At 37.3% G+C, this 121,896-nt stretch overlaps 1 protein-coding gene across 2 annotated transcripts; it reads left to right on the top strand.

The window, feature by feature from the left end:
• Positions 1 to 40,074: 40,074 nt before the first annotated feature.
• Positions 40,075 to 121,180, top strand: WDR44 (WD repeat domain 44). Of its 2 annotated transcripts, none has more exons than XM_082680651.1 (20): positions 40,075 to 40,535; positions 64,227 to 64,260; positions 69,609 to 69,683; positions 74,235 to 74,865; positions 75,356 to 75,486; positions 77,118 to 77,213; positions 78,561 to 78,697; positions 79,824 to 79,907; positions 84,812 to 84,918; positions 85,675 to 85,826; positions 88,587 to 88,725; positions 89,993 to 90,057; positions 100,998 to 101,111; positions 109,532 to 109,654; positions 112,259 to 112,450; positions 112,657 to 112,758; positions 112,975 to 113,090; positions 113,949 to 114,076; positions 116,661 to 116,795; positions 120,033 to 121,180. In XM_082680651.1, exons 1-20 carry the CDS (start codon positions 40,459 to 40,461, stop codon positions 120,125 to 120,127), a joined length of 2,733 nt encoding a protein of 910 aa, XP_082536777.1. In that variant the 5' UTR covers positions 40,075 to 40,458; the 3' UTR covers positions 120,128 to 121,180. The 2 variants fall into 2 exon arrangements, with proteins under 2 accessions (XP_082536777.1, XP_082536776.1); XM_082680650.1 differs by having other exon boundaries at positions 88,587 to 88,724; positions 89,986 to 90,057.
• Positions 121,181 to 121,896: the final 716 nt, after the last annotated feature.

Consider the following 121,896-nt stretch of genomic DNA (forward strand, 5'->3'; position numbering starts at 1 on the left):
TACTGCGTGCTGCAACTAAAAGATCCTGCATGCCGCAACTAAAGATCCTGCATGCCACAGTGAAGATCAAAGATCATGCATGCCATGACTAAGACCCAGCGCAGCCAAATAAATAATAAATATTTTTAAAAAATAAAGACAGGATTGTTGTAAATAGATATATATATGTTGAAATGAATGAAAATGAAAACACAACATATCAAAATCTGTGGGACACAGCTAAAGCAGTGCTGAGAGGGAAATTTTTAGCACTAATTGCATATAATAATGGAAAAGGAAAAGTCTGAAATCAGTAACCCAAGTTCCCACCTCAAGGACCTAGCAAAAGAAGGACAAAATAAATCCAAAGCAAGTAGAAGGAAAGAAATAATAAAGATAAGAGCAGAAAGCAATGAAATGAAAACAGAAAAACAATAGAAAAAAATAAATGAAACAAAGAGCTGGTTTTTTAGAAAGATCAAAAAAATTGGCAAACCTCTAGTAAGACTGACAAAAAAAGAGAAGACACGTATTATATTACATACCCTACAGACATCAAAAGGATAACAAGGAAATATTATGAACCATTCTACACACAAATTTGTTAATTTAGGTGAAATGAACCAATTCCTCCAAAAACAAAAATTAACACCATTCATCCAATATGAAGTAGATCATTTGAATAACCCTATTACTATAAGGAAACTTCATTGGCAATTAGAAGACTTCAATTTAAAAAAAAGGAAATCTGCAGGTCCAGATGGTTTCACTAGACCATTCTACCAAACACAAGGAAGAATTAACACCAATTCTACAGAATCTCTTCCAGAAAAAAGAGAAAGGGGCATTGCCCAAATCATATTTCCCTAATACAAAAACTATATATAGTACAAAAAGAGAAAATTATAGGCCAATATTCTTATTACTATAGATGCAAAAATTCTAAAAAATGTTAGCAAATAGAATTCAATAATATACAGAAAGAATTATAGAATTCAATAATATACAGAAAGAATTATACAGTGTGAACAAGCAGAATTTATTCCAGGAATGCAATGCTAACTCAGTATTTGAAAATCAAGCAATGTAATCCTCCGTACAAACAAGTTAAAGAAGAAAAATCACATGATCATATCAATAGATGCAGAAAAAGAATTTGACAGAATCCAACACCCATTCATGAAAAAAAATCTCAGAAAAAATAAGAATATAGGGGGACTTCCTCAACTTGATAAAGAAATCTACAAAAACCCTATGGCTGACATCATACTTAATGGTGAGAAACTAGATGTTTTCCTCCTAAGGTCAGGAACAAGGCAAGGATATCTGCTCTTAACCACTCTTATTCATCATGGTGCTGGAAATTCTAGCCAGTGAAATAAGGCAAAAACGGAAATAAAAGGCAGACAGATAGGAAAGGAGGAAATAAAACTGTCCCTATTTGTAGACACGATTGTCTACATAGAAAATCCCAAGGAATCTACCAAAGAACTCTTAGGACAAATAAATGAGCTCAGCAAAGTTTCAGTATACAAGATAAATACATAGAAATCTACTGAATTTCTATATAATAGTAATGAACACATGGACACCAAAATTCAAATACAATACCATTTACAATCGCTCAAAAAATAATTAAATGATTAGGTATAATTCTAACAAAACACGTACAGGACTTGCATGCTGAAAATTACAAAATGCTGATAAAATAAATCAAAGATCTAAACAAAACTTCATGGATTGGAAGACTCAACATAGTAAAGAAGTCAATTCTCTTCCAAATTGATATACAGATTTAATGCAATTCCTATCAAAATCTAAGCAGGATTTCTTATAGATATAAACAAGATTATTCCATAGGGCTTCCCTGATGGCGCAGTGGTTGAGAGTCCGCCTGCCGATGCAGGGGACACGGGTTCGTGCCCCAGTCCGGGAAGATCCCACATGCCGCGGAGCGGCTGGGCCCGTGAGCCATGGCCGCTGAGCCTGCACGTCCAGAGCCTGTGCTCCGCAACGGGAGAGGCCACAACAGTGAGAGGCCCGCGTACCGCAAAAAAAAAAAAAAAGATTATTCCATAAATTATATAGAAAAACAAAGTAACTAGAATAGCTAAAACAATTCTGAACAAGAATAAAGTGGGAAGAATCAGTCTACATGATTTCAAAGCTTATTATAAAGCTATAGTAATCAGGACTGTGTGATATTGGTGGAGGGACAGACACATAGATCAGTGAAATGAAATCGAGAACCCAGAATTAGACTCACTCAAATACGCCCAACTGATTTTTGACAAAGGTGCAAAAGCAATCCAATAAAAGAAAGATAGCCTTTTCAACAAATGACACTGGAGCAATTGGTCATCCGTCAGCAAAAATGAAACTCAATCTAAGTCTCATGATTTATACAAATATTAACTCAAAATGGATCAGGGATTTAAATGTAAAACTATAAAACTTTTAGAAAAAACACATAGGAGAAAATCTTTGGGATCTGGAGTAGGCAAAGAGATTTGACACTAAAAGCAGGATTCAAAAAAGGAAAAATTGATAAGTTGGGCTTCACCAAAACGAAAAACTTTTGCTCTGTGAAAGATACAATTAAGAACATGAAAAGACAAGCTACAGAATGGGAGAAAATATTTGCAAACCACAATATGCCAAAGGACTAATATTCAGAATGTATTTTTTTTTAAAAAAACAACTCTGAAAACACACACACACACACAAAAAAAATCCGTTAGAAAAATGGGCAAAAGACATTGAAGAGACATTTCACCAAAGAGGATATACCTATGACAAAGAAGTACATGAAAATATGTTTAAAATCATTAGCCACTAGGGAGATGGAAATCAAAATGGTGAGATATTACTGCTATCAGAAGGGTGAAAATAAAAAATAATGACAACACCCAAATACCAGCAAGGATGTAAAGAAACTATCATTTGGACATTGCTGGTGGGGAAAATGGCACAGCCACTCTGTAAAACACTTTGGTAATTTCTTAAAAAACTAAAAATGCAACCATTATATGACTCAGCAGTTGCACTCCTGGGCATCTATCCCAGAGAAATGAAAACTTATGTTCACACAAAAACCTATACAAGAATGTTTATAGCAGTTTTATTCATAATAGTAAAAAACTGGAAATAACCCAGATGTCCTTCAATAGGTGGATAGTTAAACTGTGTTACATTCATACTATGGAATGATACTCAGCAGCAAAATGGAACGAATGTCACCTCACATCCATTAGGATGGCTACTATAAAAAAAAAACAGAAGTGTTGGTGAGGATGTGGAGAAATTGGAACCATAGTACAATGTTTATGGTATTGTAAAATGGTGCAACCACTATGGAGAACAATATGGAAGTTCCTCAAAAATTTAAAACTAGAACTACCAAATGATCTAGCAATCTCACTTTGGATATATATCCAAAAGAATTGAAAGCAGGGTCTCAAAGAGATATTTTCACACCCACATTCATAGCAGCAGATGGAAGCAACCCAAATGTCCATCGATGGACAAATGAATAAACAAAATGTGATATATACATACAATGGCATATTATTCAGCCTTTAAAAAAAAAAGGAAGGAAATCGTGGCACATGCTACAACATGGAAGAACCTTAAGGACACTATGATAAATAAAATTAGCCAGTTACAAAAGACAAATACTCTATGACTCCACTTATATGAGGTATCTAAAGTAGTCAAATTCACTGAAACAGAAAGTAGGACGGTGGTTAACCGGGGCTTGTAGGGAGGAGGGAATGGGGAGTCGTCGTTTAATGGGTATAGAGTTTCAGTTTTGCAAGACAAAAAGAGTTCTGGAGATTGGTTGCACAATGTGAATGTACTTAACAAGGCTGAACTGTACACATAACACTGGTTAAGGTGGTAAATTTTTGTTATGTATATTTTACCACAATTAAATTTTTTTAAAAAGACTTTCATCATATAACTTTAAACTTGTGTCTCATTTCCAATACCTGCCTACCTAATATACTACAAATCCTTATTTTATATAAACCCAGCAATTATTCTGAACAAAAATACTGCACAATATTGTCCATGTTAAGAAAAAGCATTTTGTTAAATGTATACATTTTAAATATACCACAATTTTTAACCCTTGGTTGGCATTTATTTTCTAATATATCCTGAAGATTAAAACTGGCCTTGTTTCTCCTCTTCAAACACCTCTTTTTCAACCACCTTTCCTTTTCCCCAAACTATGTTCTAATAACTATGTTCTAATTCTTCACCTGTCTATTGCCCCCATCCCGCTTCTTTGTATAGAATCCTCACCCTAGGGATCCTCAACTCAGGACCCTGTCATTTCTGTCTCCCATCCCTACTCAGCCTGCATTCATCTGATTGAGCCAGAATTGAAGACCAGGGAAGCCACTAGCTGCTTGGACGTGGGGAATTTCCCATCCTGCTTGTCAGGAACTGGCATGGAATGCTCTAGAACTGGGGTAAGGAGTGCTGAGTTAGAAGGTAGCAAGACTCAGAACAGACTTTTGTATGAGGCTGAAGTCAAAGCTTAGGAACTACCTCCAAAGTGAGGAGGAAAAAGTTGATGATAGAGTTGGCTAAAGCTCTCAGTAAACATTGGTGGGACAGGTCCCTTTGTCTGAAACAGAATCACAGTTACTGTTAGGAAACCACATAGCCCACAAATAAAGGGACAATTGGTTGGGTCAATGCTGTACCCCTAATAAACATGAGTCCTTAGTAGAGGTCAGGATAGATAGAAATGGATTCCAAATATACACTTAGATAACTATTAGCTTTACAAAGCAGAGGCTGGACCAGAGAAGCCTGATCTGAATCCCATCGAAGCATGTCACTCCAAATTGTTCTGCAGCTGGTAGGAAAAGACACAGCCATAGTTTCATGGGTGTCCCTGGCCAATTACATCCAGAACCAGCTCCCCATCTCTTTGTGATCACAAGGCTAGCTTCAAGGGAGTACAACTTGTGCGGTCACACAGGGCCCCCACTCAGAAGGGGCTTGATTTAATGCTACACTACTGCCATCTTGAAATTCTTAATAATTTTATCTTTGAATTTATGTTTTGTAAGTGTAGTTCAATGGGACAATAGATCATGCTCATAAGCAGAGTAGGTATGTGGGATAAAGAAAAAAAGCTTTATATTTTAGTACCTTTAACAGCAATTTTTTCCTTGCTTTTGAAAAAAGCATTTTCATTCTGCAATGGGCCTAGCCAATCAGGCAGCCAGTCCTCCATGACCACATTTTCCCTGCAAGACACATCAACTGCCTCAAATCTGCCAACCAGATTCTCTAGCTCTCCTTCAAGGAACCTGGAACTTTATGGTACTTTGTGCTTTTTTTCCCCTTAAATTCACAAAATATATTTATTAGAGGAAAATTAAAAAATATGTTAATCAAAAAGAAAAATATATAAAAATCATTGCTAATCCCAAGATCCAGAGATAACCACTCTCAATATTTTGGTATATATCCTGTTTATATGCACATGTACTCATTTTTATAAAAACAAATGTTAAGTCACAAGATTTAGTAATCTGCTCTTTTACAATATTAATATATTAAAAACATTTTTATGTCACTAAATATATACATATTTATTTTCAAAAGGAAATAAATGTCAATTTTTCTAATTATAAAAATAATATTAGCTCATTGGGAGAAAACATCAGGCAACAGAGAAATGTATAAATAAGAGTGAAATTTCTACTTAATCTCACCATCCATAGATAATCACTGCTAACAATTTGCTGCAGATACTTTGAGACTTCCTTCTGTGTGTGTGTGTGTGTGTGTGTGTGTATGTGCGTGTGCACACACATGTGTGAGTAAATACACACATATAAGTTTTATATTAAATACACATATTTAAACAAATATGGGATCACACTGTGTACAGTCATATAGTCTCTTTTATTTTCCTATAGAATATGGATATATTTCTATGTGAATATAGATCACTATATACTTTTACATAAATGAGATTATCCTATATATAATACTCTTCATCCTGATTTTATCTCCTAACAATATGACTTAGATGTCTTTCCCATTCCAGTACATACAGACTTCTCTTATTCTTTGTAATGACTGAAGAGTTATTAAACTAAGAGTTGTTAACACTCATTGTGTAGATTTATTATAATGTAACCATTCCTCAGATGATTAAACATTCAGCTTGTTTCCAGTTTTTCAATTTTCAAAACAATACTATGATGAACATTCGGTTACATATATGTGTGTATATGAGTGTGTATGTTTGGACCCATCCAATTATTTCTTCAGAATAAACTACTAGATGTGTAATGGCTGGATTAAAGGATATGAACATAAAATTTACACTTTACAGTTCATATTGAGCAACTATGTGTAGCCTCTTTATTTTTTTCTTCTTTTTCTTCTTTATATTTTTCTTTCTAAAGTTTCTTTAAACCCCTATCCCTCTGGATGATACAGGAGGCATACAGACATAAACTTGCCAATTAAAGATATCCTTAATTCTTCAAGTTTAAAAAATAATATTTTTCTATTTCAAATAATCTCCTTTGGTTAAATACCCAGACTTTCAAGGTTTCTCTCCCTTCTCCTTCCCAAGATGTCTTCATGGCAATTGAGTGTGGGATCCTGGCCGCTGGCTGTCCTTTGAGTCTCAGCTGGTCCTTTGCTCCATGTTGTCTGTGGGTACCTTCCGAAGCTCATGGCGGTTGGTGCTGATATCTTTACCTAGTCTGGTTTTTGAGACTAATGATGTCTACCTTCTTGGTTCTACCATGTGGCATGAGGTTATTGGCATAGGACATTGGTATGACAGGCATGACTATTGTCCCTACGACTCATCTCTAGAGGTTGGTCACCCACAGCCTCTGCTTGGTGTCATCTCACCCTAGTTTCATTTGGGAAGCAAGTTGGCCCATATCCCAGTAACTTTTCAGAGCCTTCTCCAGGTCCCAGCTATGCCAATCTCAGTGCCATGGGAAACAAGGGAATGCCTTTTTCCTTCTTCCAACTTACTATGCCATCATGCCATTTTAAACTTCTTATCTGGGTAGCATCATAATGGACACAATACTTCTCTAGGGGAATTTACCATTTTCCAGTCTGAACCTGGGGATACAAAGAGCTGTCTCTACTGCTCTAATAATCTCTCAAACTTATTTGGGACCACCCCCTTCTCCTTCCTAGGCAGTCCCCTCTAGGAATCAGAAAGGGCTATATTTTACTTCTTCCTATCTGGACGAGACAAAATGTCCCTTCCTTCTCAAGGTGGCATTTACTCTCTCCATTCCCTAGGAACTTAATGATGGAAAGCTATCAGATTATCAAAAAGGAAACACACTGAGAGGTATTTCAAAAAATATCCATGTCACATACATTTTAAGGCCTTAATACATGTTACCAAATTACCCTACAAAATATAGTACCCATCTAAACTCCAAATAGCAGTATATGAGATGTCCTTTCCCATAATCCTTCAATAGTAGGCACTAAACTTGGCCAACTGTGCAAAATCTTGTTATCCTAATCCTTTAGTTTGCATTTTTTTGAGTACTAGTGAAATTGACAGTTTTTGATGTTTATTTGTTCTTTTGTGAATTTCTCATTCCTGATCTTTGCCCATTATTCTACACATCTTTTTATATTTTTCTTATTGATTCACGAGAGTTCGTTATATAATAAGAATATATATATATTTTTTATAATAAGAATATTAACCCAAGTTTGCCATTTGTCACTTAATTTATGGTACTTTTTACTCTTCAGAATTTTTAAAATTTTTATGAAGTCAAATCTACCTTTTTTTTCCTTTTTTGTTTTCTGTTTTTACCTTCATGCTTAGAAGGACCTTCTACACACTGATTATATGAATACATATCTACATTTTATTCTATACTTTATGTGTTATTGTTTTCATTTAAGTATGTAATATATTTGAAATTTATGTTGGTGCAAGATGTGAGGTAAGGCTCTTTATTTCCCAAATGATTAACAAGTTGTCATAATGTCCTGGTGATCTTTGTAAAGAAGAAAAATATCGTGCTCTTGATTTTCCACAACACTGTGGCTTCAATGTAGTAACTGTAAGTAACCACCATAAACTTTATTTTCTGACATTACAGCAACTCTGAGGAACCTAGGTCTAACCAAAGTTCTAACCTCCTAGGCAAATACTCATCTGAACTTGTGTTAGTGGTAAATAGAAAGGGACCTTCCATATGTATTTAGGAGAGGTAGATTATCTGATAATGCCCTCTGCCTCTGTCACACACCCTGACCATTTTCTAAGACCAATCACTGGGATCCCTCACAACTTTCCGCCCAGAGTTTCACTAGTGTTAGAGAACTCCCTGCATCTTAGCTGTCACCATAGCATTCCTGAGCCAACCCAGAGATGTTTATTTTAGAAAACTTAGAAGCGCAAAGGACAAGTTCTCTTTGGCTGAGACACTTTCAGGATGCTGGACAAAGTATCAGTTATCTTGGAGTGGAAAACCCCCTGAACTGTTATTAAGGACATCAAACAATTACTGGAGTTCCCCCAGTTTTCCACCCCCACCCTAGTAACCTACTAACAGGCCTTCTCAAGAAGAAGGCAGGCTTTTACCTAGTCCCTGGCTGTAGCTCCTCTGCCTTTATCCTTGCCTACCCTACACCAACATGCTCCTAAGTTATTAAAACCAACCGCAGCTCAAGCATCATCACCTCCAGGAAATCTTCCCTGGTACATTCTCCCCAAAGGCTGGATTAAGCGTCTTTCATACATCCTCCTATAATACAGAATATAAAGTTTACCACAGTTTTTCACTCATTGTATTTTAATTATACTTCTGTGTGCCAGTGAACCCATTTGATCGCAGCACTCTCTTAGGGAAGGACTCTGTCTTATCTCTCTGTGTATCCCCAAGGTCTAACAATATGTGGTACACAACAGGCCCTCAGTAAATTCTTGCTGGTTAAATTAACAAATAAATGAACCATGTCCTATCATTTGATTGTTAAACAATCTCCCTGCCCCAATCCAGAAATGAAGTAGTGCCCTGAAGAAGAAAAAATCCGGTACAACCCAGTCATACATACATTTTGAGAAATTTATCAAATTTGGCTAAGGCTGTTTAGCATTGTGTATATATTGCTTCTATATCCAAGTATTTGGCCAAAGGGAAATCTTCATTGAGTGAACTGACTATTCGAATAAAGAATAACCTATATTCTACATAATTTCTTATTGTGATTATCTGTTTAGGTATACATATCTCCCACAAGACTAAGAGCTTCTTAAAGCTCCACACACAGTACAACACTTGACACGTAGTCAACACTCAATAAATGCTAGTTGAATAATATATAAGACATATATTCATGCTATTTCCTCTACCAAAATTGCCTCTTCTCCCTCTCCTTTTGCACCTGAAAAAATTACACTTGTCCTTCAGGGTTCAGCTCAAATGTCAACCCTTTCTGATTCAGCATAAAGCAGAAATAATCACTTCCTCCTCTGGGCTACCGTAGTTATTATATATGTAGTTCTTGTAGCATCTACTATGTTGTACTGTAGTTAGTTAAATTTAAGAACGATCATCCACTCCTCACGAACTCAAGAGCAGGAACTTTGTGTTATTTACATTTGCATCTCTTTGTACTGTACTTACTGTACCTAAAAATCGAAGGCCCTAAATAACAGTCTGTAAATTAGATTGAAGGGGGTAACAATAAGAATAGAGAGGAGGAGATGTGTGTTATAACAAGGGGTAGAGACCAAATCAAGAGAATTTTCTGAACAAAATAGTGAGAGAAAGGAAAGATGTAGGGAGAAAAATCAAGGATGATTAAGGTTTTGAACCTGAGTGACTAGAATAACTGAGTCATTTAAACCTGAATAACAGAAATAAAGAAATGAATACTAGGCACAGGTTTGGGCAGGTGTGGGCAATTAGGACTTTATTTAATTTTAGACATGCTGAATTCAAGGTTCCAGGAAACATCCAGTCAACATTTAAAACCCAAATCTGAATTTAAGTTGCAAAAGATACAGGCTTAGCATTCATCTATCATTGGAGCTATCAGGATTAAGTAACAAGAAAAAGGTATCCATTTTCCCACATTGGTCTTAGTAAAAAAAGAAAAAGAAGTGAGTGCTAAATACTGGAATTATTTGCTTATGATATGACAGTCTAACTGGAAAAGTATAAAATAGAAGCCAATAAAGTTATAGAAGCCAGGATAAAAGATGAATACACAAAATTCAATTGCTTTCAATATAATGAAAATAACTAATTAGAAAATGGTATTTTAGGACTTCCCTGGTGGCACAATGGTTAAGAATCCACCTGCCAATGCAGGGGACACGGGTTCGATCACTGGTCCGGGAAGATCCCACATGCGTCAGAGCAGCTAAGCCCATGCGCCACAACTACTGAGCCTGCACTCTAGAGCCCACGAGCCACAACTACTGAGCCCACGCACCTAGAGCCCATGCTCCACAACAACAGAAGCCACCGCAATGAGAAGCCCGCACACCGTAACAAAGAGTAGTCCCCACTCGCCGCAACTAGAGAAAGCGTGCGCACAGCAACAAAGGCCCAATACAGCCCCCCCAAAAAATGCAATTTTAAAAACCTATTCATGATGATAGTAAAACTATAAAATGCTTAGAAAAAAATGTGTAAAACCTATATGAAGAAAATCATAAAACTTCACTGATGCACATAAAAGAAAATCTTTAAAAACAGAAAAGTATACCAAGTTCCTGGGTGGGATGATGCAGTATTCTAAATAAAACAATTCTTTTTAAATTAATATATAAATCTAATGCAATTTTAATCAAAAACCTAAAGAAATTTTTGGAAATGTTAAAAGTTAATTCTAAAATTCCTCTGTAAGAACATATCCTAGAAATTTTTGAAAAAGAATAATGAAAATGGACTTGTTCTACCAGAAACCAAAATTTACATAAAGGAACAACAATGAATGCAGTCTAGGAGCATATTTATATACATCTGGGGATTCAGTATGTGATAACAGTGGCATTTCAAATCAGTGGGGAAGAAAATGATTATTCCATAAATGAAGTTAGTACAGTTTTCTATTCATTTGGGAAAAAAATCAGAATCTCTACTTTATACCATATACAAAAATAAATTCCAGATGGATTGAAGATCTAAATGTAAAAAAGAAAATATAGAGGAATAGAAGAAAATACAGAAGACTCATGTGACAATATTGAAATAGGAAAAGCTTTCTAAGCAACTCACAAAACACAGAAGCTATAAAGTGAAAAAATGATAGATCTGACTGCATACAAATTTAAAATCGTACAACAAATGACAGCATAAATAAAAATCAACTGTTTTGGTCTTCCCTGGTGGCGCAGTGGTTGGGAGTCCGCCTGCCGATGCAGGGGACGCGGGTTCATGCCCCGGTCCGGGAAGATCCCACATGCCGCGGAGCGGCTGGACCCGTGAGCCATGGCCGCTGAGCCTGCGCGTCCGGAGCCTGTGCTCCGCAACGGGAGAGGCCACAACAGTGAGGCCCACGTACCGCAAAAAAAAAAAAAAATCAAGTGTTTTTATTTAAACATAATAAGTACAACTGGGATAAAATATACTAACAAATTAAAGGATTAATATACATAAAGAATAAAGAGTTCCCTCAAATCAATAGAAAAAGAGAATCCAAAGGAAAAAATAGGCAAATAGGTAATTCAAAGATAAGAAGTACAAATTTCCAATAAAACATTTTTAATGTTCAGCCTCACTAGTAATCAAAACATGCAAATAAAAACAATGAGATCTTTTCTTTTTACTCAGGTTGGCAAAAAGGAAAACAATCAAATACTTATTAATGCATATCCAATGCTGTGGATAAGGGTGTGGAGAAATGGACTCTCTTAAATCCTATTGGTGAGAGTGATTGTAAATTGCTTCAAGCTTTTCAGAAGGCAAATTGTTATTGTCTATTAAAGCTCTACATTAAAAACTATAAAATGCTAATTATATATTTAAGTATCTATTACAATTTTACAGGTATATACTTCATCATCCAGTAATTGCATAGTGTGCCTTACATACCTTATTTCCTTCTGTCACACCAATCCAAACCTCTCCTTTATGATAATCTATATGTTATTTCTCATACAGCTCTCTTCCTCTTCTAAGATAACCAAATCTCTCACTCTCTTTACCCTCCCTAATTCTTCTACTGTGTCCTCTGGAACTCCATTTGTATCAGTATTAAAGTCTGTCATATCCTCAACCTCTTCCCTAAATGTTCCCTTCACCTTCTTGTTCTCACCAAAACCTCACACTTCCCTGAGCACACTGCTTTCCCTGTAGCCCTCTCAAGTGGAGGTTGTATCTCTTCCACACAAGTCACACCACTAGACTTGGACATAAAGTGGCCTCCTGTTGCCCCTCTCCTCACAGCCATTTCTAATTCATTCCTCCTTAAAAATAATTGCTGTCATCTAGCCCCAAGACTGATGACTTTGCCTTCAGTCTTACATCTTGCTCTCTAAAACTACTGCTGTCATTCTTGGTGACTTTGATATTCATGTGGATGATCACCGAACCCCCTCTGGTCAATCAGTTCCTTGACCTCCATCACATCCAATGATATTTTTCTCCAGGTTGCCTCAGCTTCTCACTTCACTGCCATAACCTAAACCTGTAATCACTATCACTGAATCGCCTTTCAATGTAACAGTGGCAATTCAAAGACAATAGAGCAATGTCTTCAAAATTGTGATGGAAAATTATTTTCAAACTAAAATTCTATATCCAGCCAAAAATCAAGTGACAGGGTAGATTAAAGACATTTCAAACAGGTAAGATCTCAAATAATGCTCGAGATTCTCATCCCCCGTCCCCCAACCCCAACACACACACAAACACACACACGCAATGTTATGCTCTGACCTATTCTTTTTTTGAAATATAGTTGATTCACAATATTGTGTCGTTTCACGTGTACAGCAAAGTGATTCCGTTATACATATATATGCATATATATATTCTTTTTTATTCTTTTCCATTAGAGTTTATTACAAGATATTGAATATATTTCCCTGTGCTATACAGTAAATCCTTGTTGTTTATCTATTTTATATAGGGTAATGTACATATGTTAATCCCATACTCCCAATTTATCCCTACCCCCCCCTTGCCCTTTGGTAACCATAAGTTTGTTTTCTATGTCTGTGAGTCTGTTTCTCTTTTGTAAATAAGTTCATTTGTACTATTTTTTAGATTCCACATATAAGTGATATCATATAATATTTGTCTTTCTCTGTCTGACTTACTTCACTTCATGTGATAATCTCCAGGCCCATCCATGTTGCTGCAAATGGCATTATTTCATTCTTTTTATGGCTGAGTAATATTCCATTGTATATATACATACCACATCTTCTTTATCCATTCATCTGTTGATAGACACTTACGTTGCTTCCATGTCTTGGCTCTTGTCAATAGTGCTGCTATGAACATTGAGGTGCATGTATCTTTTCAAATTAGAGCTTTTGTCTTTTCCAGATATATGCTCAGGAGTGGGATAGCTGGATCATATGGCAACTCTATTTTTAGTTAAGGAACCTCCTTACTGTGTTCCATAGTGGCTGCACCAATTTACATCCCTACCAACAGTGTAGGAAGGTTCCCTTTTCTCCACATCCTCTCCAGCATTTATTATTTATAGACTTTTTAATGATGGCCATTCTGACCAGTGTGAGGTGATACTTCATTATACTTTTGTTTTGCACTTCTCTAAAAATTACAATGTTGAGCATCTTTTCATGTGCCTATTGGCCATCTGTATGTCTTCTTTGGAGAAATGTCTACTTAGGTCGTCTGCCCATTTTTTGATCAGGTTGTTTGTTTTTCTCTTATTGAGTTGTATGAGCCATTTGTATATTTTGGAAATTAATCCCTTGTTGGTCACATCATTTGCAAGTGTTTTCTCCCAGCCATAGGTTGTCTTTTCATTTTGTTCATGATTGCCTTTGCTGTGCAAAAGCTTATAAGTTTGATTAAGTCCCATTTGTTTATTTTTGCTTTTATTTCTATTGCCTTGGGCTAGTGACTGTCTAAGGAAACATAATCAAAACACTGTTATGATTTATGTCAGAGAATGTTTTGCGTGTGTTCTCTTCTAGGAGTTTTATGGTGTCATGTCTTATATTTAAGTCTTTAAGCCATTTTGAACTTATTTTTGTTTATGGTGCAAGGGAGTGTTCTAACTTCATTGGTTTACATATGGCTGCCCAGCTTTCCCAACACCACTTGCTGAAGAGACTGTCTTTTCTCCATTGTATATTCTTGCCCCCTTTGTTGAAGATTAATTGACCACAGGTGTGTGGGTTTACTTCTGGGCTCTCTATACTGTTCCATTCATCTTTGTCTGTTATTGTGCCAGTACCACACTGTTTTGATTACTGTAGCTTTGTATTATAGTCTGAATGCTTTGACCTATTCTTGAATACTGAAGTTTGGCCATGGTGAGTTTTAAAAATATGGTGCAGCCCATTCCCTCTGGTCATCTTTCTGCAGAATGTTCAAAACCTGGTCCACACAACAACAGCCTTGCCAAATACCCTGACTGTTCTGAGCCCTGTGTTTCTCAGGACAAGTGGTTTGCTGGTTTCCTGGCTTTCCAAAATATTTTTTAATCAAAAGAAAAAGCCCTGAGTTTAGATTTTTGTCAATTTTCATGACACAAATATTTCCCTTAGGGCCAATTTCAAGCTGCCAACATGAGATCAATTTCCTGAAAATGTAATCATCAGCCAGTAAAAGCTGACTCCAGCACACCACTATGTAACGCAGCAGCACTCACTTTAGGCTTTGCCCAAGAATTCCCACAGAAAGGATTCCTATAAACTCTCAGGAAAGCTGAACACAGGTTATGCCCCAGAGACTTCCTATGAAAGCCTTTATTTAATAATGGCAATATTACTCTTTCCTAATACAGTGAAATTAGTGCTTACTACTCAATTTTTCAAAATTAAACCAAATACATTACACAAAGGTGGTTAATATGTAAGAAAAAAACAAAGAAATGTTTAAAACAAAAGGCAAGATAGTGATTACACCTGGTGGTGAGGGAAGGGTACACAAGTGAGAAGGATCCACACAGGGGCCTTCTAAGGTATTGATGATTTTCCGCTTCTTAAGTCAGATGACATGTATCCAGGTGTTTATTTTATTACTATGCTTATGCTATTTTTAATGTAATATGTATTTAATAGTTTAAAATGTTTAAGTAATAATAAAATAGAATAAAGAAAGAAAAATTATGTGCTAAAATAAAATACAGTAGAATATTTTTACATAATCTTCAACTGGGAGAGCCTTCTTTAGCAAGACTCCAAACCCCAAATTGAAAAGATTGACAAGTTTGATTACATCAAAATATTAAATTTCTGTACAACAAAAGATAACATAAATGAAGTTAAAAGACAAGTAACAGAGTAGGAAGGAAAATTTTCTATTATGTGAGGAAAGGATTAATACTTAGTATATATGAAGGGTCCCTACAAATCAATGAGAAAAAGATAAATAACCCATCAGAAAATTGAGTAAAGAATATCAACAGACAATTCATAGAAAAAAGGCAAATATTAAACATATAAAAAATGTTTGATATCACTAATATTGGGGGAAAAACAAATTAAACAATAATGAAATGCCAATTCTCACCCATCTTGTTGGCAAAGATAAAAAAGATTGATGATACCCAGTGTTGGTGAGGGTGTAGGGAAAGAAAGCCTCTCAAATACTACTCGTGAGAGTGTAAATGAGTACATTCTTCTTAGAGGACAATTTGGTTGTATATCTAACAAAATATTAAATGCATTTTTCAACCCTGCAATTCCTCTTCTAGAGTACTAGTCTTCAGACATACTTTCACAGGTGTACAAAGTACAAATGTAAAAATAAAAAGAAATGCCCATCAATAGGGGACTGATTAAATATATCACAAGATATTGATATAATCGAATATACGCATCTGCTGAAAAAACAAGATTCACTGACACGGAAAGATGCCTCTGGTTTATTGTTACATTAAAAAAAAGCAATATTCAGATCAATATGATTGACTGATATGATTTTATTTATTAAAAAACTATTATGTGTATTTATATATAAATAAATAACATATATAAAATGTCATATATATGCTTTTTTCTTATATATTCTTATATATTTTATATGCTTATATATTTTTTCTATATGCTTTTTAATAATTTAACTATAATATATAAAAGTATATATAGAGATAGATATATATATGTAAAAGCATAGAAAATATTTTGAAAGAAACTTACTAATCTGTTCATTATGTTACCTCTTGTTGGGTCATGTACCTGGGGAGCAGCTGGAGGAAGACTAACAATTATAACATTTAACTTCTGTATTGTTTGAATCTTTATAAGCACATATCTGAAGGATTTTTACACAATTATAATATAAAAATGTTAATGTTTACATAGTTGGTACGGAAATTTTTACAAAAAATATATTTGATAATGTTTAATTTAGTATAGCTTTGATTGGGACTTCTTTTAAAATAATCCTGATTACTTCTGTCAAAGCAGCTTATGGATAATATGGGCTCACAAGCATAATAACAAAATGGTATATCTCTGACTTCACTCCCATCAGCTCTGCAGAAGTTAAAAATAACTCTTCTTAAAATTTTCCCTAATATTTCTGGCATTAAGTCCCCACAGGCTATCTCACATATGCTCTGTAAATGAGTCTGCTTTGCTGCCATGTGGTGCCTGCCATTTTTCTCCAGTAATGATGTCTCCGTTCCTTTCACCAAGAGTGGCTAGTATGCCAACAATGTCCATGAAGGCCACATGAGCTGATGTCTGAGCTGAAGGTGCCAATGCTGTTTAGCAGAGGCACTGAAGGTACCACTGCCAACAGAACTACTGCCTTCAACAATGCCACTGCTAATGTTGCTGCCACCATCACCATCATCTTGATACTACTCTTTCCCTCAACCCCACGTCCTATTTATCTATAAGTCCAATGGATTCAAGTTCTAAAACATATCGCCAATATGCCAACTTCCTTCCAAGTCCACTATTAACACCCTGGCCCAAGCTACCACCATATTTACTTGCACTATTGCAAATACCCTAACTGCTCTCCCTGTTTCCATTCTTACACCAATCTGACCCATTTTCCATGACAGTAGTAAGAATGAGCCTTTAAAATATAAATTAGGTCTTATCATTTCCCTGCTCAAAATCATTCAATGACTCTTCATCACACTTAGATTAAAATTCAGTCTTTACCACGACTCACTAGATTGTACAATACATGATCTGGCCCCTGACTAGCTCTAGAATCTCATCTTTTGTTTTTTTAATTTATTTTATTTATTTATTTATTTATTTTTGGCTGTGTCAGGTCTTCATTGCTGCGAACGGGCTTTCTCTAGTTGCAGAGAGCAGGGGCTACTCTTCGTTGCGGTGCGCGGACTTCTCATTACGGTGGCTTCTCTTGTTGCAAAGCTCGGGCTCTAGGCGCGTGGGCTTCAGTACTTGTGGCACACGAGCTCAGTAGTTGTGGCACGCAGGCTCTAGAGCACAGGCTCAGTAGTTGTGGTACACGGGCTTAGTGGCTCCGCGGCATGTGGGATCTTCCCAGACCAGGGCTTGAACCCGTGTCCCCTGCATTGGCAGGCAGATTCTTAACCACTGTGCCACCAGGGAAGTCCTAGAATCTCATCTTGTCCTACTCTCTCCTCAATCAAACCGGCCTCCTTTCTGTTCCTCAAACATGCCAAGCTTCTCCTGCCTTCGGGTCATTACATCTGCTGTTCTCCTTGCCTAGAATATTCATCTCCCAGCATTTCATATGGCTTGCCTCCTCCTTGTCATTCATACCTTACCTTAGATATCTCCTCTGCAGAGAGCAAACTTCCCAGACCTACCAATCCAAACAAAAGCCACTCATTCTCTACTATATGACTTTATTTAATATTCTGCACGGCACTTCTCACTACCTGACGTTGTTTTGTTAGCCCGTTTTCACCAACAAAAGTACTAGAATCCATGATCCAAGAGAGAAAGGACTTTGTCAATCCTGTTTGCACTGTTTCCTTAGTGCCTAGACTGGTGCCTGGCACATAATACAGGCTCTCAATAAAATTGTGCTGAATGAAGGAATCACCATCACCAATACTGCCAGTGTTGTTGCCAATACCAAAGCTGTTAACCCCTTGTGCTCTTACTATCCTACTGAGTTTTAGAGGACACCATTATTTTAGCTTTTACTCTTTTGCAGCTCCTTAGACCTAGTCTCAAGTCTGGCAATCCAGGTATGACCACAGGTATGACTCCCTGGGGGCTGAACCCAGGGGCATCTTGATTGATAGAAACATGCTGCACCCAGAACCACTCTTCCCCTGCTGCATTGGTCAGTATTCTTGACTCAACCCTGTGTATCTCTAGGCTCTCATCCTCTGGAGCTGCAGTTCTTGATTTTGGCTGCACAAAGAATTACCTGAGGAAGTTTGATGCCTGGCCAGGTCCCACCCTCAGAGGTTCTGATTAATTGGTCTGAGACGCATCAAGGGCGTTGGGATAGTTTTTTAAGCTCCCAAGGTGATTCTGATGTGATAACTGCTGCTTTGGAATAAATTCTTTCACAGGAGCCTCCTTGATTCCTCATATAAATTAGATTCCCGGTAGGTCAATTTCAAGTCCTCTTGAATCTCCCAGAATTACGACGAATGACAGCTTTAGGCTCAATCTGACACCCCTGAGGCCCTTGCTGCATGGATGTGCTGCCACATACTGATACTGAAATAGTAATACAATAATATTTTGACCAAATCAGGGTTCTGAAGATACATTTCATGATGACATTAACTGAGTTGAGGCACTTTTGAGAAATGTAGTATGTGCTTGTTGTCACTAGAGGGCTGTCAGGTAAGGTAAGCAAAAGAAGAAAAGAGGAAGAAAAATTGTCAAACTTCAGAGAATCCATTTACTCCCACAGTTCCTATCATTTTGATGAGTACAAAGCTAAGTTTTCTATCACTTGCCCTGATCACTTTTCAAATGTCCAGTCCTGTATATTCAAGTGGATCCTAGCGATTTCTTCCTGATTGTCCACCACCTCACATTTAACTAAACACTAAAATCAAACACATGCCTCCCCAAACTGACTTTTCTTTCTGACTTCTGTTTCTGTGCATGACGTTTTTATTTTCCCAGGCATCTAACAAGAAACTCCACAGTCCCATGCTTCCTTTTCCCATATGTCCCCTCCCTCCATGCTCTACACTGATTTGCCTCCTAAATATTTCTCACATCCATTTCTTCCCCTTTATCCCTATTGCCATGGCCTTAGTCCAGACCCATAGGACTTCTCACTTGGATTTTTGTAATAACCCCTGAAAGGGTATCTCTGACCCAGTTTGGGGTTGTCTACTCTTTCCTTAACACTGCCACCAGAATGAGCTTTCAAAACCAAAAAGCTGACCGTGATCATGGCAGTCCCCTGCTTAAAACCCTTCAGTGGCTCTACACATAATAAAGTACAAATATCTCTTTAGGGCTCTTTAAGATCTGGCTCCTGCCTACTTCTCCAAACATATGTTTCACAGCCCCTTCTCTTGCATGCTAAGATCTGATGTCTACAAACTTGCAGTTCCCCCATCTGTGCCTTTGCAAGTGTTATTTCCTCTGTCTACAACGCCCTTCCTCCTCTTTTTAACCTTTTTAAGATACTCATCTCTCAAAATTCAGCTATGGAGTTTCCTTCTTTTTCCAGGCAAAGGTAGCCATTCTGGTGCTGCCTGGGCATCAGGATTTTTCAAAGCTCTCCAGGTGATTCTGATGTGTACCAAGGTTGAGAACCACTGCTGCCATATATCTCTAAAACTACAATATATTTCAATTAGTTTTAGGCATATCTGTCCTCCTTTCTAAACTCTAAGGTCTTTGAGGGAATAAACTATGTCTTATTCAATTTTACAGTCCTAGTACCTGGGGAGAAGAAATGAATGAACGAGTGAATAAACCCTCCCAATGATATAAAAAATACAAGTTTCCACTAATATTTTTGTCATATCATAAACACATGTAAGTCTCTTCTGTAAAAATATGATGGAGCATTACCTTATAGGAACATAAGAATTGTCTTGCTGATTTAGACTAAATATTGTCACCAATAGTGTAAAAGAACATGATTGTCCTCATTGACAACTACCTTAACCTGCGCAAAGATATACCTATAATAATTTTAGCTTCCTGAAATAATTTATTATAAAACCATTTAAAAGTTGTTTATAATTTTAGCTCATCCTATTTTGTGGGGATAAATTTACTATTGGCATGCAGCAGCATTCCAGGGCCTGCTAGGAGACACAGAGTACAATGAAGCCACCTAAAATTTTCTTTTTTAGATAGAACTCGATCCTATGCCCAAGGACAATTTATCCCCACAGCAGCTTCCCTAGATGCCTCCATTACACCATCACATTCTTATCAACAGCTGCTTAGCTAAAAAGTGCTGAGGACAGCTCATCCAGCCCAGCCCAAAAGACTTGAAGATATTTCTGGGATTAGAAGAGAGATAGTTGAGAGACCACGGAAATAGGGGACAGCTGCTGTTGTCATTCCACAACAAAGAAGACACCAGACAACTTGGGCCTTCGTCCTAGGTAGGAGTGCCTAACCACAGTTTGGAGGTTTCTGGCCCATGAGGAAATACGAAGGCCTAACCTGAGTTGGGTCTGGGACATGCATTCTTCTAACCTGCACCCTGCTTTGGCAGGGGTGTCCTGTCAAAGACTCTCTCAACTCCTTTCACATCATTTATCTAGACACACACAGGGTATTTAAGGGCCAGAACCATTACTCTTATCCAAAAGAACAGGGACCTGAACAGGCCATGGACTGGCAGCAAGAAAGTACCTTCGTACATAGGTAGTCAGATCAAGAAAACCAGCGCTCGAAATTAGTTGGAGCACATATTAACAAACTCTCACGTAGGAGCATAGTCTAAAGCTACAGGCAGCCAGGAGGCTGGCTGTTGCCTCAGCTCTAGTCTAAGGAGGACTGTTCAACGATAAAAATGGCAAACATTCTTCCTATTTTCAGGACTTAAAGGGTGAGCATCTTGTCCTTTAACTGAAAGCTCGATTAGCATTGCAGATGGGATGAAATGCACCTGGACACCCCCTAGCTGGGCTCCTCGTTTTTTCACTACTGATCAGCTCCCTTGGTCTATTCCAGACACGAGTAAACTTAAGGCGCTGAGAGGAAAATTTGGAGAAAAGCTATTTACATTTGTGGTAATGGCAAAATATTGCTCAACTTTGCAAAGTTTGAACCACTAAGTAGGTCCTTGCAGTATTCACTGCTAACATTCCCTATAACACAGAGGAGTGACAACAGTCACTAAACCCTGACCTTGAAGTCTATTTTTTCTAATTAGTTTTCCCTACTTCCACCTTCCAGACCCAGATTACAAAATAAGCTTTAATTTCCTTTTTGGTCTTTAGAGGAATAAAGTCCTTTGTTATCTGGCTTTCAACAGACATGGGTTTTGGCTTCAGCTTGAAACGGCATTAACTTCCTGACCACCTCTCATCACCCACTTGGTTAGTTTCCCTCTGGCTGTTCCCAGGATGTCCTGTTTCTATCTCTTCCTCCCTGCTTGCGACAGAGGCCCTGCTCCCACGCTGTTCCTGGTCCCTGCCCCCAGGATTATAGCATCCTGAGTGGTCTGCCATTTGTCTCTATTGCCTCTCTCCAGACTCTCCCTGTACTTTCCGGTTTCCATCATATATTCCACACCCAGTGCCCTTGAGCTTCTTTCCGTCCCTGACTCTGGTCATCCCACGTTTTCTGTCTCTTCTCTTTTTTTCCAAAGAAACACTTCTGGATTTTGGATTTCTTTTTCACAAATTTACCCCTAGGTATCACCCACCCACTATGTAGGGCTCCATTTCCTTACCTCCCTGTAGTTCAATCTTTCCCCCATTCAGGCTTGAACAATACACATCTTCAAAAGTACCCCCCAACACACACACACACTAATTACCATTAAACATTTACATATACTTAAGATTCTTACATTTAGATTTTAAGAGTCCCACTTTTAGACCTCCTCTTCCCAATTCCACAGTCACTTTGAAGAAGGAAGGCATTTTTTTCTATAGATGTCTCTGAGTATTTACGGCTAGAATCCTCAATCTGATGGCCAAATGGCAGCATGAAAATATAATGTGAAACTCCCTCAAGTAAACCTTGCTTAAAGTGTTATCTAAAGACCACCTGCATCACAGTCACTTGGGGGAAGCTTCTCAAAATGCTAATTTTAGGGGCTCCCTAGAAATAAGAATTCAATAGGTCTAGGGTGAAGTTCTAGAATCTGTAATTTAACCGGCTCCCTAGAAGAGTGTATAGTTTGAAAATCACTGCAGTAAGACATGCTGCTTACATAGCTCTCCTAACTTTAGGTGTTAGCATCTTGACTGTGGTCATCAGATTATACATCCATAACAGTATGTGGAGAGTTCTTTAACTTGGGACTTTATGAAGACAGCAAAAATAACTGAACCTGAACTGAACTCTAATAACAAGAACTATATACCTACTCATAAACACGCACACACACACACACACACACACACACACACACACTGCTTATTTACCTACTGCATATATTTAGATAAAACCAACTATAAGGTCTATGGTGGGTTTTGTTATCAATCTCCATATCCTCCTTTCTAAGGAAGTGACCTGTGTACATTTTCCTTCCAGGATCTGAGGATCACCATCTGTCTGCCAAGTTGTTAGTATCCCGTGCTGACTGAGATGGGAGATCTAATTCCTGCTTCACAGTGCTTATTAGGAATCCCATGCACTTGCTCTAAGTATTGAGAATTAAATGATTTATATGTTAAGCTTTACATCCTTCCAATATGTTCTGCAAACAGGTGACTACCTATTGTACTAGTTAATTGGAATTGTTTCAAAAGAGAGCCAGCGGGGAGGGAAGGGAATATATGAAAATCAACTGAGGAGCTTTTTCAAGTGACATGTGCCCTCTGTCCAGGATGCCTGAGATTTTGGCAAGATTCATGCTTGTGGATGGGGTAGGAAATTCAGGTTGAGAATTACACTCTGACCAGCATTCTGCATCTATGTTCTCTGGAACAGGTGGAGTCTCTTATTTTTTTAAATCAGCATTTTTCAAGGTGAGAGGTGCATTTTAAATATATTTTGCTGGGAAAAGCCACTCGTGCTTTTGAATCTAAGCTGAAAAAAATTCTCCTGTTTCTCTCACGACACAAGTCCATAACACAACTCTTCCTCTATACACCATAAACATCCTCCACAACCATTCCAACCCTTACTCCGGGGCAGCATCAGCTCAGGGTATTACTACCTAATCACTTCTTGCCTTCTATCCATTGATCTAAAGAATGACTTTTACATTTACAATGGGCATCCTCAGGATTGACAGTATCTACAGTCTTTCCCAGGGCTGGTATGAGATACGGCTTAGATTTTGAGTTTCCCACATATGGTATATGACCAGAGGGAATGTGTTTCTGTCACTAGCTTCATTGACCTTCATCCCTCAACCAAAATGATGGACATCAAATAGCTGTCCACTAACCAATGTATACCCAAAGGAGGAAGACTTAGATTCCACTCAAAAAAATCATTGACCCCTTCGTAGACAAAAAAGTTATGGCTCCCCAGTAAGAAAGTAGCTCAGTTTCAAATAAATTGAATCTCCACATGTCCTAGGCAGACCAGATATCTTGATGCTATTATGGAAAGAAAGGATTCTCACCTTCTACCCAAACAGTGCTTGATCTACTTTCTGCAGTTCTCTAGGCCAGAAAGTGTCTGCTTCAGGACCTGCTGCTGGTATAAGTAGTTATATCACACTACCTGATCCAGGACCTCAAACATCCTTAGTTTTTCAAAGACACAATAAATCCAGTAAACATATCCACCACAACAACTATGTAATGGCCTAATCAATATAAACCTAAAGGCAGAGCTTCTGTGTAATCAGTTTTACTTTTTGCCAAAAAGACTGCCTCCATGATAATTGTACACATCTTAATCCACCTAGCCAAACATCCTTCTGTGGAATAGAACTGAATTGAGGGACATTCACAGAAAGATAGACAAGATAAAAAGGCAGAGAGCTATCTACCAGATGAAGGAACAAGATAAAACCCCAGAAAAACAACTAAATGAAGTGGAGATAGGCAACCTTCCAGAAAAAGGATTCAGAATAATGATAGTGAAGATGATCCAGGACCTCGGAAAAAGAATGGAGGCAAATAACGAGAAGATGCAAGAAATGTTTAACAATGACCTACAGGAATTAAAGAACAAACAAACAGATGAAAAATACAATAACTGAAATAAAAAATACACTAGAAGGAATCAATAGCAGAATAACTGAGGCAGAAGAACAGATAGGTGACCTGGAAGACAGAATGGTGGAATTCACTGCTGAAGAACAGAATAAAGAAAAAAGAATGAAAAGAAATGAAGACAGCCTAAGAGACCTCTGGGACAACATTAAACACAACAACATTCTCATTATAGGGGTCCCAGAAGGAGAAGAGAGGGAGAAAGGACCCGAGAAAATATTTGAAGGGATAATAGTTGAACACTTTCCTAACATGGGACAGGAAATAGCCACCCAAGTCCAGGAAGCACAGAGAGTCCCAGGCAGGATAAACCCAAGGAGAAACACACCGAGACACATAGTAATCAAATAGACAAAAACTAAAGACAAAGAAAAATTATCGAAAGCAGCAAGGGAAAAATGACAAACAACATACAAGGGAACTCCCATAAGGTTAACAGCTGATTTCTCAGCAGAAATTCTACAAGCCAGAAGGGAGTGGCATGATATATTTAAAGTGATGAAAGGGAAGAACCTATAACCAAGATTACTCAACCTGGCAAGGATCTCATTCAGATTCGATGGAGAAATCAAAAGCTTTACAGATAAGCAAAAGCTAAGAGAATTCAGCACCACCAAACCAGCTCTATAACAAATGCTAAAGGAACTTCTCTAAGTGGGGAACACAAGAGAAGAAAAGGACCTACAAAAACAAACCCATAACAATTAAGAAAATGGTCATAGGAACATACATATCAATAATCACCTTAAACGTGAATGGATTAAATGCTCCAACCAAAAGACACAGGCTCACTGAATGGATACAGAAACAAGACCCATATATATGCTGTCTACAAGAGACCTACTTCAGACCTAGGGACACATACAGACTGAAAGTGAGGGGATGGAAAAAGGTATTCCATGCAAATGGAAATCAAAAGAAAGCTGGAGCAGCAATTCTCATATCAGACGAAATAGACTTTAAAACAAATACTATTACAAGAGAAAAAGAAGGACATTACATAATGATCAAGGGATCAATCCAAGAAGAAGATATAACAATTATAAATATATATGCACTCAACATAGGAGCACCTCAATACATAAGCCAACTGCTAACAGTTATAAAAGAGGAAATCAACAGTAACACAATAATAGTGGGGGACTGTAACACCTCACTTACAACAATGGACAGATCATCCAAACACAAAATTAATAAGGAAACACAAACTTTAAATGACACAACAGACCAGATAGATTTAATTGATAGTTATAGGACATTCCATCCAAAAACAGCAGATTACACTTTCTTCTCAAGTGCACATAGAGCATTCGCCAGGAGAGATGACATCTGGGGTCACAAATCAAGCCTCAGTAAATTTAAGAAAATTGAAATTATATCAAGCATCTTTTCTGACCACAACAATATGAGATTAGAAATCAATTACAGGGAAAAAAACGTAAAAACACAAACACATTGAGGCTCAACAATACGTTACTAAATAACCAAGAGATAACTGAAGAAATCAAAGGGGAAATCAAAAAATACCTAGAGACAAATAACAAAAACGCAACAACCCAAAATCTATGGGATGCAGCAAAAGCAGTTCTAAGAGGGTGGTTTATAGTAATACAAGCCTACCTCAAGAAACAAGAAACATCTCAAATAAACAATCTAACCTTACACCTAAACAAACTAGAGAAAGAAGAACAAACAAAACCCAAAGTTAGTAGAAGGAAAGAAATCATAAAAATCAAAGCAGAAATAAATGAAATAGAAACAAAGAAAACAACAGCAAAGATCAATAAAACTAAAAGCCGGTTCTTTGAGAAGATAAACAAAATTGATAAACCATTAGCCAGACTCACCAAGAAAAAGAGGGAGAGGACTCAAAAATCAATAAAATTAGAAATGAAGAAGGAGAACTTACAATGGACACCGCAGAAATACACAGGATCATGAGAGATTACTACAAGCAACTCTATGCCAATAAAATGGACAACCTGGAAGAAATGGACAAATTCTTAGAAAGGTATAACCTTCCAAGACTGAACCAGGAAGAAGTAGAAAATATGAACAGACCAATCACAAGTAATGAAATTGAAACTGTGATTAAAAACCTTCCAACAAACAAAAGTCCAGGACCAGATGGTTTACAGGTGAATTCTATCAAACATTTAGAGAAGAGCTAACACCCATCCTTCTCAAACTCTTCCAAACAATTGCAAAGGAAGGAACACTACCAAACTCATTCTATGAGGCCACCATCACCCTGATACCAAAACCAGTCAAAGATACTACAAAAAAGAAAATTACAGATCAATATCACTGATGAATATAGATGCAAAAATCCTCAACAAAATACTAGCAAACAACACATTAAAAGCATCATACACCATGATCAAGTGGGATTTATCCCAGGGATGCAAGGATTCTTCAATATACGCAAATTAATCAATGTGATATACCATATTAACAAATTGAAGGATAAAAACCATATGATCATCTCAATAGATGCAGAAAAAGCTTTTGACAAAATTCAACAACCAATTATGATAAAAACTCTCCAGAAAGTGGGCATAGAGGGAACCTACCTCAACATAATAAAGCCCATATATGACAAACCCACAGCAAACATCATTTTCAATGGTGAAAACTGAAAGCATTTCCTCTAATATCAGGATCAAGACAAGCATGTCCACTGTTGCCACTATTATTGCACATAGTCTTGGAAGTCCTAGCTACAGCAATCAGAGAAGAAACAGAAATAAAAGGAATACAAATTGGAAAAGAAAAAGTAAAACTGTCACTGTTTGCAGATGACATGATACTATACACAGAGAATCCTAAACATGCCACCAGAAAACTACTAGAGCTAATCAATGAATCTGGTAAAGTTGCAGGATACAAAATTAATGTACAGAAAGAAATCTCTTGCATTCCTATAAACTAATGATGAAAAATCTGAAAGAGAAATTAAGGAAACACTCCCATTTACCACTGCAACAAAAAGAATAAAATACCTAGGAATAAACCTACCTAAGGAGTCAAAAGACCTGTATGCAGAAAACTATAAGACACTGATGAAAGAAATTAAAGATGATACAAACGGATGAAGAGATATACCATGTTCTTGGATTGGAAGAATCAATATTGTGAAAACGGCTATACTACCCAAAGCAATCTACAGATTCAATGCAATCCCTATCAAATTACCAGTGGCATTTTTTACAGAACTAGAACAAAAAAAATCTTAAAATCTGTATGGAGACACAAAAGATCCCAAAGAGCCAAAGCAGTCTTGAGGGAAAAAAACGGAGCTAGAGGAATCAGATTCCCTGACTTCAGACTATACTACAAAACTATAGTAATCAAGAAAATATGGTACTGGCACAAAACCAGAAATATAGATCAATGGAACAGGATAGAAAGCCCAGAGATAAACCCACGCACCTATGGTCAACTAATGTATGACAAAGGAGGCAAGGATATACAATGGAGAAAAGACAGTATCTGCGATAAGTGGTGCTGGGAAAACTGGACAGCTACATGTAAAAGAATGAAATCAGAACACTCCCTAACACCATACACAAAAATAAACTCAAAATGGATTAGAGACCTAAATGTAAGACAGGACACTATAAAACTCTTAGAGGAAAACATAGGAAGAACATTCTTTGACATAAATCACAGCAAGATCTTTCTTGACCCACCTCCTAGAGTAATGGAAATAAAAACAAAAATAAACAAATGGGACCTAATGAAACTTAAAAGCTTTTGCAAAGCAAAGGAAACTACAAACAAGACGATAAGACAACCCTCAGAATGGGAGAAAATATTTGCAAACGAAGCAACGGACAAAGGATTCATCTCCAAAATATATAAACAGCTCATGCAGCTCAATATTAAAAAAACAAACAACCCAATCCAAAAATGGGCAGAAGACCTAAATAGACACTTCTCCAAAGAAGACATACAGATGGCCAAGAAGCACTTGAAAAGCTGCTCAACATCACTAATTATTAGAGAAATGCAAATCAAAACTACAATGAGGTATCACCTCACACCAGTTAGAATGGACATCATCAGAAAATCTACAAACAACAAATGCTGGAGAGGGTGTGGAGAAAAGGGAACCCTCTTGCACTGTTGGTGCAAATGTAAATTGATACAGCCACTGTGGAGAACAGTATGCAGGTTCCTTAAAAAACTAAAAATAGAATTACCATACAACCGAGCAATCCCAGTACTGGGCATATACCCAGCAAAAACCATAATTCAAAAAGGCACATGCACCCCAATGTTCACTGCAGCACTATTTACAATAGCCAGGTCATGGAAGCAACCTAAATGCCCATCGACAGACGAATGGATAAAGAAGATGTGGTACATATATACAATGGAATATTACTTAGCCATAAAAAGGAACGAAATTGGGTCATTTGTTGAGACGTGGATGGATCTAGAGACTGTCATACAGAGTGAAGTAAGTCAGAAAGAGAAAAACAAATATAATATATTAACACATACATGTGGAACCTAGAAAAATTTTACAGATGAACTGGTTTGCAGGGCAGAAATAGAGACACAGATGTAGAGAACAAACGTATGGACACCAAGGGGGGAAAGTGGTGGGGGGTGGGGGTGGGGGTGGGATGAATTGGGAGACTGGGATTGATATGTATACACTAATATGTATAAAATGGATGACTAATAAGAACCTGCATATAAAAATAAATAAATAAAATAAAATTCAAAAATTCAAAAAAATTAAAAGAAATAAAAAGTAGATTAAAATTTTTTTAAAAAGAATTGAATTGAGGAAATATGGCAGAAGAGATAGCCAAAGAAATACCTCCAGTTTAGTACATCTTAAAATGATAGGTAGATAGATAGATATGATAGATAGGTATGATAGATAGAATATATCCTTTTAAATGCAGGGCTGATAGTTGAGATAGTGGGAAAATAAGAGCCAGTAAGGACATGTCAGCAGTAATCCAGAATAAAGAGGAAGCAACTACCTTTGGATAGCTACTGGTTCCTAATAACCCTAGAGTTCAAAAAATCCTAGTAGTTTTAATGGGCTAGTCGAGTGCAAGGGACCAAAAGACAAATCCTGGGGCCCAGGCAAGGTTAGAAGTTAGATCAGGCACACACCATCCCTTTCTTTCTCTGCTTAAAGTCAGACCCCCAAAGGGTGATGCTCTTCATGGATGAATGGGGGCAAAACTACCACCCAGAGGCAGATGGTAGAGATAGGTGCTTCTCCTGGTTTGGGCTCTGGGTAGGAGAGAGAGAGAGAGAGAGAAATTTCCTTTAGACATCATAACCCCAGGCAGGTCTGGGTCCAGAAATCACATTACCTCTATGGCCAAAACACCTCATACCAGAAATTTAGCTTAAAATAGTCCTGGACTGGCAGTATTGCCAGGTGAGTAGTAGGAGCAACTCTCCCTTAGAAGTGTTCACTTTAAACCCAGGTTTCAATCTCCAGAGAGAAAGTTCCAATGAAATGTGTGCTCACAAATAAATACCAAAATACACACGAGGGAAAATGTGAAAGACAGGTGAAGACATATGGAGGATATAATGAGATGGATCAACATGCATCTAGTGGAAGTTCTAGAAGGAAATATCAAAGAGAATAAGAGAAAATGGCTATGAATTTTCCACAGTTAGCGAAATACAAATCCTCAGATTCAGGCCACATTTAGCGAGCTGGCTGACTTTGTCTACTAAACTTATTAGGCAAATATCAACGTTTCATTTGCCCACATGAGAATCCTGGATTGACCACAATCAGGGTGTCCATTCATGTCATCTTCAAAAGGAGCAAAGGGCAATGAGCACAGTTGCTTGAATAAGCCTTATGGTTTTTTTCAGAATACTAGACATGCGATTCTGTTTAATCAACACAGACATTTCCTTCAGAGTCTGAAGTGGTATCTGGTAGGTGAGCTCTATTAATTCTAACTCCTAGCTTGACCATTCTGCAATCTCCAAAAGGAAAAACAGAGAGAAAAGTATGCATTTTGATGCAGTATACTGGGAAAAGTGTGCATTTAAGGGCCAGGTACACCTAAGTTCAAATTCTGACCCTGCTACTGTGCTTCAGGTCCCTACGTATAAAAATTTTTTAATAAACACAGTGGGGGAAGGTTTGAGAATTGAATGACTGAGATAACATGTAAAACCAGCCAGATCACTGGTACAGCACAAGTGATTATTCCCTTTTCATCTCCCCATCCCTCTTCTTAGGTCATGACTTTCAGACTTTGGTCCAAGACTGAGGTCAGATCCCTGATTAGTTTTTAAACAAATTGTCTACTTTTGACAAAATGGCCATTTTAGGTATAAAACTTTGTTAAAATTTTGAAAAACTAAGATTATGTCTACTATTTCTCAACTTCAAGATGTATATGGTCAAGCTAGGTCTAAGGATTGAAGAGATACTGACCAACGAGAATGGCCAGCCAGTGTGACCCAGATGGATAGGATGACTGAAGTAGGAGAAAATATTTGGCATGACAAGCTAGATTTCAAGTCCATAACTTAGCACTAGCCAGGGAACATTGGAAGACTGTGGTCAAGGCAAGCTGGAGAAGGCTGGTGACCAGAAGTTTAGGCTTCAAAGATGAGGAACATAGGCAAAAGCCATAAATGAAAAGCTAGGCATTTAGTTATTCAGGGTGACCTGGATTACATGTGTCAGATGCCAGGCACACAGTACTGAAGCTACAAGTCAGAGCTCAGATTAAGAGTTTAGGTGACAGGGATGAAAAGCCCAGCCCAGAAGGACTGTTATACCACTGTTAACCCACTACTAGTACAATGCCTAGCATACAGCAAGCCCTCTGTTGAATGAATGAAAGAATGAATGAATGATCAAGCAACCACCGTGAAGCCATATAAAAATACTGGAAGGTCAGTAGTAAGATTAACAGTGAAACTAAGTCTAAATTCTAAAGGCAGGCAGGTTCACTCAATGGTTAAAGACCACAGAAGCAAGGGAACCAGAGAGTCCCTAACATCACATGGGTAGCCGGATTGCTGCGGTTCTGGAGAATATTTTGCAAACGGGGTTGAATTTTGGGTGTACTGTGTGTGAGTGTATGTGAAGCAAGATACTTCTTTCATATCTTAAATGCATGTTAGGTAATTTTTTCTGATCTCACTGTTTTTTCTTCTGTTATATTACACCTTAATGTTCACTCCCAGTGTTACATTTATTCCCAAGTGCACTCAAGGACTTCAGAAAGCAAACAGCACCTGCTGATGTATCACACTTGTTTTGCCATGACCTACCTAGATTCATGGTTCTTAACTAGCAGAGGGAAGATAAGGATATGTACCCCTGGAGTCGTTTTCTATTGTTTCATAACAAATTACCAATTTGTTAGTGACCTAAAAAAGTGGCCTAAAAAAATACGAATTTGTTAGCTCACAGTTCTGTAAACCAGAAGGCTGGGTAGTGTGGCTGAGCTCTCTGCTCAGGGTCTAACAAGGCTGAAATCAAGATGTCAGCTAGGCTGCTTTCTCGTATGGAGCTTGGGATCCTCTTCCCACCCCATTCAGGTTGTCGGCAGAACACAGATCCCTGTAGCCAGAACACTGAGGTCCCCCTTTCCTTACTATCAGCAGGGAGCTACTCTTGGTTCCTAGAGGCCACATTCCACACCCCTTGGCCCCAAAGGCAGTATACAGCATAGATGTTTGCTCTCTTCCTTTTAGATGTTTGCTCTCTTTTTTTTTAGATGTTTGCTTTCTTCCAAGCCTGCCAGAGTGTATTTCTCTGACTTCCTTTTCCCACCAGTCAGAGAAAATTCTGCTTTTAAAGGGCTCATGTGATTAGGTCAGATCCACAGGTATAATCTCACTATCTTAAAGACAACTCATTTGGGACTTTAATTACATCTGCAAAATCCCTTCATAGCAGCACCTAGATTAGCATTGAATTGAATAACTGGGAGAAGATGTGTGTATAGAAGAAGCTAGGAAATCTTAAGGGTCTATCTTAAAATTCTGCCTACCATAAACGCCAATGTTGAGATGTTCCTATTTAGATAAATACCATAAAAAGTGGGAAAAAAAGAAATGTCAACCAATTGCTTTAATTTTTTGTTGTAATATTATTATTTCAGACACTTCACTCATTAATATGGCTCATTTGCTATAAGTTAGTCAAACTAGAGGAAACTCTGGGAAGATAACAAAAATAAAATAAAATAAAATAGAATAAAATAAGTGTGACCTTGGGCTTAAATCTTCACCACTAAATGCTAGCTGTAAAACTCTGGGTAAGTTACTTAACTCTTCTAAACTTCAGTTTCCCTACCTATAAAATGGGGATAATAGTAGTATATTCCTCATATAGTGCATGATGGATTAAGTGAAATAATATGTGCAAAGCACTTAATACAGTATCTAGCACTAATTTAATGATAGCAATTATTATTTTATCATTGAATGACATGAGACATGTAAAACTGTCTCAGAAAGCATAAAGAATGATTCTGATGTAACATATTATCACTAGGTACACATAGAGGGCACACCACTAGACAGGTATCCTGTACATAAGGTGAATATGTTTAGTATGTACACATATTATCACATACTTATTTAATGTACCACTTTAATTGTGCAGTTCAAATTCCCACTTATCTTTGTCTCTGAACACATTCAGCATAAACAAATCAGCATACAGTTGACCCTTGAACAACACGGATTTGAACTGTGCAGGTGCACTTGTATGTGGATCTTTTTCAATAAATACATACTACAGTACTACGTGAACCGAGGTTGGCTGAATCCGAAGATGCGTAACCACAGATACGGAGGGCCAACTGTAAAGTTGTAAGTGGATTTTTTGACCTCTAACCCCCACATTGTTCAAGGGTCAACTGTATGCTCCCAAGATGAAGAACATAAAGAGGACTGATAATCATCTTTAAATAGATTAAAGGTTTTGTATGGATTTAGTAGCCAGAATTATAACCAGTGGAAGGAAAATACAAAAATGCAGATTTGGGCTAAATACAATGAAGAGATTCATTAACATTTATCAAAAAAATGGACTGAGTAAATAGTAAGTTCCATGTCCCTGAGTGACCACTTATCGGGGAAGTTTGTAAAAAGAATTCATGCATTAGATATGAGGCTTACACTAGTGACCTTTAAAGTCCCTTCCAATTGTAACAGCACGCACACATGCATTAGCCTGATTGATATTTCTATATAAATGTTTCCCACTAGATTGTTTCACCAATTAAAAAATACATATGTATATGTGTATATATATGTATGTATGTATATATTCCTTTTCTTCCCTGAAAGAAAAATAAAAGATCTCTTCCTCAGAATTTGACCTGGAGTGAAATTTTGAAGCATAAATTTCATATGTCTTAGTTTTTCTCTCTTTAGATCAGACCACATATACTGCTTATTGTTTTGAAAAACAAAATTATGCTTAGTCCATATTATTTACAAGTGAACCTCTAATATTATACTTTGCTTCTAGAAGCTCGATATCAGTGCATCACTTCACAGTTGCTTTGGAAATTACCGTTACCATTCTCTTTGTGTGTCAGGCCTGCAGTGCAGAAAATATGACTATTTTTTCCAAGTTCATTTTCTCAGTGGCCCTTATTAAACTGTTCCAAAAGCTAAGTGTGACACCTGTAATAGGCCCAGGACTCACAGTCATGCACTATATTGGGAATGAATCTCAGATCTTCATTTTGTGTGTAAGTCTACCTTGTATATGATTGCTTATATATTTTCTTTCAACATTTTCCCCTTGTTTACAAAGTAATACATATTCACCGTAGAAAACTGAGTCATTATATAAAGGTACAAATAACCAAAACTTTCATTATTATTTTAATCAGCAACCAAAGACAATCACCATCAAGCATTTATGAATATTCTTCCAGAATTCCCTATGCTTATATACACATATAGATACACAGATAAATAATCTTACATAAATGGGATTATTCCTCATGCAGTTATTTCATGACACCTGTTTTCATTTAATGCATCATGAGCTCCTGTCATGTCAATGAATATAGAGACTTACCCCTTAACAGCTGGTGGTTAGCACATTGTTCCTGTCTGCTAGTAACCCTTTCTTGAAAAAAACATCCATTGCATACTCCATGTGGTCCGTGAGGAAGATGATCACAGTAGTCTCTCCCCACATGGTGTGTGGCAGGGAATCAGTTGACCCAGAGAGGTTTCCTAAGACCAATCAACATAGACCCTGAGATTTAATATATCAACACCAAGAGAAAGTTTTACTTCCTTTGGGATTGAGAATTATTAAGACATTATAAACTGAAGTTGCCTGCAGCCATCTTTGCTGAGTACAAAAAGGAAGCTGTCTGTGATAGGAAAATTGAAGCCAAAGCACAAAAAGAAGCAGAGATAAGCAAAGAAGAGAGGCAGACAGAAAGAGAAAGTTTTGATATATCTTAGACCCTGGATCTAGCCATGCCTAAAGCTACTTCATCTGGACTACAGTCTGTGCTGCTATAAGACAATATATGGGGACTTCCCTGGTGGCACAGTGGTTAAGAATCTGTCTGCCAATGTGGGGGACATGGGTTCGAGCTCTGGTCAGGAAGATCCCACACGCCGCAGAGCAACTAAGCCCGTGCGCCACAACTACTAAGCCCATGTGCCACAACTACTAAGCCTGCATGCCTAGAGCCCATGCTCCGCAACAAGAGAAGCCACCGCAATGAGAAGCCCGCGCACCGCAAGGAAGAGTAGCCCTGCCCGCCACAACTAGAGAAAGCCCTCGTGCAGCAACGAAGACCCAATGCAGCCAAAAATAAATAAATAAATTTAAAAAAAGACAACATATGCTTTCCCACAAAATTACTGCATTATGCAAAGTTGTTCAATAAAAACCACAGGGCTTATGGGGGAAATGGGGCTATGAGTGCAACATTTAAGAACTGTCAGTGACACATACACTAAAAGATACAAACCTAATGAAAATGGTAGCAGTTTTACACATTAAATGGTTAAGAAATACATAAATACTACAATATGGTGCTTTATTTTGAAAAAGAACTAAAGTTTGCTTGTGGAAATGGGTTATCAGAAGGGTTGCAACTTGTGAATTATTGTGAAGTGGTGGAAGGAGGGTTATCTGAAATCAGGTGGAAAGCTGTAACACTCCATGTGGATGGGTGTGACTCAAAACACACAATGAAGTGAGGTAACTGGTAGACGTCTGAGGTCTGTGTGCGTGTATTTTGTGTATTCCTACGCAACTTGATTCATCTGGGTGTAGTTTTCTGTTCACCTGTATCTGGATGACAAAATTGCACATAAACAAATGCAAAATTCACCTTCCGCTTAAATTGTCTCTAATATATTAGTCACAAAGGAATAGACAAGTGTTAGAGCAGTCTGTACTTGACTATGTTAGCGAATAAATTCCCTTTTTTTGTTTAAGATAATTCCAGTTAGCTTTCTTCCAGGGTCCTGAATAGTAATACATGGCTACAAAATATTCCATTGCACAATACTAACACATTTTAAGTGTCAGGCTGGCTTTTCTGTGTCTCTTGACACATTTCTAGACTACCACTCTCTACTTTCAGTTCTTGTGTGCTCAGAGATTGAAAATTCATTTTAATATGAACATAAACTATCATTAAGAAGGTGGAGTAGACCTGAAAAAGATATAAAAATTCCAAAGCCAAATAGATTTTTTGAATTTGTACTATTATAATCTGTAACACAACTGACTTTTCAAACAGATAATTGAAAGTTGATGATTACAGAATTTAGTCTTGGCCCTGACAAACTGTGGCCAGTTTCAGAATGATTTTTTCATGGATTCTTATATTTCAAAATCCACAAAAACTCTCACAGAGATTATAATATTAAATCTTTTCATGTCAATATTGTATCTCAAATCACCTAACCCTGTACATAAAAAGTTTTCCCCTGAGTTATCATGTTAGCTCTTGTTTATAACAAAAGCCTACATGCATTACAGTTTTGTTACTGATGTTTTGAGTGATTATCCTTGGGGTTGGAGCAAAATTGGCTCCAAGGATACTGCCATTTTGTATTATTCTTGACAAGAGGAGAGAGCAAGTATCCCACAGACAAGCTGTTCTATACACTGGCTGTGACCCTAGCCTTTGAAACTCCTAAGTAGAGTTTATGCTGTGCAGATAAGGAGGCATAAAAAGTTTCCTTAAACCCACCTTAGCCCTAGACCTGTGCAGTTTTTATAGTCATTGGAAATGAGCCAGGTGGGAAAATGTTTTATTCTCATTTTTATCTATACATATAATTTTGTGCCATTATACAATTCTGTTGTGAAACTAATTCAAACAACCATTTAATTTCAGTGTAATTTCAGTTCTCAGTTACCCTAGAAAATAGTATCCTCTGGATCAGGGGTTGGCAAAATTTTTCTGCAAAGAGCCTGAGAGTAAATATTTTAGGCTTTGAGGGCCATAGAGTCTCTGTCCCCACTACTCAACTCTGCTCTGAAAGCAAACATATACAATATATAAACAAATAGGGCTGGTTGTGTTCCAATAAAACTTTATTTACAAAAAGAGACAGCAGGACAGATTTGTCCAGTGTACCAGTACCATAATTTGCCAACCCCTGCTTTGGACCAATAGCTTTCTTTTTCTTTCTTTCTTTTTTTTTTTTTTTTTTTGATGGAGCCTTGCAGCAGTCTCTTGAGACTCAAGGAAGGCCAAGCAGGCAGGAACCTGAACTATCCCTGCTTCAACTAAAATCGTTTTTATTTTTATGATATGTGGACTTTTGCATGAAATTAGGCTTGATTAAAGGGTTCCATTTCTAATAAGGAGAAAGGCTTCAAAACCACTGCCTTGGACTAAGCCTAAAACCTGCTGCTTTAAAACTCAAGAACAGATGTTTCAGGCAAAACAAACACATCTTCTGACATCTTTAAAAATGATCATAGGTGGTACACATGTGTTTTGATGTTCCCAGAAATTCACTTTCTCATAAAATTGATAAAAGCATTTACATAGATAATTTTAACAGCTCTAAAAATGTTATCAGCTTAATCTTTCCTAGTTCATTTTAACTGTTTTCTAAGTATAATGTTTAAAGTACCTTAAAAGGTCCAAGAGAGGTGGTATGGTATAGTGAAAAAAAGCACCAAATTGGGACTCTGTGTTTTCATCCATTGTTAGATTGTGAGCTTCTGGAAGAGAGGAACTAAGTTGTCTTTTTCATCTTTGAATTATCCTCAGCACCTAGAATAATACATGACACCAAACTTTAATTTTTTTTTTTTTTTTTTGCGGTACGCGGGCCTCTCACTGTTGTGGCCTCTCCCGTTACGGAGCACAGGCTCCGGACGCACAGGCTCAGTGGCCATGGCTCACGGGCCCAGCCGCTCGGCGGCATGTGGGATCTTCCCGGACCGGGGCACGAACCCGTGTCCCCTGCATCGGCAGGCGGACTCTCAACCACTGCGCCACCAGGGAAGCTCCAAACTTTAATTTTTAAGGCAAATGTAAATTCACTATCAGAAAGCTAGGAAGAGAATAAATTCAGGTAGTTTATTTACTTGTATCTTTCCATAATCCATAAGGAAAATAGCATATCTCTCCTAGTGAGCAACAAAATAAAAAGTTAGTACTTTGAGATATATTTTTATACCTAGGAAATTAACATGTTTAAAACACATAAAAGCTAGGGACTTTCCTGGTGGTCCAGTGGCTAAGACTCTGTGCTCCCAATGTAGAGGGCCAGGGTTCGATCCCTGGTCAGGGAACTAGATCCCGCATGCCGCAACGAAGAGTTTACATGTCACAACTAAAAGATCCCACGTGCCGCAACTAAGACCCAATGCAGCTAAATAAATTTTTTAAAATAAATTTATTTATTTTTATGTTTGGCTGTGTTGTGCCTTCGTTGCTACGCCCGGGCTTCCTCTAGTTGCGGCGAGCGGGGGCTACTCTTGGTTGCGGTGTGCGGGCTTCTCATTGCGGTGGCTTCTCTTGTTGCAGAGCACAGGCTTCAGTAGTTGTGGCTTGCAAGCTCTAGAGCGCAGGCTCAGTAGTTGTGGCGAACGGGCTTAGTTGCTCCGCGGCATGTGGGATCTTCCCGGACCAGGGCTCAAACCCGTGTCCCCTGCGTTGGCAGGCAGGTTCTTAACCACTGCACCAGCAGGGAAGCCCTAAATAAATATTTTTAAACAACAAAAAAAGCTAATAATTATTGGACAGTGCCAAAAGTCATGTCCTCACAAGGATCCACAAATCCCTTATGTGCAATTCTTAAATCTCAAAAGCTCTGGAAACCAAACATTTTTGTTTTGTACTTTTAGTAACTTATTGACAGTTAAATTACTCTAATCTAAACTTACTTGACAGTAGTAGCTGATCTGAACTGAAGGAGGCTATTTACTGGTATTTATTTACCACGCATGAATAATCATATGGTTTACTGCAAAATATATTACCCTATTTCATTATGCAGCGTTTTCCCTGAACTTCTAGGGTGTTAAAGAATACACAATCTATGGCATTTGGTTTTACACAACTCCAGATCTTTTCCTGGTTGCTTTCCGTAGTAATCTAGAGCCCCATTCCAGCCTGAGGCCATGCCATTGGTCCCACTTGTCTTTTCTGCGACCATCTTGAGCAACAACTGAGGCTGCAAACGGATCAGACCGCCTTCCTTCCTGTCATGGCAGTGGGAAAAGTAAATGTGCCTCCCAATCCCATAGAAAGTCAGTATTATCACTTTGATGGTCCATGATGCGTTAAGAAAGACCATCTTGGTCTTTTAAAAAGCACCTTTCTATTTTCATCACTGGACATTGGGCAGTCGAGGATTAGAATTAAGTTACCAGCTCTTAGCCTTGCAACGGAATCTGCTCAATATATATTTACCATTTGGCTGACGCACATCTTGGGCAGTATGTAAGAATTTCTCTTGCATTAAGTGTGGGCAAAAATGCGTATTTGTAGGGAGAAAGTAACCGGAGGCCCAACAGTGGCTCAGCTCCAGTAACAAATCCATCATTACTCCATGCAACTATCACGCTCCCCACGTATCTCTCTTGGACCCCACCCTCTGGCCGGCAGGATCGTATCTAGGGATCTCAATTAGAGAGCTTGTAGTAAATAAGACGGGTTATACCCGTAACGCTAGAGGAGGTGGACCTCCCTACTCCCTAGGGTGGGATATTCCGCGCTTGGAAAAATTAAAACGAAGTAGATTCAAACCACAATGCTAACTTTTCCCGACAGCATTTCCTTGTAAGAAAAAAAGCAGACCCCAAATCTCCCCTCTAAAAATGCCTCTTTGGAACTGCAGGGTTAGTGGGTAGAACACTCTGCTGGACCCCACCTACGTCGGGCGCGCTCTCACAAGGCCGGGGAACCTCGCCGCTCCTGCGCGGGTTCTAGACTCCTCCCCTCAGGACGCTCATCACCACCCTTCCCCGCTACTTCCGGCCCTCACCGAACGCCCTCATCGCGCTTGCGCCGTTTTGATAGGCTCTTCGAGTACAAGAAATCTGAGCGCTGCTTCCCAGGAACCGCCCCCGCCTCCTCTTCGCCCCGCCCACGCCTTACTGGCCTCTCCTGAAATCTCGCGAGGGTTGGTGAGCGTCCGTATTTTGCGGGCAACTAGCTTTCCCAGCTGCTGTAATTGCAGCTGCGGGAGAAATTGGAGCTGCTGTCGTCGGCGTGCCCCCCCCGTCCCCCACTGAGGAGAGCCACCGCCTCTTCTCTCGCTCTCCTCGTACACCTATCGCCGGGAGCGGCGGCAGCAACAGTCCCTGAACCCACCGGCGCTTCTTCAGGCGGCCGCACTGCTGGTCATTCCCTCAGTCCGGCAGCTGCCGGCGGCCCCCTGCCACTGTCCGGCTCCTTACTGCAGATCGTCTGCTCCCTCCTCATCCTTCCCCGGGACCCACCTCCCCACGGCCTCGCCGGGGTGGAGGACGACGAGGAGGAGACGAGAGTCACCCTCCCTCCAGGCGGCGCCGGCTCCCTCACCCGCGGGTGTGTCTTATAAATGGCGTCGGAAAGCGACACAGAGGAATTCTTTGATGCCCCTGAAGATGTGCACCTAGGGGGCGGCTACCCTGTAGGGTAAGTAACCGGAGCCATGGCCCACAAGCCGGGCGTCCCCGTCCCCCGGCTTCCCCTGTGCCTTCCCCCGTGCCTTCCCCCCTACACCCCTCCCAGGGCCGGCTGTGTCCACCACCGCTGCTCCTCTCCGCCTCCCTCGGGCACTTAAGAGAGAGTCGGGGGAGGGCGATTGGCCACTTCGGGCAAACCCTCCTCTTTTCCCTGGTGAACGGCCCCAGGTGTTCCTTTCTTGTCTTGTCCAGCTTTCTAAGAGGTGGGACAGTTTACGAACCTGAGAGCCGGAGATTTGTATTTGTGGGCTTCAGAGCATACTTTGGAAACATCCGTTTTAGCCTTGGGGGCCATAGTTTAAAGGAGCAGCAACAGGAGAAATTACAGTGCCCAGTTTTTTTTTTCTTTTGCCGCTAACTTACCTATTCGTTTCAGAGGTGGCTGTACCTCTCCCTATTTTGCCTTCTCTTCGTTGCACAGAAAGAAAAGGAGCGGAGCGCGGAGTGGGGGGGAAGATTGGGTGTTTACTTAGGAAAGTCCTCTAGGTGATGTACTCTAGATCCACGGTGTTTTATTAAAATAGCACCTTGCCGTGAGGCAAAGGAAATCGAAGACAAGGTCCTTTGCCATTAGGGAGAATGCGGTCTTAAAAGAGTAGCCGGACATAAATGTGCACAACCGACTACAGAGATACAAACAAGTGCTGAGTAATCTGTGGTTAGAAGGAGAGCCACAGCTTTGTGCTCTTTATCTAATTCTGCAAGATGTTTTAGTGGTGATTAATATGGGAGATTCTGAGTAGGAAATAGAGTAGTTGGAATGCTTCGCTTGCCTGGGACTTCTACTTACCCACTCCTCCGCTTTTCAAAGTTGGAATATGTTTAAAGCGGTTTCACCGAACTCTTCTACTGGGCTTGTGTGGAACTAGAGGCAGTGAAATACATTTTCATGCTATAAGAACTTGAAAATCGGTAAAATTTGTCTGTTAATGTAAGTCACTAATATGGTTCCAGGAGTCAGCTGCCTTCAATTTGCAAGCTTACCCGTGGAAGAAATATCTTAATGCAGATAATGTTATCTGTACATTCTAGAAGTCGTTCTAAAACCTAATATGTATTATATATAATATATACCTCAAAAGTTACAGCAACAAAATCAGAGAGAACTTTCTACGTTGGTAGATCGCTGATGAGTGTGTTTCCACCAACCTTCAAATCACTGTTATGGGATTTGGGGGCTGCAATGGCCAATCTTGAGATGGCATTGAATCTCCTTCAAGTTCAATATATGAAACAAGTTCATAGCTAGATGTTAGAGGATAGAAAATTCACTTGGATTACCAAGTACATTGGAGCCCCCTGAAATTAAATTTTGTCTTTGTGGTATTCCCTTTAAAGTTATGAACTGTCAATTCAGGTTAAATAAGAGACCTAATCCTTTAGTTGTTGTTGTTGTTGTTGTGTGTGTGTGTGTGTGTGTGTGTGTGTGCGCGCGCGCGCGCGCGCGTGCGCGTGCGTGGAGGGGGAAGGGAAATAACCGTCGACATATATGATTTAATCAATTTAGAGCTATGTGAATATTGTTCCTTTTCAATGAATATAACAAATTTAAGTTTGAAGGACAGCTACATCAGGACCTGTGTAAACTGCCTAGTAGTCCAGGACCTGGCACAGAGAAAGAACTGCTATGTTTATTCCCTTCTCCTTCTTTTCTTGGAATTAGCAAATTTAACTTCACACAGTGCTTACTTTGGGAGGAAGTATGCAGAACTTGGAGTTATTTAACGTATCCAAACCGAATGAGTCATTTTGATAGAATTGATAGAGTCACTTATTCCCTCGTGGGATAATATAGTTTCTCAAGCACTTTGATCCTTTGATATGCTAGGTGAAAAGTAAAAACATCTCCTGGGACCCAGCCTTCTGATTTTAACTCTAACCTGCCTATATATTGAGAGTGTTGAGCTCTGTGGATAAAACTGTTAGTCTGTGAATTTTTCAGCTCCATTCTGCGTTAGTGAGGGGATTTGGAAGAGAATTAGACTCATCTGGAGAATTGCATCTGAAAAGAACTAGCTGTACTGGGAGGACTGCACAAGGTTGGCATCATTAGCATTTCCTCTGTCCTTTGTGACAGTTTTTGTCATTTTGCATAAGGTACTGTGAGGAGACTTGGCTGGGTAACTAACAACCTAGAAATGCAGTGAGAAATCTTGATTTGTGGAAACACATGGTATCACTAGATATCTGGTCATTAGAAGTATTCTCTCTCCCTTGAGATACACTTGGAGTAGCATACCATACAAACTCTAAGAGGTTAACAGACTGAGTTTGGGCACTTTAAGAAATGTTCCTTGCATTGCGCGTTCTAGAGTACACAGACCATTTCACCAAATTGTAGTAAACTGAGTAGACTGTTGAGAGTAATCTCGTGTTTTGTTAATCAGCAGAATCCAGGTAAACAATTCATTTCCTAAAATTGATTTATTTCTTCTTTTCTCCCTCCAGTGGTGTCTTCAACTTTGTTATTCTACTCTTTGAAAGCAAATTTAATAAGTTAAAAATAAGCCCAGCTGTTTATAGAAAGGCTTGATTCGAATGCACCCTACTATAACACAGTGGCAGATCATCTCCACTTGTACAGCTTTGCAGTGTACATCAGTTATAATGCTTTATTTTGATTGGTATTTTAAGTCAGGTTTCCTTATTCTTATCTCCGTTTTAATGAGAAACCTTAGGCTCAGAGAGGTTAATGAATTGGCCTAGGAGACACAGCTTATAAGTGAAAGCTGGGATTTGAAACCAGTTCTTCGGACTCCTACTCCAGTATTTTTTCTAGTACATCATAGCTGCCCCATCCTGGGGGTGTGTGTGTGTGTGTGTGTGTGTGTGTGTGTGTGTGTGTGTGTGTGTGTGTGTGTGTGTGTGTGTGTGTGTGTGTGTGTGTGTGTGTGTGTGTGTGTGTGTGTGTGTGTGTGTACACAGGGTAACCTCCTCCAAGAGGTGCTGGAGTAAAATGTTTTAGGACCAACTTGCTAAATTGAACTGATGCATATATTTAGAACTAGCAGCACAAACTTTTCAGTTCTCTTGGCTAGAAATTCCCACTTTCTCTTTCAAGAATGTGTATCTTGTTTTGTCAGATAGGAATGTTATAAGATCATAGCATGTTACAGCTGGAAGGGACATCTAGTTAAGCTCTTCATGTAAAATGTTGTGAAAGCCAAAGCCTGGAAAAAGTAAAGTGACTTGTCCAAGGTGCCACAGCAAACTAATGGCAAAGTTAGGACTAGAATCCAGATGAGTTTCACAGTCTAGAGTTCTTTTCTGCTATCATGCTGTCTTTTGATAAAGCAGGAAAGGGAGGAGGAAGTTTGGTATAGTAGAAAAAAGCCCTGGACTATGAGTCATTTCATTTCCTCATCTTTAATTCGAGGAGAGTTTAACAGACTGGATGGTATTGGGTACATGATTCGAGACCCATAGATTTGAAATTAAATATTTACTGGGTAAATTATATATGAAATGAATGTTCCTGCTAATTTGTGTGGATTATACATACACCTACTAAAGGCTGGCACTGAAACATGTTATAAAATTAAATGTGACATTTTGAGCATTCTTTATTTTTGTGTTGGCAACCAAAATATTTGTATTTTGGCTATACTTGTAATCAGCTATACATATACATATATCCCCATATCTCTTCCCTGTTGCGTCTCCCTCCCTCCCACCCTCCCTATCCCACCCCTCTAGGTGGTCACAAAGCACCGAGCTGATCTCCATGGAGTCACAGTATATTATTTTAGATTGGAGTAATGACAAAATCTTGATTTTTAAGTTATGAGAACTGAGATCAAACTGCTCCAAAGAATTGTTTGGTCTGAAAAGTAAAAAGTTGCATACTGCCTTTGTTGAAAACTCAGCTTCTCACTTAGGCCTCAGAAACATTTCTCTCTGAATTGAAAATTGATACAAGTTTCAATTAAAAAGGCCTTGGAAGGAAGGCTAGAATGGTAACATTTTTAGAGTAGGAAGGGACAGGAGATCATTTAGCCCAGCCCTTCCATTTAACTGAAAGAGAAACCTAGGCTCAGACAGGGGAAGTGACACATCGCTGATTAGTGGCAAGCTCAGAACTAGAACCCAGGTCTCCTGATTCTTCATTTATACCGTGATGCCTTGTCTGCAGAAGGAGGGGAAGTGTTGCCAGGTATCCCTGCTGTAGGTTTCGGCACTTACTCTGTTAGCGGGACTCCTAAGATGGTCAGCTGCTATCTACCATGATTCTGTTTCTTTCATGCCTTTCTGTCAGAGGACATGGACTGTTCTAGGATCCTAACTTTTGTCCACTAATTTTCTCCAAGTCAGGATGAAAAACGGTGACAGAATAGCTAATCTAAGAACAGGGATGGTTATTTGTTTTGTTTTGTTACTGTCAGTCACAGTGTATTATTTTATTTATTTATTTTAACATCTTTATTGGAGTATAATTGCTTTACAATGGTGTGTTAGTTTCTGCTTTTAACAAAGTGAATCAGTTATACATATACATATATCCCCATATCTCTTCCCTCTTGCGTCTCCCTCCCTATCCCACCCCTCTAGGTGGTCACAAAGCACCGAGCTGATCTCCCTGGAGTCACAGTATATTATTTTAGATTGGAGTAGTGACAAAATCTTGATTTTTAAGTTATGAGAACTGAGATCCACCTGCCCCAAAGAATTGTTTGGTCTGAAAAATAAAAACTTGCATAGCTGCCTTTGTTGAAAACTCAGCTTCTCACTTAGGCATCAGAAACATTTCTCTCTGAATTGAAAAGCGATACAAGTTTCAATTAAAAAGGTATTTGTGTGCTATGGGTTACTTAAGGAAAGAGTCCTTAAAAATGACTGTTCATGGGTTGGCATTTAAGCATAAATTGTATTTAATCATGGATTATATTTGATTGCTATTGGCTTTGTGGATGATAGAAATATATTTACATATGCTGTTTTATCACACCCATGTAGCATCATATAGAAGTGGGGGGGAAACCTTCTGCATATTAATTAGTAAATTCAGGCTCTAAATTTAGTGGCCTCAAACTGTCAGTTTGGTGACCCATTGAGGCGGGACAGTCCGAACCAGTACTGCAATTTGGGGGCTCAATTTGAATCTGTACAAACTCCTGTAAACTGAAAACTTTATTCTGTTCTTATGATAACCTACTTCGTAAAATAGGGTAGATAAAATTTGATCTTTAAAAATATTAAAAACCTAGATTTAGGATGTTGACCATTCAGTGGTGATCCTACAGAACAAAAAATAACTTCTAATTGTTGATATTTGAGACTTGTGTAACCTTTACATTACATGACAATCCATGTGTTCTCTTTGGTTCATTGTTTTGATTTTGACAAAGTCAGGTGAATTTGCCGGGCAAGCACCTTGAAGAGGCTGTTTGTTTCCTCCTCACACTCTGCCTGCAGTCCTGGTAATTACTTCCTGGGGTATGGAGGAAAGGAGTGGTGGTGGTGGTGGTGGTGGAGGAGGTGATGGAGATGGAGTAGGTGGTGAAGGTAGCCCCAGCAGCCGAGATAGAGAGACCAGGTTCTAAGGCTGCTTCTGGGGCATGGGTAACTGAGACCAGACAAATCATACTATTTAGCATTGTTTTAGGTACATGCCTACACAGTGAATTAAACAACCCTTTCTGTAAGAGATTAATAGCCTATAAGAATTACCTCAAACAAAATTTAAAATAATAAAAATTGTAGGTATTTAACCTGAATTGATAATTAACCTACATTTGTTTTCTACCCAGAGCTAAGCTAATTTCTACAAACTTTCACAAGGTTTATTCCCCCCTAGCTGTCAGATATTATTCTGCTAACAAGCTAAACCTTTAATTGGGTGCTTTCCTTACTCTTCAGAGCGGAACCTTATCTATTCTCTTATTTCAAACTGAGCAGTCTTTGTGTTAGTCTGTCATCTCGTGATTCAAGATTGTGGAAAAAGCACATAAGACATAATGTGGGCCTCATACCTGATGGCAACCCCAATGTTTTCCCCCATTCAGTATACAAATTTATCTTGGTTACTATAGCAACCAACCTATCAGTTATTCTTCTAGCTCTTTTGCCTTCTCAGATACTAGGATTACCATATAATCAGGTTCTGCTAAAGCTCTTCAGGTCTTAGCATTTTATTACCAGCCGCAGCTGTCTGGCAGTTTACAGCTTGGCATTCCATTAGTGTCAGTCGGTTTTAAGTCCACAAAACCTTTTTGTCTCCAAACATTTTAAACATACAGAATTTAACAGGAACATGTTTAGGCAACATTTTTCTCATACTAATTTTCTCAGTTCCATTGTTAGTCATTGTCTTGAAGATTGAATGCATTACATCACTGGCATCCAGTGGCCATCCATTTGTCATATCAGCTAGAATAAACTTCAAGATCAAGAGTGACCATTTAAGAAATATATGCAAATGTGAAGTGACTTAAAAGTACCTTGATTCATCAGCAACTACCAAATAACCATAACTACCTCTAACAAAAATGATTTCCGTAGGTTGTAGAAAGAATGTTTGGACCTTTCATTCTAATTTGAGAAAACAGTTTCGAAATTTAATAGGAGAGGTTATCTTTCTTTTGCAGCCTTTGAATAAACGGGAAAAGAAAGGTAAAGACTGCATAGTTGTATGGGTCTTTATTATGTCCTTCTGGGTTTTTTTTGTTTTTTTTTTTTTTGTTTGCAATACGCGGGCCTCTCACTGTTGTGGCCTCTCCCGTTGCGGAGCACAGGCTCCAGACGCGCAGGCTTAGTGGCCATGGCTCACGGGCCCAGCCGCTCTGCGGCATGTGGGATCTTCCCAGACCGGGGCACGAACCCGTGTCCCCTGCATCGGCAGGCGGACTCTCAACCACTGCGCCACCAGGGAAGCCCGTGTCCTTCTATTTTTTTATCTCTTAAAAACTTCAGAATTCAAACAACTAAAATAGTTTTAAGTTATATATATGTTTGTTTTGCTAAAAATAAGGATGTTGAAGAAATATTTAGGATATATAAACTGGTAGTTTATGTATTAGTGTTTGTGTTAATGTTTGGTGCTCATGCTTGTTAATATTGTATGGTATAGTAATAACTTCTAAATATGCATAATTAATCTCAGTTTAACTGAGGTGGTTAATCTTTTAGTCATTTAGCCAATATTGGTATCCGTTTCTGTACACAACTATAACGTAAGTAATTGTTACAGCTACTGCTTTGGGCAGCACAGATCTAGAATGTTCTGTCACCACAGGACGTTCTCTTGGGGAGTGCTGCTGATGCCTCCTGGTGGGGGCGGCTGGAGAGATGCAAGTTGGGCTATGTTGGCTATCCCTGTCTAAAAGGCAGGCAAGAAGATATTGGAACCGCTGTCTGCATTTTATGCCATGTTTCGCCAGGAACTCAGTCTGTTTTGTTTTACCAAACCTCGAGCTGGAGCACATGGTTCGGGCAAGGATAGTTCTTACATATTTGTAAATTGATTTATAGCAGTCTTAAAAGACAAAAAGTGAAACCACATTTGGTTAAGCATTTAAAAAATATATATATATCAAAGTAGAATTCTCTTAAGATATTGTGTGTACTTTTCAAAAAGTGTTTGTCTTTCTGAATTAGAATATTATGTAGTGAGCTTGTAAGTTTGTGAAATGATTAAATTAAAATTTCCTGGCTTGAATTTTTATTTAAATCATATTCAAATGGTTTCATTTTAATATTAGTTTATCCTATTCAGAACTCTGGTTACCAAATTCTGAGGATGCCCCAAGGAGAACTTTATTTTCATTGTATAAATAGGCTTAAGAGCAGAAAAGGTTTTACTTTATCCGCAGGATCCTAATCCTTAAAATTTTTAAAAAGAAGGGGGAGGGGAGGATAAAATTTTTTTCAAAAAGGGCCAAGGATGAAGCATAAAAGTTTTGGAAACTACTGACAGAAAACTTTAACAATGTTTTCCAGTAGGCAGCCTGTACAGAGCAACCCATACCTGTTTAAAACCTACTTGACCACTCACTACTAATTGTAGTAGACTATTCCAGTACAGACTCATTGAACCATGGGCATTCTTATGAACCACAGGTCAAGCTCTCTAGAGGACCAATAAATAGAATATAGAGCTGTATTCAAACCCACTTTCTCAGAAGCAGGCATCCTGGTTACTAAGTAGGCTCAAGAGAAGAGGTAGGAGTGTTCTTTCTGGCATTGCTCTTGAACTGGAAAGACTAGCCATGGATGAACTTAATGTCCATAGTCCTCTTTTAAATTTGTTCCTGCAAGTCTTTATTTAAATTGGGAGACTGAGGAAATTATCTTTCTAGTTATTAGCAGTACTATTAACAATTTGTGTGGTTTTTAAAAAAATCATTATTTTAAAATATACCTATCTACCCAAATGGCAGGTGGTTTGAAGGTTTCCTCCCAACCCCAATTCCACCCCATTCACCCCCAGCTTTCTCCTTCCTAGCTTACCTCAAGGACATTAGTACAGAGATTCCCCAGCATAATGACTTGCTGTTCCTTACAACTGAGAAGGAACAGTGATGGATGAAATATAATGAATGGGTGGGTCTTTGGGAAGGAATAAGGGAAAGATTGGTTAAATTGGATATAGCGGATGCATTGGTAAGTGGGAGGTTAAATTGGATATAGCAGATGCATTGGTAAGTGGGATTGGTTAGTGTCACAGGTGGGGTAGGTCATTGGATTAGCAGAAGTTAGGTGAGCGGAATGAATAGGTAGTTTGATAAAACTAGTACCTTTGTGAGTGAAAGTGAGTGGGTTTGTCAATATTTTGCAATTGGTATTTTATCTTTATTGGATTGGCTTTAGAGATTAAGGCTAATGACTGAGATCAGTCTTTTTTCCTTTAAGTGAACTTTACTATGCCTATTTTTATCCCAGGTCATAGCTCCTGGTTGTTGACTTTTAACCTTTGCCTTACTTCCCAGCGTAGAGAGGAGATGTCTGCAGTTGATGTGTAGCAGCTACAAAAGGTTTAGGTGGCGATAGGATGCTCTATGGTGTTCCACTTCTCTTCACAATTTCTTCTACTTTTGAACTTCCTGGTTCTCTGAAGTCTTCACTCCCTTCCCCCATCCCTACCTATACAGTTCCTATAAGGGTGAAGGGAAGAAATGGAGGGGGCTGAGACAAGGACAGTGGTTTGGATTTATGGGACCTTTATAACTTGGGGACATCCTGTACTCAGTAAATATTAAGTGTTAACAGTGAAGCCTTGGGAAGTGTTGCCAGTTATCGTGCAGTCATATCAATTCCTTGTTACCAACTTTCTTTTTTCCAGGAATGAATGTATTCCCAATAAGAAAGAAATAATATAGTACTGCATGTTGTTAAACATGCAAAGAATGGTAATGCCATACTCTTGATTAATGTTGGGCATTCATTTTCAAAGTACTTTTATTTACATTATCTCTTCTGATTTATCCTGCAATTCTGTAAGATAGGACAATTTTTGTGAGCTAGGTAGGGCAGTTATTATGCTAATTTTGCAAATAAAAAAACAGCTCAGCATAAATGGGGGTCAGCCAGCAAAAGTGGAATTTCACTAATTTGTGGTAATTAGATGATGGTTTTGAATGGAGATGTAAAACATTAGGTTCCTCCCGCTTCACTTTTCTAAACTATAAACATTTTTCGATGTTATATTTTAAATGTGAATTATTAGAATGATGAGGCTGACTCTCCTGCCATTTGGGTATGTATAATTCACTGTTGAAAACAACAAAAAGCAGTATTTTTTATGCTTTTCTTTTTAAGCTTTGACGGAATTGATTATGGTACGGTAGCTAGGTCAGAAAATGACCTTGCTACTGAAAGAGCTGGAATCCCAGACACTGCTAACTGCATTTCAAAGGGTATGTTCTTTGTTCCTAAGGGAAAAACCCCTCAAGATGTGAGACACTGCTGATTTGGGCTTCTGTGCCTCATCAAAAAGTCTTGAGCACAGATTTTTTTTTTCTGTAATTGTTTTGTAGATTGTTGTCAGTTGTTTAGTTACGCCACATTTTTTTTCCTTTTTTTTTTTGCTGTATAACTCTGATTCATATTTTTGGCTACAAGCCACTAATTGGAAACACAATGTTTCTTTATTTTTTTTTCCCTTCCCCTTCAAAGGTATTTTCTAGCAGTCACAATGAATGCATGTGGGAGTTTTTAATATTTTCCAGCTAATCAGACCTCTTTTGGCTATCAAATTAATGGGAAAAATACATTCCTAGTAGCTAATTAGAAAAATTACATTCTCAGTAATTCCTATTTAAGATGTAAATAAGGATGAATAATCTCTTTAATAATAAACTTGGCCTACAGATTGTTTTATGTAGGTAAGCATTCTGGGTAATTTGAGATTTTTCTAGAATATTTATGAAGTTTTTAATACATGTTACAGAATGCAGAAGTAGAAATTCAGATACATAAAGCATAGAAGTAGAATTTATAACCTAAAGTGCTTAATTACTGAAATATGTCCAATTTTCTATTATTCATGATATTGAGGGAAAGCATGAATAATTAAATGTTACCAGTTACACCAAAACCTCAGCTCAGTCATTAGTTTACAACTTCCTTTCCCATCAAACCTTTTATCAGAGATAACAGTAATTTTTTTCCTGTAATTTAAAAAACAAAATAAATGGTTTAGTTTGAATTTTTGTTCCTCTACCCATCTTTGGTGATAAGTAGTGAACTCAAAAGAAGAAAAGCAAAGAATCTCAAAGTCTGAATAATCAGTTCATTGATAATAGAATTGATTTATTTAAATTTTTTAAAAAGGGGGGTTGTGACAGGTTCTCCCTTGGTGGCGCAGTGGTTAAGAACCTACCTGCCTACACGTGGGACACGGGTTCAATCCCTGGTCCAGAAAGATCCCACATGCCGTGGAGCAGCTAAGTCCGTGCGCCACAACTACTGAGCCTGCACTCTAGAGCCCCTGAGTCACAACTACTGAAGCCAGCGTGGGTGCCGCAACTACTGAGCCTACACGCTGCAACTGCTGAATCCCGCACGCTCTAGGGCCCGTGTGCTGCAACTACTGAAGCCCACGTGCCTAGAGCCCGTGCTCCGCATCAAGAGAAGCCACCACCATGAGAAGCCTGTGTACCACAACGAAGAGTAGCCCCCTCTCGCCACAACTAGAGAGAGTCCACAGGCAGCAACAAAGATCCAACGCAACCAAAAATAAATAGAAATTTTAAAAAAAGATTAGTACACCATTGGGTGTTTTAGATAACTTACAAAATCATATTAGCACGTTAACTTGATAAAGCTTCTGTAAAGTGGCCTGTAGCCCAACATCTTGTTTACTTTTTAAAAAGTAAGTTACAAAGTGATTTAGCATAATTCCATTAGTATTGACTTTTCCAGACAGTCATAAATTTAGTTATCTGTTTCTGTTGCAATTTTACTAGAAATTATTTTAAATCATTAATAGATGTGACTTTCATCTAACCCACTTTGACAAATTGGGACATTGTGATATAGCTGCCCTACCCTGGAGTTACTGCTTGAATGTGGGTATTTATTGAATGATTGTAAACGTGCAGGGTAGAATGGTTTTAGTTTAGAATTCTTGAGTAGGCCCAGGGAGCTGATATATTTTTCTGTTTATTTTGTCAATAAATAGATTATCAAGCTGTTCTTTCAGGAATATGGCGTAAAACTACATGAATTACATAAATCAGTTTGGAAAAATCAGCTTGTCATTTTAGACAAGATAAAGCTGCTTAAGTTCTACTTTAAGCTTTAATTACTTTCTATATGACTAGAATTATATTTCATTATAAAGTTTCCTTTGATTTCATTATAGATCACTTAAAAATGTTGCCACAAAACCTATATTGAGAAAACAGAGAGCCATTGTGCCAAATTTTCTCTCCATCTATTTCTATTAATATCAATGGTAAAATAGTCATTAGGTATTTTAGACACATTCTGCTTCTTGGCTTTCATAGTATTTAAAACCTAAAATGGTCTTTCAAAGGATAATAAAAGTAGTAATTCACATCTTGAGGATTCAGTTAATTCCCTATTAGATAACTGTCATAACTATATTCTCCATTTTTTGTTAATCTTGTTAATAAACCAGTATTGCCATGTATCAAGGGAAACCCCCTTCTGTGGGGGGTTTTATGCTTAGCATGTAATCTAGTAAAACTTGCCATAACAATGTAACTAATTAATAAATACATTCATTAGTGATATATACACATCAGTATATACATTTTAATTCCAGTGAACGATGCTGCATACCAAATTTTTAAAAATTATGCACCTAGAGCAAGATTTAAAAAATAAAATGGTATCTTATTCTCTAAATTTGAACTGTTCTTAATTTTTCTTCAACCTGAGGTTTGGTTCTGTTTTTGATTTTTGCTTTGTTTTTGTTGTTTTCCTGCCTGGCCTAAGTGGGGGAAGAAATCCTCATGTCCTTGTTTTGTGAGCACCAGAACCTTTTTGATTACTAGTTTAGACTTAGCACTTTTGTGTTGGTCTTAGTTTGCCATCAGATCTTCCTATTTCAGTTTGCTGGGCTTTAGAAATCAAAACCCTTTAATTACCTGCTTATTTTAATGACTAGCTAGGGCCTTATCTGCGCTCACCTCCTGTTCACCTCAAGGACCTTAGAATCCCAAATCTTTGTACAGGCAAGCTGTTCTTTGCTCTGCTTGATTCAGTTTGTTGATGTACTGCTTAAGCTTATCTTACTTTTATAGTTTCCTGATGGCAAAGGCAAAAAGAGGTGGATAAAAACAAAATCAAGCTATAGGACAATTTTCTGTTAAACCCTTGGTAGTCACCTTCTATAAGAAAAATGATTGCCAAGCCACCAGCTTTATTCCAGCTGACTCACTCTATGCTTCCTCCTTCCATGTCATTACTCTTTTTTTACCTCCTTAGGAGTCTGTCAGGAATTTTGCACCCTGACAAGAGGCTTCTTCAGAGCCAACCATCTTTTTTTCCTCAGAACCTAAAATGTGAGTCCTCTTACTGACAAAAAAAGAAAAGAAGACCTTGTTAGTCCGTTTTTCTGTGTGTTGCCCAATTGTTTTGGTATATTCTTTTCGCCCAGTATAATGAGTAGTCTGGAAATGGAAATGTTAAATGTGAGATCACTCTTATATTTTGTGTAGTGGGTCTTCGAGTTCCTACTTGTTTAGTTGACTATGAAGCAGGTGGCAAATGTAGCTTTAGTCTGCACATTCCTTCCACCCTGTTCTCAGAAGGCTTACAGGTTGTGTTTGTTTTTCAGATAACCCTCAGGTAAGAGGTAAGAGAAACACCAAACCCAAAAGACAGAAGGATCTGTCTATAGCTAAAGGGTGAGAAACTAGAGGTAGGATGGCTTATGGGATCTGACTGTTTGAAACTACAGAAATGCAGTGTTCTTTTTTAAAGTAGACTTAAGCACTGATTACCCTAAAGCCATAGTGCATGAGTGATGAAGATGGAAAAGATGATTCAATGATTGCCTGGAGAGAAACCACTCGCTGAAGCTCTGAAAAACCAAGTTAGACTATTAGAGTAGTCAGCCATGTTTATACCTGATTTCAAAATGTGGGTTTTGCAGTAAGACAGGCAAGGAAATGCAACTGGCTTCTATTTGGGGAATCTAATCTGTACGAGTTCTTAATACACACTTGTATTGACTGCCATTCAAATTGAGGAGCCATTAGTGCTTCAGGTTGTGGGAGGATGTTGAGACAATTGAAAAGCAAGTTCTACCTCATATTGTAGAAAGCTCATCAGTTTTTTTTATTGAAAAAGAACGTATCTGAAATATTTCTGATATCCCTTTTATAAAGTGAAGTGTCCTAAAATGACTTTGTAAATACAGTAACCGGATCCATTTTTAATGACAACATAATTTTAATTGATATTTATCCAGAAAGTTGGCTGTTGATCTTTATTTGACCTATATAGGTTAACTTCATTTTTAACACGAAGACAAATGATATAAATATTTTTATAAATAATGGTTATAAGTCAGTTTACATATCTAGAGATTTATCAGTTTGTTACAGTAGCCATCTTGTTTTTGTTTTTTTGAGGGGTTCAATCTAAGCCAAAATAATGAAGCTGTTAATAGACCTTACTACTCTGTTTCACTGAGTGTTTTTGAAAAATGTACATAATAGCATATATACAGTATTTGCATTTGGGCATATCCACTGAATGCATTGTCTGGAAAAGCTTTGACTAAATTCACACATGTGCAATTTTTTTCCCCAGTCAGTAAATGCTGTTGAATACTTAGATTAATATTTATACAATGACATTGGCCATACAATTCCTCCCACTTTGTCCCTTTATCACACACGGACAGATCATAGAATTAATTGTCCACCTAATTATTTTAGGGGTAGGGCAGAGTTGCCAGATAAAATACAGGACTCCCAGTTAAATCCCAATTTCAGATAAACATACTAAAAATAGATTTGTTGTTTATCTGAAATTGGAATTTAACTGAGCAGCCTATATTTATGTTTGCTAAATCTGGCAACCCTAGGTGGGGGAGAAGCAAAAGGAGACTAGTAGGTATGGGCACAGTTGTGAGACTTAAATACAACTAAGTATGCAGTGACAAGGATCGCCTTTTACTCTGATTGGGAATACCGAGATTTTTGAGTGCAATGTTAATTTTAAGAATCCAACTCTTTTTTTCTTTGTAAGTGCATTCCTGAAAACAAAGCTCAGAAATAACAAAACTTAACAATATATTGTTTAGAGATACATGGCATTTTAAAAATAAAAAAGTAAGGGAACAATAAGTCAAATCTGGGCTAGTGGTTCCCTCTAAGGCAAAAGCAGCAGAATAGGGCAGACAGTAGCTGCCCTGGTCTTGATGCTGTTCTCATTCTCAGGTGACCTAGTGAGTCACAGTTCATTTTATTTGTTGTGCTTCATAATTACATGTATATGCTACATTATACTCTTGTACATATCAAATATAGAATAACAGTTTAAAAGTTAAAACATAGGCTTCAGTGAGAATATTAGCCTATATGCAAAGTTTCACTGCTTGTACTTTCCAAAATAAATCCAAAATCCAAAAGGTAAAGAGGCGTTCATTTCTCTCTCCTCTGGGTTAGCCATCCTTAGTTCTTTATATCATTCTACTCAGTTTCTGGAACATTCACCAAATTGGTTTCTGTCTTTTGGATATGTTCTGTTTTTTCAGTGTTTCTTTTAAAATGTATCCCAATGATACACGATATTCTAAAGCGTGCTCTTATCTATCAGTGGGAAGTAGAGTAGAATTTACCACTCCCCTTGCCCTGGACATAATAGTTCTGTTAATTCAGCCTAAGATCACACTAGCTCTTTCAGTAGTCATATCACAGCCTTTACTGTCTGAGCAATCAACAAAAGTACCTAAATGTTTTCACATGATTTGTTGTTAAGTCATATCTCCCCAATCATGCATTTTACATTTATCCCTATTACATTACATTCTGTTAAGATTTGGCCCATCCTTCTAACTTGTTGAAATATTTTTGGATACTGTCAGCCAGTATATTCCTTATCCCTCCAACTTTGTGCCAACTGTAAATTTGGTAGATATACCATCAGTTTCCTCATTCAAGACATTGAAATGTCAAGTGGGACAGAACATCAAGTAGGATAGAGTACAATAAAAATTATTTAATATTTCCTTATGGTTTTTCATTGATCCATTAATCACACCTTGAGTAATGTTCAACCAGTTACACACCCACCTAAGTGTATTCTAGCCTACATCTCTTTGTTGTCTAAAAGGATATCATGAGAGAATTATAAAATTTAGTGCGTAAATCCAGATTTTTTGTGTGTGTACAGTATTCCCTTTATATTCTAGGCCAGTAACCCTATCAAAAAAGGAAATTAGGTTAATCTTGCATGTTTGGCTTTCTGTGAGTGCTTACTGACTCTTAAATGAGTATCTTTTCCCCACGCCTAGGGCCCTAAAACCATTTCACAATGTGTTTAAGAATTTTGCTTGACATTGACATCAAGTGAATCTGTTTATAGTTTGTAGCATCTACCTACTTTCCAGTGTTGACTACCAGAGTTTTCCTTAGCATCCTTTTCCATCTCTGATTCTTCAGAGGTTTTAGAGATTGAACTCTATAAATTCTCAGAGTATGCTGGGATATAATTTGGGACAGGAGAACTGAAATCATTTACAGTAGCTAGGTACTTTTATCTCCTTGAATGCTCTGGGATTCAATTTCCTCATTCTATAATTTGTTTTTCCCTTTCTGGTTTAACTATCAGTAATCTTAATTGGAAAAAAAAAGAATTGATGCAGGCTTTTACTTTATATTATTCATTCACATATATCCAGACTGCAGTTTCTTTTTGTTGTTCTGAATATAAATTAAAATAATGAAAAACTCTGTCTCTGGTATTTTTTTAAATCCTCGCACATTTTGAGCACCAGTCTTTTCTGATACTGTTCTTATAGGTTTTTGTACTTTTCCTTGGATGTGTGCCCATTCCATCCCTCCGATCTCTTCTGCATGTTCTCCTTTAAAATACTTCTTTTGACATGTCACCATGGAGATGCAATCAACGAAATTCAGACAATGAGAAATTCTAGGGGATGAACAACCTAGTGTCTTTGTTTAAGACTTTTTTTTAAGAGCAGTTTTAGGTTCACAGCAAAATTGAGAGGAAGGTACAGAGATTTCCCATATACCCCTTCCCCACACACATGTATAGCCTCCCCCATTATCAACGTCCCCCACCAGAGTGATACATTTGTTACAATTGATGAACCTACATTGACACATCCATAATCACCCAAAGTCCATAGTTTACCTTAGGGTTCACTTTTGGTGTTGTAGATTCTATGGTTTTGGACAACTGCCTAATGGCATGTATCCATCATTATAGTATCATACACATTAGTTTCACTGCCCTAAAAAATCCTCTTCAGAATGAACAGCCTAGTTCCTCAACACATGAACTGCAAGAAATAAAAAAAAGAAAGGAAACCTACTCATTGAAAGAGACATATCAACTGATTATAGCACAAGGACCTTATTTGGATACTGATTGAAATGGACCAACTGTAAAAAAAAAAAAAAAAAAATTGAGACAATCTGGGAAATATGAATGTTGACTGTGTATAATAGGGAATTGTTAAATTTGATAATAGTGTTGTGGTTATGTTTTAGATATGTACTGAAATTTTTATGGGTAAAAATGAAATAGTTCCTGAGATTTGCTTCAAAATAATCTGGCAGGGGAGTGGAGGGAGGGATATTGATATTGATCACTATTGACCATGGTCAACATGTTGTGCATGTGGGTTGATAATATTATTCTCCCAATTTTGTACATGTTTGAAATAGCCATAATTAAAAGTTGGAAAAACTCCCCCAAAATATTTTTTATGGTCACATACATTGTTACTAGCAGATTCAGAACTAAAACTCAGGTCTCCTGATTTCCAGCTCATGTTCTTTTACTATGTAGCTAAACTTACAGCCCTTCTACTTCGAGATTGGTGTCATGGTGCCCTTTCAGTCTTTGGGACCCCCTCCCCAAGGCTTCCCTGGGGAATTTGTGGTGGCACTCCTAGATAAGTAAGGCTTTAGTAAATGGCCAGTTTCATTTGACCGGCTACCTACCCATGTGAAACCAGGAAAGAATATTAGACTTATTAGGGTAAATTGACAGGCTGCATGTGTTGCTAGAATCAGCAAAGAGACTTGGGTCCTACGCCTAATTATTATTAGGCCCTTGATCTTCGCATAGGCTCTAGGAGATGAGGGCCTATGTCTGCTTTGTTCACTACTTTACACCCAGTGCCTAGCACTGTGCTGGTACGAGGTAAGCAGTAGGTAAATGTTGAATGAATGGATTAATTTAACCTTCTTTGACCTTATTTTCCTCACATGTAAAATGAGATAGTTGGTCTAAATTATTCTTACTTCCTTCAAACATGAAAAAAATATATATTCCCTTCCTACTGATTTTTTTAAAATCCTTTTAGGACTTTGTAAAGAATTACTGTAAATTTCTTTTTAACACTAGGTAACATCATTAGGTAGAATGCTCACTTCCAACACCTGTGACAGAAAACCCACAGTTATGTTGCATCAAAATCTCTTAAAAATAGCCTACTGCTATGCATCTTCTGTTGGATTGATTTTATTTCTATTAAGTAAATGAATACTGTTCTCAACATTATTAAATTAGAGAGTCAGGTTTAGCAAGTTCCAAACTCAAGCTAAGAGGGTTATTAATAAAATGTTGCATTGCTTGCATATTTTTACATTTCACTGAAATTGTATTGAATGCAGTATTATTATGTCAGAGTTTATAAAGGATTTGACATTTTGCTTCCTCTGGAAACTTAGTGAGCAACTTTTGGATAAACTGTAATTATTGTCATCAGATCCAAATCCCAGTGATTAGCACCTACCTTGGGAAGTTATGACCTTATTATTCTAATGAAATTTTACCTTAGGTGTCTGAAAGTTATCACTGGATCAGGTCAGAGTTTATAAAAGAAAAAATAATTCCTATACTGCCCTGCAAAGTGACCAGAGCAATGTTTTGATGCCATGTAACATTTTAAAAATAATGAATGTTGTGTAGATACTAAAGTGCATTGGTACTGAACACAAATACCCTAGATGCAAAAGGAAAACTACTATAATTAAAATGCTAAATGGACAGGGACCGGAGAAGGCTTCAGTCACACATTATTTTATACTCAAATATGAGGTTCGTTAGTATAAACTCAACATAGCGAGTGCATGAAAATAACTTTCTTACAGAAAACAGGATATAATGAATTAAAATATTCTATCTGTATAAGTTGCTGAAATACTAACCTTAAAATTGCTTTTATATTCAAAACCTGAGTGCAAGCCACACTAAAAATAAGTATTTGATCCATAAGCCATGTGGGTTTTTGTTTGTTTGTTTTTTAGTAGAATACCAATACTTGTTTAACTTAGACTTTATTTTGGAGCTGTTTCAGAAATTGTTTTTCATGTTTAAGTTTAATAATATCATTGATAGACATTGTCTTCAATTTCAGAAACTATGCTGCAAAATCAAAGATTTACTGCATTTTTAATTAGTATGAATATGTTGAAAGGTTTTTTTTTATGCTATTAGGTGATGAAGGAAGTTTCTCCCATTAAAGTTATATTTTTGTTCAGCTTTGTAAGAAGCACATTTCTTATTTCAATGAAGCTTTGTTAATCATATATATTTAAGTGTGTCAAAAATATTTGATTTTAAAATATCCTATAATAAAAACTTTTGAAATGAAAATTGAACTTTTGAAGTTCTCATTTTGGTTTGTAAAGGTTTTGTTAAAGTGAGATAAACTACCAATACTTAAATATATCTACCTGTTAACTTCAGTTTTCTTATAGATCTCTCACTTGTGTGCGGTGTAATAAAAGTTATTTTATGTGCTTTTTATGGGAAATATGTGGGCTTTTTATGGGAAAAATTACTGACCTTAACCTTTGAACAGGAGGAATCTAATATTTAGTATCTACAGAAAATTTTGAAAGAATATTTTTCTAGTAAACTAGATGTATCAGAGTATTACCGGACATTTCTGGATGTGTGTGTGTGCGCTGGATTATGTCCAAGTTTCCTATAATATATCTCAAATTTAAGGGAAGTCAGAGGTATAAAATTTAGATCATTAATCATGGTATAAAAATTACATCTTCACTCCCAAACTAATGAAGCGTCTTAAAATAAACTTTCCTAAAATTACAGAAACTCTGAAAACCCTTGCTTAAAGGTCTTGCCCCTAGTTGGTTGGGAAAGCCAAGAGTGGAACTTAATTTTCTTGACCTAGTCCCCTATTTCTCCTGTCCCCAAACTCCAACATGAATAGCTATTTTCTTTAGGTACATAATCACTCTGAAATAGTATGTTATTATCTCTACTTTGAAGTTAGAGACTGAGTTATGGAGAAGAGTTGAGTGGTTGTCTGGGGAGACCCTCAGAAGCTCTAGATTCTTCCTTTACCATACAATTCCAGTTTTAAAAACCGGGTTTCCCAGCTCGATGCAGACTAGAAGCAAATATTAGAAGGGAAGGGGGAAGAAAGCTTTTAAAGGCAGGCACATGGCCAGCTGTAAGAAGTGACCACTTCTATTGAGGAGGGAGATGCAAAACTATAAAACACAGACATTCCAAGCATAGTAGCCTAGGGTCCTGTAGTGTGAAGGCAAATAAATCCCCTGTACCTTAGGGTCCATGGAGGGCATTACTGTATTAAAATGTAATGTAGTATTTGAGCACGATAATTACTCTGAGTCAGTAAGAAAGGGAAAATTGTATATCCTTTGTTTAAGAAGGTATTTTCAAGGGAAAGATTACTGAAACGGCAAGGCTTAGCCTATAATGTACTTATTTACAAGCTGCTTTTGAAATTTGAAATTCAAAAGTACTTAGAACACTTTCAGAAGTTTGGCACTCAAAGAGAAGCTTCATCTCTCTGGCAGTTTTATACATGGAACATTTCATTATTTTATTTCCTAGCTGTGCCAAATCAATTAGGCATTAATTGTAGTTGTTAAAGGCAGATCAGGATTCAAGCCTTTGACTTAATTAGTTTAGTACAACTCAAGAAGCAGCGCTAATTGCCTTTAGTTTGGTGTTCATTCATAGCACCGCTTAGAATATTCTCATAACCGTCATCTTTTAAGACCTTACACAGAAAAGAGGCCATATTGCAATGTAGTTGAGAGAGTGGACCCTAGAGCCAGACTGCCTAGGGTCAAATTCTGGCCCAGTTATTCACTAGCAGTGCAATTTAAATTGCCTCATCTGACCCAAGCCTCAAGTTTTTTTGTTGTGTAAAATAGGGAAGGTAATATAACTACCTCATTGGAAAGTTGTGAGGACTGAAGAAGCAAAAGCAAGTCAAGTCTTAGCACATTTTTGGCACATGCTTATTAATAAATGATGGCCATTGTATAATTATTATTACAAGGCCCCTATTAAGAACATTTCCTGTGGGAATACTAAATAATGATTTACTGTTTATTATGGTGAAATGAATTGTTTTCTCATTTTGGCACATGATACAAATCGTTTTAGCCAACTTTGCAAGTTATAAATATGCTTTCACTTTTTACTAGATGCTAATGTTCTATAAATGGATGAAAAAATGTATCTTACAGACTACCCTGTTAAAGACAATTTTAGGCTTAATCAGACTAGAGGAAGCTATGAAATGTTTTACTACCTACCAAGACCTTAACAACTTTGTAACATTTAAATTATGTTTTGAACACGAGTGGCTTTTGTTATTAGTTTTTTGTTTAATGACATCACAAAATGCAAGCAGGATCCCATTTTAATCACCAGCTCAGTATAATCTGGTGTTTTTCATGTTCCCTGTTGTTAAATAGCCTGGAGCTTTACGGGCTGTAGGGTATCTTTCCTGTATCCAGAAATTGGTCTCAGGCTTCCCACTACTGACAAAGTCCCTTGGAGAAACTTGGTGCACTCATTATTTGTGAGTTTCAATGGAGCAATTCAAAGCTGCTGAGGAAACTACAGCTTATTGTGTGTGCCCCATGTGCTCTCTCACTTAATCCTTATAGTAGTCCTATGAAGTGTAGATGTTTTTACCCCTTTTCCAAAGGAGGAGATTGAGGCTTGGATAAATTAAATGAATTGATCAAGATCACACATAGGGTAAATGGCAGAAGCGGTATTCAAGCAAGGTCTATCTGCACATGTTCTTTTCACTGCATTCCCTTGGCTCTCAAAAGGAAGTAATAAATTACTCTTTATAGTTTGTACACAGCTGTATGTAAAGCCCCACCAGAACCAATCTGGACTATTTCCATGTGTGTCAACAGTTGGTGTATAACTTAGATCCTGTGAATAATCAGCTCTTTATGAAACCAGTTACATGCAAGAGATAAATGTGGCGCCCTATTCTGTTTTTTGGACAGCTAAAAAACCTGATCAGATTTCTCAAAGTGGGAGTCATGGGGAAGGCAGATTTTCTTTTTCTTGCCTTCTCTACCTCATATGGGGGTTAAGTTTTTTGAAAAACATCTTATTTACTCTTGTCGCTACACCTCTGTGGTAGATGATTTTTTTTTTCTTGATTGACATTCAGAATATGTGCCATATGGAAATTTGAGCCTCTTCAAGGTTTTTTGTTTTTGTTTTTTAAATTTTTGTTATTGTTTTGAGTGCACTTGTATTATTTTACACATCCTTTTTGTGAAATATTATTCCTTTTTTTAAAATTGGAATAACCTTGGTCCTAATCACCTCCGGATAAACAGGATTTTGTTACAGAGCAGTATATGTTTGCCAGGGAAACCAAATTATTGCGGATATTAAAATTTTCATTCCTGGAAATTGTCCTTTATTAACATGAAATGATATCGTCCAGGCACTGCAATTAAGTGGGCAGGCACTTAAAAGAAACTTAAAAAGAGACTACCTTTTTTGTTTTTTAAACAAGCTTTAAAAAACCCCTAAACTGGGATTGTGTCTTAATCATCTTCCTATCTCTAGTCCCTGGTACATGGTAGATGTTCCATAAATATTTGTTGAATAAAGGGGTTGATTTTCTGTTGAATGGCAAAAGTAATTTTTTTATCACACTGTTTTGATTAGAGGTCAAGGATTACTCAATTTGGCACATGAAGAGCATGGGAGTAGGACTCGATGCTTCTCTTGGTTCTGCCCCTAACTTAATTTGTGACTTTGGGGAAAGTCACTTAATCTCTGAGCACCTTGGTTTCTTTATCTGTAAAAAGAGGCGCTATGACTAGATGAACTTGAAGGCGCCTTTCAACACAAAGTTGTATCATCTGTGATCACTGCATTTAAAAAATTTAGGAATGGCATATGAATCATTTAAAAGCTTCTTACTGCATAACCCTGATAAGCGGCTGTAAGGGTATGTCTCTCCTTTGTGCTTTGAAGCAGATATCAAATTGTTCCTATTCGAAGGAAAATGTAAGGGGGTGTGTGAAAATAATCGGTGAAAAGTTACTTTTTAAAATTATTATATCTAGAGCACTCTGTATTTAAGAATAGAGTTTTGCTCCAGTTAAAAAAAAAAAGAGCTGCAAACAAAAATAGGTTATCTCTCTTTAAAAGTAATGTAAATGTCTAATGCATATGAAACTTTTCATCCATACTGTAAATCAAAGAAGCACAAATTAAGACAGCAATAAGATATATTTTGCCTATCAAATTTGTAAACATTTAAAAATAACACTCATTTTTGGCAAGGGTATTAAGAAACAGGGACTCAGAGCAATGGGAGTGTATTTAAATTGGTAACAACTGTTCTGGAGGGCAATTTGAGAGTTTCTCAAAATGCTGAAAAGTGTGTATACTTTTGACCTGCAATTCCACTTTTAGAGAAATTTATTTTAAAGAAATTTATCATGGAAGAGTACAAAATTTTATTCACATTAATGCTAATTATAGTGTTATATATCTAGGAAGACAAAAGATACAAACTCATCTCTTGGTTGTAAGGCTATGGGTCACTTTAATTTTCTTCTTTACTTTTTTATGGTTTCTACATCTTCTGTAAATGTTTTTTAAAATGTGGGCTTGTCTTTAATGAGTGTGTAGAAGTATTTCCCTTCTCATCTCCACTATTCAACACTTTCTTGCTTTTATTTCTGAACAGGCCTCCAGGAAAGGTTGTGATTTCAACATTAAAGGTGAGTTGTGCTTTCTGAAAGTGATAAGTATATTTCTACAAATTGTATACAATTTTCATTCATTTTTCTCTTTTGTGTAATTCTTCGTTTTCTGCTTTGGCTTTCTATTACTTATTTTTTGCTAAGTAATATTATCATTGTATCTTACTCTAGGTGTGATTAGGTACTCTAGAAATACCTAATTAAATATTGTACTGTAAGGAAGGGACTATAAGTATTTTTTAGATTTCTGCTAATTTTTATTTGGTTTACAATTTTTAGAATAAAAGAACACTATAAAATACTTGTATTTGTGTGTATGTGTGTTTTTAATTGAAAAAGTAATACTTGCATGACAGAAGTATGGAGTAACCAAAACACTTGTATACTTCTTATGGGCACATGTATTGGTATCATAATTATATATAAAAATCAATCCTAGCCTTATATTCAAGCAAAGAAGTTTGATATTGAGACATTATGCCAATGAGAACCATTTTAAATACAAGAATATCACCAAACAGAACTATTTACATCAAATAGAATATATGCTATATGTGTATGTTTGTGTATGGTTGTGTTTGTGTGTACGTCTGTACATATGTATGTATAATCTCAAACATGCTGTATTTTTTTTCAGTTTCAGTGTCCCTACCTTCTATTTATACACATTGGATATTGATCTGTTTGATAAATTGTGGTGTATTCATATGGAATATTCTGTAGCAGTGGCTATGAATGAATTGGTTATACACAATAACATGGATGAATTTCAGCACCATGGTGTTGAGTGGGGGAAATAAAACAAGTCACAGGAAAATACATGTAGGAAGATTCCATTTATATTAAGTCCAAAAGCATGCAAAACTAGAGAATATATTGTTCAGAGATACAAGCATAGTAAAACTATAAAGAACAGCAAGGGAATAATAAACACAAAGTTTAGGATATCAGTCATCTCTGAGGGTGAAAGAATGTAATGGAAATGGAGAAGCACATACAAGAGACTTGAAAGCTAATAGTAATACTGTTCTTTTTCTTAAACTGAGTACTTAAGAAAGGTTATATCATAATTCTTTATTCCTTATGTTTTATAAAAATTCTTTTATATTAACTATTTAATAAAACCGTTTTAAAAAACAACTCATGGACATGGTTAAAATTCACTCAGTGTGAGGGCTTCCCTGGTGGCGCAGTGATTGAGAGTCCGCCTGCCGATGCAAGCTACACGGGTTTGTGCCCCGGTCCGGGAAGATCCCACATGCCGCAGAGCGGCTGGGCCCGTGAGCCATGGCCGCTGAGCCTGCGCGTACGGAGCCTATGCTCCGCAACGGGAGAAGCCACAACAGTGAGAGGCCCGCGTACCGGAAAAAAAAAAAAAAAAAAAATTCACTCTGTGAAAAGAAGATGGTTGAAAATGTAGCTTCCCTCCCATTCTCCACCTTCCACTTCCCAGTCCTCCTATCCAGAGACTATTGCTGTTTATGCTTGTAGATTTTAAAAGCCACTTAGATCTTAAGATATTTTTAGGTTATAACAAATAGGTTTGGGGAATTTATTTTATCCCAGTAATTATAGATTATCCTTAACTTGAATAAAATTAGATAGAAAATGTACATATTTAGTAAATAAATATGAAGTTGGATATAGTTCTTTTTTACTTTTTATTTTGAAATAATTATAGAGTCACAGAAAGCTGCAAAGATAGTACAGAGTGAAGCCCTGTTATCCTTCACCCACTTTCCCCAGTGGTTATGTCTTAATTATAGTACAATATCAAAACCAAGCATTTGATGGTGGTACAGTGTGAGTGTATAGTTCTATGTCGTTTTATTACATGTGTATATTTATATAACCACCACCACAATCCAGATGAGATCTAGTTTATCACCACAGAGAGCTTCCTTTATAAAGTCACACCCACCGCCTCCCCACATCATCCCTAACCCCAGGCAGCCAGCCACTAATCTGTTTTCCATCTCAATAATTTTGTCATTTGAGAATGTCCTATAAGTGGAATCATATAATGTGTGACCTTTTGAGATTGGCTCAAATGATTGAGATCCATCCAAGTTGTTGCATGTGTCAATGGTTTATTCCTTTTTGTTGTTAAGTAATACTCTATGATGTGGATGTACATGGGTTATTGAGTGCTTATTGTATATAACAGCATATCTATTGATACCTTAAGCAATCCAAAGAAAAGTTTGATATAGTTCCTATTTTTGATGGCTTTACAACCTCACAGAAAAGATACATATATATAAGAAAGGATGATACATGTGGTATTGATGTTTGTAGACTAGAATAGACCTTAAGAATTACAGGGAGTTTGGAGGAGGAAGGGGGACATAGAGCAATTGTGAGAGCTCTGTTGCCTGGAATAGGAGAGAAAATTTTTCGGGAGGAAGTAGAACTTGTGTTAGGCTTTGAAAATTGGGAGAGGTTTGCATAGGTGGATAGAGAAAAATTGGGAAAGCATTGTATGTTAGGTAATAGTATGAACTAATTAATATGCAAAGGCAGAGAATTTGCTGGGCACGTTGAAAGACTGGTGTGACTAATGTAAACATTTCAGTGGTGGAATGTTGGTAAAGTAAATTGGGGCCAGATTTCCATGAGCCTTGAATGTCAGGTTAAGAAATCTGGGCTTTAAAATTTTGAAGCAAGATATTTAAAGTCAATTTTTATATGTCTTACAAGATTTTTTGCTGGGGAATTAACAAAAGTTAAGTGGTAGAAGGGTGGAAGAAAGTTCGGGGGAAAGAGACTAAGTGCAGAGAGAGCTATTAAGAGGTTAGAATGTCAAGACATGAGACTCCAACAGAGGGATGGTGTTGATAGGAATGGATGGATGCATATGACAACTATTTAAGAGTTGTTTCCTGGTTTTTGTTTCTTGTTTTTTTTTTTCTCTCCTCAGCAAAAAAGAGTGGCGGTCACATCTCAAACATTTTTTAAAATTTCACTTTAGTCACAGTTAATTACTCATTACACAGTTACTTCCTCATTACTAAAAACCAGAAGTGACCTGAATTTTTTAGTAACTAACATTTTTAGCTTAATGTTCTTTAGTAGATAATAATGAAGATTTCTTTGAGTGTAGATCACTTTTGTACAAATGATTTGTGAAACTCGGTCTTTTGTTGGATGTGCTTATTAAAATTAAAAAGCTCAGTTCTTATAACTGAATACTATGAGGAGGGTACAAACAGCTCTCTGATATCCAATACAGATGAAGGGAAACAGTGGTGTGAATTGCTAGAAATTGAATGCTCTATCATACCTTTTAAGAAAGCATGTGTCTGAGGTTGTGATAGGTAGGAGTTAGAGAAATGGCCTAAAGGTGGGAAGCTGGGATTTAGGTGGGAAGCTGGGATTTAGTAGGTACTGTGCCACAGTAATGGGGCAGCCCATCTCCAGAAAAAGGTAATAATTGAGGACTGTCTCAAGTCTAGCTAAGTTGGTGTTGGTTTTCTGTAGGCACATGCTTGGCTTCCATTGCTTTATCCTCAAAGCCTGATCGAGGTGCTAGGGGAAGGACCTGGACTTTAAACCTCACTAAAGAGAGAATCATAGATGACTATATATACTAAATCAGGTTTTACTAAGAAATCTTCCAACTAACCTCTCTAGAGATCAGATCCTCTGGTAGGTGCCATATCACTCCTTAAAACTAGGACTTAACAGCAGTTTACCTTATAGGAGTTGATATCTTTCAAAAGTTCAAAGTCTAAGAGAGTTTTGTTAAAGCCAAATAAAATAGAAGCCTAATCATTGCTTGCCAGTTTTGGTCTGTGATCTTTGTAAGTATTAAAACAAATGAAATTGAGGTACAGGAATTATTATTATGTATTTTTCTTAGGTTAACTTGGGGAAAATATCCATGGAATTAAGGTTGTACAGTGCTTCCGATTTCCCTACTAATGAACAGTTATTGGAGGGTAATTGGGTAAATATAGTTAATTTGTAGGACAGTTGAAGGTGTTTCTCTAATATTCATTAACCGTTCTTAATTATCATCAGCTTTCAAGAATTCTCTCTCATCTTGTCAAGATGGCTATTTCAGGGTGGTCAGGGAAGGCTTTTCTGATGTAATAATGCCTGAGCTATATGACCCTAAGGATGGTAAGGAACCATCCAGTTGGCCAAAGTATAATTGTGTGGTTGTGATGGGAGAGGGAGGTGAGAAATATAGATGTCAAAGATGTAGGCAGGAGCCATATCATGTTAGGTGTTCATGGGCTGTGGTAGAGTTTAGATTTTATCTAATACTTCAAATTCCATGAAACAACTTTTCTCTAGAAGAATCTATATAAGAATTGGTAGTATTTCCCAAATGCTGGGAGGAATTCAATGAAACAACTTTTCAGCTTGAAGATACTGGAAGTCCTACAGAAATTTCTCTAGCACATTATTAAGTCTTTAGCATTATAATAATCTCTGGAGTAGAGAGATTATTGGAGCCTGTCCTGATACTTGTATAATTGCTACCTTAATACATACATACATCCTTATGTATCTTAGGTCACTTATCTGTCAAAAATGGTTATAGTGACTTTCTGACAAGCTCTGTGATGTACACCAAGAATTATGAAAAGTTTTTTTCTCAGTATTAGTGGTAGCATTCAAATTACTGTACTTCTATAAATGTAAAGAAAACTTAAGATGGAAAAGAATATTGTGTTAAGATTTGCAAATGTATGATTATCTTACTTTACCCGAATTTTTTTTCCAACAGAAATGCAGCATCCATTTTACCTTCTCTAACCTCCCAAATATATATATATATGTACGTATGTGTATATGAATGTATACGTAGATATATATGTATTTTTGGTGGGTTTAATTTTTTTCATCTGTTACTGTTTTGGGGCCTTCATTTAATACCGGTTAAATCTTGATTCCTTTTATCTAAAGTGTATAGAGTTTTTAAGAAAATGATTCTCTGAATATGGTCTTCCTCATTATGTACTTTTGTGTTTATTCATATTTATGAAGGGATACTTTGGGGAAAATAACAATTCTAATTCAACCCTTTGCTTAAGTCCTTAATCTTTTTAAGCTACAAAGGTACTTAGTAGTTCTTATCTTCCTGCACAGTTTTTTAATGTTAAAAAGTTGGGTACATGTGAAGGAAAATATCCTGTTACAATAGAAAAATCGAAAATTGCTGATTGGTAACCTTCCTATGCAAATTAAATTGTCCCAATTGGCATAAAAATCTCTGGGCATCTATCAATATACAAACATATAAGCTCTTTATGGGCCTTTGATTTATTAATGTTGTAATTTCTAATTTATACCCATTTTAAACAAAGTTTTAAAGAAAAGATATTTGGTCTTTGTTTCTTTTCTTTTTGAAATAGGAAGCAGAGAACTCTGCATACAAAGTTGGAAATGAGTCCCCTGTACAAGAATTGAAGCAAGATGTGTCTAAAAAGGTTTGTAAGATAAAATGTTAATATTAGTTTAGCAGATGTCATATTTTTATGGTATATTTAAAGTGGAAAATTTTTTATATTCTTTTAGTATAGTGCCCTGTATGCGGTGGATGTTCAGTAAATCTTCCTGAATCTGTTGAATTTGTGATTGAAGGCGCATCAGGCTTTTTAGAAGGCATTTTGTAATCGAACTAATTGGTAATTTATCCTTGAATCAGTATTTTGAAAAATGTTTTGTAATGTGTTTTTATTTTTTATACCTGTATTTTTATTAGAGTAAGCTATAGCTACTCTTGAGGCTAGTACCAAGAGGTAAAGGTACTGAAAAACTCAGTGCAGCAAATTCTAATGTCTTGAGGAGTTAGAGGTTAGAAGAAGTCATTACTCTTCTAGTACCTTTGATAACTTTTAAGGAATTGATCATATGAAGCTTCAGGGTTTGGTTTACTGGAAGAGACTGAGCATAAGATAAAAATTTTGGCAATGGGTTATTCACAGTATCAGGATAAAACCCAAGGAGAAAGAACAGTGTGTGTCTGTTCATTTATACCAGTTTTGAGTGTTTTCTGGGCCCCAGGCACTGTTTAGCGAGTGGATTTCCAGAGACCAATGCTACGACACATCCTCTATCCCAGAGTTTCTCAACAGCAACACCTTTGGGGTGAATAATTCTTTGTTGTGGGGGGAAGGAGAGACTGTTCTGTACATTGTAGAATGTTTAGCAGCATTCCTGGCTTTGACTCACTAGATGTCAACGTCCGCCCCCCCCCCCCACCAACCCCTACCCCATCTTGACAACCAAAAATGTCTCCAGACATCACTGAATGTCTGGGGGAATGATACCAGGCAAAATCACCACTAATGTAGATTCATTGTTCTACCCTTATGGAATTTAGAAACTAATGGACTACATATTTTAATATTGATCATACTTTTTCCTTTAAAAAGAAAAATTTCCTTTTTGGGAAAAATGGTTTTGTGTATCAGCATGAATGAGATAACAAGAGTGGTACCCTTTTTTTTTTTTAAATCAGAAATGTCCCACAATTCTACACAAACAAACAGCTGTCTTGATTTTTTGGCGTTCCCTTCTGGTTCTCACTCATTTGCTTTTTTTTTTTTTGGCCTGTTTGTAGTGTAGATAGAATTTTGTTGGTGATGGTGTTGTTTTGTTTCTGACAGAATTTTATATTCTACCTTTTCCTCTTAACATTTTTTGATTTTTATCATATTTCTACATGATTTTTTTTTTTTTTTTTGCGGTACGTGGGCCTCTCACTGCTGTGGCCTCTCCCATTGCGGAACACAGGCTCCGGACGCGCAGGCTCAGCGGCTGTGGCTCACGGGCCCAGCCGCTCCGCAGCATGTGGGATCTTCCCGGACCGGGGCACAAACCCACGTCCCCTGCATCGGCAGGCGGACTCCCAACCACTGCGCCACCAGGGAAGCCCTCTACATGATTTTAATACTCAGTTTTCATTTGGTCTATTAGCTTCCATCAAGCAAATGGATTATTATGTATCTAGCCGTTTTTATTGTTGAAAACTTGAAAAGTTTCTGTTTTTCCACTAGAGCTTTTCTTTCCCTTTTTAAGAATTTTTTTCTTGGGATAAAATACAAATGGGTAAGTATAGTTAGTAGCCAAAAAAAGGTGATTTTTAAGGAGAGTTTAGAAGCTGAAAAAGTAGTAAACACTATGGAGCCATAGAGTGAGTCTTAAGACTCTAGGTATTACTTTGTAAGTTCTGGCCTTTTCAAGTGAATTAAGTATCCAACATTAATGATAAAGGCTGTGGAGTTACACCCTGGATCAGGGTATAACACAATCCCTGTTCCCAGTAGCTTACATTTTAGTAGAGAAAATTGCATAAACACAAAACTGAGTGTAATAAGTGTTCAAGTAGACTTGCAAACTTTATAAGAACACAAAGGGAGGCTTTACTTTCTCCTCGAGGATAGGAATGGGGAAGGAGGAAGTAGCATCTGAACTGGTTCTTGATGAATGGATAAGATTTGGGCAGGGGGCTTCCCTGGTGGCGCAGTGGTTGAGAGTCCGCCTGCCAATGCAGGGGACACGGGTTCGTGCCCCGGTCCGGGAAGATCCCACATGCCGCGGAGCGGCTGGGCCCGTGAGCCATGGCCGCTGAGCCTGCGCGTCCGGAGCCTGTGCTCTGCAACGGAAGAGGCCACAACAGTGAGAGGCCCGCGTACCGCAAAAAAAAAAAAAAAAAAAAAAAAAAGATTTGGGCAGTCAGAGATGGAAGAGGAAAGGCATAACCAAAGGCGTGGAGACGAGGAATGTGCAGAATGTTTGACGATGAGTCTAGAGACCAGAGTTAGGGCCAGATTATGGGAATGCCTCTCATGTCATACTAAAACATCTGGTTTTTATTTTACAGTCGCTGTGAAAGCAATGATTTTTTTGAAGCAGGGAGGTGATAGGAAACAGTTGCTTTAGCATGATCATTTCTATGTTAGTCTTGATTCTCACTGTTCTCTTGTTCTTTCCCCATTTGCTACCTCCTGAAACCCGGCAGAGAACGGGGGTGGGGAAACAGGGCTAGGTACTGTAAATAGGTGCTATGGGGGCATATCAAGAGGTAGAAAACACGGGCCTTGTTTTCCAGGTGTGGAGAAAATATTTATATAGAGCTAGCTCGTGTACTACTCTGTATTTATATTCTAGTTCATATTATAATGAACAGTAAGAGTGATAGGAGTTCAGAAGAGGAAGAGATTGTCCTCAGGTAAGGGATTAGAGAAGGTTTAAGATTTTCAACCTTGTTTTAACCCCTCTGATGGCATAGGCCTTTTCACTCTGCATAGTGATTATTTGAAACCTTTACATTCACCTCATGCTCACTGTGCCCACCTGCATCTGCTTACTTTCATCAGATAACCTTGCTTCCCACACTGCATGTAGGTGTTAGAGGCTAAGAAGCCTGAATTCAGTCCTTTTCATCATCTCTCACTTCCCTCACCTGCAAACTTGTTGTCATCTTTTACCTCTTTTTCATGCCATTCCTGAGAATTTAGTATTCTTTTTTTTTCCTGTCCGAAGTAGAATGATATAATATAAAGAACACTGGATTTTTTGGAGAAAAACCCAGATTTCAGTTTTGACTTTGTAGTTTACTAGCTGTGGGACCTTGGGCGAAATACTTAATGCCTTTACCTCAGATTCCTGCTTTTGTAGAAGGGAGATAATCTAGCTCCCTCACAAGGCCTGTGTAAAGATTAAATGGCAAATGTGTGTACTGGGTCTGATACACAGCAGACCTTCTTTCTTTTCTTCTCCAGAACTTGTTATCTTCCTTTCCATTGGCTCTTTCCCCTCGGCTTATAAAAATGCTGGATCATTTTCTTGCACCCTCTTCCATGTATAGCCAAGCTTTTTGAGAACGTAGAGTGTGCTGGCTGTTCCTGTCTTCACCTCTTATTCATTCGTAAATTTACTGTAATCTGGCTTCTGTTATTGCTAAAGTACTCAGAGCTCAGAAACTACCTAATTGACAAATTAGGTGGACTCTAGTTAATATTTCTCTGGTAAAAGTAAGGTAGGTCTAGGATAAAAATTTGAAGATTGAGAAAAATTAATATGTAGAATATGCTGGGAAATCAGGGATGAATATTATTGAACGGCTTAATATCCAGTTCAACTTGGCATGAATTTGTAGTAAACCACATCAAGATAGTTCCATAACACATTCTGTTAACTTTCTGGAGCCAAAGAATTGAGAAAGCAGAAGTCATCCATGTCTCCGTGGTGGAAAGATAAGTGAGTGGGCTGGGAGATTTATTGTGTTAATAATGACAGGACGGGTAGAAAATATATTTTCTTCTAAATGTTGGTAGGAGACGCAGAAAGCCTGCCTGTAGTTTTCAACTGTAGATAAGAAATAAAAGGGAAAAAAGGCAAGATGAGGTGGGTATTTGAACTCTTTGCACGGTCCTGCCATCTCTCTGCAGAACAGGGGATTAGATGTAGCCTGTTTAAGAACATTAATCTCCCTGCATCTGCTGGCTTTCCATGTCAGGCTTGAGTTCAGAGCTGAACAACTTGAAATCTTGTACAAGGTGGTTTTGATTCTCATAGTTTTGTTAACTAGGCTCAAACCAGCAGGCAAGTAACTTGGCATAAATATGTAAATGAACTATGACATGAAGCATCTGAATGTAAATTTAGGTTTAAACTTTCTTTTACAGGGTTGATTGAATTTTTGTGATTACACGTGCTAACACAGATTCCCTATATAATGGTTAAGAGTACAGTGTCTGGAACCAAACTCCCTACGTTTATGCCAGCTTCATCACTTACTAGCTTTGTGACGTTGGACAAATCACTTGGTCCCTCTGTGCCTTAGTTCCCTCATTTGTATAATGATGATAGTAAGAGTGCTATCTTACAAGGTTGTTGTAAAGATTAAAATACGTAAAGTGTTAAGAACATTGCCTGGCACATAGTAAGTACTGTATAAATGATTAGCTGTTATTTTGTTCTTGTAAATAGCTTCACTGTTTTTTTTCAACTGCTTTTTAACCTTTCATCAGATTATTGAAAGTATTATTGAAGAGAGTCAGAAAGTACTACAGCTGGAAGATGACTCTTTGGATTCCAAAGGAAAAGGACAGTCTGATCAGGCTACTGCCAGTCCTATCATGGCTGGAACAGATATACCTGGATTGTTAGCCGTAGATCAAGTACTGCAGGAAGATTCCCAAAAGGCAGAGAGTCAGGATGTATCTGAAGAAACTGAATTAGAATCAAAAAAATGTTTTCCTTCTGATGACACATATGACAAGCCAGTAGATGAAACCACTAAGTTAACTGAAATAAGTTCAACTGAACAACAGCTTAATGTGCCTGAAACTGAAACAGAAGTGTTGAACAAGGAAGCAGTGGAAGTCAAAGAAAGTGATGTTCTAGAACCTGCATCCTCACACTCCTTATCTACTAAAGATTTTGCTGTTGTGGAAGAAGTTGCTCCTGCCAAACCACCAAGACAGCTTACTCCAGAACCTGATATAGTAGCTAGTACAAAGAAGCCTGTTCCAGCACGCCCACCTCCTCCAACTAATTTCCCGCCTCCTAGACCCCCACCGCCATCTCGACCTGCTCCACCACCAAGAAAAAAGAAAAGCGAATTGGAGTTTGAGGCTCTTAAGGCACCTGATCTAGATGGCAAGTATTAATTGAGAAATAGCTATTTTTGCGGGGAGTTCTTGGAGTTGAAACTTGAACTTTCTGATTTTTTTTTCACTTTATGCTGTATATAACAACATTGATGACCAAGTTATAAAACTTATTTTAGTAATAGAAAATCAAAATGTTTACATTGGTGTTGTTACATTACTGTAATTAAACATTTCAGGAGACTTTCAAATCTGTTACCATTGGAGAGCCAGTGTGGCATAGTGAAAAGAGCGTAGAATTTGGAGACTTCAGGTTTGAATTCAAGTCCTAGTTCTCTTCATGTGTAAGTTGTGTAGCCTTGAGGAATTTAACATATTTGAACCCTGGTTTTCCCATATATAAAACGAGAGTAATAAAACCACTTTTCTCAGAGGATTGTTCTAAGCATCAGCCAGATAAAGGTTAAAGCACTTTTCAAGCTATGTATAAGGTCTTATATAAATATTAGTTGTTGTTGTTGTTGTTGTTATTATTGCAGTTCCCAAAGAGAATATTACATCTGATACTCTCCTAACTACAAACATGGCTTCAGAGAGTACAGTCAAAGATTCTCAGCCTTCTCTTGATTTGGCAAGTGCTACCAGTGGAGATAAAATAGTTACTGCCCAGGTTGGTGCATTTGTGTTATATTTGATACAGGCTTTCTCAACTTTCTGCAACTGGCTGGTTTGTTGATTGTTTTGGTTTTGGTTTTGCTTTTGGTTTTGGTTTTGGTTTTGGTTTGTTGATTGTTGAACCTTCTTTCTTCTCCAGGCCAAATATTTCCTTGTCCCCAAAACCTGGCTACCTTATATCCCTTGTCTAGCTCTGCTACTTAAGTAGCTGGCTGATTCTGGCAAGCTATTTAACATCTGAGTCTGAGATGGCTCATTGATGAAATGAGGGGAAAACCTTCCTTGAAGGTTTCTTGCAAGGTTGAAATGAGCTAGAGTATGCCAAGTACCTGGCATGTAGTAGGTATTCAAAAAGTGACAGATGCTGCTATATGTAATATTTATTAATAAATACCAACTATAATCTTCATTTATCTGACCTATAGTGGTCAAAATTGGGGACTTTTATTTTTTATAATTTCCTTTTCCTAATCATGAAAAAAAAACTTCATACACTAGGCTATGTATCCATATATGAGGCAATAGAAAGGACTTGATAACATGAATTTCTGCCACTGTCAAATTCTGGGATTCAAGAGGGTTACTTATGTGGTAGCTGTGGTTAGGGCAGGTTAGCCGACTGGGAGATACTATCATACTAAGTGAAGTAAGTCAGACAGAGAAAGACAAATATCATATGATATCGGAATCTTAAAAAAAAATGATACAAATGAACTTATTTACAAAACAGAAACATACAGACTTGGAAAACAAACTTATGGTTACCAAAGGGGAAAGGTGGGGGGAGGGATAAATTGGGAGTTTGGGATTAACATATACACACTACTATATATAAAATAGATAATCAACAAGGACCTACCGTACAGCACAGGGAACTCTGCTCAATATTCTGTAATAACCTCAAAGGGAAAAGAACTTGAAAAAGAAGAGATACATGTATATGTATAACTGAATCACTTTGCTGTACACCTGAAACTAACACAACATTGTTAATCAACTATACTTCAATATAAAATAAAAAAATTTTTTAAATCAAGGATTCTGTGGCCAATGGAACTTGGAATAAAATTCAAAGCACATACACACACAAAAAGACACTATAGTCTTTTCAGAGCCTTAGAGCAGAGGTCAACAGTGGCCTGATTTTGTAGGGTCCCCAAGCTAAAAATGGTCTTTATATTTTTAAAGGGTTGTTTTTAAAAAAAGAATATGTGACAGACACTATATATGAAGCAAAAAGCTTAAAATATTTACTATCTGGCTCTACAGAAAAAGTTTGCCAACCCCTACCCTCAGGATATCCATGTGTATAGCTCTGATTAATGGCAATATTAGTGCTGGCATTTTACTGGTAGAGAACTGCTTTTGGGCCAGGTTCAAATAGAACATTTATTTGCTTTCAAGACTACTCAGACATTATTTCATGAGCAGCAACACTTTTGGTACCCAATGTTTTTCAGCATGCTGGGAATAATAAAAGACTGAAATGGAGTGCTCCATTTAAATTTTCAGTAGGCTCCATTATCTGTATTCTGCAATTCTTTAGAACTGTGTGTGGTAATGAATAATTGAATATTTATAGAAATTGATTCAGTCTACTTTCTGTTTATAAAATTATAATTTCAGGAAAATGGAAAAGCACCTGATGGGCAGACAATAGCAGGTGAAGTGATGGGCCCTCAGAGACCTAGATCCAACTCTGGGAGAGAGCTTACTGATGAGGTATAATTAGATTTTTTGGTTCTTGAAAACATAAAACATAGAGGTCATGATGAGAAGATGAAAAAATTCTAGAGATGAATGGTGATGATGGTTGCATGACAATGTAAATGTACTTGATGCTGATGAACTATACAATTAAAAGTGGTTAAAATGGTAAATTTTGTATTATATATATTTTACCATGATTTAAAAAAATTAGCTTTATTGCTGTTAGGCAAAAAAATCATAATGTAGAGGAAAAAATGAAAATTGAAGATTGTCTTAGTTTTTTTTTTTTAATATGCTGGAGTTTGAACTCTGACTTAAACTTGCCCTTTCACATAATTATATGGTGGAATAAGTGTATTGAAAGCAAGGCCTATGTTTTATAGAAAGTGGGCTTAAAAAAAACTTGATATTATAGGTATATGTTTTTATACATATTGGATTATGTACAGTGTATACAGACTCAATGTTTAATTCTTACCTTAAAATTTAGTATACATCTATTGGCCAATTTATTCAGAATGAAGTTTTGAAGCAAAATCTTAACTTTTGTTTCTTTTAAACAGTACATTTAAAAAATGATTGTACTTTGGAAAACGGTTTGGTAGTTCCTCAAAATATTAAACATCGAGTTACCATGACCCAGCAATACCAATCCTATGTATACACCAAAGAGAAAGGAAAACATACATCCACACAAAAAATATACATAGGTGTTCATGCTAGCGAAAGTGTGGAAATGACACAAATGTCCAACACTGATGAATGGATTAATAAAATGTAGTATATCCATCCATGTGGACTATTTTTTGGCAATTAAAAGGAAAGAGATACATGCTGCAATATGGATGAACCTTGACAGGATGATGCTAAGTGAAAGAAGCCAATCACAAAAGACTACATACCATATGATTTAATTTATATGAAATGTCCAGAATAGGCAAATCCATAGAGAAAAAAAGTAGATTCGTGGTTGCCAAGGACTGGGAGGAGAGGGGAATACAGCATGACAGCTAATGGGTTTATGCTTTCTTTTGGGGGAGGTAGAAATGTTCTAAACTTAGATAATGGTGATAATTGCACAACTCTGTGAATGTACTCAGAACCATTGAATTATACGCTTTAAATGAGTGCATTTTGTGGTGTGGAAATTGTATCTCACTAAAAATGTTTAAAAAATTATTGTACAAGTGGGAGGGGCCCCAACAGTGAGGGGCCTGCGTACCGCAAAAAAAAAAAAAAAAATTATTGTACATAGTACTGAATGTATCTAGAAAGTTCTTAGCTTGAATATTTGAGGATTTTGTAGATTCAAAAAGATAATTAAATTATAGGTACTCTTGGTGTTACTTTTTACTTCAGGAAATTTTAGCCAGTGTAATGATTAAGAATCTGGATACTGGAGAAGAAATACCTTTGAGTCTTGCAGAAGAGAAACTGCCAACAGGTATTAATCCTCTCACTCTACACATCATGAGAAGGACTAAGGAATATGTAAGGTATGGCCTAATGTTATTATTTATCATTTGTAGTATTTCATTCAGAGTGGTGAAAAGTTCTCTGTTTATGAACTATGAGAGTCCCTAATTTGGTTTCATTCAGTCTTCTTTTTTTAAAGTTAGAATTAAAATTAGAGTTAGTTAATGTATGTATTCTTAAACTTTTTTCTCTCTCTTTTTTAAAATGAGCTTTTTTTTTTAAGATTCCACATATAAGTGATATCATAAAGTATTTGTCTTTCTCTGTCTGATTTATTTCATTTAGCTTAATGCTCCCAAGGTCCATCCATGTTGTCACAAATGGCTGGATTTCCTTCCTTTTTATGGCTGAATAATATTCTTCTCTGAGTGTGTGTGTGTGTGTGTGTGTGTGTGTGTGACATTTTCTTTATTCAGCTTTGTTCTCAAGATTGTACAATTACTTGGGGGAAAATATATATATATCTTAAATCTCATAGTATTTGGTTTGTCTTCTTTTAAAATGATTTATATTGGATTGGCCAAAAAGTTTGTTTGGGTTTTGTTATGACATCTTACAGAAAACCCAAACAAACTTTTCAGCCAACCCAATATTATACTAGAGACAATATTAGAACACATGAAGCTAAAAAGCCATGTGGGATAAACGCCTGGTCTTCTGAAACCTCGCTTTAAGGATCAGAAATTTTATAAATAATTGTATTGTCTTTTTAGGGTCAGAAAGTGTCTTTAGAGTGAGGTGATTGACTTTACTGTGAGATGTATGTAGAACTAAGAAATAATTTCGGTGAAAGCAAAGCTTTCACATGATGTGCCTGGTAAGTAAGGAGGGAGATATTTATAAGTTAATGTGTCATTTCTGTGCAGCATGTTTTGCCCAGCAAAAAGCCTTGTTTGTGTTAGGTTTTTCATAAATTCCTAAATTGCATTCGTTTGCATTTTGTACATTGCACCTTGCTTAAAGATTCTACGCTATGATCTTTCAAGTCTTTAAATTCTCAGGGTCATCATTTAAATTAAACTTATATAAAGCATGTTAACATTTTTTTCTTACAGTGATTAGCTAATTGTATACTAAGTACACATAGAGATTTTTGAGAAGTGTAGGGGAAATGGCTTCTTATAAAATGACTACTTCTTCTTGTAGTAATGACGCAGCACAGTCAGATGATGAAGAGAAGTTACAGTCTCAACAAACAGATACTGATGGTGGAAGGTTAAAACAGAAAACGTGAGTTACATTACATCCCTTTTCTTCATTTCAGGCTTTTATTATATATATATATATATATATATATATATATATATATGAGAGCTGCCATATTTTAAATCTATACTCTGTCCAGTTTATATGTCCATCCACCACTACCACTCCCTGCCCTCGGGCAATGGATTATGAGTTCCTTGAGGCTGTCTTGGTCATTTTTATAGCATCTGACATACAGTAAATGATCGATACATTTTGCATCATGCTTGTATTTTTCTGATGGTAGGTGCCAGAAGTGTTGGTAGAAGAACATGATTGTCCTTGAAGTTGCTTTTTCCATTTCTCATCTCTCCAAATCGTATTTGTCTTTCTAAACCCAACTACGTGAGATTCTTCCTTACTACTCCAGTACATAGTAAAGTTTTTCCTGTTCTCAATTTCAATGACACCTATTGTCTACATAACTTACATTTGCTGTTTATATTTTATATTATCTTAAACTGTTTTCTGATTTTAAAAAATAAGCTAAATACATGTTAAACAACTAGACCATGTGTTGCAAAAGGATTTTGATCACATCATTCTTCTTTTTCCCCTATAAAAATCTAGCACAGTGGTGGACATGTATGTTTTGCTTGATTATACACAAGTCACTTAATTGGCAATAATTCAGTCTAAGGCCTAAAATGAGCTCTCCACTCAAGTCTGATCTTCTCCTAGTGTGGCAAGTATAGCAAAGAAAGCATTGAGATTTTTTAGAGCAGGTATGCCCACAGTGGAGGTATATGATAACACCTCAGCTATCTGGACCTTGGCCTTCTAGCAATGGCAACTATCGGGAACCGGAGAATTAGAATTGTTCAGGAGACATATAGACATCCAGGAAAGATGTCACTTGCTCCATGTACTAAAGCTCATTATTTTTTAAAAGAAAAGCTCCTCAGGTTCATTCAAAGCCTTTATACTTACTTCTTACATAATTTCTAAAAATCTGGTCATCTGGTATCTGATCTCAGAGCAAAATAGAAGCAGCAAACTGACATGTAAATCAACACATAAGAATGTCACATAATACTCTGATTGCAAGAGAGGAATCAGAAAATGATAAAAAAGGACTCGCATTGCACAACCATTTCACATGGCAGTGCTTTCAACTTCTTCTTATGTTGTGACATACAGAACATGGTATTATTTGCACTGAACCCTGGGGTAAACTGATGAGGCAGCTGATGGCCAAAAGAGACTGGCCCAGGGTTCTGGTTTCTCTGGGCCCTACCCTGTTGCCTTGAAGGCTGAGAGGGGAACCAATATTATGGCTCACTTGCAATCCATTTGAAAAGCCTTGAATGTATTAAAGAATAGTAAAGATGGTAACTGACCCTATTTATTAAAGAAAGAAACTTATCGAGCATTAAGTGCCATTAAAGAAGGCACAAAAGTATGTATTTTAGAAATGTTCTCATCCAAAATGATTAAAATATGTTTCCTTGCTTAAAGTAGTACTAAACCTGTAGTTAACCAGAAAATATAACTTCAGAGTTATAGGTAGCAGAGACCTTATTGTGATTTTAAAAATGGTTTATCTGTTTTTAATCTCTATATCTGTATTTAATTTCTGTAGCACAGATATAGAGAACAAATTAGTGGTTACCAGTGGGGAGAGGGAAGGGTGGGGAGGCAAGATAGGGGTAAGGAATTAAGAGGTACAAACTACTGTGTGTAAAATAAATAAGCTACAAGGATATATTGTACAGCATGGGGAATATAGCCACTATTTTATAATAACTTTAATTTGATTTTTATTTTATATTGGAGTATAGTTGATTTACAATAGCATGTTAGTTTTACTGGTATACAGCAAAGTGATTCAGTTATACATATATCCATTCTTTTTCAGATTCTTTTCCCATATAGGTTATTACTCAATATTGAGTAGAGTTCCCTGTGCTATACAGTAGATCCTTGTTGATTCTCTATTTTATATATAGTAGTGTGTATATGATAATCCCAAACTCCTAATTTATCCCCCCCTACACCTTTCCCCTTTGGTAACCGTAAGTTCGTTTTCGAAGTCTGTGAGTATGTTTCTCTTTTGTAAATAAGTTCATTTGTATCCTTGTTTTTAGATTCCACATGTAAGTGATATCGTGTGATATTTGTCTTTTCCTGTCTGACTTACTTCACTTAGTATGATAACCTCTAGGTCCGTCCATGTCACTGCAAATGGCAGTATTTCATTCTTTTTTTATGACTGAGTAATATTCCATTGTATATATGTACATCTTCTTTATCCATTCCTCTGTCAGTGGACATTTAGGTTGCTTCCGTGTCTTGGCTATTGTGAGTAGTGCTGGTATGAACATTGGGGTGCATGTATCTTTTCAAAGTATGGTTTTCTCCAGATATATGCCCAGAGAAGTGGGATTGCTGGATCATATGGTAGTTCTTTTAGTTTTTTAAGGAACCTCCATACTGTTGTCCATAGTGACTGTACCAATTTACATTCCCACCAACAGTGCAGGAGGGTTCCCTTCTCTCCACACCCTCTCCAGCATTTATTGTGTGTAGACTTTCTGATGATGGCCATTCTGACCGGTGTGAGGTGATACCTCATTGTAGTTTTGATTTGCATTTCTCTAATAATTAGTGATGTTGAGCATCTTTTCGTGTGCTTTTTGGCCATCTGTATGTCTTCTTTGGAGAAATGTCTATTTAGATTTTCTGCCCATTTTTTGATTGGGTTGTTTGGTTTTTTTGATACTGAGCTGCATGAGCTGTTTTGTATATTTTGGAAATGAATCCCTTGTCTGTCACTTCATTTGCAAATATTTTCTCCCATTCTGTGGGCTTTCTTTGTTTATGGTTTCCTTTGCTGTGCAAAAGCTTTTAAGTTTAATTGGGTCCCATTTGTTTATTTTTGTTTTTATTTTCATTACTGCAGGAGGTGGATCCAAAAAGATCTTGCTGCGATTTATGTCAGAGTGTTCTGCCTATGTTTTCCTTTAAGAGTTTTGTAGTATCTGGTCTTACATTTAGGTCTTTAATCCATTTTGAGTTTATTTTTGTGTATGGTGTTAGAAAATGTTCTAATTTCATTCTTTTACATGTAGCTGTCCAGTTTTCCCAGCACCACTTATTGAAGAGACTGTCGTTTCTCCAGTGTATATTCTTGCCTCCTTTGTCATACATTAATTGACCATAGGTGGAGTATAATCTATAAAAAGTTTGAATCACTACATTATACACCTGAAACTAATATAATATTATAAATCAACTATACCTCAAAAAAAAAAGGTTTACCTGGGAATTCCCTGGCGGTCCAGTGGTTAGCACTCTGCACTTTCACTGCCGAGGGCGCGGGTTTGATCCCCGGTTAGGGAACTAAGATCCCACAAGCCGCGTGGTGTGGCCAAAAGAAAAAGGTTTATCATCTGTGTTTTATGATTATCAAAATAATACAGAAATGGGTAAAAAAGAAAATGAAAGCCTCTCATACTCTCACCCCCAGAAATAATCTTTAGGTATGTTCACCATAGAATTTTTTTAAAATTTATTTATTTTTGGCTGCGTTGGGTCTTCATTGCTGTGCGCGGGCTTTCTCTAGTTGCGGCGAGCGGGGGCTACTCTTCTTTGTCATGTGTGGGCTTCTCATTGCGGTGGCTTCTCTTGTTGTGGAGCACAGGCTCTAGGCGCGTGGGCTTCACTAGTTGTGGCACGTGGGCTCAGTAGTTGTGGCTCGTGGGCTCTAGAGTGCAGTCTCAGTAGTTGTGGTGCACGGGCTTAGTTGCTCCATGGCATGTGGGATCTCCGGACCAGGGATCGAATCCATGTCCCCTGCATTGGCACGTGGATTCTTAACCACTGTGCCACCAGGGAAGTCCCCACCATAGAATTTTTTTTCTCACAAAAGTGAAGTTATACTGTGTCTATAGTTTATTGACTTTAAAAAAAAATACCTATTATGTAATGGACATCTCTTCATATCAATACCAGTTGTAGCATATTGTAGTCTTTCTGTCAGTTAGACATGGGAGTTTGGTGCTGCAGATAAAATAGTTAGGAAGACAATCGTAGTCTCTGCCCTCATAGAGCTTCCAGTTAAATAAGAGAAGCAGACACTAAACATGTAATTACACAGATAAATCTAACTATGTTTGTAGTAATTACTATAGAAGAATATATGGGGTGCTATGGGTGTGTATAACAGGAAAATCCGTTCTAAAGAGTCAAGGAGGGCTTTTTTAAAAGAGAGCTGTTTGTTCTGAGACCTAAAAGATGAGTAGAAATTAGCCAAGGGAGAAGTGTTCCAGGCAGAAATAACCACCCATCCAAAGGCCTTGAGGTGACTAAAAGCTTGGTACATTTCAAGAACTGAAGTTAGGGCTTCCCTGGTGGCACAGTGGTTAAGAATCCGCCTGCCAATGCAGGGGACACGGGTTCGAGTCCTGGTCTGGGAAGATCCTACATGCCGCGGAGCAACTAAGCCCGTGCGCCACAACGACTGAGCCTGTGCTCTAGAGCCCACGAGCCACAGCTACTGAGCCCACGTGCCACAACTAGTGAAGCCCACGCGCCCAGGTATCTGCACTTTAAAACACTCCCCTCCCACTCCGTTCCCACCAAGTGATTATTATCCACCACTGAAAACTAGTGCTCTAGAGGATATGATGTTATACACTGGGGGGAACTGCCTATATTTCCTTTGTAGCCATATTGATTTGAGTATATTTATTCCATAGAACAAGGGATTTGGGAACTCAAAGACCTACTATGTATATAAAAAAGGAGTTATTTCAAAATGATACACTTTACCAGTCACAGCTCATGAGATTATCTGTGAATTGTTGAACTTTTACAATTAGTTGAGTTAATAAGAAGTAATTTGGGTTGGGATTTGGTTTTTTTCTTTTTTTGGTATTTTTGTTAAGGACTCAACTAAAGAAGTTCCTAGGAAAATCAGTAAAGAGAGCAAAGCACCTTGCTGAGGAATACGGCGAACGTGCTGTAAATAAAGTTAAAAGTGTTAGAGACGAAGGTAAGTGAAACAGAGCATTTCAACTGAATACTTAATTGATTTGTAATCATTTAAATTTAGCCTGTAGCTTGTAAGAAGCATTCTATTTTATTGAAAGTAATAAACCTTAATAGCTAATATCTTAGTATTTCAATAAATCATGTTACTCTCACTGTCAGTTTTATGAGTGGGAAGGAAAATGAATTTATGCATCTTAAACATGAATTTGTACATACTTTGTGACTAGCAACCTGGAAGAGTTGAGTGTTCAGTAATCAGTTGTAAATTCGTTTTGTAAGGCTATTTAGTGTTTATAAATATTCTCAAAATTAGGTAAATTTTCTGAATTTCCACACCTTAACTTCCTATGCCTTTGTTATAATTGTGCTCATTTGTTTTATTTAATAAACACTTACATAGTATTTATTCTGTGCCAGACACTGTTCCAAGCACTTTCACCTGTGTTAACTCATTTAATCCTCTTAAAAACTCTATGAGGTAAGGACCATTATTATCCCCATTTTATAGATGAGAAAACTGAGGCACAAAAAGGTCAAATACCTTGCCCATAGTCACACAGATAATAAATGGCAGAGCTGGATTTGGACCCAGGCAATCTGGTACCAGACTCCATGCTGCTAACCAATATGCTGTTTAGTAATAGACAGATTTTGCTTTTCCAATTAATGAATTTTCTTGGTAAGCAGTAGATATGAAAATACGACAGTAGGGTTATCTATATTAGCTAGTGATGATTTCTATTGCTTTTCTATTCAGTGTTTCATACTGATCAAGATGATCCTTCATCAAGTGATGATGAAGGAATGCCATACACAAGACCAGTTAAATTCAAAGCAGCACATGGCTTCAAAGGACCTTATGATTTTGATCAGATCAAAGTGGTACAAGATCTTAGTGGTGAACATATGGTAAGCAACCTTTTTATTTTTCAGGATTGATTCTGTTTTCATTGAGAGAAATACTTTGGTTTCTATAAAGCTGATGTCTTATGTATGTAATTTTGCTAGCCTGAGCCATGAAAAGTGAATTGATAATAATATGATTTAATGAATAGGTAATGCAAAGTCTGTCTCTGAATGATTGTTCAAGAAGTGACCTATTGAATAAGTAAACTCTAGGCCTGTATTATTAAGAAAGCTATGCAAACTTTCTTTTACCAGAGAAAGGTACCAAACTTTAAAGCAGTTAAGGGTGATCTGTCACTTTGAACAATGTTTAAAATGCTCCCTGGTATATTTTAAATAATTTATACAAATATTTCAAAGCTCAATATATTTTGTAAAGTGACAGAACAAGGAGAGAGGTAGAGGTACAAGTCGTCTATCAGAGTTAAAATGTACCAAAGTAGATATAAAGTTCACAAATACATTACAGTTACCCCCTGAAAATGCTAGGAACGCAGGGAAGGCAGTAATAAACTCAGAACTGGGTAAGTGATACTGTTGGTCTTTGATCAGGGAATCTGCTTATCTATTTAGATTTTAAATCTAAAAGTTGGCTTACACATATCAGTTGGCAGCCAGATTTGAATTTACTTTGGTGCTTATAATCTACACATAAAACATTTGAGTTGTATAGCACAGGGAACTATATTCAATATCCTGTGATAAACTATAATGGGAAAGAATATGAAAAAGTATGTATAACTGAATCACTGTGCTGTACAGCAGAAATTAACACAACATTGTAAATCAACTATACTTAAATAAATTTTTTAAAAAGGTTCAATTGAGGGCTTCCCTGGTGGTGCAGTGGCTGAGAGTCCACCTGCCGATGCAGGGGATGCGGGTTCATGCCCCGGTCCAGGAAGATCCCACATGCCGCGGAGCGGCTGGGCCCATGAGCCATGGCCACTGAGCCTGCACGTCCGGAGCCTGTGCTCCGCGACGGGAGAGGCCACAGCAGTGAGAGGCCCGCGTACCGCCAAAAAAAAAAAAAAAAAAAAAGTTTCAATTGATTATAGTAACTTCCTTAAGGAATCTGATGAATTTCCTTGTACTGTATTGGTTCTCTTTCATTATTTCCAGTTTTAAGTAAATATTATTGAAGTAGGCTCCAAATGACAAATTTCTTAACATACTTGAATTTTGTGGAAATGAATGTTATTCCAGTAAATAAACTGTTACCTTTAACTTGGATGATCTTTTTGACCTGCATAGATGTGTGTTATAACAGTGGTTATAACAGTATTTATTGTAATAGGATTTGGCCTTTCCAATTTAAGTGTTCACATTCTTTACCATGCCTGCCCCCCCCCCCCGCCACACACACACACACACACACACACACACACACTTCCGCACTGTTCTTAGTACTGTCTATCTGGGAATTTTAGCCATATGCTGCAAAACCTTTTTTCTGGGAGAAAAATAGAATGAGACCATACCATTCCAACACTTCTAAATAACCAGTGCTGTGAGGGTCACTGCTAAGCTGGGCCTTATTCTTCCCTCAGCCCTGGTCAGGAGTTGTTATTGCTATTCTGAGGTCTGTGCCCCCTCCTATCCCACTCGCCCTCATGTTCAGCTAGAAGACTGAGATCCCAGACTAGGATTTGTTCTTTTGCAATGAAGGTTTCTGGCCACCTCAGATCTCCCATTTCCATTAATATGTGGACAAGGTTTTGGGTCTTGAAGTAGTTTATTTTTATTTTTTTATAAATTTTGTTTTGTTTTGTTTTATTTTTGGCTGCGTTTGGCCTTCGCTGCTGCACGTGTGCCCTCTCCAGTTGCATCGAGCGGGGACTACTCTTCGTTGAGTGCACAGGCTTCTCATTGCAGTGGCTTCTCCTGTTGCGGTGCCCGGGCTCTAGGCGCACAGGCTTCAGTAGTTGTGGCTCATCGGCTCTAGAGCGCAGGCTCAGTAGTTGTGGCGCACGGGCTTAGCTGCTCCATGGCATGCGGGGTCCTCCCGGACCAGGGCTCGAACCCATGTCCCTTGCACTGGCAGGCGGATACCTAACCATTGTGCCACCAGGGAAGCCTGAAGTTGTTAGTTTAGATTATGCAAACTGCAACTGTCTTTTCCCTCTCTTCTAAAAGTCCCTTTTTGTGGTATTATAGCATCATTGGACTATTGGCCTTAAGTGGTGTTAGTTATGTGAGCGTTATCTTAGTGTATAGTAAGTCCCCTTACATACGACCCTTGTTGTGAACTTTCAAAGACGCGAACGTGCGTTCACATGTCTAGTCACGTAAGTTAGTTCACGTGTCTGGTGTACATTGTCACGTGTGTGCATCCTCTACAAGTGGTTGTGTTTTTGTGTACTTTACAGTACTGTATAGAGTACAGTAGTACAGTATCTTTATTTCAAGCCCATGATGTCTGGAAACAGGCGTAAAAGCAGCGGTGATGTAGCTGGTACTGTACTATGCTTTTCAAGGTGTACTGTACTGTAAGATTTTAAATGTTTTCTTTATTTTTTGTGTTTGTTATTTATGTATTATTTGTGTGAAAAGTATTATAAACCTATTACAGTACAGTACTGTATGGTTGATTGTGTTAGTTGGGTACCTAGGCTGACGTTTTACAAACGCACCTCGGAATGGAAGTTGTTCATATGTAGGGGATTTACTGTATGTGTAATTTGGCATAATTTTTTTCTTTGGCTTAAAAACAATGTCTCAACTTCTAAAGTAATAACTTTGAACCTTCCTTTGTTTTCACAGGGAGCTGTTTGGACCATGAAATTTTCTCACTGTGGCAGATTACTTGCCTCAGCTGGACAAGACAATGTAGTAAGAATATGGGCTTTAAAAAATGCTTTCGACTATTTCAACAATATGCGGATGAAATACAATACTGAAGGTATTTTTCATTTATTGGTGGGTTTTAAAAAATCTGGAGACATCTGGCATTTTTACATTTTAGGTATAATGATACCCTCTTATCTGGCAATCATTTGCAGCAAGCACTACTTTCCATAAAAGCCACAAACTTAAAACAGAAGTCAACAGCAAAAAGCATCTAAACCCAGTGAAAAAAGCTACCACAAAGTTTTTGACTTTATCTCTTTTTAGGTGTACCGCAGAGTTAAATTCATCAACTACCGAGAACAAAGTTATTTGGTTTCCCCTGGTAACTTTCAGTTCTATCTTAGGTTAAAATGAAATATCTGATTAATCTAGAAAAAGAATGAGAATAATGTTTACATCCAGTAAGTAAAGAATGATTAAGGAAACATAGCCATGGAAAGTAAATGTGATTTGTCAGTACATCAAAGGGTATATGAAACTAGGTTAAATGGAAAAGAGAAACCCCAGAACATGATGTGTATACGCAACGATTACAACTATGTAAAATATTTCTGTATTGTGTTATCAGCAAAGTGTGTAAAATTGATGTAAATAGGAGCTTTAAGTATATGGGATTCTTTTCTTGTAATTATTGTCATTATTTAACTGCAGTACATTTTCTCCACAAACCCCTCACCACCCAATCATCCAAGGCTGAACACAGAAGTTAAGGGATGAGAGAAAGGAGAATAGAGGTAGTATGGGCAGGAGTATAGACTGTAGTTGAAGCAGCAGTTTGAGGAACATAGAAATCTAGGGAGGGCCACTAAACTGGCCAGCGAGGCCCATATACTTTAGTAGCCCCATGGGGTTGTTTGCAATATGTTATAATACATAATTCAAGATGATGATGAGTTGACAAAAAGTAAAACTATGTTTATTATACATTTATTGACCTGCCTGGAGCAGAAAGACTATTTTCAGTGGCCATTGAGACTTACCCCAGCCCAGACCCTTCCTGCCCCTGTATTCATCTTCCTATCTGTTACGATTGGCAAGAATGTCTTCACGATGAATAATGAGGACTTAACAGTATTTTTTTAAATTGGGGAAGTGGTTAAGCCATTTTATAAATATTTTATATAAAAATGATAAAAACAAATATTTTGGTGCATAGGAGTTAACACTTCGCTTGTTTAGAAAAATGTAGTTTTCCAGAATGATGTATTCTATGACTTTTAAATAGGTGTTACTGTATTATTATTTCTGATTGATGTGTGTGTGTGTGTGTGTACACTTGTATATATACGTGCCTTTTTACAATTATTATGTTGTTTTAGGACGTGTGTCCCCATCACCTTCTCAGGAAAGTCTAAATTCATCAAAATCTGATACAGATACAGGGGTATGTTTATTATTTTATGGTTACTATTGTTACATACTATGATTTTTTACCATAAAGTACCTTATTGTTTATCAAATATTACAGGTACATGAAAGCATTTAAAATTGAGATGCATTAGAACTGAGAGTTTTTTTCTATTAGAATTGTTAAATGAAAAATTGTGATGTTTAAAGATTGTCAGACAGTAACTAATATTACTCAAGCTACTATACTAATGTAAACTTAAATAAAAAAATTCCCTCCCCTCAAATCCATGTTAGATATTTTAAAAATAATAATAGTAACAGACACCTGAATTAAAGATAATTAAGGAAAGAAAAAAGATATTGAAATATTTTCATTTTTCCATCTTCTTGGTTTAATAAATGTTTTATCCCAGTGTCAGGTGTTTAAAATATCTTAATGATTTTCATTTGGTTTCAGAGCTGGAAGGTTAAATATAACTAGTTTTAACCTAAGAAGCGGAATGCAAAATATTACTCTAAGCTGTCCCTGTGCTTCTTGTGTATTCAGCAAGGCAAGGGTGATGTAAACAAATAGAACCTAAAATGTCCATCTGCTCAACAGTATTTTCCTGGGATTTCATTGGCTCTATAGTATTTGACACTAATTTTTCCTTACTCTAAACATACTCCTCTCAGCTTTCCATGGTTCTGTTTTTCCTTGTTCTCTTCCTATATCCCTGCTGTCTCTTCCTCTTCCACCCCCTAAAATGTTGCTGTTTTTCTGGGTTTTGTCCTTTGGCTATTCTCAGTTGACATATTCACTCGCTACCTCCAATCCTGAACTGGCTTTAGCTCCATAATTCTTGTTTCCTTTCAATAGCTTTATGTTTTTTAAACAACAGTGAAATCATATTGTGCATGCTGCCCTTTTCACATAATAATATGTATAGGCTCTCTCCACCTACACGTTCTTTAAGCACATCAATTAATAGGTGTGAAACTAAACTCCCTCAACAAATGTTTTCTGAGTGCCTGTTACATGTGCCAGACACTGCTAGATTCTGCAAAATCAAATGAGACTTATTTTCTGGCCTCAGGGACCTTGCTAACTAGTGAAATAGATATATCTGCAATTATAGTATTGGATGGTAATACTCTATAGAAGATACTACACAAGTATACAAGTTAGCCTTACGAATTAGTGTGTCAGGAAAAGCTCCCTGGAGGCTTTGAACGAGGAATCAACTATGTGAGGGAAGGAAGGGGCGTATCAGAGCAAATAGCAAGTGCAAAGGCATGGAGGCTGAGACGACATGGCATGTTAAAGGTACTACCTGGCTGGAGCAAAGGGTGCATGTGTGAGAGTTGTAGGAAAGGTAGGCAGGATTGGTATTTTCAGTGGCTTTTTCTATTAAACCAAAACATACGAACTTTATCCTCAAGGTACTAGGGGAAGATGGGCTTTGAGGGGTTTGGGTCAGAAGCTGAATTAAAATGTTCAGATTTTTGTTTTGGAATGAGCATTCTCGTAGCAGTGTAAAAGATAGATTGGATGGGGGGCTCCTGGCTAGAGACAGGGAGACCACTTAAGAGGCTCTCAACCCCAGAGAGAAATGGGTACTTCGATTATGGTAGATTATGAAAGCAGTGAGTCTAGAAACCATAAAGAGGAGCTGAATTTGAGAAATATAAAAGAAGGACTTGATGACTGGACTACCTGGGTAGTAAGGAAGTAGCCTAGGATGATTCCCAGGTGTCCAGCTTGAGCAACCGGCTAGATATTAATGGTCATTCACGGAAATAGTTTTATTATTATCTACCCACAACCCTGCTTCTCCTGTTTTGAGCCTTCTTTAATGGTATCAACATCCATAAGTTACCTTTTTAACTCAGAAACACTCATTACTTTTTCGTCCTTACCCACATACCAAATGAGTTAAAAATTCTATCCGCTCCACCTCCTCCTACAAATGCCCATGGAATCTGACCCCTCATTACTCACCTCGTCTAGGTCCTTGACGCTCATTTAAATGCTTGCTGTAGCCTCCTAGTTGGTTTTTCTGTCGCTGGTCTCTACTGCCACCAGCTTTTCTTTTTTGGCCACACCACGTGGCTTGCGGGATCAAACCTGTGCCCCCTGCAGTGAAAGCATGGAGTCCTAACCACTGGACCTCCAGGAGATTCCCTTTTTTTTTTTTTTTTTTTGTCAAAATACAGACCTGTGCCATTTTGTGATTTAAAGTCTTCTGGTGGCTCCTTGTCACCACTCTTCCTGATATTACCTCATCTTACCTTTTTAACTCAGTTCTAATTCCCTAGTACCTGTGCATCCTACTTGCCATGCCAGATATAGGTCTGTATCCTAAACACTCTTTCACTTTCATGTCTTTGTTCATGTTGTTTGCTTTGCCAGGAATTCCCTCCCTGTCCCCTTTTCTTACAGGGCAAAGCCCTACTCATCCTTCAAGATTCAGCTCAAATATCTTATCTTCTCTTATTATTTTCCCTGAATCAAGCAGACAAAATTGTTCCTCACTTGGGTTCTGACAGTAGTACATCATATGTACTTTGACATTGATATTATTTACCATGCCTTCCTTGGCAGTTTGTCCCTCTGGCTAGGCTCAGGGCTGATTTAAGGCAAAGAACTGTACTTCACAGATCTTAGTATCCTTGGAACCTAACCCCATGCCTGACTGTGGTAGACCTAAATCAGTGTTGAATTCCTGCTTCTGTGCCTTTCATTCATTCCTATTCCCCTTATCTGGATGCCTGCGGTCTCCCTTTTTTCTACTTAAAACTTGCCCATTCTTGAAGGCCCACTTCCTCCATAAAGCCTTCACTGACTAATGTAGCAGTGAAAATTTTAACCACTTTGCTTTAGGGGAAAAGGATTTGCTTTTATTAGTTTAATTTACCATAAAGTTTCCAGGCCTTGATTACTATTAAAAACAGAGACTATTTGTACTATCTTATATTATGCTTATTTTAACAATCCTACTTACAGATTCTTAACTACTTCCATCCCCGCCCCCCCCCAAAAAAAACCCTAAGTAACTCCCAATCTTGTTTGAATAGAAGACCTTTTAAATGAGGAGCATAGGGACTTCCCTGGAGGTCCGGTGGGTTGGGACTCCGCGCTTCCAATGCAAGGGGCATGAGTTCTATCCCTGGTCGGGCAACTAAGATCCCACATGCCTCTTGGTGTGGCCAAAAAAAAAAAAAAAATGAGCGTAGTAGTTCTTTGACCCAAAAAGTACTGAGCCCCTGGAGTACTGAGCCTTTTTTCTGGAGTAGTTGAGTATCATTTATATCTATTGTTTTCAGGAAAAGATACTTTGGGGTTCCTTTCACTTCTGTCATTCTATATGGGGACAGTTAAAAGAAGCCTCTGTTTCATATGCCTTTGTCTTTAACCTGGTACTCGCTGCAGTGAGGCACAGTAAGCACAGTGGAGTTTATTTCCCTGATATGTGTGTTCTTTTTTTCTTTTTTCTCATGATAGTGATATCTTATATATATCTCTTTTGATACATTTTTACTCTTGCCTTCTTAGCATCCATGTAAAATAGAATACATAAAAGTACCTATTGTACAGTTGGGCATACAAAGCGACACACCCAAGATCACTCACCTACTCGTTGGTCATGCCAAGCCTAGAATTCTGGCTCTTATGCTCTCTGTTTCTATTGATTTCTGAAAGTAGCTCAGTAAATGTAAGGAAGAGCAGCGTATTTAGTTTGCTCCATTATGCTACAGACTTGTAACATTTCTGCTTGACACGAGAAGTCATAAATATGCTATCTACCTAAAAATTAATGTTTTTCTTGGATAAATCTGTTTGGTGCACTTGATTAGTGGAATATCAATATGGGTGTTCCAGCATTTAACTTCTGCTTAGAATTTTTGAGAGTAGATTGTAGGGGAGGAAAAAAATTTCCTCTACCCTCTTAGGTTCTGTGGCTGGGAACTTCGAAATAACCTAACAAAAGACAGATTAAGAGGAGAAACGGTTTATTACGTATGCATATGGGGGCCTTCCTAGAGGAATAGTGAAGACCCAAAGAAGCTATTAGACTTAGGCACTTATATATCATTTTAACAAAGAGCAAGAAATTTGTGGAAAAGTGACAAGATAAAGAAAAAGAAGTTTAGGCTTTTAGAGGTGGTAAATTGTGGGAAGGTAAATCTACTGGGGGAAACTAATGGAAGATAAGGGTAATTTAGTAAGGTTCTGTTTAGGCAGTTAAGATTGATTCTCCCCTTCCTGGTAAGGGAGAGGTGAGGGGGAGACACCTTCACAAAGGGCACTTTATGCTCTGCTTTCAGGTAGAAAGGGGAAGGGCAGAGACTTTTTCTTGTGTCTGTTTCCTCTTAGTTGCATTGAGCTCAAAATAATCCTTAGGCAAAGGGGCATATTTGGGGGTGACATATTCTGATCCCCTTCAAAATCATTAGAGTCTAAAATGGATGAAAGGCCTTAACTGTAAGGGAATGAGAGGGAATTTTTATGAAATTGTACATATGCAGTATTTATTTAAAATATGCACTGATTTAGATTTGGTTCAATCAACAAGCAATTTTTAAACGTCGACAGTGTGTTAGGCACTGAAAATATAAAGATGCAGTGGATAATTCATACCAACGAGCAATGCATGGGAGAAGACAGACATCAACAATGATATTGCATTGGCCAAAAAGTGCCTTCAGTTTTCAAGTAAAAATAAAAGGCACATTTTTCATTTTCACCAAGGACTTTATTGAACAACGTATTCACCCTTTTGTTCCACTACCTTCTGCCATTTTCCAGGCAACTTCATAATTCCGTCTTCCCAAAACTTTTTATCTTTTTGCACAAAGAACTGTTCCAGGTGCCTTTTACAGTCTTCCAGGGAATTGAAATTTTTTCCTTTAACAGAATTTTGTAAAGACCTAAATAAAAGGAAATCCAAAGGTACAATGTCTGGTGAATATGGTGGATGAATCAGAACTTCCCAGCCAAGCCGTAACAGTTTTTGCCTGGTCATCAAAGAAACACACAATCTTGCGTTATCCTGATGGAAGATTATGTATTTTCTGTTGACTAATTCTGGACGCTTTTCGTCGAGTGTTGCTTTCAGTTGGTCTAATTGGGAGCAGTACTTGTTGGAATTAATCGTTTGGTTTTCTGGAAGGAGCTCATAATAGAGGACTCCCTTCCAATCCCACCATATACACAACATCACCTTCTTTGGATGAAGACCGCCCTTTGGTGTGGTTGGTGGTGGTTCGTTTCACTTGCCCCATGATCTCTTCCATTCCACATTATTGTACAGTATCCGCTTTTCATTTCCTGTCACAATTTGTTTTAAAAACAGAATGTTTTCATTACGTTTAAGTAGAGAATTGCATGCAGAAATACTGTCAAGAAGTTTTTTTTCCACTTAACTTACGTGGAACCCAAACATCAAAGCGATGAACATAATCAAACTGGTGCAAATGATTTTCAGTGCTTGATTTGGATATTTTGAGTATGTCAGCTATCTCCCGCATGGTATAACGTTGATTTTTCTTAATAAATGTCTCAATTTGATCACTATCAACTTCAACTGGTCTAGCCAACCTTGGAGCATCGACCAGCGAGAAATCTCTAGCACAAAACTTCGCAAACCACTCTTGACACACTCGATCAGTCACAGCACCTTCTCCATACACTGCACAAATCCTTTTTTGCATTTCGGTTGTGTTTTTACCTTTCTTGAAATAATAAAACATAATATGCCAAAAACGTTGCTTTTTTTCTTCCATCTTCAATATTAAAATGGCTACACAAAAATTCATCAATTTTGATAAGTCTTTTTTTAAATGCACGCTGATATAACAGCTGTACATACAATCTAATAAAATTGTTTCAAATGAAGTTAAAGACAACTAAGTGCTACTAGAGCCATCTTATGGAAGAAAACAAACGAACCTTCTGGCCACCCCGATAATATATGCCCAAAACAGAATTAAGTATCATTTTCCGGAGAAAACCACTCCTTTGATGGTATGCATACTTGATATCAGTTCATTATTTAACATCCATACCATCTCCTGAGTTAGAAACTGTGATCACTTTTCACTCTCCTCTCCCTTCAGTGTCTGCTCATTTACCAGATCCTGCCCGCTTGATCTCAGAAATGTCTTTGGAATCTGGCCATTTCTTTCATTTCCACTGTTACAATCCAGGCCTTTATCTCTTACCTGGACCACTATAGCTGTTCTCCCAGATTCCAGTCTTTTATCCACAGAATTATGGATAAAATTATGCCAGCAGAATTACTTTCCTGTAAAACAAATCTCATCATGTTACTCTCCTGTTTTAAGCACTCCTTTGGCTCTCTTTTTTCCTATAGAATTAAGTCTAAATTCCTTAGATGACCCAGTCTTTCAGAGATCAGCCTGACCTCAGCTCTCATTGTTATTTCCCACCCTTCCCTCTCTCAGACCTTATGTTCTGAGCCACTTGGTTGTTCATGCCCCAACAAAAATGTCAGACCCTTTGTTGATTCCCTGTACTTAACAATACATATGCAGTTCCCCTTTGCCTGGCAAATTCATTTAAGACTCGTCCCCTCACTGAAGCATTCCTTGCTTCACCTAGTAATTTACTCATGTGCTCCCTCACTGTTCCCATGGTACTTTGCCCATAGTTCTGTTAAAAGCACTTACTGTATACTATATCAATTTATGTAACAACAGCTAACATTTTATGAGCCCTTACTATGTGCCATGTACTTTGCTAAGTACATTTTATGTCTTACTTCACCTCACAACAGCCCTGGTAGTGCTGTGAAGTACTATTAAGAACCCTATTTTACAGATGAAGAAAATGCTTAGAGATATTGAGTAACACCAGTTTCACACAGTTGGTAGATACAGCAAGAGAATTAGAACCCAGCTCTGATCTGTCTTTAGAGCTTATGCTCTTAACCATTATGCTCCGCTAGTTGGCATCTGAAGGTCTGGCACTACGTCTTCATTTAGTCCACAAATATTTATTGAGTGTCTACTGTGTATTTATCATTGTTCTAAGAGTTGGGGATATAGTAGTGAACAGAAGAAACAAAAAAATCTATTGTTATGAAGCTTATTCTAGTGGTGGGAAACAGAGAAACAAAACAAGTAAATTTTGTAATATATTAGAAGGTGATAAATTTCGTGGAGAAAAATAAAGCAGATAAGGCGGGGTGACAGGAGGTAAATATGGTGGACAAGCAAAGCTTCACTGAGAAGTCATTTGAGGAGAATCTGAAGGAGGTGAGAGAGGGATCATCTGGCTATCTGGAGGAGAAGAACATTCCAAGTGGAGGCAAGTGAAACTGTGATAAGGCAGGAGTCCTGGTATGTTCAGGAAATAGCACTGAGGCCCGGGTAGCTGGAGCCAGTGAGCAAGGAGATGAGTAGTAGAAAATGAAGTCACGAAAACAAAAAAAAAGAAAATGAAGTCACGGAGGTGTAGATGGGCCAGTCATAAGGTGTAGGACACTGCAAGGACTTTGGCTTTTGCTCTGAGAAAGAAGCCAATGGAGGGTTTTTGAACAGAGAATGACAATCTGACATATTTTATTCTGGCTTTTAAATACTGAGAATAGATTATAAACAGATAAGAAATATTTATTTTGGTATTTCAAGTAGCATACCATATCTGGTATATAGTAAGTGTTAATAAATATCAAAAGACTTACAAGTTTTCAAAGCAATCCAACTTTAAATGACGTTTTTAGATAATCTGGATATTTGGATATGGATTTGATATTTGATGATACAGATGGTATTTTTTTAGGTATGATAATGTAATGGTAGTTAAATTTAAAAGATTACTAGTTAGAGATACATGTAGAATATTTACTGATAAAATGAATGATGTTTAGATTTTGCTTTAACTGCTCCAGCAAAAATAAGCAAATACATAAAAGTGGGAGGATTGAAAAACAAGGTGAATAAAATGTTGATAATCATTAAAACAGGTGATGGATGCATGGGTTTCATTATACTGTCTACTTCTGTGTATATTTGAAATGTTCATAATAAAGTTTTATATATACATTATATTTACATAGAGATATAAATATCTCTCTACATATAGATATCTAGAGAGATATAGATAAAATATATAACATTTCACTTGGTAATTCTACCTTTAAAAATCTATCACAAAGAAATGATCATGTATGCCCAAAGATGTAAGAGGATTTTCATATTAATGTTCTCACAGTAGCTAAAATTTAAACAAACTGAATTTTTTTTTTTTTTTTTTTTGCGGTACGCGGGCCTCCCACCGCCGTGGCCTCTCCCACTGCGGAGCCCAGGCTCCGGACGCGCAGACCCAGTGGCCATGGCCCACGGGCGCAGCCGCTCCGCGGCATGTGGGATCCTCCCGGACCGGGGCACGAACCCACGTCCCCCGCATCGGCAGGCGGACTCCCAACCACTGCGCCACCAGGGAAGCCCTGAATTTTTAATAGTTGGAAAATAAAAACTATGGTATAATCCATACAGTATAATACTATGCAGTCCTTAAATTCTTTTCAAAGACTACTTGATCACATTTAAAATATTCTAAATAAATTGTAAAGTGAAAATAGCAGAATAAAAAAATGGATATAATATTATCCTAATCTTGACTAAAAATATCTATAAATATAGATTTTAAAATTTTAAAGAAATACACTAAATTATAACTAGTAGTTATCACTAGCTGGTAGGGTTTTAGCTCATTTTTTTATTTGATTCTTTATACTTCTCTGTATTTCTAAAATTTTCTTTAATAAATTTATCTGATTTTATTAAGACAAACAACAGAAGATACTATAAAAGTCTATGGTTTAAGCCTTTGACCTTTCTATTAGGATAAACAAATAATAAAATAGGGATAAAGGTTCATGCTCCAGGATGTTTGTTGAATTGCTATTTAGCAAAAAATTGGAAATGTCTAAATTACCAACAAATTGGAAATGATTAAATTATGGTGCATCCATATGCAGCTAGTAAATGTTTCCAAAGAGTGAAATACAGAAAGTGCTCGTGTAAAATAAAAAGGAAGATACTGAATCATGTGTACAATGTGATTTCAATTATGTTTTTAAAAAATGAAAGATTGAAGGTGGCCAAAATTTTAGCAGATTATAGGTGGTTTTAATTTTAGTTTTTCTACTTTCTATGTTTTCTGAATTGTCTATACTGAGCATGTATATTACTTTATAATCAAAAATACATTATTTAAGTATTTTGAAAATATGTAGAGTACAATGAAAAGAAAGTGGATGATTAAGGAGGAAAAAAAAGATCTGGGATCACAGCTAGGGGAAATATGCTGAGGAATTAATAAAATGAAAATTATTATTAAACAAAAAGTTGAATTTTATGTAACAGGGCAAGAAGCCTGTTTAGTTTTGTCTTCCAGCAGTGCTCACTAATCTAGCAGTAAAATTAGGGGAAGTAGCTGTAATCATCTAGGATGAGGAGTGTTTGGCAAAGGGTCAGGGCATCTGTGTTGCTGGTCTACCTCCACAGAGAATGTGAAGATGTTTTTATAAACTGTAAAGTTGTTAACAGATAGCAGGGGTAGTTTTTATCTATCCCCATGGCCACTGTCCTATTTAAGCCCTCGTTATTCTTACTTAAACTTACTGACTGCTTTTCCTGCCCCGACTCTCTTTCCAAACCATCTTTTACATTATTGCCCAGCATTCTCTTTCTAAAGCCCCAGTCAGATTGTGTTACTTTTCCTTTTCAGAAACCTGTGTTGGCTCTCCATCACCTTAGAATGTCTGAATTTTTAAGCCACAAATCCAAGGCTCTTTATGATCTGGTCTCAAAGTACCTTTCTACCCTAATCCCCTGCTTTATCTCCATATACGTTTTTCTCCATCCTCATCATCCTACCTACCCTTCCCTAAATATGCAAGGCTTAGCTAACGTTCCATATTTCTGCTCAAGTGACATCCTCTAAAACATTTGAGGAACAACCTCTGGACTTAGTTAGATTACTTGTACCTTTGCTTTGGTTCTGCTGTTTACAGGTGGCTGCGTGACTTTTAATATGTTATTTTGACCTCTTTGATTCTCAGGTTTTTTGCTTAATTTCTTCATCCTCATAATGGTAATACCTACCTCACAGGGTCGTTAGGATTCATTCAGATAATGAATACAAAAGCATGTTGTAAACTAAATGCACGGCACATGTGTATGGCATTATTTTCTACCTACCTCTACCTGTCAGGATGCTTTTGACTTCAAATAATAGAAATCCAACTGAAAATGGCTTAACAATGAGGAAGCCAGTCTGGAGGTAAGGCGGCTCTAGGGTTGCTTAATTCAGCAGCTCAGTAGTGTCATCAGGAACACAAGGTCCTTCCGTCCTCTTGCTTTGCTGTTCTTTATCTGTTGTTCTCCTGGGCTTGGTGCCCTCATGGTAGTAAGATGACTACTACTGTCTTAGGTGTCACATGCAGACAACAATGTTCAGAAGCAGGAAAGAGGAAGGTCCCTTTAGTATACCCCTTTCTAAGAGTGAGGAAATCTTTCTAGAAGCCTCCCCTATCACCTCATCCCCCAGATGGACTTGCCCTCATGTCTGTTTGATGAAAATTATAACATATGCCCATGCCTAAACCAGTCATCACTGGAAAGGGGAGTGAGCTCATCTTAATTAGCTTAGACCAATCGTGATCACCCCCTGGTGCTGGCTCCCACCTCTCCTAAAGGAAGAGATGCTCAAAAAAGGACAAAGTGGGGGCTCTGTTAGGGAGGGAAAGATTGTGGTAGCACGATGTCTTCAGGGATGATCCTGGTTTATTAGGACAAGGAGGTGAGGAAGTAATAAGTAGTAGATTCAGCATAAAGGGGAGTCAGCTTTTAGTGGATCAAGATTTCAATCAGGCATCGTATAAAATGAGAGAATAAATGGGGTGGGAAGAGTATGAAGCTTTTGTTTTTCTAGTTTTAACATTTGTTTTCATGTCTAAATAGGTATGCAGTGGAGCTGATGAAGACCCAGATGATAAAAATGCACCATTTCGACAACGGCCGTTTTGCAAATATAAAGGACATACTGCTGATCTCCTTGATCTTTCATGGTCTAAAGTAAGTAATCCTTTTTTTTTTTTTTTGGCTGCGTTGGGTCTTTGTTTCTGTGCACGGGCTTTCTCTAGTTGCGGCGAGCAGGGGCTACTCTTCGTTGCGGTGCATGGGCCTCTCTTGTTGCAGAGCACAGGCTCTAGGCGCACAGGCTTCAGTAGTTGCAGCATGTGGACTTAGTAGTTGTGGCACACAGGCTTAGTTGCTCCGCGGCATGTGGGATCTTCCCGGACCAGGGATCGAACACACGTCCCCTGCATTGGCAGGTGGTTTCTTAACCACTGCACCATCATAGAAGTCCTAAAGTAAGAAATTCTTATTTGAATTTTGTATTCTATGTAACTATTTTAGGATAAAAGCAAATGTTTTATTTGTATGATTGTCACAGTCAGGTGTTTGAATGTCTGTATATACTTTGTGGGAGTTACAAATTAATCAAAGTTAAAAAAGAGAAATGTCAGATTAGGCTAATAAAATGTTTATATTACTTAACAGCTTCTATCTGGATCTGTCTATATACTTGTATTTGCTTCTTTTATAAAATAGTTTTGCAAAGTAACTATCCTCAGCAAAATGGATATGACTTCAGCTACAAAGGTGAAGTCTGACCTATCTAATCAAGACTGTTTTGGGGATAATCTGCTACATTCATGAAATTATTAATTTAGGTTTAATAATTATATTCTGCAGATCAATGGTAAGTCTTCATTTTGTAATTTTTTTTTCCTTAGAGCAAAATTTTAGAAGTAGAGGGGCTATTTTGCCACCGATCAAATATCTTAGAAGTTTGCAAAATTTTTAAGAGGTACTTTTAATTTTATTTAAGGTGTTTGAAGCATGAAGCAAAGCATGAAGCAGTTTTTGGAATTTTTGTATGATTCCTTATACTTTCTTTGTATTAAAATTTGTCAGTAATCAAAATCTAAAATATATTAAGAATTTGTGGGGGAAAGTAATATTTAAAAGCTTTAAATTGAGAAAAGTCATCTGAGTTAACAAAATACTAGCAAGGATACCAGTGACGCCCATATATTTTAACTATATCACAAAGATATCACTGGTATATATTGGCAAGTCAGCCTTTCCCTGAGCTCCAGCTTTGAATCACTCCATTTTTGAATTATGCTCGTATCACATTTGTTTAGATGTTATGGATGCATTTCATAACGTTTTTCTCTAACCTCCTGGAACAAGCTTGGGCCTCACCTGGTAGTCTGGTTTTAAATTGAGCCCCAGTTGTATCTTTATACTCTCTCCCCACCCTGTGTGAAATCTGAGTTGTCGGAAGATGGAAATTTAAAGTGTCCTTAATCTGATAATCGTATTCATCTAGAATAAAAAGTACAAAGCACCTTATTGGGAACCCTGCACTCATTTTACTTTCTTAAAGGAAACCAATATTTTTTGTAAAATGTAACACCAACTGAAGATATTAATCCTCCATTGATGACTGTATCAGTCAGTGTTCTCCAGAGTAACAGAACCAACAGGAAATACATACATAGGAGGTTTGTTTTAAGGAATTGGCTCACACAGTTGTGGGGGCAGGCAAATTTGAAATTTGTAGGGCAGGCATTGAAAACTCAGTTTTTTTTGGTTTTTTTCCCAGCTTTATCAAGATGTAATTAAAACATTGTGTAAGTTTAAGGTGTACACAGTGATGATTTGATATACTTACATATTGGGAAATGATTACTACAATAAGGGTAATTAACACATTCATCACCATAAATAGTTACCTTTTTTTTGTGGTGAGAACATTTAAGATCTACTCTCTTAGCAACTTGCAAGTGTATAATACAGCGTTGTTAACTCTAGTCACCTTGTTGTACATTCATGCTGGAGTCTTAAGGCAGAATTTCTTCTCCAGGAAACCTCAGTTTTTGTTCTTAATGCCTTCATCTGTCTCTGTGCTCTTTTCTTAAACTTTCTTTTTTACTTAAGTGTTTATCTATGTACATTTCTACATCTTATTGGCAACAAGATTCTAAGCCCCTCAAGAGTAGGGATCAGCTCTTACTTCACTGTTGTTTCTCTTGAGTATCTAGCACAGTTGATGTTTATAGTGGGTTTTCTGTTTGTTGAAGACTTATTTTGTGCCACGTAATAAGAATTACCTTGTTAATACTGAAAATAACAATGCTGTGAGGTAGTTGATATTCCATACTGTGGATTAGAAGACTGGCCTCTGACCCATCCAAGATCACAAAACTAGTTATGGGTAGAACTTAGATCTGAATCTAATTTTTTTGACTTGTAAGATCATGCTTGGTTCAAGAACGCTATTTAATTTCATTTATTTAATAAGTATTTATTTTTGGATTGGGTTGTTTGCTTTTTTAATATTGAGCTGCGTGAGCTGTTTATATATTTTGGAGATTAATCCTTTGTTGATTCGTTTGCAAATATTTTCTCCCATTCTGAGGGTTGTCTTTTCGTCTTGCTTGTACTTTCCTTTGCTGTGCAAAATCTTTTAAGTTTCATTAGGTTCCATTTCTTTAGTTTTGTTTTAATTTTCATTTCTCTAGGAGGTGGATCAAAAAAGATCTTGCTGTGATTTATGTCAAAGAGTGTTCTTCCTATGTTTTCCTCTAAGAGTTTTATACTGTCTGGCCTTACATTTAGGTCTTTAATCCATTTTGAGTTTATTTTTTTGTATGGTGTTAGGGAGTGTTCTAATTTCATTCTTTTACATGTAGATGTCCAGTTTTCCCAGCACCACTTATTGAAGAGGCTTTCTTTTCTCCACTGTGTATTCTTGCATCCTTTATCCAATATAAGGTGACCATATGTGCGTGGGTTTCTCTCTGGGCTTTCTATCCTGTTTCATTGATCCATATTTCTTTTTTTGTGCCAGTACCATACTGTCTTGATGACTGTAGCTTTGTAGTATAGTCTGAAGTCCGGGAGCCTGATTCCTCCAGCTCCGTTTTCTTTCTCAAGATTGCTTTGGCTATTTGAGGTCTTTTGTGTTTCCACACAAATGGTGAAAATTTTTTTTCTAGTTCTGTGAAAAATGCCATTGGTAATTTGATAGGTATTGCACTGAATCTGTAGATTGCTTTGGGTAGTATAGTCATTTTCACAATATTGATTCTTCCAATCCAAGAACATGGTATATCTCTCCATCTGTTGGTAACATCTTTAATTTCTTTCATCAGTGTCTTATAGTTTTCTGCATACAGGTCTTTTGTCTCCTTAGGTAGGTTTATTCCTAGGTATTTTATTCTTTTTGTTACAATGGTAAATGGGAGTATTTCCTTAATTTCTCTTTTAGATTTTTCATCATTAGTGTATAGGAATGCCAGAGATTTCTGTGCATTAATTTTGTATCCTGCTACTTTACCAAATTCATTGATTAGCTCTAGTAGTTTTCTGGTGGCATCTTTAGGATTCTCTACGTATAGTATCATGTCATCTGCAAACAGTGACAGTTTTACTTCTTCTTTTCCAATTTGTATTCCTTTTATTTCTTTTTCTTCTCTGATTGCCATGGCTAGGACTTCCAAAACTATGTTGAATAATAGTGGTGAGAGTGGACATCCTTGTCTTGTTCCCGATCTTAGAGGAAATGGTTTCAGTTTTTCACCATTGAGAATGATGTTTGCTGTGGGTTTATTGTATATGGCCTTCATTATGTTGAGGTAGGTTCCCTCTATGCCCACTTTCTGGAGAGTTTTTATCATAAATGGGTGTTGAATTTTGTCAAAAGCTTTTTCTGCATCTGTTGAGATGATCATATGGTTTTTCTCCTTCAATTTGTTAATATGGTGTATCACATTGATTGGTTTGCGTATATTGAAGAATCCTTCCATCCCTGGGATAAATCCCACTTGGTCATGGTATATGATCCTTTTAATGTGTTGTTGGATTCTGTTTGCTAGTATTTTGTTGAGGATTTTTGCATCTATATTCATCAGTGATATTGGTCTGTAATTTTCTTTTTTTGTAGTATCTTTGTCTGGTTTTGTTATCAGGGTGATGGTGGCCTCATAGAATGAGTTTGGGAGTGTTCCTTCCTCTGCAACTTTTTGGAAGAGTTTGAGAAGAATGGCTGTTAGCTCTTCTCTAAATGTTTGATAGAATTTGCCTGTGAAGCCATCTGGTCCTGGGCTTTTGTTTGTTGGAAGATTTTTAATCATGGTTTCAATTTCAGTGCTTGTGATTGGTCTGTTCATATTTTCTATTTCTTCCTGGTTCAATCTTGGAAGGTTATACCTTTCTAAGAATTTGTCCATTTCTTCCAGGTTGTCCATTTTATTGGCACAGAGTTGCTTGTAGTAGTCTCTTAGGATGCTTTGTATTTCTGTGGTGTCCGTTGTAACTTCTCCTTTTTCATTTCTAATTTTAATGATTTGAGTCCTCTCCCTCTTTTTCTTGATGAGTCTGGCTAATGGTTTATCAATTTTGTTTATCTTCTCAAAGAACCAGCTTTTCATTTTATTGATCTTTCCTATTGTTTTCTTCATTTCTATTTCATCTATCTCTTCTCTGATCTTTATGATTTCTTTCCTTCTACTAACTTTGGGTTTTGTTTGTTCTTCTTTCTCTAGTTCATTTAGGTGTAAGGTTAGATTGTTTATTTGAGATGTTTGTTGTTTCTTGAGGTAGGATTGTATTGCTATAAACTTCCCTCTTAGAACTGCTTTTGCTGCATCCCATAGGTTTTGGATCGTTGTGTTTTCATTGTCATTTGTCTCTAGGTATTTTTTTATTTCCTCTTTGATTTCTTCAGTGATCTCTTGGTTATTTAGTAACGTGTTGTTTAGCCTCCATGTGTTTGTCTTTATTACGCTTTTTTCCCTGTAATTGATTTCTAGTCTCATATCATGGTGGTCAGAAAAGATGCTTGGTATGATTTCAGTTTTCTTAAATTTAGTGAGGCTTGATTTGTGACCCGCGATGTGATCAATCCTGGAGAATGTTCCATGCACACTTGAGAAGAAAGTGTAATCTGCTGTTTTTGGATGGAATGTTTGGATGATCTGTCCATTGGTGTAAGTGAGGTGTTAAAGTCCCCCACTATTATTGTGTTACTGTCGATTTCCTCTTTTATAGCTGTTAGCAGTTGCCTTATGTATTGAGGTGCTCCTATGTTGGGTGCATGTTTGTTTGTTTTTGTTTTTTTTTTGCAGTACGCGGGCCTTTCACTCTTGTGGCCTCTCCCATTGCAGAGCACAGGCTCCGGATGTGCAGGCTCAGCGGCCATGGCTCACGGGCCTAGCCGCTCTGCGGCATGTGGTATCTTCCCGGACCAGGGCACGAACCTGTGTCCCCTGCATCGGCAGGTGGACTCTCAACCACTGCGCCACCAGGGAAACCCCATGTATTTTTATAATTGTTATATCTTCTTCTTGGATTGATCCGTTGACCATTATGTAGTGTCCTTCCTTGTCTTTTGTAACATTCTTTATTTTAAAGTCTATTTTATCTGATGTGAGTATTGCTACTCCAGCTTTCTTTTAATTTCCATTTGTATGAAATATTTTTTTCCATCCCCTTACTTTCCGTCTGTATGTGTCCCTAGGTCTGAAGTGGGTCTCTTGTAGACAGCATATATATGGGTCTTGTTTTTGTATCCATTCAGCGAGCCTGAGTCTTTTGGTTGGAGCATTTAATCCATTCACGTTTAAGGTGATTATCGATATGTATGTTCCTATGACCATTTTCTGAATTGTTTTGGATTTGTTTTTGTAGGTCCTTTTCTTCTCTTGTGTTTCCCACTTAGAGAAGTTCCTTTAGCATTTGTTGTAGAGCTGATTCGGTGGTGCTGAATTCTCTTAGCTTTTGCTTATCTGTAAAGCTTTTGATTTCTCCATCGAGTCTTAATGAGATCCTTGCCAGGTAGAGTAATCTTGGTTGTAGGTTTTTCCCTTTCATCACTTTAAATATGTCATGCCGCCTCCTTCTGGCTTGTAGAGTTTCTGCAGAAAAATCAGCTGTTTACCTCATGGGAGTTCCCTTGTATGTTGTTTGTCGTTTTTCCCTTGCTGCTTTCAATAATTTTTCTTTGTCTTTGATTTTTGCCTGTTTGATTACTATGTGTCTTGGCGTGTTTCTCCTTGGGTTTATCCTGCCTGGGACTCTCTGTGCTTCCTGGACTTGGGTGGCTATTTCCTTTCCCATGTTAGAGAAGTTTTCGACTATAATCTCTTCATTTATTTTCTCGGGTCCTTTCTCTCTGTCTTCTCCTTCTGGGACCCGTTTAATACGAATGTTGTTGTGTTTAATGTTGTCCCAGAGGTCTCTTAGACTGTCTTCATTTCTTTTCATTCTTTTTTCTTTGTTCTTTTTCGCAGCAGTGAATTCTACTATTCTGTCTTCCAGGTCACTCATCCATTCTTCTGCCTCAGTTATTCTGCTATTGATTCCTTCTAGTGTAGTTTTCATTTCACTTATTGTATTGTTCATCTCTGTTTGTTTGTTCTTTAATTTTTCTAGGTCTTTCTTAAACATTTCTTGCATCTTCTCCATCTTTGCCTCCATTCTTTTTCTGAGGTCCTGGATCATCTTCGCTATCATTATTCTGAATTCTTTTTCTGGAAGGTTGCCTATCTCCACTTCATTTAGTTGTTTTTCTGGGGTTTTATCTTGTTCCTTTATCTGGTTCATAGCCCTCTGCCTTTTCGTCTTGTCTGTCTTTCTGTGAATGTGTTTTTTGTTCCACAGGCTGCACGATTGTAGTTCTTCTTGCTTCTGCTGTCTGCCCTCTGGTGGGTTAGGTTATCTGAGAGGCTTGTGCAAGTTTCCTGATGGGAGGGACTGGTGGTGGGTAGAGCTGGCTGTTGCTCTGGTGGGCAGAGCTCAGTAAAACTTTAATAGGCTTGTCTGCTGATGGGTGGGGCTGGGTTCCCTCCCTGTTGGTTGTTTGACCTGAGGCGACCCAACACTGGGGTCTTTGGTGGGGCTAATGGCAGACTCTGGGAGGGCTCACGCCAAGGAGGACTTCCCAGAACTTCTGCTGCCAGTGTCCTTGTCCTCACAGTGAGACACAGCCACCCCCTGCCTTTGCAGGTGACCCTCCAACACTAGCAGGTAGGTCTGGTTCAGTCTCCTATGGGGTCTCTGCTCCTTCCCCTGGATCCTGATGTGCACACTACTTTGTGTGTGCCCTCCAAGAGTGGAGTCTCTGTCCCAGTCCTGTCAAAGTCCTGCAATCAAATCCCGCTAGCTTTCAAAGTCTGATTCTCTAGGAAATCCTCCTCCCATTGCCGGACCCCCAGCTTCAGAAGCCTGACGTGGGGCTCAGAACCTTCACTCCAGTGGGTGGACTTCTGTGGTATAAGAGTTCTCCAGTTTGTGAGTCACGCACCCAGCAGTTATGGGATTTGATTTTATTGGGGTTTTTTTGGTTTTTTGTTTGTTTGCTTTGCGGTTCGCGGGCCTCTCACTGCTACGGGCCCCCCGCAGGCTCAGCGGCCATGGCTCACGGGCCAAGCCACTCCACGGCATGTGGGATCCTCCCGGACCGGGTCATGAACCCGCATTCCCCGCATTGGCAGGCGGACTCCCAACCACTGCACCACCAGGGAAGCCCCTGATTTTATTGTGATTGCACCCCTCCTACTGTCTCATTGTGGCTTCTCCTTTGTCTTTGGATGTGGGGTATCTTTTTTGGTGAGTTCCAGCGTCTTCCTGTTGATGATTGTTCAGCATTTAGTTATGATTCCGGTGTTCTCGCGAGAGGGAGTGACATACAAAATCTGGTCTCGCGCCCCTGCACAGTGGCACGTCTGGTGCCTGGTAGGGCCGAGCACCTGGGAATCCTATCCCCTTATGTATCCATCTGGAAGCTTTTGACAGATAGATGTTTGGTTTATGGGTGATGGGCCATCATAATGCCTAAATCAGTTACACTACCCTCTTCTAGCTTTGAAAATTCTATTCTGAGACATTTGACAATTTCTATTCTCTAATTTGCTTGCCTAAGGTGTGACAGGTGCACAATAACTTTTCATTTCCATGCTGCATTATAGGATAATCTTTTTGAAGACATTTTAAGTGACAGTTAGGGAATTCATGTGAGTTAAAATTCACCAGTGTTATCAATGTGAAAATAACTGAAGTGACGATCAAATGAATAGATTCATAGCTAACTTCTAGTACACGCAGGCTCCAACAACCAAGGCACACTTTAGTCCTCTGTCGGCATCTGGCAGATTTCTTTCAACAGAAGTCATAAGATTCATCCTCATTTCAGAATAGGTAATGTGAAAAAGTCTTAGAATCAAAGAAATATGGTATTTAACTATTTGGGAAAAAAATGGGATTGTCCAAGTGAATTGGATATCTTTGTACTTTATGATGCTGCATATAACAATAGTAATGATAAAACTCTTGAGATACCTAAAACTAAAAGTTCACTTTTATGGAGTAAGTATTTTTTTTATATGGTGATAAAATAATCAATGTCAATTTCTCCGTAGAACTACTTTCTGCTTTCTTCTTCAATGGATAAAACAGTCAGGCTATGGCACATTTCCAGAAGAGAATGCCTTTGCTGTTTTCAGCATATAGATTTTGTCACTGCCATAGCTTTCCATCCAAGAGTAAGTATTTACATGTTTTTTTGTTATACTATGAGGAAGGTGAGGGAACCAGGTTTCTCTGGAGGGTAATTGGACTACAGGAAAAAAATTATTAATATCCAATAGTTAAGAGCAACTTGATTTAGTGTTTCATTCTGCTTTAAAAATAAGAAAGGAAATAAATATTGTGCTAATCTTCATTAGAAGAGCTGGAAATATTATAGTCTAAATATGACAGTGAAAAGTCATCCCAAATCTTTAATAAGACCTGCAGGGTATAAATAAAGAAATAAAATATCTTATTAAAGAGGAGAGAGGTTGGAGACAGTGGAAGAAGAAAAGACGGCAGGTAAATAAATGAGAAAGGGAAGCATATAGGCAGGAATAGTTGTAGGAGGGTCAGGAAGGGAAGAGACAAAGAGGAAAAGATTGAAAGAGGCAAAGACCAAAATTCATTACAAGATAGACTGAATTCCTATTTCAGGTCTGAAAACATTGTTAATCTTGAGATCCCTTCATACTCATTTTCAATGTAGAAAATCCTTTAATATCTTTCCTCTAGAAAGAATTTCATATGATTTCAACTAAAGGAGAAAAATCTACCATCATGGACTCCAGAGCTATCTTACGCCCTTATAGGATAGAGCCACCAAATGCATGAGGCTAGAGTAGTTTTAGTTCTTTGCAGCTGTAAGCACAAGGGATGTCACGTGTTGGCACTGCTTCACTAGCTAGGTTGAAATAAGTGGAGGGCTTGAGCTGACCCTCATTGACTTTCCCTCCACTACATTTGTGTATGATTACATTTCCAATCATGTCCTCATCTCTATGTGTTTAGTACCCATTGTCTTTTTAATGCAACCTTTCAATTATATTGACATTTCTTTCTCTCCTTCCCCAAATTAAGAGAGAAGAATGACTTTTTTCTCTCAATATAATTTCCCTCCCTGGGCAGGCTTATAACATAGGCAGTAATAATTCTGAACCCTTAGAGAAGATTTTATTAAGAACTTTTGAAAATTAAAAATGCTTAATCTATGTTAATACTGTATCAGTTTTGACCATCAAGCTTTCGAGGCTTCTTTCTAAATAATATCCCCATCCTGTCACCTAAGGGTGCAACAAAAGGGTAGATTTTACCCCTGTCAGCACCTGTGAGCAAAATCCCCCCACCTCTATTTTAACTATAATGTATCAAGATGGAAAGAGAGGGGTATTAGGTGGTAATAGTTATCTATGTAGTACTTTATTATTAAGGTTTCTGTTTAGTCAATAATTTTCCTATACTTTTATTTGGTTTTATTTTGGAAGCTGAAAAGCCTTATTTCTAAAAATTCTACTGACCTGGAGAATTTATGAGAGGGGCTAGGGAAGAGTGGGGTGGTGTTGACATTTTCCTAGGAAATATGACTCTATCAAATAATGTTACCTAGAAGAAACGAAGCAGAGTCATAAAAGAAATAGCAAAATGGAGATACACACACATGTACACACATGTATATATGTATGTAAATAAAATTCTGAGTTGTAAGACCAAGATGAAGTATTTTTATTTGTTCAGCACATCTGCTGGTAGACATTGAGTTGAGCCTACTGTACCATAGCCATAAAAATGCCTATTCTATGAAGGTTATCCTTGACGGGCTTGAGAAGTGGGTAAGAATAATAATCTTGAGTGGAGAAGAAAATCTGTTTCTTGTTTTGGCATCCCAATTATTTTATTTTCTTTTTAATTCTTATGTTACCAAAAATTAGAGCAGCTTCATGGTAGGCTTGGTTTAGTTTAGAACAGGGTTTCTAAACCTTGGCACTAATGGCATTTGGGGTTGGATAATTCTTTTTCGTAGAGAGAGGAAAGGCTGTCCTGTGCATTGTAGGCTGTTTAGCAGCATTCCTGGCCTCTACCCACTAGATGTCAGTAGCGCCCCACCCTCTAAATTGTGACAATTCCAAACTGTCTCCAGACATTGCTAGATGTCTCCTGTGGGGCCAGGCTGCCCCCAGCTGAGAACCCCTGGTTTGAGATTGAGAATTTAAATAGTGAAGCAATTCTCTGCTGACAGGGTATCAGAGTTCCAAAACTTGACTGGTTCTGTGGGCTAACTGGCATTAGTTACTCTTTTATCCATCTGTTACATGTATCCCAAGGAAGGTATGGGCAAATGTACCATTTTAGGATAGTATTTCCCAAAGCATGTTCCTTGAATTGCTAGCCCTGCTAGATATCCCTACCTGACCCCCAAAAAAGTCGCCCGTTAAAGATTCAGAGTGCGTGTTAACTGAGAATCCTGTTTAACTTTGTGTAACCCAGAATTTCTCAAACTTATTTGACCACAGAACCCTTCTACACAATGTATACTCAAACACATTATCTATTAACATCTATACCTTGGGAAAAGCAGTTTAAGGGTATGATAAAGTGATTAGAATGTCATTCCTCCAAAATGAATACTGAGGTTTCTAATTGTTGTTATTTTTAGTGACTGAAATAATGCTTACTTTAATACTTTTAAAATGAAATCTATATATTTTAACATTATTTCTAATAGACTTAATGTATTGATTTGCTAATGAGTTTTTCTTCATGTGATAAAATGAAACCTTCCTCTTTCATCACATTTTTAGGATGACAGGTATTTTCTAAGTGGGTCATTGGATGGAAAGCTCCGCCTTTGGAACATACCTGACAAAAAAGTGGCTTTGTGGAATGAAGTAGATGGTCAAACAAAATTGATCACAGCTGCAAATTTCTGTCAGAATGGCAAATATGCAGTGATTGGGACATATGATGGCAGGTGTATTTTCTATGATACAGAGGTAAATGACTGTCTTGTATAAATTACATACTTGAATACATAGATACTTTTGTGGTTTGGAATAAGTTGGTGTATCCTGTCTGGGCTTTAACTGCCTTATCTGTAAATTGGGACAAATAATACCATGTTTGTCTGTGAGTTGGCTCAGATGATCTTTGAGTTTCTTTCTAATTCTGATCTTTTTAAATTGTGATTTTTTTTTTTTAGCATTTGAAATACCACACACAGATACATGTCCGATCTACCAGAGGGCGCAACAAGGTTGGAAGAAAAATTACTGGCATTGAACCTTTACCTGGAGAAAATAAGGTACTAGGTATTCAAAACCATCTGTCTCCACACTATATATAGACTCCTGAAAGTAAGTTCTTCATATCTTAGCTAAGAATATATTTCCTTTCCTATGGAATATTGCTTTTTCTAGTTTTGAGATATATTCTGTATGTGTCTAACACCCTTTTTTGGTTGTACCTTAGCACAGATTAAAAGATGGTATTTTTAACTTTTCCTTTGATTTGTTTTTAGATACTGGTAACTTCAAATGACTCCAGAATCAGACTATACGATCTTAGAGATTTGTCACTGTCCATGAAGTATAAGGGTTATGTCAACAGCAGCAGCCAGATCAAAGCAAGTTTCAGGTAAATTGACAATGAGGAATTCCCAAAAGGGATCAGAACATTTCTCCCCTACTCCCATTTTTCCATTGATCTATGGCTTATGTTTATATGGTGCTGTTAGTTACTTTGCAGTTTTACAACTGTTGTCTCATATTATCAGTCCTACTTACATTATCCAGCTGTTTGGTAGAGTTCAAATTGCCCCTGCTCTGTGGATGAAGAAACCAACACCCAGAAAATTAAGTAATTTGCCTAAAGTCACACTGGTAGTTGCAGAACCAGGATTAGAAGACCCAGCTCCAGAATTTGTGCTTTTGTACTTTCATGTATGCTTTCTAAGAGGAGATTTACCCCACCACCGCCCACCCCAGCCATGGTCTTGATCCTTTTAGGTACAGAAGCTAATAAAGCATTTCGAGACCCTAAAGTACAGTGTCCTGTACTTACACCTTTGCATATCATTATTATTTGAACTGTTAGTTTGGGATCTGCAGGCTCTCCTGAAATACCTACCTTTTCTTCCTTTATAGCCCTCCTTATTTCAGCTCTTTTCTTACCAGTTCTCCTTTCTTCTTGAATTACCCAGTAATTTAATTGGTAAAGCATTCTGCTTCTCTCTTTTATCTCTTAAGTAGGCACTCATCCCAGTGTGGGTTAACCCAGCAGCAGTTACCTAGAGCTTCGATGAAAATACTAATGCCACTGGCCACCCATGTCAAACCTACACGTTCAGGACCTCTGGAGTGAGACTAGGAGTCTGTATTTCAACAAGTTCTCTTGGCTGTTTTCTTAGGTGTTTCAAACTAGGAAGCTCTGATAGAGGGAAACCTAAAAAAACCCACAACTTTGATTTTTTTTTTCTTTCTTCCCTAAATGTAGCCATGATTTTAGTTACCTCGTTAGTGGCTCAGAAGATAAGTATGTTTATATCTGGAGTACTTATCATGACTTAAGCAAGTTTACTTCAGTGAGGAGAGATCGTAATGACTTTTGGGAAGGTATTAAAGGTAAGTAAATGCATACTTTTATGTGTCTTATAAGTGAATAAAGTTAAAATGGAGATGTATTATAAGTAAATTTGTATAGGCTTTATTTCAGAGAGATAGTTTGGCAGTTTTAACTGCTTTCGCATTGTATTGGCTTTGTTTGATTTTTCTGTACCAAGGAAGAACATATACTTGTCTAAAATTTGAGAAGTCATGGAATCTCAGAACTTGTATGTGGTTTTGGTGGGGTTTTTTTTTTAACATCTTTATTGGAGTATAATTGCTTTACAATGGTGTGTTACTTTCTGCTTTATAACAAAGTGAATCAGTTATACATATACATATGTTCCACTGGTGGTTTGATAGGGATTGCACTGAATCTGTAGATTGCTTTGGGTAGTAGAGTCATTTTCACAATGTCGATTCTTCCAACCAAGAACATGGTATATCTCTCCATCTGTTTTGTATCATCTTTAATTTCTTTCATCAGTGTCTTATAGTTTTCTGCATACAGATCTTTTGTCTCCTTAGGTAGGTTTATTCCTAGGCATTTTATTCTTTTTGTTGCAGTGGTAAATGGGAGTGTTTCCTTAATTTCTCTTTCAGATTTCTCATCATTAGTGTATAAGAATGCCAGAGATTTCTGTGCATTAATTTTGTATCCTGCTACTTTACCAAATTCATTGATTAGCTCTAGTAGTTTTCTGGTAGTCTTTAGGATTCTCTATGTATAGTATCATGTCATCTGCAGACAGTGACAGCTTTACTTCTTCTTTTCCAATTTGGATTCCTTTTATTTCTTTTTCTTCTCTGATTGCCATGGCTAAAACTTCCAAAACTATGTTGAATAATAGTGGTGACAGTGGACAACCTTGTGTTGTTCCTGATCTTAGAGTAAATGGTTTCAGTTTTTCACCATTGAGAACGATGTTGCCTGTGGGTTTGTCACATATGGCCTTTATTATGTTGAGGTACGTTCCCTCTATGCCTACTTTCTGGAGGGTTTTTATCATAAGTGGGTGTTGAATTTTGTCGAAAGATTTTTCTGCATTTATTGAGATGATCATATGGTTTTTCTCCTTCAGTTAATATGGTGTATCACATTGATTGATTTGTGTATATTGAAGAATCCTTGCATTCCTGGGGTAAACCCCACTTGATCATGGTATATGATCCTTTTAATGTGCTATTGGATTCTGTTTGCTAGTATTTTGTTGAGGGTTTTTGCATCTATGTTCATCAGTGATATTGGCCTGTAGTTTTCTTTCTTTGTGTCATCTTTGTCTGGTTTTTGTATTAGGGTGATGGTGGCCTCGTAGAATGAGTTTGTGAGTGTTCCTCCCTCTGCTATATTTTGGAAGAGTTTGAGAACGTTATGTGTTAGCTCTTCTTTAAATGTTTGATAGAATTCGCCTGTGAAGCCATCTGGTCCTGGGCTTTTGTTTGTTGGAAGATTTTTAATCACAGTCTCAATTTCAGTGCTTGTGATTGGTCTGTTTATATTTTCTGTTTCTTCCTGGTTCAGTCTCGGAAGGTTGTGCTTTTCTAAGAATTTCCATTTCTTCCAGGTTGTCCATTTTATTGGCATAGCGTTGCTTGTAGTAATCTCTCATGATCCTTTGTATTTCTCCAGTGTCAGTTGTTACTTCTCCTTTTTCATTTCTAATTCTGTTGATTTGAGTCTTCTCCTTTTCTTTCTTGATGAGTTTGGCTAAGGGTTTATCAGTTTTGTTTGGCTTCTCAGAGAACCAGGGTTTAGTTTTATTGATCTTTGCTGTTGTTTTCTTCAGTTCTTTTTCATTTATTTCTGCTCTGATCTTTATGATTTCTTTCCTTCTGCTAACTTTGGGAGTTTTTTGTTCTTCTTTCTCTAATTGCTTTAGGTGTAAGGTTAGATTGTTTATTTGAGATATTTCTTGTTTCTTTTGGTAGTATTGTATTGCTATAAACTTCCCTCTTAGAACTGCTTTTGCTGCATCCCATAGGTTTTGGGTCATCGTGTTTTCATTGTCATTTGTTTGTAGTTATTTTTTGATTTCCTCTTTGGTTTCTTCTGTGACCTCTTGGTTATTAAGTAGTGTATTGTTTAGCTTCCATGGGTTTGTATTTTTTACAGATTTTTTCCTGTAATTGATATCTAGTCTCATAGCATTGTGGTCGGAAAAGATACTTGATACGATTTCAATTTTCTTAAATTTACCAAGGTTTGATTTGTGACCCAAGATATGGTCTATCCTGGAAAATGTTCCATGAGCAGTTGAGAAGAAAGTGAATTCTGTTGTTTTTGGATGGAATGTCCTATAAATATCAATGAAGTCCATCTTGTTTAATGTATCATTTAAAGCTTGTGTTTCCTTATTTATTTTCATTTTGGATGATTTGTCCACTGGTGAAAGTGGGGTGTTAAAGTCCCCTACTATGATGGATTTGGTTTCTTTTAAGAAAATATTTTTGGGTTTTAAATAGTTCTTAGTTACTTACATGTTAGTTTTTAAAGGTACTTGCATATAACATACACTATTATGTTTTTTGAAGTATTATGCTTTTTGTCTTGATGTTTAGAATCAAGTTTATTAGTTGTCTTAAAGTAAATTTTTTTCCGCAGCCCATAATGCAGTTGTTACATCAGCCATCTTTGCTCCAAACCCAAGTTTGATGTTGTCTTTGGATGTGCAGTCTGAAAAATCAGAAGGGAACGATAAAGGTGAAGATGCTGAAGTTTTGGATAACATGCCCTCTGGTAGGTATTCATATTTTATTTGTCCTTCGTTTTCTCTAGTCAGCCTTTAATAGCCTCATTGACCTGTGGGTATTATGAGGTCTTCATGAGTATGAAGAATATTTCCTTTATGCAACATAATGGTTGTCAGATGTTCATTTCTGAACATTTTGGTAATATAGTTCTTGCAAGTTTTACTTCTTTTAAATTCACCTGGGAATTAAAACTGAAACTTTTGAAAATTGGTAATTTTTTTTATGGACAACTATTCTCTTTAGAGAAATGCAAACCAGACATAAATACATACAAGATAAATTATCTGTCTCTGCTGCACTATAATCTCTGTGAGGACAAAGATTTTATGTGTTTTATTTATTGTTGTAGGGCCAGTGCCTAGCACAGTGCTTGCCTGCATATAGTAGGTGCTTAATAAACATTTACTGAATAAGTGAATTAAACCAAAATGAAAGCAGTGTCCTTTTCTAATTGCCACAAATTTACAGCTTCTCATAGATAACTATTTACAAGCCAGTAATTCTTGCCCTTTGCAGCAAATACTTTGAGAAGGAATAGTACTTTCAATTATATAAAATGCTCAGATTAGGAAGTAAAAAGAAACCGTCAAGTAGTATTGAGTGCCAATTATATAAAAATGGTCCCTCTTAATTCTTAAGAGTAAGGTAAAACCATGGAAACTTGGACCAGTTGTTAATGAAAACAAGTTTGTATTGTTAAAATCTATTGCAGAATATTTTATTAAATGTGTTTTCTCACTTTAGAGACTATAACCAGGCCTTGTAGAGAGTTATAAAGTCACAACAATAGATACAATGTAGTAAGAGTGCTTCTAAAAGTATTTGAATACTAAAAAGTTCTCAAGCATTTTTCTCATTTAATATCAAGTAATTTCCCTTGCGGCATTATTTGCACTATACACTGTACTAAATACACTATTTTTTCTGTCTGTGAAGAAAAATTTTGATAGCAAAGATGAACTTCAGTCTAGCACTTCTTTCTTTTATTTTTTAAATTTAAATATTTATTTATTTATTTATTCATTTGGTTGCGCTGAGTCTTACTTGTGGCAGGCAGGCTCCTTAGTTGTGGCATGTGGGATCTAGTTCCCTGACCAGGGATTGAACCCAGACCCTCTGCATTGGGAGCATGGAGTCTTATCCACTGTGCCACCAGCGAAGTCCCTAGCACTTCTTTTATTACCAGATTTAAAAATCAACCAACTCAGAATTATTACACCTTTACTAAATGCCTGTTTGGAAATTTCTTTTCATTTTCTTTTTTTTTTTTCTCACAGTCAGATCCTACTTCTCTCTTCTAAATTAAGTCATTTGGTTGGTTTTTTTTCCTTTTCTTTTTCCCCAATACCTTTTTACACTCTGCACATTTCCCCTACACATTGAACAGAAAATTCTAGCTTTTTAAACCATTTGAGGAAAAATGAAAAGTACCTTTTTTAAACTTCTCAAACTGCACCATATTAACATGGTTCAGTTATTACTTCACTGCGTCCTTTTTAAAGAGGCACAACTTTGGATCATACTCAGATTTGTGTTTGCTGTTTTGTACCTGTGTAGATATACTCTAAGAATAAACTCTTAAACTCGGGCTTTGAGATCATAAAATATATCTGATTGCCCTCCTCTTTATTCTGACGTATTTGGCAACTTAAGCTTCAGTTTTCCTCATGTTTAAAATGGTGATAATACCTCGTTTATAAGGTTGTGATATGGGCAGAAGACCTCAATAGACATTTCTCCAAAGAAGACCTACAGATGGCCAACAGGCACATGAAAAGATGCTCCACATCGCTAATTATTAGAGAAATGCAAATCAAAACTACAGTGTACACACACACACACACACACACACACACACACACACAGGAATATTGCTCAACCATAAAAAAGAATGAAATAATGTCATTTGCAGCAATGTGGATGGACCTAGCGATTATCATATTAAGTGAAGTAAGTCAGGGAAAGACAAATATATCACTTATATGTGGAATCTAAAAAATAGTACACATGAACGTATTTACAAAACAGAAACAAACTCATAGACATAGAAAACAAACTTATGGCTACCAATGAGGAAGGGGGGAGGGATAAATTAGGAGTATCTCCAAATCACTTTGCTGTACACCTGAAATTAACACTATTTTAAATCAACTATACTTCAATTAAAAAAAAAAGATACAGCTGACAACTAAAAAAAAAAGACAAACCAAGGTTGTGAGAAGAATTAAAGATAACACATGTAAGGTGTCTAGCAAAATGCCTGGCATGTAATAGACATTATCATCTTCATTATATTGTATCTTATAAGGCATTTCTATATATATATATATATATATATATATATATATATGATGAATTATTTTCTTCTCTAGCCTTTCTGATATCCCTCAGTTGTTTGCTGCTGCTTCTGCTGCATAGCACTACTTTGAGATATACCAAAAGTGTGGTTAGGAATGTTCAGCAGCTTAGCATATGTTTTTAACAAATCTAAGTGAAACCATTTTGTCTAACTCATCCTGTACACAACTTCCCAGTTAAAGTTTGGATTATTTTCTTCCTTAGTAATCAGTCCTTCTTAAGCCCACAATTTTTGCCTATGCATAATAGTTAACACTGAATTTTGTTCATTAAATGTTTTTACCAGCAAATGTAAGTGGTAAGCGTTTTTGCCATTCAGCGTAGTAGCTACATGGTTCTTCAGTATGGACTGGAAAGGCAAAAGGTTCTCTCAGCATTCACAGAGTGATCGTGTGTGCTTCATTTCATGGCAGTTCCAGTATGTCTGCTGTACAGTAAACCTTACTGTCAACCTCATTAGTGAACCCTGTTGGCAAAAGACTTGCCCAGCTGATCCCATCCTGCCAACATTCCAGTCCTGGGGCTGAATAACATGCTAGCCTCTTGTCGCGAAATGAAGAATTAGACAACTTAGAGGCCTTGGCTGTCTGGGAGTAAATCCAGGCATCCTGGCCCCAAGGGACCATAATCTCTCCTTAGCTACCAGGAAAAGAGCAGCTAAGACAAGGTAAGTGGAAGTGAGCCTCAGAGAGGAGAGGTACAGGAGGATGAAAGGATCACAGGAGCAAGCCAGGAAAGAGAGACTGAAGGCTGGGAGAGGTTCTTCCACCCCAAAGGTAGAGAGGGTCATGGGCATGTGACAATTGTGGCAGCAGGCTTCATATTCTTTTAAAATCAACTAAAAACTTTCTTTTATGCTTTTAAGGTATTATGAAGACAGATAACACAGAAGTTCTTCTCTCTGCTGACTTCACTGGAGCAATCAAAGTGTTTATTAACAAAAGGAAAAATGTATCTTAATTTGAAATGACATTTAAAATAAACATATCAGTAAGTTTCTATATGTATCAGAACTGAAAAAGAGTTATAGTGTTTCAGGCCAACATCCTTTTTTTAATTTTTATTGGAAGTTGTTCAAATATAATATATTTTTTGAGAGGCAACGTTAATGATCTAGTAAACCCGGGACTGATAGACTAGAAAGGAATGTAGCTAGAATAACATTGCCAAACATTAGGCTTTACGTTTTGTTATGTTTGTGTTATATAATTGTGAACATGCACAGGTTTCTGCATGAAAATATATTAATATATTAATCACATGTGTGTGCCTTTTGGTTACATGCACTAAATCTAACAGAGTTAAATTATTTCAGTGGCTCTTTTGGCCTCTTACTGAGGGGGAGTGTCTTGTTTCTAGCTTAAATAATTTCTTTTGCACAAAATTTCATTTTTAAGAGAAGTGGTATCTTTTGACTGAGTTAATATTTTTTAAATGTTATATAGGTTTTCAATAGGTCAACAACCATGTGTAAATGGTTTTTATAAATTTCTCAATTTGGGGACTTTTTTTGTGTGTGGTCTAAATTGTGGACTTAAGATTCTTTTTTTGTATGTGTGTATGTGTGTGTGTGTATATATATATATATATATATATATATATATATATATATATATTCTTTTTTTTTTTTTGCCACACTGGAGCACAATGTTTCCTATGTAAAGAATTCTTTTCATTCTTTATCCATGAGCACCAGGCTTTGCTCACTTAAAAAAATTAAGCCACATTAAGGAGTGAGTCTTCTTTTTTTACAATAATATAAAAATGGACAGTTTACATTTTTTAAAGCATTGTAGTTTTAAAAATTAAGCTGTTTTGTGTTGTTGAATTTGAAAGCCTTTGTAAATATTGATATAATGTACCAATGAAATAACATCTGGGGTGATGAACCCTGATAATGTTGTTGATGGTTAGCATATGTTTCTGAAAATTAAATATGTATTATTAAAAGTTGGTGGCCAAAACTTGTTAAACATATGACTTTATTTTCAGATGACTTCGGTAAATTGAGAAATGTAAAAAAACCAAAATCTTGTTTTATAATTTGATTTTTAGCAAGCAGAGATCAAATTTTGGACCCCTAAATTATAATGCATTAGCTACATACCTTTAAGAAAAAAAGTTTTTAATTCTAGTTCTAAAATGAACACTGCTAACAGTTCATCTGTATGCTTATATGTTCTTTACTGCATTTGTTTTCAGTATATAGGAGAGAAGCTGGAGAGCCGTGATCACATCCTTATCAATCAGCATGGTCTTTTAAAAAAAATTTTATTTTATTTATTTATTTTTGGCTGTGTTGGCTCTTCGTTACTGCACATGGGCTTTCTCTAGTTGCGGTGAGCGGGGGCTACTCTTTGCTGCGGTGTGTGGGCTTCTCATTGCGGTGGCTTCTCTTGTTGCAGAGCGTGGGCTCTAGGTGCACGGGCTTCAGTAGTTGTTGCTCGCGGGCTCTAGAGCACAGGCTCAGTAGTTGTGGCGCACGGGCTTAGTTGCTCCGCGGCATGTGGGATCTTCCCGGACCAGGGCTCGAACCCGTGTCCCCTGCATTGGCAGGCGGATTCTTAACCACTGAGCCACCAGGGAAGCCCATCAGCATGGTCTTGAGGTGTCATGGATTTTCTAGTTCATTGCATATTATTTGCCTTGGTTTTACCCCTATGCTGCTTTCTTCCTCTTGCCAGTGCTTTGCTTTCTCCTTCCCCTCCTCTCACCTCCCTCACACTTCT

This window comes from Grampus griseus, assembly GCF_964374135.1.
Source record: "Grampus griseus genome assembly, chromosome: X".
Lineage (NCBI taxonomy): Eukaryota > Metazoa > Chordata > Mammalia > Artiodactyla > Delphinidae > Grampus > Grampus griseus.

Excerpts from the sequence above, each read along its gene's own strand:
- WDR44 (XM_082680650.1), top strand. The coding sequence starts at position 40,459 with ATGGCGTCGGAAAGCGACACAGAGGAATTCTTTGATGCCCCTGAAGAT. Across the intron at positions 75,487-77,117 it reads ATAAAATAGTTACTGCCCAG|GAAAATGGAAAAGCACCTGA; the intron begins GTTGGTGCATTT and ends TTATAATTTCAG. Across the intron at positions 116,796-120,032 it reads TTTGGATAACATGCCCTCTG|GTATTATGAAGACAGATAAC; the intron begins GTAGGTATTCAT and ends TATGCTTTTAAG.